This window comes from Leopardus geoffroyi, chromosome C1 (genome assembly GCF_018350155.1).
Source record: "Leopardus geoffroyi isolate Oge1 chromosome C1, O.geoffroyi_Oge1_pat1.0, whole genome shotgun sequence".
In the NCBI taxonomy this organism is placed as follows: domain Eukaryota; kingdom Metazoa; phylum Chordata; class Mammalia; order Carnivora; family Felidae; genus Leopardus; species Leopardus geoffroyi.
In genome coordinates this window covers 202,703,901-202,843,037 of record NC_059328.1, presented here as the reverse complement: position 1 = coordinate 202,843,037, position 139,137 = coordinate 202,703,901, and the positions used below count along the sequence as shown (strand labels likewise).

Sequence of the window (139,137 nt, the reverse complement as noted above, 5' to 3'; positions counted from 1 at the left end):
TGAACCCATGAACCAGGAGATCGTGACCTGAGCCAAAAGACCTTAGTTTAAGACCTGAGCTTAACTGACTGAACCACCCAGGCGCCCCAAGACTTTTCTTATAGGGCTCCATCTATCTGTAGCATGGTCTTAGTTTATCTGCTCCCTATGGCTTCTGGTGGGAGGAAAGAAAACACGGAAACAGGCAGGCATGCAGGCATTTGCTTAACCCACTTCCAGGGTCTTTCAGTTTCCTGGACAGCAGACAGTGTTTTTGTTGGGTTCCCAGAGTCTCATCCTGAACCCCCTGCAGAGGCTCAAACATTCAATGCTCCCTCCCTCTCACCTCCAGGACACTGCCTATCCTCAAACATCCTCCACACCCTTTGCCTGGCAAACAGCCTTTTGTCCTCCAGGACTCAACGCTGGTGTGACCTCTTCCAGGAAGCCTTCTTTGATTTCTCCAGGACCAGGCTGTGTGCTCCCTCAGCACAATGCCTTTCCCATGTACTCAGGCAACTCAGCAGTGAGGCTGCTGTCAGGGATAGTGCGGGAGGGAATGCGCAGCTTCTGGATGCCTGGGAAAGGAGAGAGACAGTGCACGGTTCAAGCCTATTTGGGGAGTTTCTAAAGCAAGAAGGTGCCTCTTCTCTGTTCTGGGATCTGTTTCCAGAGAGCCACATCTGATCTGTTTATCAGAGTGAATTTATACATGGACTCGAGCCAACCCCCTGGGTCCAAATCTTGGCTCTTCCACTGGCCAGCTGCATGGTCTTGGCTTTAAGTTCAGGTACATCAATGTTTGTTTTTTCTTTGTTCAGAGACACATATGTCTTGGTATTATGGAGCAAGAGAAAGGGGTCATAGAAGTTCAGGGGACAGATGATAAGATCTAAAAGCAGACCCATTTTGAAATGGATGTCACAGAGCAGGCAGGGGAGAGGTGGGCTTCTTTGTAAGTTGCCTGATACAAGGGAGCTCAGCAGAGGAAGGATCTCTGTGGGTCAGATGTCGCTGACCCTCCCCTTCCCCTGCTGCCGCAGAGCATCAAGGACCGGAGGGGACTCTGAAGATCTCTGTGGGAATGTTCTGGGTGCACTGAGCGACCTCAGTTTCAGTTCTCCACAGATGAAGTGAACTTGCCAGGGCCTGGGGTGTGGGGGAGCCCTTGTCGACCCAGCCGTGCCTATGTCACCATGACTGAGCACTCTGGAACCCCAGCCTCTCCTGCCTTATTGTGTTCCAGCCGTCCTGGCCTTCTGACTGCAGCATGCTGTGCTCAAAGGCCCTTGCATTTGCTGTTCTGTCTGCCCACGATGCTTTTCCCACAAGTCTTCACAGGTCTGATCCCTTGTCATTCCTTCAGGTGCCAGCTCAAGTGAGACATCAGGAAGGCCCTCCCTGAAGTCTCAGCCCTCATTCCTCCAACCTTGAGTCACTTTCTACCCACGACTTGGCTTTATTATTATTTTTAAAAATATGCTCTTTTTAAAACATTGATTCACTTATTTTGATGGGGCAGGGAGGAGCAGAGAGGGAGAGAGAGAATCCCAAGCAGGCTCTGCACTGTCAGCGTGGAGCTGGACGTGGGGCTCAATCTCACGAACTGTGAGATTATGACCAGAGCAGAAACCAAGAGTTGGACGCTCAACTGACTGAGCGACCCAGGTGCCCCTATTTTTTTTCATAAATGTCCGGAATTGCACATATGAAATTACTTCTTGTGTTTGTTACCTATCTCCCCATGCAACCTGTAAGCATCATGAGGACAGTGACTTTGTCTTGTCGTTGCTGATTTCCCACTGCCCAGAACAATCCTGGCACGTGGAAGGGACCCAATATTTGTTGAGCTTAGTACCTGGTTGAATGAAGAGATCTTACCCTCCAGAGCTGTTGCTGTCCAATATGGTAGCCACGAGCCACATGTGGCTAAATTGAAATTAAAATTAAAGTAGGGGCGCCTGGCCGGCTCAGTCAGTAGAGCATGCAACTCTTAATCTCAGGGGCGTGAGTTCAAGCCCCATGTTGGGTCATGGAGCCTACTTAAAATAAAAAATAATAGTAACAAACTTAAGGTAAAACTCCAGTTCCTCAATCATATTAGTCACATTTCTAGTACTCCATGGCCACATATGCCTAGTGGCTACCACAACGGACATTGCAGATACAGAATATTTCCATCACTGCGGAAAGTTCTGTCACACAATGCTGCTCTAGACCATAAACACGCATTACACTTTTCTACTTTAACTCTTCACTCATGTCTTTTTCTCTGCCTGGAATGCTTTATCTGATCCTTAATAAAAATCCTACACGTGTAGAATTTGGGAATGTTAAAACAAGTAATCAGGGGCGCCTGGGTGGCTTGGTCGGTTAAGCGTCCGACTTCGGGACTTCGGCTCAGGTCATGATCTCACGGTCCGTGAGTTCAAGCCCCGCGTCGGGCTCTGTGCTGACTGCTCAGAGCCTGCAGCTTGTTTCAGATTCTGTGTCTCCTTCTGTCTCTGCCCCTCCCCTGTTCATGCTTTGTCTCTCTCTGTCTCAAAAATAAACATTGAAAAAAAAATTAAAAAAAAAAATAAAACAAATAATCAAACCAACCAACCTTAAGATGAATTGAACAAGCACAGCGCATGTATCCTTCAGGATTGTTGATTCATGCAAAGATTTAACTACAGAGATGTTCACTGCAACAGTGATTGTAGTAGCCCCTCCCAAACCCTGAAAACAAAACTCAAAAGCAGGCTGTGGGGGGCCCGGGGGCAGGGGGAGGTTGGTCAAATTATGGTAGAGGCATCAAAAATAGATGACCATGCTGGGGCACCTGGGTGGCTCAGTCGTTTAAGCGACCGACTTCGGTTCAGGTCATGATCTCAGGGCTCATGAGTTTGAGCCCCGCATCCGGTTCTTTGTGGACAGCTCAGAGCCTGGAACCTGCTTTGGATTCTGTGTCTTCCTCTCTCTCTGCCTTTCCCCCGCTCACACCCTGTCTCTCTCCCCTTCAAAAATTTTAAACATTAAAAAAAATAGATGACTGTGTAATGCCATGGAACTCTTTTCAAAATATAAAGCCACTTATAATGCAGGAAAAAAGTTACAAAACACAAGGAGATTGGGGTCAGAAGTTTCCAGCTTTATCTGTCATGTTTTAAACTTGTAAAAAATATAATTAAGAATGTAATTATCAGTCAATGGGCACTTATTGCTGTATGATTTCATTTTTGTTAAAAAAGAAAAAAAGTCCCATGAAGTTGTAAAGACCAGATCAAACATTCTATATAAGTGCTTGACATGGGGGCTCCTGGCTGGCTCAGTCAGAAGAGCATGAGATTTTGATCTTGGGGTTGTGAGTTCGAGCCCCACGTTGGGTATAGGGATCACTTTAAAAAAAAAAAAGTGCTTGATGTGACGCTAATTAACACTGTATTGCAACTATACTGCAATAATTAAAAAAAAAAAAAAAGATCGTGTTAAATCAGTAACCAAACAAAAAGCTGCTTGTCAGAGTAAATGGTGAACAAATGCTGGCCACTTTTATGCATAGAAAAATGAGTAAAGAGGGTATTTGCCAGAATGTTAAGAATGACTGCCTCTAGGTTGAGAAACTGGGGTGAATTCATTTTCTTCTATTGGTTTGTCATGCTTTTCCCAGTTTTCTCTAGTGAACATGTATTTCTTTTGAAATAAGGGATGGGGGCAATAAAAGATATTTTTAGAAATTCTTCCCAGTGCTTGTTCTCCATGAAGCCTCGCTTCCCTGAGTCCTGGGTCACGGCCATCCTCACCATAGTACAGAGCTTCTCCGGGCTCCCTCGTCTGGAAGAGGCAGGCCCACGAGTGAACAGATGGACAGATGGAGCCTGCACCCCCATTACCAACTGCCCGTGAGAAGCTTGCCTAACATTTGCTAAGGAGCCGCGCCCAGCCCTGGGCAGGAACGAGCCATTGGCCAGACCGACATTGCGCAAGGGGCCTAAAGGAGTCGATGATCGCCGGCCTATCCTTTTTCTCAGAGAGTCGGTAACGGGGGACCCTGCACACAGTTTGGGGGTTCCTGTGTGTCAGCGGAAAAAGAGGCGGAGTGCGAGGGCCGGCGGCCAGTGGGTTTTGGGAGGCTTCAGAGGTGATGAGCGAGGCTAGTGGTGATCCAGGTTAACCGCGCCCCCCCCCCCCCCCCCGGGCTGCAGCCTGCATTTTTCTTGGTTGGGGGGGGGGGAGGAGGGCAGTTTGGTTTATGCTTAGTGACATCCAGAAAGATTCTGAGGGCAGGAAGCCCCGCCCCTTTATCCCCACTAACCCAGTGACTAAGGGTGTGGGTTTTGGCTCCCGACGTCCAGGTTTGAATCCTGCTTCCTAAGTACTAACTCTAGGAGTTACTTAACCTTTCTGCGCCTTTATTTTCTTCTCTGTAAAACAAGGATATTGCTCATAGCCTCTCGGAAAAAGACTGAAATTCGCGCACAAACTGTGAACAGTTCCTGTTTTTAGCCAAAACACAATAGTCTGGCCAGGGAAGGTTCCGGCGCTCACAGCGGAACCGCGGAGGCGCCCCGTTTATTTCCCCCCCAAACCGCAGTCCGAAAGGCGCGCTTCCGGAGTGCGTCCCTCTGGATCCCCTCGGGGGACAGGGATGCCCCGCTCCCTGCGCATCCCCGCACGCGGCGCCGGGCCAGCCCTAGTCGGTGGGGCGCTCCGGGTCCAGCGAGCGGAAGGGGCTGGGCCGGCTGGAGGAGCGCAAGGCGGGGGTCGGCGGGTTGCGCTTCGCGAACGGTCCGAAGTACTCGGCGGCGAAGGTGACCACGTCGGCCGGCCGGCGCAGAAGCAGGAAGAGCAGGAAGTCCGAGATGAGCGCCTGGGCCTCGGGGTGCTGCCGCAGGTAGCTGTTGTGACTGACACGCAGCTCCTCCTGGCGGGGGGCCGAGCGTGAGCGCGACCCGCGGACCCAGCGCCCCAGGAGCGCACCCCTCCCTTCGCTCCCTCGGGGTGTGCGTTTCCAGCCGGCACCGAGGGACATCAGTAATGGTGGGGTTTATGCTGGGTGAGGGGGGAGAGGAACGGGGACCCCAGGCTGACCGCAGCCTCTCTCACCTTCCGGCCCAGGAATCTCGAGTAGAGCTCCATATCCTCCTCCCACACCAGGGGCTTCTTCTCAAACACCGGGGCAGGCTCGATCTCATCTGGGTGGGGAGGGAGGAAGGCTGCACACCCCCAGCCCCGGAACCTTCCCCACATACAGAGGGATGCCCAAGAACACCCAAATGGCAGGCTCGGGGGAAAAGCCCAGGGTTCTGCTCACCTGGCCAGAGTTGCCAGAAGGAGTTCCCTGCAAAATGATCCTCCCCTAATTGTCTTGGGGTCAGGGGCTAGAGGGCAAAACTTCTCCATCTGATTTCAGGTTCTGATCCCACACTCAGTCCAGCCCCTGCACCCTGGAAGGCCCCAGGTGTTCCCACCTCTCCTTCACTCTTTCATCGGCCAGAGGCTTCACTCACCCTTGTCCCTCAAAACAGGCATCTTGGTGATCATGCAGCACCCGGGGGAACCCACCTGGATCCTCTTGGCCAGGTGCCTGGGGTACAACACAGACATGAGTGGGGGGCTTCCCAGACCAGCCCACTCCCTTGAGAGCCGTCCTGGGGGTCTCCCTTCACTGGTCCGCAACACCCTGCTTGAGTTCCAGGGTTGTGTTCATTTCTAGATCCCCAGATGATGGCCCCTGCTTTTCCTGTTCATGCCCTTTTTGCCGCGTGCTGGTGTGCCAGGTCTGGCATGAGACCTTTAGCACTAAAAAATGATGAGCCTCCGGGCTATGTGATGCTCAAAATAAAAACAACACCCTAAGTTATCAAATAAGGAAAGCCAGCAATGTTCTGATTACTTTTTTTCCAGTGTAACAAATGATGATATCAATACCTCTTTGGAAATTTCAAGAAACAAATTCTTTCCCCCCTCCCCACCAATTTTCTTCTGATTGGGTGCCTGGGCCGTGCTGGTGCCAGCTTGGCAGTGAGGGCGCCAGGATGCTTTCCCCAGCACTTTGATTCTATCCTATCGGGTATCAAGTTGTTCAAACCTTGGTGTTCTTCAGTATCACACCCACCACCCGTGGCAGCCGCTTTAGCTACTATGCCTTAGGCCTTGTGGGGTCAGCAGTGACCTCCTCAGCCGCTCAGAGCTCTTTGGTGAGGGTTCGGGAGGCACGGCAGGCATCAGGAGAATGAGTAAATATGTGAAGGGAGAGTGAATGGTGGGGATAAAGCCGGCCCCCAAGATGGAGCACCCATGCTTGTGCTCAACACTGCCCCCTTGGCCCCACTGTCAGTAGCTCACCCATCAGAGAGCAGGTAGAACTGGCAGGAACCAGGGATGCCTTCATCGGAGTGGACAGTCTGCTCCACGATGAACACATCCACCTCCTGGTGGCCCACCTGGATCGTCTGGATGCCCAGGGCTTGCTGGCAGCAGCCAAGATGGAGGGAAGCGAGGTGGATACCCAACAGGGTCTCCCCACATCTCACCCTGGCCCTCTTCACTTTGCCGCTTCATTTCTTGTCAGTGATTAGCAACCCTTGACTGTCCAGACCCTCAGGCACCACAAGATTTGAGACGCACCCCTGAGTTAAGTGGGGACCCCCTCCTAGGGATCCAGTTCCATGCTGCTTGTGCCCCAACCCTACCCGTATCATCTGGATGACCAAGGGCTTCTAGTTGGCCGAGTCAGTTACAGGGATGAGGCTCAACCGATTAGGTGGGAGCATGTGGGGCGGGGAGTGAGGGACGCTGGGCAATTTGAGGGAGGGGCTGGTGATGCTCTGAGGAGGGGGCCAGATTGAGGTCTGTGGCCGCCTTGGGCCCATGCTGCAGGCAGACTGCCCTGTTGTAGCTAAAACTTAAACCCCTGTACTGGCTGCGGCCATGGGGAGAAAGTGCTAGCATAAAACGTGTGTTTCAAAGAAGATGGGGGGACGTGAGGTGTGCCTGTTTGTGCCAGACACATTGCTGTTTGTTGTTTGTGATAGAAAAGACTAGAATGTCCTTTACAAAGCTGGTCAAATCAGCCTCCAAAATGTGTGTTTATGTTTTTATTTTTAAAAACTATTTACTTATTTTGATTGAGAGAGAGAGAAAGAGAGAGAGAGAGAGAGAGAGAATCTCAAGCAGGCTCTGCACTGTCAGGGCAGAGCCCCACTCGGGGCTCCAGCCCACGAACCATGAGATCACGACCTGAGCTGAAATCAAGAGCCGGACACTTAACCGACGGAGTCACCCAGGTGGCCCCCAAAATGTGTGTTGAGAGGCACAGCTTTAAAATCTCCCATTGCAGGAAGTCCTAGGTGTGTTGATTAGTTTTAGCCACAATAAAAGAGAAAAAAACACCCTTCCCGTCTGAGACACAGTAAAAGAGCATTTAAGTGCCGCTGGAAATGGTGTATTTCCTGATATTTAAAAAATGCGTCTCTAAAAGCAGCCCTCCACTATATTTACTTTTCCTGGACTGACCGTGGTGCAAAAAGCATTCCTTCTCTCAACTGCGCACAGCTTCGGTGCCTCTTATCCACTCCACCTGTGTCAAACGTGATCTTCTAACGAAGGCGGTCTTGCTGGGGCTCTGCCCCGGAAGTCCCACCTCCATGGCCCCAGCCCACTCCTTCTTTCACCCCCAAGCTGGCTTTTCTCCCACCTCAGCGATCTCTGTGCCCCTTCTGGTTTCCCCCAGGCCAAGTCCCCCCCCCCCCCCCCCGGCCAGGGAGACCCCTTACATAAGTGGAATAGCAGAGTTTGCCCTCTGTGTCCAAGGCCAGGAAACGGGCGTTGCTGGGCACCAGCTGACGCCAAGCCATCACCCTCAGCAACAGCAGGTTGGCAGCCTCGGAGACGAAGCCCACAGTTGAGCTCCAGGGGAAAAAAGTCACTTCGGTCTTCACTTCCTGTTCAGGAAAAATCCGGGTCAGGGATGTTGATCTGGGAAGGGGTGAGGAGGACGGGAAAGCCAGTTATTGGGCATATGGTCCTTGTTGAGTCCCCATGCCAGGCTTCTGGTCTGACACAATCTGGCCCCTTCTCTCGGCTTCCAAGAGGACGTGGGGTACGGCTCCCACCTGTCTCTCGCCCTTACCTCACCCTCCTTGACACTTCTGGTCATGACCAGCTGGTCATCCTGCCTCACCAGACTCATCTTCCTCTCCATGGGGAGGATGTGCAACTAAGGGCCAGAGCACAGAGAGGGGAATCAGGAGCTCACCCGACTGTACACGAACAGGACCCCCCCAGAAGCCACCTGGCCCGTTCTCCTTTATAAACGACAAAACTGAGGGAAATTTGGATAGAAAATCTTCCATATGTAGTAAAGTTCAAGAGCAGAAGGCAGGGGTCCCTGGGTGGTTCAGTCAGTTAAGCGTCTGACTGGCTCAGATCACGATCTTGTGGTTGGTGAGTCTGAGCCCCGAGTCAGGCTCTGTGCTGACAGCTCAGAGTCTGGAGCCTGCTTCAGATTCTGTGTCTCCCCCTCTCTCTGACCCTCCCCCATTTGTGTTTTCTCTCTCTCAAGTATAAATAAATAAACATTTAAAAAAATTTTAACAAAAAAGAACAGAAGGTGTGTTATGGTGTAATACGAAGTTCAAAAGCGTATGCACTTTAGAATATGGGTTTTAAAAGATGGGAATGGTTTCTGTGGGAAGGTTGTTAGGCATGAGTGGTTTCCAATGTGTAAAATGGTTCATGTTCCAGAAGTCAGCGAGGTGGCCGGGGCAGGGTGTGGGAGGCACAGAGCAGGAGAATTTGGAGGCGAGGTAGTGACAGGCCCTTGGGAAAGGCCAGGCTCTGGGAAAGGCCAGCCCCCGTGGCCCCCTGGAAGATGCTGGGCTTCCAAGGTTTTGTATTAGGAGAAGGTCATGAGAAGCCACCTGCTGCCCCCGATAGATTGGCTTCCAAGTTGTGTGTGTGGTGGGGATTGCAGGGTAACTCGGGGACAGTTGGGGTAACATTCCACTGAGCGCCCCCCCCCCCACTTCTTCCCTCCCTCTCTCCCAGGGTCTCTATTCTGACACCTGGTTTGGAACCAAAGCTGGGGGCCCCAGGAGGTACCTTGATAAACTCCTGGGTATGTTGTTCCATGATATGCAGGTCCCACGAAAGATAGCCTGGGGTAGGAGGAGAACGTCGCCATCACTGGGGACAGGACTGGAGATTGCAGGGAGGCAGGGTGGTGGCCCAGGCTGGAGGACTCAGGTGCAGCGTGACCGTGGGGAAAAACTAGGTGGTGCTCTTGTCTTAAGTCTGTGGCTGTGATGAACCTCGTCACCCCCACCTCCCATACCCCTCTTTGCCTCATTCTGCTCCCAAGGTGAAGTGGAGGGTTGGTCCTGAGCATAGGTCCTAGGCATGGGGGGAGGGGTGGGAGGAAGGATGGAGGTGAAGCCAGTCAGGCAGCAAGAGCTCTACCCAGGAGGGAGATTCCGCAGAGCATTTTGTCCACGAAGCCCTGGCTAAAGGCGTGCACGAGGAGGCAGTGCGACATAACGCCAAATTCGTCTTTGTATTTCCCTCTCTGCACTTCGATGGTCAGCTCTCCCTGAGGCTCCCCTGTGTCTGAGACCATGGCCAGGGTCTCGGAGAACAGCAGCATCTGCAGCTCCTCCTGCTCTGGGGGTGAGGGTCCCATGGGGGCAGATAAAGCCCCAGCCCCTCCCCCCCCAGCCCCGACTCTCTGACCCTCCAGCCACCCTCTCCTCATCTCACGTGTCTCAGGCAGCTCCTGCCTCGTTCCCTTGGCCTCTGTGACAGCCAGCGGATGAAGACCCCTCCCCCCCAAGTCCCCATGTCCTTGGGGTCCTTCCTTGATGGTTATTGAAAAATAGGTCCCCCCCCCCCCGTTGCTTTCTGAGTCTCAGGCCAATCAAGGCTGAGAGATCCGTGGGCCAGGGCTGTGTCTTCTCTCTTCCTGCCGCACCCCCCCCCCCCCCGCCCCCTGCACTGTCCAGGCTCACGGAGGTTGTTGAGGAAGTGGATGGCTTCGGCATTGGCCTCTAGGGGTGGCGAACTCTCGCGGGCTGAGGGCTGGTGGTCCTTGGCTCTGGGGCCTAGGGACAGAGGAAAGGCTGAGATGGCATTCTTGGGGAGAAGGACAGGCATGGGACAGGGGTCCTCAAAGCAGAATCCTCTAAGGCCACCCCAAGGAGGATTGTGAGGGAGAAGATGCCTCTTCAGCTTCTAGTCCTGCCAGCCCTCTTCCCACCTGTGGATTGATGTTTAGAAGACATCCTGCTTTCTGCTACCCGATCTGTGTTCAGCTGTCTCCATGGCAACCGGAAGCCAGCTATCGCTTCTTAAAGGGCCACCAACACACCTCACTAAACCACCAGACCTTGAAAGCAATGGTAGGAACTGTGGTCTGGGGCTCAGGCCATGTCTGAAGTATTGTCCTGCAGAGGGAGCATTTGACACGGCAGGGGGACGACAGGGGTCACTAGAATGACCTTAGGGAGCCCTGGCTGGCTCAGTCAGAAGAGCATGCAAACCTTGATCTCCGGGTCGTGAGTTTGAGCCCCCCCTTTTGATGTGGAGAGTACTAAAAAAAAAAAAAAAAAAAAAGGAATCTAAAAAAGAAAAAAAGAATGACCTTAGAAGTTGTGGCCCTGAGTCAGACATGGTCTCACGTGCATAGAACCCAGTCAGATGCCACGTGAATAGTGCTACATGTAAGAGTGATGGCGATAACAACGACAGTGACCACAAACCCTTAAACCATGCTCACGGCAGGCCAGACACTGTTCTGGAGGCTGCACATACGTGATCTCGTTTAATACTCAGACTAACCCTGTGGGTAGATGCTTTCCCCCCTGCACTGTATGGTTTCTTAATAACATTTTCTCTAGCTTACTTTATTGGAAGAGTACTGTATATAATACATATAACATACAAAATATGTGTTAATCAACCGTTTGCGTTATCTGTAAGGCTTCGGGTCGATAGTAGGCTGTTAATAATTTTACCCGGAATTTCTTTTTTTCTTTAAATTTTTTTTTCAACGTTTATTTATTTTTGGGACAGAGAGAGACAGAGCATGAACGGGGGAGGGGCAGAGAGAGAGGGAGACACAGAATCAGAAACAGGCTCCAGGCTCTGAGCCATCAGCCCAGAGCCCGACGCGGGGCTCGAACTCCCGGACCGCGAGATCGTGACCTGGCTGAAGTCGGACGCTTAACCGACTGCGCCACCCAGGCGCCCCTATTTAAACAAAATGTTAAGGCTTTTTTCCCCCCTTTTAGCTTTATTTGTTTATTTCGAGAGAGTGAGAGAGAGCATGAGTGGGGAGGAGGAGCAGAGAGAGAGGTAGAGAGAGAGACTCCCAAGCAGGCTTCGCATGGTCAGTGCAGAGCCTGACTTGGGGCTCAAACTCATGAAACTGTGAGATCACGACCTAAGCTGGATTCAAGAGTCAGATGTTTACCCGACTGAGTCACCCAGGTGCCCTGAGAGAGAAAGAAATTAAAAAAAAATTTTTTTTAAGTTTATTTATTTATTTTGAGAACGAGGGTACCAGTGGGGGAGGGGCTGGGAGAAGGAGACAGAATCCCAAGCAGGCTCGGCACCCTCAGCACAGAACCCAGTGCGGGGCTCCAACCACGCACTGCGAGATCATTACCTGAACAGAGATCAAGAGTTGGATGCTTAACCGACTGCTCCACCCAGGCGCCCCGAGAGAGAGAGAAAGAGAGAGAGTGAATCTTAAACAGACTCCACACCCAGTGAGGAGCCCAACGTGGGGCTCGATTCCATGCCCCTGGGATCATGACTTGAGCCAAAATCAATAGGTGCTCAACCGACTGATTCACCCAGGTGCCCCTTATGCAATGTTAAATTTTATTTACTTTTTTTAAGTTTATTTATTTATTTATTTTTATCTTAAAAAATTTAATTTTTATTTTTGAGAGAGAGAGAGAGAGACAGAGCATGAGTCGGGGAAGGGTAGAGAGAGAGAGAGAGACATAGAATCTGAAACAGGCTCCAGGCTCTGAGCTGTCAGCACAGAGCCCAACGTGGGGCTCGAACTCCAGAACAGTGAGATCATGACCTAGAGTGACCTAGTCACTCTACTGACTGAGCCACCCAGGCGCCCCCATTTATTTATTTTTAGAGAGAGTGCAAGAGTGGGGGAGAGGGGCAGAGGGAGAGAGGATCTTTTTTTAAAAATCTCTCTCTATTTTTGTTTAAAGTTTTTTTTTATTTTTATTTTAAGAGAGAGAGAGAGAGAGAGAGCACGCGTGTGAGCGGGGGAGAGGCAGAGAGAGGGAGAGAGAATCCCAAGCAAGCTCTGCACTATCAGTGTAGAGCCTGATGTGGGGCTTGAACTCATGAACCGAACTGTGAGATCACAACCTCAGCTGAAGTCAGACCCTTAATCCAACTGAGCCACCCCGGTGCCCTGACAATCTTAAACAGACTCCATGCTCAGTGAGGAGCCTGACGTGGGGCTCGAGCCCATGCCCCTAGGATCATGACCTGAGCCAAAATCAAGAGTCAGGCGCTCAACTGACTGAGCCACCCAGGCGCCCCTTAAGTTTATTTATTTATTTAAGTAGTATCTACACCCAACATGGGGCTTGACCTCATGACCCTGAGATCAAGAGTCACATGCCCCACCAACTGAACCAGCCAGGAGTTACTACTATACCAGACTTTCAACTGTGCAGGAAAAGGGGGAGTGTCAGCCCCTCTAACCCCCACATTGTTCAAGGGTCAACTCTAATTGGAAGAGTCAGGGCTCAACTGGAGGCAGTCTGGCTCCAGGGTTAGAGAGAATTCAAAGAAAACTGAAACTGTAAATAGATGATACACTGAATTCAAATGAGAGGCGCTACAACATGGGTAGTGATTAGTGACAAAGACGGTAATTGAGGTCTGATATGACTCAAACCCCAGCTGTGGGCTATCTGGTCCCGACCTTGGAAGTGTTAGAGTCTGCATCACAGCAGCTGTAGGAGGTTCAGCCCGATAGAGTCACACAAAAAAAGAAAAATCTTGTTGAGAAACTTCAGTCACTTAAGAAGTTGTTCCCCCGACCCCCACCATAGCACTTGAGAAGGTAATCTTCAAATGTCTTCTCATAGATTATCTATTCCATTCCACTTGGGGAGATCTATCATCTCTATGAGAGAGAGAGAGGGCATGTATGAGGCCGTATGAGGCCGGGAGAGGGGCAGAGAAAATCTTTTTTTTTTTTTAATGTTTATTAGAGAGAGAGAGAGACAGAGTGCGAGCAGGGGAGGGGCAGAGAGAGAGAAGGACACAGAACCCAAGGCAGGCTCCAGGCTCTGAACTGTTAGCATGGAGCCCGATGTGGGGCTCAAGCTCACCAATTGTGAGATCATGACCTGAGCCCAAGTCGGACGCTTAACCGACTGAGCCACCCAGGCGCCCCGGGAGAGAGAGAGAGAATCTTAAGCAAGCTCCATGCTCAGTGCAGAGCCTGATGTGGGGCTTGATCTCATGACCCTGGGATCATGACCTAAGCTGAAATCAAGAGTCTGATGCTTGACCAACCGAGTGACCCAGGCACCCCATCTTCAGGAAGATTCAGAATTATGTGTGGAACTGCTTAAGAAAATCGAACTCACAATATTAATTTTTTTGTGTGTTATATTGTGCATCTTTAGTATTTCAAGTTCTTTAAAAGAATTTGGCATGGAAGGGTGCTTAAAAGATGTCTTGAGATGCTGATTTAAATCAGGCAGTTGAATGGCAACTGGCTGGCTTGGTCGGTGGAGTGTGTGACTCTTGATCTTGGGGTTGTAGGTTTGAGTCCCACGTTGGGTGTAGAGATTTCTTAAAAACAAATAAACACAACATCTTAAAATAAATAAATACATTGAGCCATTGAATAGTTGATTTACACTGAACGTTGAAGGTAAATTCTTACTGGGATTGTAAGTACAACCAAAATATTTTTTTAAACACCTTAAAATTTACTATGTTTCTGTCTTTACTTCTAATCAGACTGCAATTAAAGTACTTGGGGGCTCGTTTCTCTTTTTTTAAGAGCATGGAATTCTTTCTATTTTACTTTACCTTTTTCCAGCTTTATGAGATATAATCGACATATATGATCAATTGCTTTTAAAAAAGAAATGGAGGGGCGCCTGGGTGGCGCAGTCGGTTAAGCGTGCGACTTCAGCCAGGTCACGATCTCGCGGTCCGTGAGTTCGAGCCCCGCGTCAGGCTCTGGGCTGATGGCTCAGAGCCTGGAGCCTGTTTCCGATTCTGTGTCTCCCTCTCTCTCTGCCCCTCCCCCGTTCATGCTCTGTCTCTCTCTGTCCCAAAAATAAATAAACGTTGAAAAAAAAAATTTTTTTTAAAAAAAGAAATGGAATATCTGGAATGAATAAGTACAACATAAACTGCTTAAAGCAGTTTTAATTTTGAAAAGAGGACCAATTGTTTTAAAGTTTTTAAAATGCTTTTATTTATTTTTAAGAGAGTGAGAAAGCATGCGTGAGCTGGGGAGGGGCAGAGAGAGAGGGAGACACAGAATCTGAAGCAGGCTCCAGGCTCTGAGCTGTCAGCACAGAGCCCGACATGGGACTCAAACTCATGAACTGCGAGATCATGACCTGAGCCTAAGTTGGATGCCCAACTGATTGAGCCACCCAGGCCTGAAAAGAGGACCAATTATTAATTAAAGCCCCCTTAAAAGTTATTATTAACATTTACTGGATGTATAATTAAAATATGGCTGATAAGTTGAGCTTAAAAGTTTTAAAAATGCTTATGCTTAAAATTTTGCAATTTAAGAAATTGAGTATCTTTTAAAATTGTATTTATTATTATTATTATTTTTTAAGTAAGCTCCATGCCCAATGTGGGGCTTGAACTTACGACCCGGAGATCAAGAGTTGCATGCTTCTGGGTGCCTGGGTGGCTCAGTCAGTTCAGCAGCTCTCATTCTCTCTCTCTCCCTCAACAATAAATAAACTTAAAAAAAAAAAAAAAAAGAGTTGCATGCTCTACCAACTGAACTAGCCAGGTGCCTCTAATTTTATTATTTTTTTAATTTTATTTTGAGTGAATTCTGAATAAGCGTTTCTCTGCACATGGAGACTGCCAGGCATTAAGAGAACGCACAACTACTTTAGGAAGTAGTTTGTTAGTTCCTCAAAAAGTTAAATGTAGAGTTACCGTATGACTTAGCAATTACACTCCTAGGTCTATACCCAAGAGAACTGAAAACATCTGTCTACGCAAAAAAACCTGTACCCCAGATGTTCATAGCATCGTGATTCATAATAGGCAAAAAGTGGAAACGAGTCAACTGTCAACTGACAGGTGGATAAACAAAACATGGTGCATATATACACAATGCGGTATCATTCAGCCATTAAAAGAGTAAAGTCGTGATGCGTGCTGCAACATGAGCCTTGAGGAAATGCCACGTGAGAGGAGCAAGTCACAAGAGACCACAAATTGTCTGATCCTGTTTATGTGAAACGTCCAGAAGAGGCAACTCTGTGGAGACAGAAAGTAGATCGGTGGTTGCCGAGTGTGGGTGCGGGGAGGCACGGAGTGACATCAAACGGGCACACGGTTTCTTTGGGGGACGAATGAAAATGTTCTAAAATTAGATGGTGACGGTCACAAAACAGTGCATATGTTAAAAGCTGCTGAATTGTACTCTTTGAAAGGATGAATTTTGTGGTATGGAAATTCTATCTCAATAAAGTTGTTGGTAAAAAATAGAAGATTTAAATAAAATCCAAAAAAAGGCGAACCCTATTGCTTTCATATGTAAATTACATAAAGTTTGATTATTAGGACAAAGAGAAAAAAAGAAGCAAATTGTGGTCTCGAGGCTCTTGGAGGAGGGGTGCCCAGGCAGGTCCCCTCCTTACTGCACTTTACCTCCCTCAACTCCTGACCGGAGGGGAGATTTCCTCCCAGAGCCCTCTACCCTTTCTGGAGTTTTCCCCCTACCCCCTCGCCTCTCCTTGGTCAGGCCCCTCTAGCTGCCCAGGACTCCCGCCTGCCTGTCCTCAAAGGCTCCCGCTCCTGGGAGCCCAGGTTCTCTCTCACCCACGCCCCCAAATCCCTCCCCACTGGTGCTGGCTGTTTCCTGCCAGCTGCTAGGAGAGAAAGAAATTTGACAAAGTGGTTCATGGAAGGATCAACATCCAGTTTGTTAATCTAATTTTTTGAGAGGGAGAGACAGGGCACAAGTGAGTGAGGGGCAGAGAGAGAGAAGTGGGGCTCCCCCGAAGCAGGACTTGGGTTTACCTGAAGTGGGGCTTGAGCTCACAAACCGTGAGATCATGACCTGGGGTGAAGTCAGATGCTTAACAGCTGAGCCACCCAGGTGCGCTGTTAATCTTATTTTTAAACCTCTGGAAGAGATGTGCTACAGGCCCTTGTTACCATCCCCCCTTAGGGCCGCTAGGCCAGTGGAAGGCCACATGGTTCCAGGTTGACATACCAGCTGTGTAGCCATGTGGGACAGTTGGCCTCTCTGAACCTGTGACAGGGACAGCCTGTGTCCTCCAGCCGCTGGGATCGGCTCTGTTAACAGCTGTTAACAGAGAGAGGGCTCACTCTGTGCTCAGCCCTGCAGGTGTTAACCCGTTTAATCCTCACAATCAGCTTCCAAGCCACATCCTCATTGGACGTATGACAAGCAGAGGCCCAGAAAAGCTAAGTAACTTGCCCAAGGTCACCCAGTTAATAAATCGGCAGCGTGGACCCCTATCCGGATGGGCTGTCTCCAGAGTCTGGGTTCTTAATCAGTTTGTCCTACTGTACCCGATGGACTGGCCCTAAGTTTATTACTAACAGTAAGAGGAGAGAGAGGCTGTTCACTGAACACCATTCATGTCATTTAGTTTTCCAGCCGCTCCAGAATGAGGCTCGGTGACATGAGATGCCTGTGTAGCATCACCCACAGCCAACCAGAGGCAGAACCAATATTCCTGTCCAGACTGGTCCCTCTCCAAATTCTCTCTCTGCCACCCTGTCCCACCTTATCATCTATCTATCATCTATCAATCTATTGATCGATCTATCATCCATCTATCATCATCTACCATCTGTCATCTCATTTTCTATTGGTTCTGCTTTTCTGAAGAACCCTGAAACAGATGGCTTTCTCTGCATCTCTTGTGGGGCTGTACCTATAGTTAGGAACTCAGTAAGTGTGATTGCCAAGGGTTTATTGACCGTTAGGGTTAGTTGCCCACCCACTTTCAAAGGCTTCATTTGTGGCCAGGGCCATGGAGGCCTAAGACCACCCTGAACACACCCAGGTATGCCCAAACTTTTCATGTTCATATCGACAGCTTCCTTGGTCTCCGTTCTTCCCTTGAACCCCTAAGTCTGCCCATTTAGTGTTCCTTCTCTTTTTCCTTTTCTGCCCCTAGAGACAGCCTGTGATTCAGGAAAAAAATGCTATTTTTATTTTTTCAGTATTTTTTATTTTTTAATTTTTTATTTATTAAAAAAAAATTTGGGGGGCGGAGCCTGGGTGATTCAGCCGGTTGAGCGTCCAGCTTCGGCTCAGGTCATGATCTCGTGGTTTGTGAGTTCAAGCCCCACGTCGGGCTCCGTGCTGACAGCTCAGAGCCTGGAGTGTGCTTCAGATTCTGTGTCCCCCTCCCTCTCACCCCACCCTGGCTTGTGTTCTGTCTCTCTATGTCTTTCAAAAATGAATACACGTTAAAAAAAATTTTTTTTAATGTTAATTTATTTTTGACAGAGAGAGACACAACATGAGCGGGGGAGGGGCAGAGAGAGGGAGACACAGAATCCGAAGCAGGCTCCAGGCTCTGCAATGTCAGCACGGAGCCTGATGCGGGGCTCGGACTCACAAACCACGAGATCATGACCTGAGCCGAAGTTGGACGCTCAACCGACTGAGCCACCCAGGCACCCCATATTTTTTTCAGTATTTTTTGAAGTTTATTTATTTTGAGAGAGAGAGCGCAGGGGAGGGACAGAGAAAGAGGAAGAGAGAGAATCCCAAGCAGGCTCTGCATTGTCAGCACAGAGCTTAATGTGGGGCCTGAACCGCTGAACCGTGAGATCATGACCTGAACTGAAACAGAGAGTCAGACACTTATTGAGCCATCCAGGTGCCCTAACTTGCTGGTTATTTTTAAAACTACATATTCAAATACCTTTGTGGCCACCTACCTATGCTCTTCTATACAAGTAATTATCGCACCAGGAATCTGATGTACCATTTTCCAAAGTGACTTCATACACCTTTTCTCATCTGACTCTCCTAATAGCCTCTAGTAAGTGGGATTGTCGGTGAAGATTTATGATTGTGCTGCCTTGCCTCATTTCTGGTACCAGAGTCCCTATTACTTTGGGGGACATTTTCCACACAGGGCACCTTTCAGTTGGGTCTGACACTGCCCTTCCGAGTGTGGTCATGTGACCTAACCTGGCAGTGAGAGGGGCCCTTTCCCCTAACTCCTATGATTGGTTCAGGGTCGGGCACATGACTCAAGCTGAACCAATGAAACTCAGTCTCTGGGATTACTGGAGGTTCTGCTAAGTTTGATGAACTAGTGGCCTGGAAGCCTAGCACTTAGAGATGATCTTTCCACTGCAGGGAGAAAGCCTGGCAGAGAAGGGTACCAATACAGAAGAAAACTGAGCTGAATGATAAAACTGCCCTTTGACTCTGTGGATCCAGCCGTGCCTGAAGTCACCATGACATAACCCCACACTTAATTTCAACAGCTGATAAATTTTCCTCTTAGTTTTAAGCTCCTAAGTGTTGAGTACGTCCCTCGCACCTGAAAGGGTTCTGACTCCTTCAAGGTTGTCATCTCTATGGAAAGTGGAGAAACCGAGGTCATGGAAGGGAAATTTGCCCGAGATCACTTGGATGTTGAATGACAGAACTGGGAATGGAGCCGGAGTCCCTAAGGCTGGTGGCACCTGCTCTCTTGCAAGCAAAGGGCAGGCAGCGTGGTTGTTGCTGGTCAGTTCCAGCACCTTGAAAAGCACGTGCCATCTGTCATTCGGGGTGATGCCCCAGTGGGAGGGTCACCCAAGGCTCTACAGAAATGTTTTGCCAGCCCCAGAGAACTGTCGCCAAGTGCCCCTGAAGCTGGGCTTCCCCAAAGAGACCTGGCCCTGGGGGCTTACCCGTTCAAGACAGGAGTGATCCAGAGACAACCACAGAACACAGAGAACTTCCCTTCTTCAGGAAGGTGAGGACCATGGCCCCTTCCTCCCTGCCCGCCCTAAGCGCAGTCCTGGTCCAGGACAGGGAGGCCAGTGCCAAAGTCCCTAGCTTGGGGTGAGGGGCACGTAAGAGGGGAGGCCGAATTGTGGCCAGGTGTGGGAAAACCATGCCTTGGTCCGGCCCCAAGGAAATGTGGAACTAAGCTGGTACTTCCCAGTCGTCAGGCATGTCAGGGCCACCTTGCAGAGTTCTGCCATGCCCACAATGCCACTTGGACTTTGTTCCTCTTTCGTGAGTTGAAAACTGTGGTCACTTTGTGGAAAAAAAAATAAAAGAAATTAAAAAAAGAAAAGAAAAGAAAACTGCTATCACTTGCCAAAAACATTGACCTCAAAGGTAAATACAATGAAAACACAACCATGGTGTTAACGTTTAACTCAAGATGGTTGACGGACGGTGCTGACCTGGAGTCTGACTCTGCTAGATTGCGTCAAGAGGGGCCGGCACCAAGGCCTTGCCCCTCAGTGCTATTCCTCTCCCTCGCTGCCAGTGGTGCACCTGTGCCTCTCAAGCTCTGGAAAACACTAAGGGAAGCACACTGTAATCCCAAACAAGTGCACACGAGCCACGGGAGCATGTATTTATAGCACTGTTTCCGGCCAAGGCTCTTGGAGAGCAGTAACTCCAAGTTAGCAGACCTGTGACGGAGACGGGAAAGTGGGACCAGCCATAAAGACGATCTCACTGAGTGACCAAGCCCCGGTTAAATTATTCATTCATCCAAGATTTATTGAGCGCCTACTGTGTGCTAGGCACCGTGCTAGGCGCAGAAATACAGAGATGCATTAAGATACAGTCCATGCCCTGAAAGGTTCACAGTCTAGAAGGGGAGACAAACATGTAAACAAGTAAAATACAGTGTCATAACTGCCACGAGAGAAGCATTTACAAAGAGCAGAGGTAGCCTGGAGGGCGAGGGGCATGGGGGATGTCTTCCCGGAGGAGGGGGCCTTTGAGGGGGATTGTGAGAGATGAATGGGTGTTTGCCAGGCAGACAAGGCCGGAGGGGCAGGGGAAAGGCATTCCAGTCTGAAGAAACAGCATGAGCGAAGGCACAGAGGCATGAAACTGCATGTCTTGGGGGACAGGGAACTCTATTCTGGTGGTATTGCTATTGTTGGTACCAGAGGCTGTGGCTGGAGAGGGAGGCAGAGGCGGGACGATGAGGGGAAGCTGAAGGGAGGGGTCTTCTCGGAGTCTCAGCAGAGGTGAGCGGAGCCCGAGGGAAGGCTTGCACACAGGAAGCGAAGGCTCCTGGTTGACCCAAGGTATGCCCGCTCAAGGACCTTATGGTTCCTCTCTTTGGCTCCAGAAGGGCTTGGACTAGAGACCAGAGGAGAGGCTGAGCTGCGGGGAAGGGCCCAGGCCTGGGGTCCTGGAAGCCGCCACTCTGACAGCAGTCTGCTCCCGGACTTCTGACTTCTGCGCTCTGCTGCGCAGACCCCCACCCCCAGCCAGGGTGGGACCAAGGATCAAATGAGAAATGACATGGGGATGTTCTTGGCACACTGCAGAGGGCCAGATGAATAATGTCTTTATAACTAAAAGCAGAGCGGGACTGAGAGGATAAAGAAGGAGTTAGAGCAAGGCAGAAGTTCCTAAGAACAAAGACCGTCAGGAGAAAACTGCCGTGGCCTGGCCGGAAGATGGCTTTCTCTCCCCTGGAAAGGGGAGTCCTTTGGGCCCCAGGCAGGGGCGGAGGCCTGCTGCATGAGAAGCCTGTGGGGCTGCAATCCCAGCTTCCTGTGTCTCCTCAGCCTGAGGTGCAGTTTCCAGTTTCCGTGGCAACCAGGACCCTCCCTTTTCCAGGCTGTAGGGGAGTCACTGAGGCCGAGATTGTCCAGACAGCCAGACTTCCAGCCCTTTCATCTTTCCCAGAAATGGCTGTTTGAAAAATGCTTTTGTTGGGGGGGGGGGGGGGGGAGGAGGGGTGGGGAGGGGAGGCTTGGGGAGGAGGGCCAGTGTCTCAGGACACCAGAGCCCAGCTCCCCCTCTGAGTGACCGCTTTTCCAAGGCACCACACCTCAGGCCACTTTGGGGGACCGTCTTTCCCAACCCTGGATGGGAGAAGGGGGAAGATGACCCCTCACTGCCCGGGCAGGAACAGGGTAGGAGAGGAGGCGCCCTCCCAGCTGGCTCTGGAGATGTCCCAAGGCTCCGCCTTTCCTCTCGCCCTGGATAACTCAGCCTCACCCAGTGGGGTCTCCAAGCCTTCCACCAGCCTCCTCCTCCTCGGTCTCACGTCCTCATCACCTCGACCCTCCTCCCCTGACAGTGCTGGGACTGATGCCCACCGTGGGCGCCGGTGGAGGTGGCGGGTGGTAGCGATGAGAGGGATGGTGTGGTGCGGGCGACGGGTGGCCTCCCCGCCGTGGGGGGCGGGCTGGGATGGGGTGGGGGCTGTCACTTGCTCTTGTGCAGGTCCTTCAGCCGGCGGAGCTTCTCCAGGAGCTCGGCCCGGGAGTAGCTGTCGTCCCCAGTGGGGCCCGGGCCTGGCCCCAGGGCCTCGTGCAGCACCAGGCAGTGGGTCCTCAGGAATGGGTTGTAGGAGCGCTCTTCTCCCAGGGTGGACGGGCACTGTGGGACGAGAGGCGCCAGGTTGAGCGGAGAGAATCTGGAAAATAGACCCAGTCAGGGAAGCCTCCCCACCCCCTACCCTGTCTCAGGGTCCAGGAGGCCTCGCTTGAAGGCCTGTGAACGGAGCCCCCCCTCTCCCCCGTCAGAGCTCTGCGGAGGGGCCTGCAGGCCCCAGCTCAGCAGAGAGGGGCTCCTGCTGGGGAGTGCCCTCGGGCCCCTCCTGGACCCAAGCCCCCACCGTGCTCTTGCGCTCCATCCGCTGCCTCTGCACCCACTGCATCTTCCTCTCCCGGGCCAGGTTCTCGGGCTCGACCACACCCGCAAAGCCCAGGTTCTCCTCCGCGTACTCGTGACCTGAGGACCACCACGGGGGCAGAGAGCAGGACACACAGAGATTGGTGGTGGGGTCAGAGAATGTCCTCCCTACCCACCGGCCTCTGGGTACCTGACAACCAGGGGGAGGCGTGGCCCTTCCAGGAAAGCCCCAGCCACACAGAGCTGCTTCTCTGAATGTGGGCACAGGTCAGCCATGAGTGAAGGGGCAGAAGCAGTTCAGGGGGGAAAACCACCAGACCTGGAGCCGGGGGACCTGCATCCTAGCCCTGACTCTGCCCAGCTGTGCAACCTCAGCCAAATCGTGGCACCTCTCTGAGCCACAATTTTCTCATTTGGCAAGTGGAGAAAACAAACTATAATGCTACTAGAACACAGATGTGTCCCCGGTGCTTAGAACAGAGCCTGGCACATGTTAGGTGTTCAATAAAGCACTTGTCAAATGAATGAATGGATAAATATATGGTTTGAGGATTAATTGACATGTTAGTGATGCGTTTTGGAAACTATGGATATCCGATGTGTGTGTGTGTGTGTGTGTGTGTGTGTGTGTGTGTGTGTAGGGACATGCGGTGTCTGTATGGATGGACAAATGGACATTCAACGTACATGCATGGGGAGGATAGATCTGGATGCGTGCAGAGTAGATTCACTGACTTCTCTGATAAGCAAAGGCTATTTTCTGTTCTAGGCTCTAGCTATAAAATATCAGCCATGTCTCTGAGATGCACCAGGGCCTACAGGGCTCCCAGGAAGCAGAGGGCTGGCTGTCAGGGGCAGTTAGTGTGAGAAGCAGAGGCATTCAGAGCCAGTGCTCCAAAGTGAAGGGCGCTCTGCCCTGACTGCTAGAATTGGTTCCCCGGAGCCATCAGAGGTGGAGTTGCGTCACTTCCGGGCCCGAAGCTGGGTGAGCTGGGACTCTAGGGGAGTGAGGGAGGAGTGGAGGGGCACCTCACCGGGCCACAGCAGAGTGTCATCCCCTAGCCCCAGCACCGTGTCCAGGGAGCTCAGCATGGTCTCTGCAGTGCCCTCAAAGGTCCGTCCTGGTGAGGGTCGGCGGGTATGTTACAAGATACAAGGAGAACACAGCTTGGCGTAAGTAAGAGGGGTGGGGACCAGCTTGCAGAGCTGGGACTGGCCAGCAGCCCTAGCCTTGCCCCTGCCATACCCACTCCCCCAGGCTTCCATGCCGTCCTTCCCACTGGATGCTGAGCCCACATATTCACTCCCCAACCAAACCTGTTTGAAGCCTCTGTTGCATATACTGACATGTGGGTGGGGAGGGGGTACAGAACCTTCAGGCTGAGTTCTAAGGGCCCCAAGCACAGCTGGTGTGAGGTTGCTCTTTTCCACGGAGCACTTTTTTCTTTGCCAGTGCTGCCCTTTGAGACTCCGTGCAGCCTGGGACTGTGGTCCTCCCCCACCCACGGTTTACCCTCTCATTTGGAGGTTTTCCACTTTTTGTAACCCAGTCTCTCCAGTGACTGTAGCAGAGAACTAGGCTCCACGGTGGAAACAAATACCCTGTGAGGTCTGTACTCAGTTACCGGTGTTGTCTCATTCTGTCCATCCCCTGTAGGAAGTTGTGAAGGTATTAAAAAAAAGGGGGGGGGGCGGCTAATACAGATGGGAGTAACTGTCAAGGCAATATCTGTGCTAAAACCAAAGTTTTAATGCACTGCATGGGACTGTGGCTGTCCTTGGGTCCCTGTCCTGACCTCTCCCCCTCCTTTCTGGCCCCTCCTCCTGCTTCCCTTTTGGGGGAACTCACCACAGCCAGAGAGGAAGAGCAGGTCCCCTGAGAAGAGGCAGGAGGGACCCTTGTAGGGCTCCCCATCCAGCAGGTAGACCAGATGGCCTTGTGTGTGTCCAGGGGTGGCCAGGGCCCGGATCTGGAGCCGTCCCACGCTAACTACATCTTGATGACACAGGGGACTGAGAAGCAAGGCAATAGCGGAGAGAAGGTACTAGAGCTTGGGATGTGCTGCTCCTTGTCCCACCCTAAGCCCAAGGAGCTTCCACACCAAAGAGGGAAGGCACCCACCATGCCCAGGGCTTCAGATCCAAACCCTCGCCTCTTCCTCTTTTGGGGACCATGGCTGGATGAGTTGGGGGGTGGGTAGTGCCAGTCTTCAGATGGGCTCTGATCTGTCCTCTAAGGGTCAGGAAGGGCATCAGCAAAGACCCAACTGCTGGCAGTCCTGCAATCCTCGACTGAAGGGTGGGGTGCGGGAAAGGGCCCACGGAAGGACCATCCACCCTGGGGTCAGGGACTTACTGGGTGAGGTAGGGGATGCCGTCCTGAGGGCTCCCATACACCCGACAGTCCTGGTGCCGCCGGCTGAGGTCACGGTTCCCTCCACTGTGGTCCCTGTGGGATGGCAGAGACAGGCAGGGACTCTAAGGGGCAATGGTACTGGGCCTCCTTGCCTTCCTCTTTCCAGATCTCCAGGCCTTTGGGCACTGAGCCCCGGGCTTCTGAAGTGAGCCAAGCTGTCCACACCTCTAGGCCTTTGCTCAAGCTGTTCCCCTGCTCAGAAGGTCATCCCCACGACTTGCCACCCCTCCCTTCTGTCACCCAGCCAATGCCAACCGATCTTTCTGGACTCTCTCAGCTCCAGGGTCATCAGCCTCTAGTCTCTCCAAGTGGACCTGGTCACACTTCACCAAGTGCCCCCCACCTCCTGCACCTTGTGCCAAGTGCCACCTAAATGTTTGTCATCGTTGTACACTGTCATGTGGGGCTGTCTCCCTCACTGGACTATAATCTCCTGGAGGAAAGAACTCACGAGGTTTGCCCACGTCCCAAGCACAGCAGGCATCTACTATATGCCCACGGAATGAGAGATAAATGCCTGCCCTGCCCTCCTCTAGGGCTTTAGGAGTCTGATAAGTGCAGGGTGGGAGACCCGCCCCTTCCCTCCTTCTCTGCTGATGCCCTGGTGGCTTTAGGAAGAAGGTGGGTGCCCGCTCATCCTGACTCCCGGCCCCCCAGCCCAGCCTGTCCTCCCTAGGCCCAGTCCCAACAAGCCCGCTGGGGCCAGGGTTGGCCAGGGAAGGTCATCCGTACCCAGACGCCACCCCAGTCCCTTACCAGTGCTTGTGAGTGCAGAGGATGGCAACCAAATCAACGCCCTCCTTTTCAATGGAAGCCTGGGGGAGAGAGAGGAGGTACTGAGACTGAGGAGTGGTGTGCAGAGAGGGACAGGGGTGCAGGTGCTGGCTGCAGAGGGGGCAGCAGGGAGGATGAGGGACAGGGAGGTGATGGAGCTAGAGGTTGAGAGGATGAGAGGAGCTAGAGGATGAGAGCTAGAGGATGGAGCTGGGGGAAGGAGGGAAGCTGAGACTGAGCAAGGGCAATGGGGGGAGGGTGGGGAGGTGGAGACCCGAGGCGCGTAAACACACAGACATAGCCACATACGGCGAAATCAGAAATGGGAAGGAAAGATGGAGAGATCCAGACACTGACAGACACAGATGAGGAGAGAAGAAAGACGGTCAGAAAGGGGCCACAGAGAGTGAGAGACAGAAGAAACCTCAGACCATGGTCCTGAGTCAGCATCCCTCTCCCTGTGGCTCAGATCCCCCACGGCTGTCCTCCCCCATCCCAGCCATGCCCTGGACACTGGCCCTTAACCCCGCTGTGGTTGTGGGGGTCTATGTGTGAGGGCATGTGCAAGAGAACACATTCCACTGGCAGAGGGATCAGGGTCAGCCCCTCTCTAGTGACACCAGGTACCCCTGCCCCCCCCCCGCCCCTCCCCTCACCTGTACAGCCTGAGGGTCAGAGGGGTCCACAACCACAGCCAGCCGGGCCTGGGTGTCGATGATGAGGTAGCTGTAGTTGTCTGAGAGGACGGGGATGGGAAGCACCTTCACTCCTGGGGGACAGAGATGGGCTGTGGACAGGGTGACGCGTAGGGAGCCCAGCAGCCAGGGGCGTGTGATGGGGCATAGGCAGGGAGGGTGGGTGGGCACAGCCTGGGGCGATGGCGGCCCTGGGGCAGCCAGAGCTCACCGTTGAAGAGACGGGGCTGGGTTCTAGAGTGGCCTTTGGGGTAGCGATTCCGAGCCCTGCGCAGCTGCTGGCGGTAGAAGAGGTACCCGAGCCAGGTGCGGGTGTACAGGCTGTACCTGCGGGGCGGGATGTCTGTGCTCAGCCCCGCCCCTGCACGTGGGCGTGGGGCCCTCGGAGATGCCCAGGTCCCACGTGTCCACTCCATTGGCCACGCCCCCCCCCAAGTCAGCGCACCGCTACCATGATCTCGTGCCTACTGTCTGCCCTGCTCAGTACACTGCCGTGATGGACACACCCCGAGCCCCAGGCCCATCAGGGGCCATGTGAGCTGAGGGATTCACAGAGGGGACTCAGAGGGGACTCAGAGGGGAGGGGGTTATTCCACGAGAAGGGTGGACGCGTTAGGAAGCTGAAATGAGGTGTAAAAAGTGTTTCCGGAGAGCAGTGGTGCATCGCAATCACGCCTGGGAGTTAAAACAGATTCTTTGCCCCATCCCCAGCCTTCGGGACTCAGCAGGTCTGGGGCCAGGGCCTGGGAATTTGCATTTCTAACGAGCTCCAGGTGATGCTTGTTGCTGCTGGTCCAGGGACCAAACTTTGAGAGCCACTGGGGTAGAGGAAACAACAGGCCAGGCCCAGAGGGGGCAGACAGCAGCGCACTCTCCTTTGCGGAACTATAGAAAGTTCTGTCCGGCTGTCTGGTGGAGGAAGCAGGGAGAGGTAGGCTGGACGGTCTGACCACACTCCCTCCCCCCTCCCACCACTATTTCAGGCCATCCCACGCGCTGCACAGAGAAAGGAAAAGGTGACAAGTCAGCACAAATAACAGAGGGGACTTGTGAGTGACAGAGGCCTCCAAACACAGGACACGGGCAGGCAGGGCAAGCTTCATGGGCGTGTGACCTGTGCGGTCATCTAGGGCCCCTGCGCTCGGCTTAGCGCTCCGTGGTCACCATCTTGAAGCTCTTCATGATTTTTTCTTAGAACTTGTGTCCTGCAAGTGAAGCCTGACAAGGGAACAGGCGGTGGGTGGAGGAGATGACAGAGCACGTGTGCGCTCTGTCCCGACTGCCCCGCACCCACACCGCGTGCGTGGTGCCCACAGCCCAGGCTTCTGGTGCATCCGTCATGGTGGGCATTCGGACTCCAAGTGGTTACAAGGTGAGTACACACCTATGACTAAGGGGCACACCGGCTGGCCCGAGAGGCCACACCCTGGCCCAAACCAGAATTGGCTTTAAATGCAGAAGGAAGTTAGTGGCATTCTAAGAAACGCCAATGACCAAGAAGCCCTGTCCATCCTTTCTCACTCGTGTTATTACCCTGTATGATCCGACCACTTACGCTGTAAAAGATGCTACAGAAGGAAAAGGAAAGAGGGTAACCTATCTGTCCCATCTTTTCTGTCCTCCCTCGCTCCTGAGTGAGCTGAAGGCCGACAGAGCTGGCAGAATGCGTGTGTGTCAAAAGGGATAGAAACAGGTAACTTCGTTTTGTGCGGCATTTTCCACTGCTCAGGTAAGGACAAAACACATTATCTGCGTACACGCTAAGAAATGTGAATTATGTAGTTTCAGTGATTTCATATGTGACTTAAATGTCATTTAAGACTAAGGCAAAAGGCAAAATTCATGTTAATGACTCAGATTTTTAATTTTTCTTTACTTAGAATGACATTAAGTAGCAAACTAAAAATATGAGGACAGGTCAAAAGAGAAATTGTAGAAGAAAGGAAAAGCTTATTATATTTTAGTACCTTTCATGGCACCTTTTTCCTGCTCTTTGAACAAAAGGCTCCAAATTCCATTTTACATCAGGCCCTGCAAATAATGTGAGCAGCCCAGCCGGCTCAGATCGAGCCACCTGGAGCTGTCCCACATGCTGGCCTCTCTGAAGGGAAAATGGAAGTAGGCTGGGGTGGTCAGGTGCTGGGAGGGCGGGTGGGGGCTTCCAAAAGCCTCTGTGCCAATGTTTAGGGTTGTACAGCAAGTCAGAAGAGGGGCAGAGATTCTGGCTGATTAAGCCTGGGACAGAGAGGTCGAGGTACAGGGTGGGGGGTCGATAATGCACCCTAAATCTCTACAGAGATTTGCTGTGTTTCTGTTGGGGTGGTGGGGGCAGGGGCAGCCGCTCTTCAGGCCCCCCTTTGGGAAGAGCTGGCTGATTTGCATACACGTGCTTCAAAAACCAAGCAGGTTTCCTCGATTTTGCCAGAGTTTGATCATTGCGATCCCTGCTCTGGGTACCCACACACGTGTGCAGGTTGGGATTTGGATACACCACGGGAGGGTCTGGCCATGCTTTCTGTGTCTGGATGTGCAGTTTTCATAGGCCCCCCTCTGTTGTGCTTTCAAATCAGCTCCAGACGCTTCACACTTTTATGCATTCAACCATGGTTAGTGAGGCATTTGCTCTTAGCCTGCTTTGGGCGCACAGTGAGTAAGGCAGAGTCACTGCCCTCTAGCAGCTTATATTCTGGTGGGACAGACAGGAGAATAAAGACATGTCAAGTCAAAGTGACAAAATAAAACCGGGCAACAGAACAGAGAATGATGACATCAAGGGAAGGCCTCTCTGGAGGGTAACGTTTCCAAGAAGTGAGGGAGCATGCTGTGTCAGAATGTGGGGAAGGCTCACCCAGAACTGGACAGACTGGAAGTGTAAAAGTCCCCAGAGGGAGGAAGGGAGCCAGCTGGCAGGGGCTGCTGATTCTCTGTGCCCAACGAGAGAATTGGTTGGGACAACGTAAATAGAAAAAGAATGTCAGGGGCGCCTGGGTGGCGCAGTCGGTTAAGCGTCCGGCTTCAGCCAGGTCACGATCTCGCAGTCCGTGAGTTCGAGCCCCGCGTCGGGCTCTGGGCTGATGGCTCAGAGCCTGGAGCCTGTTTCCGATTCTGTGTCTCCCTCTCTCTCTGCCCCTCCCCCGTTCATGCTCTGTCTCTCTCTGTCCCAAAAATAAATAAACATTGAAAAAAAAAAATTAAAAAAAAAAAAAGAAAAAGAATGTCAGTGAGACAATTGGGAAGATTTCAGTAAGGTCTGGAGGGTAGTTAAAGAGTTTCTATGGATGTCAATTTCTTGGTTCTGCTAATTGTCTGTGGTTATGGAAGACGTCACATTCAGGGGAGCAGGGTGAGAAGTGTATAGGAATCCCGTGAGCTATTTTTGCAAGTCTGAAATTATTTCAAAGTGAAAACTTACAAAATAATAAATCAGGGAATAAAATCACCCTTTCCTCCGTGCCCCGACACCACCTCGCATCTGTGCTTGGAGTCCTGTTCCTGACTTCATTTCTTCCTACTTAGGCTTATGGAAAGCGTGAGGGCCCTGGGTTCCAGTCATGGCTTGGCTCCCCCAGCCCAGTGTCCTTGGGCAAGTTATTGGTCTCTTAGATTGGGCTCCTCATCTATAAAGTGGTGATACCATGACTTATTTAGTTCCGCGGGGCTGTGTGAAAATTCAGTGCCATGAGACAAGATAACAAATGTTAACAGTTGGTCGAGGGCCTGGTGGGGGGAAGGCTCAGCAACTGTCGCTTCCTTCCCGAATTCAGCCGGGCACCCCTCACAGCTGTTAGAACGTGGTTGTCCACATTTGGGAGGGACCTGATAAATGTTCCCTTGTCTTCCTTATTGGATGCTTATTATATGTGCTTGATTTCCCAGCAAAGGTCAAGATCCACAAAGGGAGGGACTGTGCCCTGAGAGGCTGCCGTGAACAAGGCCGCTTTCTTTCATTTACTCTTTTCAGCAACTATTTCCTGCACGTGCTGGACATGGTGCAGACAGCGGAGAGCAAGGCAGGGCCCTGCCAACATAGAGAGGGGAGTGGCCAACTGACACCAACCCAGGAAACAAATCAATCGCAAGCAGCTGGTGGTGGAAGAGGGCAGCAGAGGGGAGCCCGTCTTACTGGAGACAGGGTGCTCAGGGAAGGCCTGTCTCTTCTCCGAGGGTCACAAATGAGCTGGGAATGGAAATCAGAGAGGGAGTGCGGACTGTCTGGGCGATGCAGCAGCACTAAGGCCCCGAAGCAAGCAGGAGTGGGGCACGTTCTGGGAGTTGCCAGGAGGTCTTGGAGTCTCTAGGCAGGGCCAGAGGGATGGAGAGTGCCAGGGGAGGGGTCAGAGGGGTGGGCAGGGCCAGGCAGTGGAAGGGGGCAGGAAACTGCTGGTGGTTTTTAATTTTTTAAATGTTTATTTATTTATTTTGAGAGATAGTGAGTGGGGAGAGGGGCAGAGAGAGAGGGAGACAGAATCCCAAATGGGGGGGGGGGAGGGCTGGGAGGGGAGGGCTCTGCACCATCAGCAGGGAGGCCGATGCAGAGCTCGAACCCACAAACTGTGAGATCATGACCTGAACTGAAATCAAGAGTTGGACGCTTAACCGATTGAGCCACCCAAGTACTCCGATTGCTGGTGGTTCTTAAAGCGGGGAGGCACACGCTCTGACTTCCCTTTCTGGGAGCTTGCCGGCCTGCAGTGTTGGAGGGAGCCGTTTAAGGGAGCAGGGTGGAGGAGTGGGGAGATGGAGAAAGTTGGGAACGGACGCCAGGCCTGAGATCTGTGCCCTGCTTGGCTGTGGGGGAGAGGGACAAGGTGGCCCTTATGGGCCTGAGTCTAGATCACTGTCCAGAGCAGGGGAAGGACCTGGGGTGGGGGCAAGGACCTAGTGACTGCTGGGATCCTGTCCTCAGGCCTGCTCTTCCCCTGACCGTGACCCCCACGTGACTCTCTCCAATCCCAGAACTGTGGCTTCTTCTTCATCTGCCTCCTGTGCTGGCTGGGTGTCATGATCACCGGGGTCTGAAACCATGCTCGTCAGCCCCTCCTGCTATGTCTTCTCTCTCTGGGAAAGGCCCTGTCATCCTCCCCGTGGCACAGCTTAGGCCACCATTTCACCCTGTCCCTGCCACATGCTACCAAAACAAAACCCTCTCAGTTTTGCTCCCCCCAACCCCAAGACGGGCTGCCCCAGGGAACAGGCCCCAGAAGCTCTTCACGAGGCCCGTACAAAAGCCTCCTTTCCTCAGCTCTCTGCCTCTGAACCAAGCAGTAAACCACTGGAAAAATGTAAGTTCCTAAAACGCCACCTTTGAATGAGTTCTGCTCCTGCTCAAAAGCCTTCGCCGGCTCCCCACTGATGACAGGAGAATGTCACCACACGATCATCCGGAGCACCAGGTCTCACTCAACGTGCACAAAGCTCAAACACACAGCATTAAACTAACAGACATACTGTAGGGAAAACAGACAATCTGACAACAGTTATCAAAAATGCCGAAGCACACCAAACCATTATCTGTACTGTTTGGGGATACAGCTGTATGCAGTCAGAGAATAAAGGCATCTGAGCGTATGGTCAACGTGCAGGTTAGCAGGCTTCCTTCGGAGGCAGGAAGGAAGTAGGCTGCGGGGGTGGCCACAGGGACTTCACAGTGTCAGTAATATTTGGTTCCTTAAGCTGGGCGGTGGGGGCAGAGGTTGTTATATTATCCATCTTCTTTTGAATGCCTGAAATAACTCATTAAATTTTCAAGCTACCATCCTGCCTCAGCTCCTGCAGGTCTCTGGCCTCGAATACCCTCCAGGCCTTCTCCTCTTACTGGAATCCTAAGTATCCTTCAGGACTCTGCTCAAACCCACCCCGATTACCCCAGCAGAAAGCCACTTTCCTCTGCTCCATCTAGAACATTCAGCTTCACCCCCCATCACCCCACCCCCACCCCTGGGGGTGGCAGGAGCTGAGCCCCTCAGTGGCAGGGACCTTATCGACTTCTATCCGGTGTCTAATCAGTGAGTGCCATGCATGGGGGAGGCAGACTTGGCTGGTGACCCAGCCTGCTCCTCGTGGCTCCTCCGGACCCCCCTGGGAGGCCCCCTGCACTAGTAGAGCACAGAACTGGCACTCAGAAAAATTGGTACCCAGGCTTGTGGGGCCCAAGTTTCAACCACCTCTGCCCCTCCCCCGCTCCCCCACCTGCCTCTCAAGTCCCCTCCCCCCCCCCACTGCACCCACACACCTGGCCAAGCAAGGTGCTCTGAGAAGCGGGTCACTGGACCCAAGGACATGGGTGGGCTGTGTCACAGGCACAAAATCCCAGCTGCCCAGACCCTGGCGTCTGGACCCAGGGCCCCTGAATGGAGGAGCTGGAGGAAGCACTGGATGGGGGTCTGCACAGGCAGGTTAACTATTGTCAGATCATCTGTTTTCCCCACAGTGTGTCTGTCAGTTTAACGTTGTGTGTTTGAGCTCTGGAGCTCACTGGTCCATTCTTCCCCAATGTCACCTCAGGGCAGCCCAAGCTGAGCGAGGTGCCTCCCATCAATCGCCTCCAGTCGGCCTCCAAGTGACCTGGAGGCAGCTGCTACCAATTTTCTATTTCACAGACAAAGACACTGAAGACCGGAAAGGTGGGGAGGGGGCCGCCCATGATCACACCAAGGCCAGCGGTGGGGCACAGATTCATCCCCGGCAGCCTGATCCTGGAGTACACACCCTTAACCGCTAGAATCCGCACCCCCCCAAACCCAAATCAGGGGGAAGAATGACATGAGTGGGCCTGAACTATTTTGGGGCAGACCCAATGCCTCTGAGGGCCTCTGCTGACAAAAATGCCACATTAGGGTCACTTTCAGTGACCCAGACACACAACCCAGGATCTGGTCACTGGAGCCTCTTGGATCCCTGGTTTTAGCCTTTTTGAGACTCAGACTTGGGCCGAGCTTATTACATGTGTGGCATTTTACCCATGAATGCAGAGGGTCCGAGACCCCATAGGCCTCAGGGTAAGACACCCTAAACTGGAGAATCCTGAAGGCCCCTTTCAAATCTCGACTGATCCCTAATCCTGGATGTATGACTGGGTTGATGGTTCCATGGGTAGCATCATGCACCAGATGCAGAAGAGTGGGAAGGCAGAACAGACCCTGGCCAGGAAATGTGAAGCAGTTACTGGGAAGAACCAGTCCTATCTCCTAGCCTCCCACCTAGCCGGAAGCCACTGCCCCATATAATGGGCCCCTACAGCTTCCTTTCTTCTGTTGCCAGAGGCAAGAAGCAGGAACTCACTCCCCAAGCCTCAGTTTCCTTCTCAGTGAAACCGGGTGCTCCTCCTCCTTGAAAGAGCAGCTCAGCCCCGAAAGGTCACATGATTTACAAGATGATGTTGACACCCCAGGGCCGATGTGGGATTCAAACTCTCTGCCATGGGGTTCCCAAGCATTGTCAGGAAGCTGGGATGTATGCGTGCCTTGGGCAGCTGCATCAGAGTGATCTGGGGTTGCTGGTTAAACAAGAAGATTCTTACCTTTTCCTCTTCTGCCTGCACCCCCACCCCCACCCAGATTCTCATCCAGCAGTTCTGGGGCCCAGAACTACCCACTGTCACCTCACCAAAAAGAAAAGAAAGTTCCTGGGGCGCCTGGGTGGCTCAGTCGGTTGGGCGTCCGACTTCAGCTCAGGTTACGATCTCACGGGTCCGTGAGTTCGAGCCCCGCGTCGGGCTCTGGGCTGATGGCTCGGAGCCTGGAGCCTGCTTCGGATTCTGTGTCTCCCTCTCTCTCTGCCCCTCCCCCATTCATGCTCTGTCTCTCTCTGTCTCAAAAATAAATAAACGTAAAAAAAAAAAATTAAAAAAAAAGAAAAGAAAGTTCCTTAATTGGTCCTCTGGGACTTAGAAAAACCGCTGTGCGGGGGGAGGGGGAAGGGGGAGAGGGGAGAGGGGGACAGCCTGCAGGGCTGGGACACAGCAACAGCCACCCCAGTGAGGGGTCACTGGCACACCTTTCACTCCCAGCCGCACTGAACAGAGTGTGGCTTCTCTGGCTTCTGAGTCTGCACTTCCAGCCCCTTGGGAGGCCCCATGGGGCCTCAGCTGGGGACTGAGACACAACCCCTCCCCCCCCCCCCCCAGACACCCAGGGAGAGCACACAATGGAACTCTTCTTCCCCTCCTCCCTCGGGCAGTCTCCCTATCCTGGGCGAGAGAGGCCTGAGGGCTCTCGTTAGCTCTCCCATCTAGCCCGGGCCCCAGACTCCACTGGGACCCGATGGGCAAGCCCAGGTGGCTCAGGCCTCTGGTCAAGAGGTCCTTTGGGCATCTGCCCTCTGATCCCCCAGGACCCAGCTTGCCCCAGGCTTTGCGTCTGACCTGACGCTCTTTATGAAACCAAACCCAGAAACGCTGTCTGAGGGCCAAGGGGCCTGGAAGGCCACCAGGACACAGAGCTGTGCTGGAACAGGCCTGCTCCCAGGACCCTTAGGAACAGAAAGAGGCTCAATGTTTTACGCTTTCTCAAAACTGAGGAAACTGAAGTTAATGAGACAGCTAAAATGGCCCCAGAGAGTGAGTTTCCTGAAGCTGCCAGCATGCCTGGTGGGGAGGGGGGGGGTGGAGAGGGGGAGACTTCTCCATGCCCAGGAGAGGGACAGTACCTGCACGTGGTCAAAACAGGCCTGCCCTGGGGCGCCTGGGTGGCTCAGTCAGTTAAGCGTTTGACCGGCTCAGGTTGTGATCTCACAGTTTACGGGTTCGAACCCCGCATCGGGCTCTATGCTGACAGCTCAGAGCCTGGAGCCTGCTTTGGATTCTGTCTCTGTCTCTCTCTCTCTCTGCCTTTCCCCACCTTGTGCACTCTCTCTTTCAATAATAAATACATAAACTTAAAAAAACAAAGAAACACGGGGCGCCTGGGTGGCGCAGTCGGTTAAGCGTCTGACTTCAGCCAGGTCACGATCTCGCGGTCCGTGAGTTCGAGCCCCGCGTCAGGCTCTGGGCTGATGGCTCAGAGCCTGGAGCCTGTTTCCGATTCTGTGTCTCCCTCTCTCTCTGCCCCTCCCCCGTTCATGCTCTGTCTCTCTCTGTCTCAAAAATAAATAAACGTTGAAAAAAAAAATTAAAAAAAAAAAACAAAACAAAACAAAGAAACAAAAAACAAGCCTGCCTGGGAGACCACGGGGCCTATCTCCAGTCTCTATGCCTGTCCCGGGTTGGGCTTCTGCAGCCTTCACAGCCCTCTCAGGACTCCATCCATCCCCCCCCAGAGGGAGGAGAAGTCACTGCTGAGGGCTCTCAGGGAGGACCAGAGGCACAGCTGTTGCTGGAGGCCTCTTGGCCATGTCTCCCTGCCTATAATCCCTGCCAAGAACCCTGGGTTTTGTGTGATTTGGATTCTGGTCTGTTTCAGCTTTCCCCTGCTCTCCCTCATCCCAATGATCCCAATCATCCCTCTTGATTCAGTCCTGCTCCCTGGGCTTGGAGTCCAGTGGGGGAATCAGATCTGGGAACACCTAATGCAAGAACAAGCAAGAGTGTGTAATGAAAGCTCTAAGGGGGATGCCAGTGCCAAGGGTCACGACAGGGGCAGAGATGAATTTTGACTGGGGAGCAAGGGCAGGCTTCATGGAAAAGATGGTACTGGGGCCAAGCTTTTCATTCATTCCAAAAACTTGTAACAGGGGCCACCTCTGGGCCAGGCACTGTTCTGGGAGCTGAGATACAGGAGTGAAAGGAGATTCTTCCCTTGTGTGGCTCATATTCTGGTTGGGGGAGAAAACCAATAAACAAATAGACATGTCAATATATAGGATGTCATATGGTGATACGTACTACGGAGAACAATAAAGCAGGGCAGAGGGGATAGAGTACAGGGGAGTGAGTGTTGCTATTTTTACAGGGGATGGTCAGGGCAGGACTCCCCAGTAAGGTGAAGTTTGGGCAGAGAGCTGAAGGGAGTGGGGCAGCAAACCATGTGGCCATCGGGGGAAGAAGGTTCTAGTGAGAGAGGACAGCAGTGGCAGGGCGCAGAGGTAACCCTGTCTCGGAGTGTTCCGGGAAGAGTGAAGTGGCCGACTGGGCAGAATGAGCAAGGTGAACAGCATACCAGGTGAGGTGGGGGATGGGCTGCTCTCAGAGGGCCTTTAAGCCATTGTGGAGGGATCTGAGCAGAGAAGCGGCACCTTTCTAACGTAAATCTTAACGGTTTTGTTCCAACTGCTGTGCTGAGAATACTTTGGGGGTACAGAGGCCAAAGGAAGGAGTCAATTGAGGAGGCCTGGGAAGAGACTGTGGGTTGGCCCAGGGTGGTAACAGTGGAAGTGGGGATAAGTGTTTTCAGAGTTTGGATATATTTTTTTTTTTTTTTTTTTAAGCTAAACTCTACACTCAACATGGGGCTTCAACTCAAGACCCCAAGATCAAGAGTCATATGCTCTACTGACTGAGCCAGCCAGGCACCCCTGGGTACATTTCGAAGGTGAGCTTTGAGGATGCAACAAAATTCGACAGGTAGAGATGTAGGGAGGAAGGAAGGTCTGATAGGCCCAGACAGAAGTATAGAAAGAGCTCAGGGCTTGGGGAAGAGGGCACTGGGCCAGGTGTGGAGGGGGTATATCAGGGTCCCAAAGGCCTGGGTGAGGGGTGTGGACTCCATTCTGGAGGCATTGTGCCTTGGGGAAGGAAACACTCACTCAGGGCCATGCTTTGGAAACTACCCTGCAGCAAAGAGGCCACTGTGGATGCTGGAGCAGTAGCTCCCCAGGGTCCCAGAGGCCTGCAGAAAGGAAAAGGACCCTCTGCTCCCCTCATGCAGGGGCTGGCCCAGCCCACTGCCTCTACCCCAGCCTTCATTCAGGTCACAAGCAGGCGGGTCATTTACTCAAGAATCATCAGCCCAGGATTCTTGCCACTCCTTGAAATCAAGTCAGTGGACCTTACTGGCCCCAGAGGAGGGCGTTCCTCTTGCAGAAGTGGAGCAAGCAAGGTTTGTCCCAGGGCCAGTTGGTCTTACTTAGGTTGGGAGAGTCAAGAAAGGCCCTCTATGCCTAGGAATGAAGAGGGGGTTTGGTCAGGGAGGGTAGAAGGGCTCTGCCACCTAGGACTGTCTATCCCCAAAGGCTGGCTACCATCTACTTTCTCAGTTCTGTGAGACATTCCCAGCCCTGGATGAGCCCAGCCTTGCTCCCCATTCACCCCTGCCCCCTGAGGCTCTGCTCAGGGCCCCATTCTGCAACACCCCCTCAACTACCACTGAGAAGGCAAAGGGGCCAAAGGGAAACTGAGGCACGAAGTAGGTGGCACACATGGGAGAGTCCCACACCCTTGACCCCAGCCTCTGTAGGCATACCCTGCCACTCCCTGGGGAACTTGTCATGCCCTGTCTCCTGCCCCAGATTGGGTCCCTTTCACATGTTCCTTTGCCCTATTCCTGGAAAGCAGCAACCAGACTCTGTTCATATCTGTGATCCCACAATCCCAACCCAGAAGAGTTAGGATTTCAGTGAATGAATAAAGGGATGTGGGATTTCCTGAGGGGTGGGTGGACAGGATAGGCTTGGAAAACAGGAGAAGTAAGGAAGAAAGCTCCAGAAAGATCCTAGCTGGTGCCACCTTCGCATCCATTCTCCATGCTACAGAATGAGCGATTGCTAACATTTCCCAAGCACTTACTATGAGCCAGACCTTTTGCACTTAATATGCACAGTTTCATTTGATCCTCAAAGGATCCCCACGAGGTAGGTACTATCACCAGGCGCATTTTACAGACGCCAACAACTGAGGCATAGAGAGGCTGAGTTATCTGTCCAGGGCCCCATGGTTACTAAGCAACAAACCTAGGATTCAAAAGCAGATTTGTTGAACCCGCCTGCCATGTGCTTCACTGTCTCCCATGCCCTGCAGAGTCTCCAATGTGTGTGTCTATCTCAGGTTAGCCTGGATCTACCCTCCGCGGTACCCAGTCATCCCCATCCCAAGGCAGCTGTGGTTATGTTTGAGGAAACCCCTTTATAAAATTGTCAAACACCAGTGATTACTGTTATTAATGATAATAATTACTCTTCTCTTAGTATTTCCATCACCTGCTTTCCAGCCCCCAATGGAACCTTCTATTTGTGTTCCTCTCAGCCACACATTTAGGGTGGAGTGTGCCCGTGAACTCTGCCCCTTCCCATCGCGGCCTGTCCCGTCACCCCCCCTCCATCCTTCCTGGAGGCAACCCCACAGCAGCAACACCTGCCCATTTCCCCCAGACCATTTCCTGCTAACACCCCCTGTCCCTCCCAGCAGCAAGCGGCCTCTCCCCCAAGGGACTGGACTAATTGTTTCCCAGACCATGGAGGGGCAGGATCTGGAATTCTGATTCCAGGCACGCCCTTCTGCTCTGCAAATTTTGGGAGGTGATTCCAAGGCAATGGTGAAATCCAGACACAGGAAAGCCCAACAGGAATACTGAATTCCAAAGAAGTTCTCTGAGAATTCCAAGTTTTGGGATTTGGAAACTCCCAGGTCCTAAGTTCTACGAATATCCAAGACCTCAGGATTCTGGGACAGCAATCTTGGGAATTCTTATTTCAGGACTTCTGATTCCAGTTCTTTGTGGAAACATCTATTTTCCACTTCCTCAGGCTGTTTGTATGACTTCAGCATTACTGATTTTGAAAGCCAGAAGTAAATTTTAAAAATCCTTCCCCAAATAGAGCTGTACAATTCCTAGAAATTTTGTGGGTCCCAGATATGAAATTATTTAAATGCTTGTAAAACTCATTATTTTAACACTATTTGCAGAGCAATGGTGACTTGGTGGGAGCATGATCAAGAATGTGACCAATGTTGGGTGCCTGGCTGGCTCAGTGTTAGAGCATGTGACTCTTGATCTTGGGGCTGTGAGTTTGAGCCCCGAGCTCCATGTTGGGTTTAGAGATTACTCAAAAATAAATAAATAAATAAATAAATAAATAAATAAATAAATAGCTTTAAAAAGAAAAAAAAAAAAAAAAAAGAATATGACCAATGTTTGGGCCATTAGAGATGTGAATGCCCCAAAGGCACCCATGATTCTCTCTCCCCCCCATGTTTTTCTGGTTTCCCCCCCACCAGGCCTTTAGATCTCTACTCCTTAGACTGAGTTTGAGTAGAATCCTAGGGCTGAAGCTTTTTGGAAGACCTGGGGTGGTCTGGGGAGGAGGGATAATCATACAATGTCCTCTCTGAAGCTCAGGAAATTCCCGGGCTTGGGCCCTCCCCCAAACCTGGCCAGTGGCCAGGGCTCCCACAGTTCCTGTCCCCATCAGAGCTGCCCTCAAGCTTGAGGTCCTGCCCCCTTGCCCTGCTGGCTGTGGGTACGGATTAGGGGCCCTAAGAAGCCTTCTTGGGGCCCTAGGAAGGCTTCTTGTGGTTTTTTCCCAGGCTCTTAGTGTCTCCATGGCAGATCAGAGCTGGTTACCGCCCTGGTCTGGCCCAGGAAAGGGTAAAAGTAGGGGGAAGGAAAGAGTGAGGACTCAGGAAAGGGGGTCTGACAGGAAAAAGTCATTGGAGGTCAGTGAACCTCGACAGATCTGAGTGAGTAGAGTCGGGTTTCACAGCCTGGGGCTTTGGACACGGGCCAGGGTCCGGGAATAGAAAGAAAGAGACAGCGTCCCTACACAGCTGGGACTCTAGCTTGAGACAGAAGCGCTTACACTGTGTGGTGGGGAGCTGGGTGATGGGGAGAAGGACAGGGACACATGGAAGGAGCCCGCCGTTCCCAGTGACACTCTGACGGTCTGAGGCATTCCTTCTGTTCTGCACCTGCCCTCTTTTTCCAGTTCCCTTGTCACCAGCCCCTCATCTGGCTCTTTTCTTCAGCTGTCCTCTCATGCCTCCTTTCCCTGGCCATCCTAGTCTGCCGCTCCAATCCTTCCCCAACGCATCCCATTTTTCCAGCCCCCCTCAACTCCTTCTCTTCCTCAGTCCCCCTAAATCAGTGGTTTCTTTCTCTAGCCCGCCTCTTCGATCGCCCTTCTCTGGCTCTGGATCCCCCAGCCCCCTCCCCACCCGAACCCTCAAGTCCTTCCCCCGGCCCCCGCCTCTCAGTCCCCTTTCCCCCCGCGCCCTCCTTCCCGAGCCCCGCATCCCCCCGGAGCCCGACACTAACCCGATTCGGAAGAGCAGCCGCTTGCTGCGCGCCATGAGCAGGCCGCGGAGGGTCCGCCGCGCTCGGCAGCTGCGGGGGCTCGCGAGCAGGACCAAGACGAGAAGCAGCAGCCCGCAGCCGGCGACCCACAGCCACGGCGCGGACCAGCCTGGCCAGGCCATGCTGGGGGCAGGCGCCCGCGGCGGATCGGGGGCGGGCGGGGCGGGGCGTTGCTAGGCAACGGCTCTGCCCTGGCCCCTTGGCAGGGAACCCGTCGGGGATGGGGCCCCGCCCCCTGCACTGCCGGGCTGGGGGCCGTGGGGGTCATTCTGGCCCCGCCCCGCCCGGCGACTCGCGTTCGAACCCGCCCCCTCGCCACCGTCGGCCGGGCGCGCGCCCCGAATGCCACCCGGCTGGAGGCGGCCTGGCCCCGCCCCCTCTGGCCGACCGGGAGGCGGGGCCGGTGTGGGCTTCGGACCTGCGCTAATCCGGGTCCAAGATCTCCAGTGGCCTAGGAGGGGACCGAAGCTCGAAGGTCTCCCCGCCCCCCACCCCCGCCCGGCTTTCCTCCCACCTTCCCCCAACAGGGGACTCTGGGAGAGTCCCTGGAATGGTCCTCTTGGCGGGAAACCTTAGACAAACTTTTTCAGCTGGAAGGAACCTGGAAGATCACTTGGGCCAACTGCCATGCATTCATTTATTCATTCATTAAATTAGCATTCTCTGGCCTCCTATGTGCCAAGCACTATGCTGGACTCTGAGAGTGCAAGGGTCAAAGACACACAGCCTCTACGTTCCCGGAGCCTACAACCTAGAATCTGCTGGCAAGGAAACAAACCAAATAAGCAAATAAATATAATTGCACATGCATTTATTTATGTTTATATACACACACATACACACATACATACATACATACATACATACTTGTGTGTGATTACAAAGTGTGCTGTTAGAAAGGGAGTGAGCATAAGGGGCAACGATATGAAGGACAGAGAGGACCAATTTAGATGGCAGAGGGCCTCCCTAAGCAGGTGACATGTAAACCATGCCCTGAAGGATAAAAGGTCACAGAGGCTCAGAGGGTGTGACTCAACCAGGATTATGCAACAATAAGTGGCAGAGACAGGACTAGGACCCTGGTATCCTGCCCCCCAAGCCCAGTGGGATTTCCACATCATTCCCCCCACCCCCTGCCTCTCACTCCCTGCATTGCTGCCTTCCTGATGGGTTCCAGAAGTTGTTGAGGTCGGTGGGAGGGAAGTAGAGGGCAGGCGTGGTGACACCTACAAATTTGGGCAAACCTTCTGGCTCCAGCCCTGGCTCTGGCCCAGAACAAGGGAAGGAAATGCTGTCAACAGTCCAGTAAGCTCTCTGTCCTGCTGGGAGATGGTTGGGGAGGGTAGCAGGGGAGGCAGTGCTCCTGTTTTCTTCCCTGCTGCCTGTGCTCTGGCCTGAGAGGCTGGATAAACTGACCCATGTACTCTCCTTCTCATGGACTCTGATTAGACAGCTGGATCTAAAGGCTGGGGCCCCAGTGTGGAGAGCATGGAAGTGTAGGATCAATACGGACAATGAGTTGGAAGCCTCATCCCCACCCTTCAAAAAAGCCAAGAGATGGGTTGATTTATCCCCAGACTGGAGTGTAATCCCAACGCCTAATCCTGGTTTCATTCAGAAACCCCAGACATGGACTTTCTCTTATGTGGATGCATCTTGAGGAACAGAGCCTATGGCCTGCTCCCTCCCTGTCCCCTTGCCCAGCAATTCAGCTCCTTCTCCATGCCTGGCACACCAAGGGCTGTCAGGAAAAAAAAAAAAAAAAGTGTATAGATATAGATATAGATATCAGATAGAATGGAATTAAGCCCCTGCCGTTAGCTTCCCACCTATGAGTGCCATGCTGGAGGCGGAGGGGAGAGAAGACTGACAGGCTACTTTGCAGAAAGCCCTTCTAGGCCAAGAGACTTTGTGTGTCTCTAAATCTGTGTCTCTACATGTAAAGGGAAGAACTATGAAACCTCATCAAAAGCCATCATGAACACACCTTTCTGCTGGTAAGGCTGTGCCAGGCATTACATTGAGAAATCAAAACACAGTCTCTGTCATCTGAAACAGGAAATGCAGGCTCAGGCATGAATGATTGAGTCCCAAATCTTCAGCCACACACACATTGACAAGATGACAGATAATCATCCAAGATACATTTTATGAAATACATGAAGCCAGGACGGGTAGGGATAAGGAGTGAGAGTGGGTGTTTTAGGGGACTCACGTAGGCTCAGGAAGCCCTCTTCTCCTTCCCTAGACTGCTCTGGAAGACTTCCAACATCTGCTCCAAGTCTGCTTTAAAGATTTTATTTTTTAAGTAATCTCTGCACACAACGTGGAGCTCGAATGTATAACCCCAAGATCAAGCGTCTCATGTTCCACTGACTGAGCCAGCCAGGTACCCCAGAATCTGTTTTAGTTTCATCTCCTCTCCCATGAGAATCTTCTGTCCCAGCCAGACTGATGCCTCATTATTTACCCCCTCCTGCACTTTATACCTTATGATACCCAACTGCTTGTGTGTCCCTGAACCCATCACATTGCTTCACACCCTTGTGACTTTGTACATGCTGTGCCTTCTGCCTGGAGTGTCATTCATCCTTCGTTCCCCAAAGACTCAGATCAGATGTGCTCTCTTCAAGAAAGCTTTTCTCAGGGCACCTGGGGGGTAGCTGGGTTGGTTGAGCGTCTGACTCTTGATTTCGACGCGGGTCATGATCTCACGGTTTGTGTGTTCGAGTCCTGAGTCGGGCTCTGTACTGACAGCAAGGAGCCTGCTTGGGATTCTTTGTCTCCCTCTCTCTCTCTCTGCCCCTCCCCTGCTTGCACACGTGCTGGCTCTTTCTCAAAATAAATAAGTATACATTAAAAAAAAAGAAAAGAAAAAGAAAGCTCTTCTCGAACACTCCCATTCCAGAATGGGCTTATGCATGTCCCCCCTTGTGCCACTAGGTCTTGTACATAATTCTATCTTTCAATGCAATACCTCATGCTGTATATTTTTTTGTACGTGTCTATCTCAGACTCTAGAGTCTTGAAGACTTTACTGTCTTCCTGAAGAGTAGGGACTAAGGTTTAATTTATTCATCTTTGATGTGAATCTCCAGTGTCTGGGGTGGCACCAGACACATACCAAATACTCACAAATGTTCTTTTGGAGACAGAAAGAGAGAGACAGAGAGAGAGACCACGAGCAAGTGGGGGAGGGGCAGAGAGCTCCACTCCCAGAATGGAGGGCTCAATCCCACAACCGTGGGATCATGACCTGAGTCAAAATAAGAGTTGGATGCTTAACAGACTGAGCCACCCAGGTGCCTCACACAAATGTTCTTTGAAATGGCCAACTTCATTGCTTCTCGGCCTTTTGGCTAAGGTCAAATGAAATGGCCAACTCCAAGGCTCCCGCTTGATGGGACCAAGCCTGTCTCTTCCACCTTCTCAGATGCCATGCTTACCCTTGTTTCTACAGACCAGGCACACTGTTCCTCAAATGTGCAAGGTCATCCTCACCGCAGGGCCTTTGCTCATGCTCTCTCTTGGAACACTCTTCCCTCAGTTCTTTGAATAGGTAGCAGCTTCTCATCCATTGGGTCGCAGCTCAAATGCCAACCCCTCTGGGATGGAAATAGCCTGTATCTTGAGCTGACTGGTGACTGCATGGCTTATATCAGGAGCTCCCCATAGGGGTGAAATTGCCTCCCGGAAGACATTTAGCAAAGTCTGGAGACATTTCTGATTGTCACAAAAGGGAGAGGGAGGCGTGCTACCGCCATCTGGTAAGTAGGGGCCAGAGATACTGCTAAAACATCCTGTGATGAACAGGACGGCTCCCACAACAAAGATTTATCCAGCCCCAAATGTCAATAGTACAGACATTGAGAAATCCTTGCATATGCAAACGTGAAAATTCACCAGACCGTGCCCTAAAAATGCGTGCATTTACCATATTTAGGTTATATGTCAAATTAAAGAAAAAATGTTACCCTCTGAGAGGCCTTCATTGCCCACCCCATCACTCTCCATTATACTGCTCTGCTCACTTCCTTTGTCACACTTTGCACAACATGACATGATTTTGTGATTCTTGTCTGCCACCCTGCTACATTCCATTCCTGCTACATGGAATGTAAGGCCCATGAAGTCAGGGAAGGATCTGTCTGTCTTTGCACCACTGTATTCCCGGCGGTGTGCACAATGCCTGGCTCAGAGCAGGTGTCCAGTTCAGTGTCTGTTGAACGAATGAGCAAATGATAGAAACAAAGAATGAATGAATGATAATTTGGTTATTGCCACTGAGTGCCGTGACTGTTGCAGGACTGGAGTTCTGAGCATAGGTTCCGTCCGTGCAGGACGGCTGTGCAGAAGCCATGCCCTACGCAGGAGGACAGCTGGTGAACAGGGAGTCAGACCCAGCCTGGTGACTGTCCATGTTTCATACCATTAGGGCAGGCTGCAGAAGAGCCAAGTCTGAGGAACTCCTCTTTTCCCATGACCTCCTCCCTTGAGCAGCCTGGGGTGTGCTGGCAAGGCTAAGGTTTGCTTCTGTGACTCTCCTAGGAGAGACTCGCTTAGTGACCTGAGTCAGGTGGCCGGAAGCCATGCCATTCTGGCCTGTGATGTGATGGTTTTAGAGCTCAACTCCCAAAGAGTAAGCCTCCTTCCAGGTTCCTGGGGTGGGCCAGGCGTTCTGGAATCTGCCCCTTATCCACTTGCCATCTCAGGTCGTCTGTCCAGGGTGTCTGAATCCTGTCTTCCCAACTGGCCTGGGAACCTTCCATTAGGATCGAGAGCCTGCCTTCATCTCGTATCATGGCTCAGGCTTAATGCCGGGTGCTTGGCTGGCATTCAGGAGATCATGGTATTGATGGTGATGATGATGATGATGATGGCAATGCCAGTGACAATGAGCGATCATGAAGGAGCTGATATGGAAAAACTGTTTGAATATTAGAGAAAAGAGACATCTTGTTGGACCAGGGTGGAACAGTGAGTTCAGTGTAGAAAAATTAGCCAGATGCAGCAGTGGTGGCTAGCATAATCTGGCCCCCATGCAGCCCAGCCCCATTCACATCAGTCTGTACCCTCATCTGCTGCCCCCATGCCGAGCTCACCTTCCCATTGTGGACCTCCCTCCAAGGCGTGTGCCATACACCCTGCAACCCTGGTTTGCATAGCAACAATGCCTCTGACATCTTCTGCCTCCTCACAGCCTGCCCTGTCCTGACGGACCATGACCCCTCTCTTCTATTCCCTTCCTCCCTCCTGCTGCCCTGCCTTCTGGAGGAGAAACCTTCAGCCTCCCACATTTGTCATGTGCCGTTCCAGGTCAAGATCATTGCTCCTCCTGCCTCATTTGAAAGCTTCTCTCCACTCTTCCTCATCAGTCCGACCACTGACCCAGCTCAGACTCTGAGGAGTTAGACACCTGTTTTGGTCTTCCTGTCTACTTCCTGCCATCGGGGAATTGCAACAATCATGGCTCATTGAAACTTGCAGCTCAGCAGTTCTCAAACTTTAGGGAATCTAAGAACTACTTGGGGAGCCCCACGTCGTCAGCCCCATGACCTGTACTCCTTTATCTCTAACCCCTAAAACCATGTGCTTTCTCCCAGCCCCTCAGCCCCTCCTGCCCACATTTCTTCCCTCCCAGTGAGAACTTGGATTCAGTCCCTTGAACCACTCACCACCTGTCAGCTTCCTCACCCACCTTGTCCCTCCATCGTTAGCCTACCAATCTCCAGAGACTTACCTGTACCAACCTGACAGTCACTCACCTTTTCAAACCTCATGGACAAAGCTGGAGAAGATGGCCATCCAATGTGAATTAGAGCCTCTACAATTCAGGGACCCCCGACACCCCTCTGGGACCCCTAACACCTATACCTGACAGTGCTTTGACTTTGCCGAGATGCCCTCTCATTACCTCCAGTTGCTATTGGAGATCTCAGGCACACCTCCACTTCCTTTACTTTCAGCCAATATCCTTAGAGGAGATAAGGTCTGTGCCCACCCACCATCTACAAATTTTGCTTCTTCCATATGAATTTTTAGAGGAAATGCTATTAGCCTTGTTCATATCTTCAACTGGTGTTCCTCCTGGCCGCTGCTTTTCCTCACCCTACGAGCAAAGTTGAGTATCTCACTGCCTTACAAACGTCCCTTGACTGTGGGTCCCTTTCTAGATTCTATTCTGCCTTTATCTCAACTTTCCTGAAAGTTAGTCTCCATGGGTTTGGTAGATTGTATTTCAGTTCTCAATTCTTTCTTTCTTTTTTTTTGTTTTCCTTCGGTTCTGAAATTCTTCATCTCTCCCTGTAAACACATCCTTTGTTATGTGACTATGCACATTTCCATAAAGGCAAAATAGACTCCCCCATGCCATTGGTGTTGGGCTTGGTTTTGTGATTTGTTTTGGTCAGTGGAATGTTAGCAGACATGATCTAAGCAGAGGTCTTAAACATGCAATTGTGGTTGAACCCGGTCTCTGTATATGGATATATATACATGCCTTTTGCTGTAAGAACATCCCTCGGGTCTTTGCTGGTCTAAGGAGAATGAAAAACATGAAGCCAACTTGACCCCACTCCAGCTTAGAAGCCAGCTCAGCCCTGCAGAGTTCAGCCTAGATCAGCTGAAACTCAGCCTGCCCACAGATGCCTGAGAGAATAATGCTTATTGTTGTATACATCTCAGTTTCAGATTTGCTTGTTATGCAGCATTATTGCAACAATCACTGATGGAGACGGGGGAAGCAAAAATGTTTAGCTATTAATGGTGCTGGAAACGATGCTTGGACAACTGATTAGCTATTCGGAAAAGAGCACTTTAGGCCTGTGCCTGGCAGAGTATACCGAAATAAATTCCAAGTGAATTAAAGTGTTAAGGACATAAAATTAAACCATACAAAATTAGGGGTGCCTGGGTGGTCCAGTCAGTTAAGCGGCCACCTTTGGCTCAAGTCATAATTTCATGGTCCATGAGTTCAAGCCCACATTGGGCTCTCTGCCATCAGCACAGAGCCTGCTTCAGATCTTCTGTCTCCTTCTCTCTCTGTCCCTCTCCCACTAGCGCTCTCGTGCTCTCTCTCTCAAAAATAAATACACGTTAAAATAAAACATACAAAATTAGAAGAAAATTAAATGCATGTTCAACCTCTGGATAGTGGAAGACTTTCTAGGGCTTAAAAGCAATAGAAGCATTTTTCTAATTTTTTAATAGGCATATATTACCATTAAACTCAGAGAAAAAGCAACTAGAGACCTAACAAGGGAAACAATTACCCTTTCAGCTACTTAAAAAATGTTAAACCTTTTGTATAGTAAAAGAAAACAGGCACATACACACAAACAAGAGAAAAAGCCAAAACCAAAAAACGTAGAAAATATTTGCCCCAAATTTGTCAGAGTTAATCTACTTAGTAAATAAATAAAGACCTTTTTAAAAAAATATTTTGGGGGGGGGGCGCCTGGGTGGCTCAGTCGGTTAAGCTTCTGACTTCGGCTCAGGTCATGATCTTGTGGTCCGTGAGTTCGAGCCCCATGTCGGGCTCTGTGCCGACAGCTCAGAGCCTGGAGCCTGTTTCAGATTCTGTGTCTCCCTCTCTCTCTGACCCTCCCCCATTCATGCTCTCTCTCTCTCTCTCTGTCTCAAAAATAAATAAATGTTAAGAAAAAAAATTTTTTTAAATATTTTTTTGAAAGTTTATTTATTTATTTTTGAGAGAGAGGACATGAGCAAGAGAGGGGCAGAGAGAGAGAGAGAGAGAGAGAGAGAGAGAGAGAGAGAGAATCCCAAGCAGGCTCCACAGTGTCAGCAGGGAGCTCGACACAGGGCTTGATCCCATGAACCCTGAGATCATGACCAGAGCCAAAGCCAAAAGTCAGAGGCTTAACTGAGACACCCAGGTGCCCAAATAAGGATGTTTCAAATATAAGGACTCTAATAAATGAGAAAACCCGAAGAGCCCAATTAACAAAGGGATAAATGGCTAATATACATGAAAAAATTTTAAACTCTTAACATCTATAGTGAAATTAAATTTCTTAAATTAAAAAAATCCAGAAAATGTCAGCTAAATAATGAGATATGGTTTTCATCTATCAAAATGGAAAAGAATAAGACTGATAAAATAAAGACTAAGGTTTTACAGACTACGGGAAGATGGGTATTCATATGCTGCTTGTGATGATTATTAATTGGTACAATTTTCTAGAAAGCAATTCCCATTCATATGTGTGTTGTTTTTTTTTTTATCAATACACGTGTGGCAGATCCTGCTGGTTGATTAATACCCATTCTCCATCCCCCACCCCATTTCCCTCGGTAACCCCTATTTTGCTAGCTCTCTTATGAACTGCCATAGCCTCCAAGTGAGCCCCTTCCCAGCCCCGGTGGGAGGATCTTGATTGGTCCAAGCCACTTGGTGCACTCACTGCCCTGCCATGTAATTGGTCAGACCCAGGAATGTGATGCAATTCTTGCCATTAGATAATAATAGCAAATATTTATATAGCACAAATCACATGCCAGGCACTGTTCTAAGTGCCTTTATGCAGAAAACTCTCAGCTCCCACGACAGCCCTATAAGTCAAATGGCTATAATTCCCATTGCACAGATAAGAACATCGAGGCACCGAGAGATCAAGTCAATTGCTCCACGTTGCACAGCTGTGAGGTGGGGCAGGAAATAGGCTGCAGGCCTTCTAGGGAAGGTTTTCCTTGTGATCGAAAAGGGATACAATAGGACTGTGCGCTTCTTTGGCTCCAGGATGCTGTCATCTGCCTGTGATGCCTGGAACGGCAGCTGCCAATTTTAGGACTTTGAGGAAGGAGCCTAAGAGGGTATTGCAATACACTGGAGATTGCAGAGCACAAGTGAGGATGGAACCAGTGTCCTTGAAGACATAACCAAGTCCCTGTATTAACCAGTCTGGATTACCTTGCCCTTGGACTTCTCATTATGTGAAAGAAAAATTGTCCTCATTGTTTAAGCCACTTTTAGCCGTTGTTTTTGTTTCTATTTTTTGATACTTGCAGCCCCAAACACTCAAATACTGTGGGTAGAATTTCCATTTCAATATAAAGGGGGGAAACATGATGCCAAAGTGTATATATTTTATATAATTGATATGATTTCTGTAAACAAAAATGCATAGAAAAACCTCTAAGATGCTACCAGTGATGACTGTTGACTGATGAACTTATGGGGGTACCCCTTGTTTTCTTTTTTTATATTTTAAAAATATTTTCTGCCCTTCTAGAATGAGATTGTATTATTATTTTAACCAAAAAGATTATTTTAGGGGTGACTGGCTGGCTCAGTCAGTAGAGCATGTGACTCCCGATCTCAGGGTCATGAGTTCAAGCTGCATGATGGGGAGAGGGTTTACTTAAAAAAAAATTTTATATTGTTTTATTAAAATAAATAAAGTACTCCTCCCTCCTGCCTTTCTTTCTCACTCCCCACTTATTCTCAGGCCACTCAGCTGAGCTTCTGCCCCCACCGGTCCATCCTGATTTGGCTCTTGACTCCTACAACGTCAACCCCCTTTGTCACTGTTCAGTCCTGGTCACCTAACCTCTGGGCAGAGCCTTCTTTTTGCTTTGCCTTCCTGTCATGGTCTCTTTCGACTGTTCTCCCATACACATCCCGTTCTGCTGCTGCCACTCATGTGTCCAGTTCCCCAGAGTTCATGGCGTAGCCCTTAAATTTCCGGAGCCATGTTCACTGCTTTCTTTCCCTGCCTCAGTCTGACGTGGAACGCATCACTCCCAAAGAGGAAAGTACACCTTGGCTTCCCTCTCGAGTTCCAAATCGAAATGCCCATCCTCTTTCCGGTCATCTCCAGGTGTGGCAGAGCAGGTGTAGAGGGGCCTCAGTCTATTTCGTGGCAAAAGGGACTGAGGATCCATACAGAGCTATTCTGATGATTAACTGTGATTACCCAGGGAACGTACATGGTGCCTGGCTCATCGGAGGTGTTCTTTCAATGATGTTATTGAATCTTGTATCATTCTTGCAACATCAACGTCTGGTCCTCATATGTGCTCAAATACACATTTTATGAATGGATGCAAACAAAGGATGTGATCCTTCCCCCTCCATTCCCCACTGCCATCACCCAAATTTGGGCCCTGGGGTCCTAACACCCAGTCCACCGCAGACACCTGTAGCCCCCGCCTGGCTTACATGGACTATCAGACAAAGCCTTTGGAAGCCCAGCTCTCAATCAGGTCTGACTCCCTGCTCAAAGCCATTGTCTACACCATTAAATTCACATTGCTTCACTTAGCAATATGGCCTCAACCCAGTTTTCCAGCATTTTATGCTCCCACTGCTCCCTTCACGTGCCCCCCACCCCTCCTGTCGACCTGCCCTGGTCACTGTCCTGGGGTTTTTGCTCCCTACATCTGCCCCACCACACCTGGAGAAATCCTCTGAGGCACACTTCTGCCTCCACACAGCCTAGGCGATCTAATACACTCCCAGAAATAGCTGTAATTAATTAAGGCCGATTCTCAGTTCAGGGAGTTCTGCAGGCTCTCCCACAGGGAGGAAGGGAGGAGTGTGAGGGCAGTCCCCAGGGAGACTGATATGTCTTCTCTGGGAGTACAGCTATTTTATTTTATTTTATTTTATTTTATTTATTTTATTTTTGAGAGAGAGACAGAGAGACAGAGAGACAGAGCTCAAGCGGGGGGGGGGGGGGGGGGCAGAGAGAGGGAGACACAGAATCGGAAGCAGGCTTCTGGCCCTGGGCTGTCAGCACTGAGCCCGATGCGGGGCTTGAACTCACGAACTACGAGATCATGACCTGAGCTGAAGTCTGACCCTTAACTGACTGAGTCACCCAGGTGCCCCGTATACAGCTCCTTTAAAACTGAAAGTAAATGCAACCTCCTTTCCGAAGCCCCTTCTGATCACAACTGGTCACTACTCTATCTCCAGACTCTAGTAAAATGCATGCCACATAGATGTCAAAAGGAAATGAAATGAATAGTTTGAAACGTAACCCTCAATATTTCTGACCTTGAACTGTCGGGGGGGGGGGTCCACTGGGGGAGCCACTGTATGTGGTTTCCAGGACCATGGCCTCCCCTGTCTCCTCCCTCATCCCAGCGCCTAGCACGGTGCTGGAGTCAGTGCAGAGTGATACGTGCGTGCTCGGGTGCGGGGAAAGGAAGACCAGAACTAGGGTGAGCAATGCTCTAGTCTGCACTAGGCATGGGCCGTGCCTTGTGTGTATTTCATCGTCCTAACAATTGTGTAAGGCAGACGATGACGTCCTCACGTTAGAGATGGACAAACTGAGGCTCTGGTAGGCTAAGTGACACACCCCATCCCAGAGCTAGTAAGTGACAGAGCCAGAATTCAGTCCTAGTTTTGTGTGACCCCAAATCCCAGGCTCATCCCCCTGACACTGTGTTGCCGGCCGGGGTAGAAGATGGTTCGGTCAGAGTCTTCCAGGAAACACGCCAACTAACGACTCGAGGAGAGCTTTGTGAACGGTTTACAAGGCAAAGCGCGCGGTGTAGGAAACACAAGGGATAGTGCAACTCCCCAGGGCTAGTGACAGTGAGGCCCTGGCACCACCTCTAGGCCCGACAGGCAAGGGGATGGAGCAGGTATGGAACCTGGAGGGACAGAGATGTGTGGACAGGGGCACCTGACCTTGGGTTGAGGGATACTGGGAACTTTGGTTGAGGACTGAGCCAGTCTGTGGTGACCCTTCGGGAGGGGAAGGAGAACAAATACCCTGACTTTGCTTGCTCCTTGCCTCCCCTCTCTCCATTGGCCAAACCCAACTGAAGCTGGAGAACTGGAGTCCAACCGACGTGTCCGCACAGGCCAGCTCTGCGCACAGCGGAGCAGGGTAGAGATGACTGTGGAGGCACGTGGGAGACGGCTGGCCAAATGAGGCCCAAGAAGATATGTGGGTTTGGGGGGGTCTGTGACGGAAGTGCACTGATTCTTCAGAGGTGGAGGCCCACCACCGCCTTGGACCTGTGCGGAGAACCGCTCCTAACTAGCCTCCCTGCTCTCACGCTCCGCCCCCCCCCCCACCCCCCCGCCCATTCTCCGCTCGGAGCCAGGGCATGGTCTTAAAATACGAACAAAATCATGCCTCTCCCCAGCTCGGAACCATTCAGTGACTTCTCTTTGAAGTAAAATTCAAAATCTTTAAGGAGGACCAAGAAGTCCTGTAGATCTGGGCCCCGCCCACTTCCCAGTCTCCTCTTAGGCCACGCCCCAGCGCTCACCCTCACCTCACAGTTCCCCGAGGACCCCCCCCCCCCCAACTCCCCCGCACTATCGGCTTCTGGGTGGCCTCCACCGCCTCCTCACAGCTTGTTCCTTCGGTGGAGAATGACCACAGCATGCCTGCCACCGCCCCACACACGTGCGCACACACATATCCACACACCCCACACACATCGCATAGCATATACATACACACAGATACACATACCACACACCGTACGCCACGCGCGCGCGCGCGCACACACACACACACACACACACACGGCCCATCTGACTCAGGCTACTCTTCAATTCTTCAAAGCCACCCTGTCGGGCAGCTGCCTTGGCCTCTCCAGTTGCCACGAGGTCCCATGTACTGCTCTCTTAGGGCACCACGCCCATTTCTCTTTGGCGTAGGTGTTACTGTTTGTCGTGATATATTCACCAGTGAGAGAGCTTGCTCCTGTCTGTCTTCCCCACTGGAGGTTCCAAGAGGGCGGGAGCTGTATTTACGGTTTCCCTCCGGTCTAGCCGCCCCGTAGTGCAGGGCTGAGGGCACGGTTCACCCCTCAGCCCCCCAGCAGCACTTGCCGAGTTAGTACAACAGGACCGGGCGTCAGGCCTGACTCCGCAGCTCCTCGCCACCGCCACCGGGAGCCCGCGTGTGCGTTCTACTGCTCTGAGCTCAGTTCCTTTTCAAATTGACTTCTTATTATGGAGAATTTAGAGCCACTAAACGAAAGAGAAAATACTAGAAGGCGCTCTCCTATCCCCGTTTTCTAACTTCAACACTGGTCAACTTGTGGGTTTGGTTTCTTTATCCATAGGTAAGAAAGATTAGGGTGATCTTCAACCTTTTTTGACCATGACTCACAATAAGGACAGTTTTCACGAAGACTCATACACACTAGACGAGTCAACAAAACTAAAGCAAAGTAGTGCTTGTATCCTCATTGTTTTCTGGTCTATTTTTTCACTGTCGGTATGACCCACTTAATTGAATTCACTAACGGGTCATGATCAGCAATAAAAGGACACTGCACTGGATGATCTTCCACCTATCTAGAAAAATTCTTGCCAAACAATGATAGTCAGATCCTGCCCCCTAGTGGTCATGTTTGGAACTGAGCTTGTCTTCCCAGAGGTCAATTTTTTCAGTAAATAAATTCATTTCAGTAAAAAGTGCCGAGTTCAGGACCTATGCAAGGCATCTGGGGAGAAGCCGGGGGGGGGGGGGTGTCTGCGATGAATTACAGCATAGACCTTGACCCCGAGTCTTCCTCCAGTTGATGACCAGCATAACCGCTATAGATCTGTGCTGGCCAATATGGTAGCCACCAGCCCCATGTGGCTATTGAATACTTGAGCTATGTCTAGTGCAACTTAGAAATTGAATTTTAATTTTGTCTTATTTCAATTCATTTAAACTTCAATATAAAAATCAACACTTATTTCAGTTACTCAAATATGTATGGAACAATACTTTTTCAACTGTACGTTTTTTATAACATCTAGATAAAGAGTCAATATTTCTGATGAAAATTTAACGTCCAAATTGAGATGTGCTATAAATGTAAATGAGATTTCAAAGTCCTAGCATGAAAAAAATCCTGCCAATTTAATTTTTTATACTTGGTTAAATGTTGGAATAGTGTTTTTGGATATGTTGGGTTAAATAAATAATTAATTAAAATTCATTTCACGTGTTTACTTTTACTGTTTACTTTATTTTTAAATTTTATTTATTCATTTTGAGAGAGAGAGTGAACAGGGGAGAGGCAGAGACGGAGGAAAGAGACAGAATCCTAAGCAGGCTCCATACCGCCAGTGCAGAGCCTGATGTGGGGCTTGAACTTACAATCACGACCTGAGCTGAAACCAAGAGTCAGATGCCCAACTGACTGAGTCACCCAGGCGCCCCTATTTTTACTTTTTAAATGGGCCTAATGGAAAATTTTTAACTACTTATGTTGCTTAAATTATATTTCTAACGAATAACACTCTCAAGGCTGGAGTTCTTCTGACATCTCTCCTTCCAGCCCCTCCTGTGTATCTTGCATCCTTGATGGAGGTGAAGGAAGATGCTAGAATCCTCAATCAGACTGGGTAGGGATGGGGACAGGGATTAGGAATTAAGTGTTGGCCAGGGGCACCTGGCTGGCTCAGTCGGGTAAGTGTCCAACTTTTGCTTGGGTCATGATCTTGTGGTTCATGAGTTTGAGCCCCAAATAGGGCTCCACGTTGGCAGTGCAGAGCCTGCTTGGGATTCTCTCTCTCTCTCTCTCTCTCTCTCTCTTTCTGCCCCTTTTCCACCTGTGCTCTCTCTCTCTCTCTCTCAAAATTAATTAATTAATTTTTAAAAAGGAGTTAAACATTGGCCAAATTAAGGTTGGGATGCCTATGGCCTCCTCTGGAAGAGTGCGGTCCATCAGGCAGCAGTGACTTGCCTGGAGCTCCTTAGCAATGCAGATTCTCAGGTCCCACTCTGAGAAGCAGAATCTGCATTTAGACAAGATCCCCACATCACTTGTTTGTACATCAAAGTTTGGGAGAGCCAAGTGGAGATACAGGGGGGCAGTTCTCTGCATTTCTTTCCTCAGGGACATAGGAAGCAAGGCCAAGGCTGAGAGTGAGGCTTTGGAGAAGGTGTTGGAGCGCTGAAGAGATTGAGGGAAGTGTGGAGGAATCATCTAGGGTGGGGATGTCAAGATGAATGACGAGAAAAAAAACCCAAGTCTTCATGAACTCTGTGAGATCAGCCAGCACCTTCCTTCTCCCCTTCAGCCGTGTGCGTGCAGGGCAGTATCTGCCCGCTGAGTTCCCCCAGGCAGAGAGGGGCAGAGCAGTGCGGTGATTCTCAGGAGGGATCAGGGATGGAAGCTGGTTAAGGAGGGGAGAGAAGCGGGGAGGGACAGGAGGAGGATGGGAGACGCATGAGTTGTCAGTCCTGGTGTGGTCACAATTGCAGTTGGGGTTGTTGAGCTGGAGAGACAGATGATGGTCAGGGCGTGGGCACTTGAAATTGAGATGACAGAGGGGGTGCAGTTACGGGTAGTGAGAGGTTCCAGGGCAGCTATTATCTTGGGCTGGGAATAAGAGAAGAGGAAATGGCTGTTGGCTTTTTGGAGCGCGCAGTTGTTTAGGCAAATGCAGGTAAAATATGAGGAAGGCCTTTCTGCCCACGAGAGACCTGCAGAAGCTGAGAATCCCCCAACGGGTCAGGGTGACGGAGGAGATCAAGGTCCGCAGCCGTGGAGGGCAGGGTGTCAGGGCAGGATTGAGCTACACAAAGGCGAATTCACCTATCACGTCGTGTTAAGTCTTCCCGAATGCAATCACGCCATCATGCTGCTGGCCGACTGAGTCACTGGGCTTCTCTCTCAACCGACCACAGCAATTCACAGAGTTTGCTAGGCTCCAAGTATTTGAAAACTGCCATTTTTAATCTTTATACCCTATTGTTACCTCCCTTAAAAAATTTTTTTTAATGTTTATTTATATTTGAGAGAGAGAGAGACAGAGACAGAGCATGAGTGGGGGAGGGGCAGAGAGAGAGGGAGACACAGAATTCAAAGCAGGCGCCAGGCTCCAAGCTGTCAGCATAGAGCCCGACACAGGGTTCAAACTCATGAACCCTGAGATCATGACCTGAGCCGAAGTTGGACGCTTAACCGACTGAGCTGCCCAGGCACCCCTAATCTCCCTTTTTTAGAGATAAGGATATCAAGGCTCAGAGAAGTTAAGTAATACGCCCAATGTCACACAGCCACTAAAGTGATCTGAACAGAGCCCAGGTCTGTCTAGCACCAAAGCTGGCTGATATTCGGATTCACCAGGGGGCCTTCGTTTCAGCCTCCGCTAAGATGCTGATTCACATTTCTGAGTCTAGAAAGAGGTATCCCCAAGGGAACTGACCTATTTTCACAAGCCCCTTAGGTGATTCTGATAGTCAGGGAAGATTGGAAAGCATTGCCCGGTGCCCTGGCCGCAGCACAGTGGATGCCAGGCGGGTTCTGTGGCCCAGCCTTTGTCACAAGGTGACGCATCCAGGGAAGGAGCTCTTACCCAACCTGTCTCCAGTTCTATTGAGCTGCTAAGATCGCTAGCAACAGTACCACGTGCGTGCCATTTTCAATGCTTTTCACGTAGATGATTTCATCCGAGGCCTCAAAAGTGCAGGAGGTAGGAAAAAACAATATGATTAGACTCATTCATAAGTAAAGAGATGGGCCCCAGGCCTGACAGCCATTCAGGGGCAAAGCTAGGACAAACCTCTTGTTTCTGGGACATCCACATCCACCCTTCTTTCTACTCCCAATTTCTTTATGAGAGTGCTGACTAGGGGCACCTGAGTGGCTCAATCAGCTCAGGTCATGATCTCACCGGTTTGTGGATTCAAGCCCTGCATGGGGCTCTATCCTGATGGTGCAGAGCCTGCTTGGGATTCTGTGCCTTCCTGTCTCTGCCCCTCCCCCACTCGTGAACACTCTCTCAATCTCTCTCTCAAAATATATAAATAAACTTAAAAAAAAGAAGAAGAAGAAAGTGCTGACTAATGTTTATGGATAATAAGACTAATTTTTAGGGGAAAGAGTTCTAATTTTTTAATGTTAGAATCCCTTTAATTCAACAGATGATGGGGCAGGGCTGTCTGAAGCTAGGGATGAATGAGACTTTGTCCTAGCCCTCCAGTGGGGAGAAAGAGGCATATTTACCCCAGGCTGGGTTAAATGCCTTGAGTCAGTAAACACAGAGTCCTCTGGAAAAAAAAAGGGGGGGGCCAGCAGCTTTTTGGAGAAAGTGATAAATGAAAAGACCTTTCTTGGGTGGAGTAATGCATAAACTCTAAGTAATCAGGCACACTGCGGGAGGAATTTGTAGGACCGTTGATTGGAGCCCTGGGGCTAGGTGCAAAGCTGAACTTTCCCTGCCCACTCCCTTCTGGTTCCACCTGGGCTCCTGGGACACCACCCAGGGGCCCACTCCTCCCGGACCTCCCTTTGCCTCTCCTCTCATCAATCACTAAGCTTTGGCTACCCCGTCCCTAAAACAAACAGCAGCCTGATTCCTTTCATTCCCTCTACGCTGCCTCCAGCTGCCTCTGACTTGACTGAACTTGACTTGACTTTCCTCCCAGGGCAGGATTGACAGAAAGATACAAGACGCCAGTTAAATTTGAACTTCAGATAAGCAAGGAATAGTTTTTAGTGTATTTCCAAATATTATATGGGGCAATGACACATACTTAGGGAAAAAATTATTTGTTGTATGTCTGAAGTTCAAATAAAACTGGTCATCCTGCATCTTTATTTGCTGAAGCCAGCGACTTCACTCTAGGGGCGCCAGGGGGCCTCCCGCGACCTTCCCAACCTCCTTCTAGGTGGCTGCTGATAGTCACATGCCTCCCATTGCCCTGGAGGTAAAATTTCAATTCTGACTCCCTGTCTCCGAGCTCAGCCCAACTTCTTGCCACTCCTACCCCACTCTATCCGCCCAATCCTAGATTGCTGGGACAAGGGGGCCCTAAACCCCTTGCTTAAGATAAGATGCTGTTCCCAAGTAAGCATTTCTTCATCCCAGCACTTGCCAAACTGTCAAAATTATAATTAGGTGGTCTTTAACCATCTCCCCTAGACTGTGAGTTTCTTGAGGACAGGGGCTACGTCCTTCAGTTTTGTCACCTCTAGAACCAGAAATTGCTGTCTGCTTGACAGACAATAGGGGCTTAATTAATGATCTGCTAAGAGTCTTATGAATAACACGTTTATCCCTTTTATCCAGGGATAAAAAGGGGTCAAGAGAAGGGTACTGAATGCCTCTGGTGTGCCCTGGGCTAGATGCTTCGTTTCAGATTCTTTTAGGATTATAATCTTGATTCCATGATCAGCAAATAGGCCCAGGAAAAAGCAAGCAGCAAGGCTTGCATGGGGCTTGGTGGTGTGTGTCCCCATATTCCACTTGCCCATGGGGCAGATGTGACTGCTGGCTGGGAAACAAATCTCCTTGGAGACTGTTCTAGCAGTTCCCAGGAAGTAGAGAGGTACTTTCTGGGGAACGGGCCCAAGGGTAGAGAACATGAAGGGGTGTCTGGAGATCTTTCCAGATTCTGCAAGGCTTTGCATCTCACCTACGGCTCTATTCTGATATCAGGGGACTTGCTCCGGTGAGCTCACGCTTTGGGAGGGGACTTCTTAAAATGATGTCTGTGGCCCCCTAAGAACTGAATTTACATTGGGAGTTGGGGTGGCTGGGGGAGTTAGCCTGCCATAATGTCCACCCGTCCCCCTAAGTAACTCCTTTTTAAATGGTATCTATACGAATATACATAGTATGTGTGTGTGGGCGGGGGGGGGGTGTAATTTTAAAAACATCTGTATTTTAATTGGTTTGAAACATATAATCTATGTGGCAATTTTGCTTACTATGCTTACTAGTAAGCACACTGTTTTCACTTATGTTTGGTATACATATAAGCTTCCAGATAAGTCCATGGACCCCTCCTTCCTAAGTCTGCTCTATGACAGAGCTGGACTGACCACCAGAGATAATCATGTGAAGAAAACTGCTTAGTGATGCGTGTGGAATCAGGAGGGCTTCAGGTGGTCTTGGTGGTCTACCTGCATTCATTTCTAGCTGTGTTTTGTCAAGTTTACCTGCCTCACCCTGCCATTCAGAAAGTTAGTGCCCATGGGCTGTGAAAGACATTCAGCAGTATGTTGATCTGTAGTTTATTAGCACTAGATAAGCACCTGAAATAAAGCTGTTCCTCTACCAGCAGCTTTGGCGTAATGGAAAAAACATGGACTTTGCAACAATACAAACCCGGGCAATGTTTCAAAACTTGCCAGAACTCACTTCCTGGTTTGTGAAATGGTACGAGGAGGGCATCCTTGCATTAGTGACCGGGAGGGTTGACACGACAGGCACACTAATACTAGTAACCTACATCCCAAGTCAGGCCTTCTGACTCTCAAACACCTGCTTTCCTGGTTGAAGTAACTTCAATCGGGGAATGTCTCAGTTCCCAGGGTCAGAGATTCCCAGTTCCCTCTACATTTGGACGTTTGAAGTTTTAAACTTGCAAAGGGCGTTCGGCTTAAAAGAAGAGAATTGTCAAGGGTGTTCAGGGATTTATGTCTAATAATGAAAAATGGGAAACAGTTTAAATGTCCTCAAGCAGGAAACTGATTTAATAAATCAGCACAGCTATGTGATAGAATACTTTGCGGCATTAAAATTACGCTTTTGAAGAATTATCTAGTGTCAAGAAAAAATGTTCTTGATGAAATGTTAAGTAAAATAAAAGCAATATTTAAAACATCATATAATATGACCCCACTCCAGAAAGGCAAGTGAAACACATGGACGTATAAGGCAAAGAAGCACAAACGCAAGCGCTTTCCGCAGGGAGTCGGGAGGCGTGGAAAGACGTGATTTTCCTCCTCTATTTTTGTGTTTTGTCAGTTTCCATCAGTGATCACGTATTGCCTTTAAATGTGAGAACACTAGAATCACGTCGGGGCCTCGGCAGCCGCGCGCGCGCGCACGCGCGCGCAGCTGGCGGACGCGGACGAGACCCCGGGCGGACCCCAGCGCCCCCTGGCGGCGCCCCGAGGCCCCGCCCCACGGGATTGGGACGACGGGGCGGGGCGCAGAGCCCCAGCCCAGCCCAGGCCTGGTCAGCGCGCTCGGTGCCGGACTCGCCGCGCCGGGAGGGAGGCCGGGAGCGCACCGTCGGAGCGGTCAGGCAAGCCAGGGAGCCGGGGCCGGCGGGAGTTGGGGACCCCGTGTCGGCGGGGACGGAGCCAGAGCTGGGACGACGCCCCAAACTTTTTCCGAGTGCTCGGCCCGGGGAGGCGGTGCCGGAATGGGAATCTGTTGCCTTCACCCTTGGAGTTTCGCTTTCCCGCTGCTCCCCGGGAGGCCGGGTGGCGCCTGTTTGGCGTTGGGAGCCGAGCAGTGGGTGGTGGGCACCGGCGAGCGGGCCAGGGTCTGTGGGTGTCGCGTCCCCCTCTTTCTGGCGCGTGCGTCACAGGGCGTGTCCCCCGTACGAGCCCCCAGAGTGGCCAGTTGCGCGTGGGATGAGGCTGTCAGGTCCCTCGGCTGATGGGAGGGGGAGGGGAGCGGCCGGGGAGCCTGGTGCCAGCCTTGGTGTAGACAGGTGAATGAGTCTGTGAGTGAGTGGGGGGAGGGGTCAGCAGCCCTCTATGCTTGGCGTGGGGAAGTGCCACCCCTGTCACCGTGACTTCGCCTCAGCCTGCCTGCCTCCAGCCACTGTGCCCAGGCTGGATTCAGAAAGCTACAAGGAAGTACTGTCCTCCTCGTGGCCTCTTTGGGTCAGCATAAAAACCCAACGGGAACATGGGAAAGGGGAAAACAAGTGGAGCTGGGGAAGGAGCCAGGAGCCAGTGGGAGTGCCAGCAGGAGAAGGCTGCTGGGAGGCTTGGCCCTGATCTGTGGGTCCTGCATCAGCTTGTCCTCCAGGGTGTCCATCCCCTCTCACCCCACTGTGGCCTGGGTGTGGTATCCAGGGGGTGGCATTCTACCTGAGGAACCTGGACATGGGATTAAGTGGGGGTCAGGGAACCAGGGTCAGGGCCAGATGTCATGGCAGGTCCTTCAGGTGTCCAGTTCTCTGGGGCTCTGAAATATTCATCTCACCAGTGAGCTTTGGTTTCAAAGCTGGCGCCTTTGGCCTGGCCAGTGGTGGCAGGGGGAGCCAGGTGCTGCCTTGGGGCTGCTTTGTCGGGGGCCGAGGGGCAGCCTTACTTTCTCCTCACCTGCCTGCTGTCCCTGCCTCTCTAGCCATGGGACCCAAACAGAGGACCCAGTTTGTAACTTAGAAAGAAGTGGTGGGACCACACAAATGTCAAGGGCATTGACTTCTTCTGTCTTCTGGTGCCATGACCTCAGGGCCTCGCTTGTAAAAATGGGCACGTCAGAGACGTAATGATGGGTTATACCATAAGTGTGGGGAGAGCTTCATGTCATGAGCTGGGGTAATAGCCACCTCAGCTCAGACTCCTCCCATGGGAACAGGGGCCTCAGCTGGAAGCTGTCTACCTCAGAGCACTTCCATCCACCCCCCAAACTTCTCACCCAGGGTCCTTCAGAAAGCGCAGAGGCCCCAGAGAAGGGACATACACTTGTGTCTTCGGAGGGCTGCCGGGGCAGGGTCAGAGAGGGGAAGCCGAGACAGCTCTGGGAAGAAGGTCTCCCCTAACAACACGGTTAATGCTGATGTGGGCTTTCTTGAGCATTCTGTTGGGACTGCTGTACAGGGGAGGGCCTTGACCTCCAACCCTAAGAGTTGAGATTCTGGGCCAAAACTTGGGTCTTGTTTTGAAGTAGAGATGATATTCAGAAGTCTACAGGCCACAGTGCCGGTACTGAGGGTACTCTATACACCGGTCAGGGAGGAAGATAAGAATGAGTCCTTCTTCTTGTGTTTAATGATTTGTATTTTTTCCCATGACAGCAAGGGGATGGTAGGTGATGCCAGTCTCCTGGTTCTATGCTAGTTGAAGATGTCCCCCCAGCCCTTGGCAGTAGATCAGTAAACTCCACCATGGAGAATATAATAGCAGCTGTCTGGGAGGTGGGGGGTAGAGAGGAGAAGGACCCTTGCCGTGGACGCTGGCTGGCAGTGTGAACTGACTCAGAGTGAGGGGGCATGCCTGTACTTCATGTGACTGCTCTGAGGGCTGGGTAGAAGGACAGGGGTTTTAAGATAGGAGGAGTTGGGACATGAATCATTCTCAGGGTTGGGTCTATCTGTAAAACAAAGGTGGCCTGGTCAGGATCCCACAGGATATTAATTAGGTGTGCTCTGATAAAAATGTTTCAGGCTTGAGCAAGTTTGGAGGAAAACTGGGTGAAACAAAGTTGAACAGCTTTTGCTCAAGGCAGGGCTTCTCAGAGGCTAAAAATGCCCTTGTGCCTTGGGAATTTCCAAAAGGGGTATGGATTGTTTTTCAGACTTATCTGTTTCAGAGCTCATTTGTTAACATCTCCCGGGGTAGTGTTCTTTAGAGCAGTCTGGGAAATGCCTGGCTGGATGAATTTGGCTTTCAATGCCATGGTTCTGGGTAACGAGTCCCTCCCCTTTGCCCCCATGGGGGCTGATTTGGGGGAAAAGGAAGCCGAGGGAGGGCATTTGCCTGGTGGCAGGGTTAGAACTTTTGAGCCCCGGTCTCTTGCCTTCCTGCCTAGTAATCTTTCTTGTCTACGGTGTCACGTTCTTTCTTTGCAGACTCTGGGGTAAGTGAGCACCCAGGAAATGCTGGCTGCAGGGTCCAGAGGGCAGTATGGGGCAGTTTGGGAGGAGAGGGCATTAGGGCCAGTCCCAAACCCGGAATGTGTCAGGTGCCTCTGCTTCTGCGGACATTTTACATCAGTAGTGACCCCAGCGTAGATTCTTTAGGAAATGTGTCACTCTGCCCTGAAACCCATAGGTCATTCTGCCCTGAAACCCGCTGCTCATTCAGAAGCAGAGGCTCTTGGAGTCGGAATGGACTTGATCTTTTGGTTCCATGTACTTGTTTTATGGAGGAGAAAAGTGAGTCCAGAGATGTGGAGTGGCCCACCCTGACTCACAGTGGGGTTAAGACCAGGACGGGAACTCTGTTCCCTGCCTTCTAACCCAGGACTCTGGCGTTGGACTGACTTTGTGCAAGGGAAAAGGTCTTTGCTACCTCAGCCCGCCCCAGGTGCTGGCCTGGGCACACAGGTGGCTGGTGGGGGTGCCTCAGGGGCTTCTGTGCCAAGCAGGTGTCAAAGCAAAGGGCATGGACTGTAAAATCAGACCTCAAATCTGGGTTCAAACACATCTCTGCTGTTTGCCTGCTGTGGGACCCTAGATCTGTTTTTGTCTGAATTTCAGTTTTATCTATAGAGTGGGGGTAAGAACATGCACCCCAGAGGGCCATTGTGAATCTCAGACCTGCCTGAGTAGCCAATGACAGGTACGTTACTTACTGCTGTGAGCGGTTCTCTTCCTTCCCTGCCTATCACAGGGAAGGGTTCGTTCCTTTCTGCACGGTGGGTTGTTAATTCTGCCTGCCTCTGCTCCCTCCTAGTCTTGAAGTCCAACTGAGAGGCAGAGAGGAAACCAAAGGAGGAGGTGGATAGGGGCTGTGTCTCTGAATTCTCCTCCCTCATCTGCATGGCCCGGCCTTTGGGACCATAGATGTGGCTGGGGTCGCTGAGCTCACCCACACTGCCGGCACAATTCTGTCACCCACTGACGGGGGCTGAAGCTGTGGGGCCTGGGTTACTTCTGCTCTCCAGGGCATCTTCCTCACCTCTCTTAGCCTCAGATCTGAGAGAGGCCACCCTGGCTCAGGGCTGGGGCTGGGACGGAAGTCATGGGTTGGCAGTCTTATCTACTTCTGAGCAGGAAGGCATGATGGGGGCGGGGGGGCGAAGATAGGGGGGAAAGGGTATCTTGTTCTGGCCCCGCCTCACTGGGCAGGGCTGGGGATGGAAGTTCCAAACCCATGACCAAGAGGCCCTTTTGTGGGCTGGGACAGGAACTTTCTTGGCATTGGGGTTTCCTTGTCTGTTAGATAACCGGATGATTTCTAAAGGCCACTCCGTCTCTTACGTCAGGTTTTAGATCCCCTCAGAGTCATCCTGTTATTCCCAGAAGCCAGGCAGACTGAAGGATAAGTTGATTCTGGGCCTCTTGGTCCGTGTGCAGCAGGCCTGGTGACGGCCCAGACACTCCTGGGTGTATCTTTTTTAGTCCTCTGCCGTGGTGGCTCTGTGCTGGGGGTGGGGGTGGGGGTGTGGTTCTTGGGGGTTGGGGAGAGCTGGAGGAGTTGGGGTAGGTAGAGGAAAAGGGAGGGAAGGAGACCGTCCTACGAGGCCAGGGGCTGTGTTCCTGTGCCTCCTGGGTGGGGTTTCCTGAGATGCACACTCTGAGCTATTCTTTCCATTCTGACTCTGGGCATCGGTTCCTGGCAGCGAGGAGGGCAGGCTGCCTGGACCAGTCAGCTGCTCCTTTCCACCCCTCCCTCCAACACACACCCGCTTGCTTGCTTGCTTGCTTGCTTGCTTGCTGTGACTCTGGTAGCTCAGGCCTCCTCTCTGCAGATTCCAGAGCCTTAACCCTTCAGGGGTGCCCAGGGGAGCCTGAGCCTGGGCCTCAGCTGGCCAGAGCTGTGGTGGCCACACCAAAGTGGCTCTGGGGGAAGGGGCTGTTTCCCCAAGGCTGTACCTGAAAACCTTGACAGCCAGCAAGTCCTGTGTTTGAGCCCGCCCACTGCTGCTGCTGGGACGGCTGGGTCTGGAGGAGAAAGGAGAGCTTCTGGCTCCTTCTGGTGGGGGATTGGGGTCTTGACGATGGGGGAGCAGACTTAGATCTGTAACATGGCAAGGATGGGGCAGTTAGAACGTCTTGATAACAGGCATGGTGAGGAAGAATGTTCTAATGATTCAGGCTGCCTGCAAGTGGCACAGCCTTGCTCCCTGTTGTTGGAGTGTGTTCAGGAGAAACTGAATGCCTACTGTGTTTTAGGAAAATTCATGCTTCCAGTGGGGACCCTTCAAGGTCCCTTTTAGCCTATGGAGACTGTGAGCTCCTCTACTAGCTACTGGCAGAACCCAGATGACCTGACTCCTGGTTTCTAGTCTTTGGGCATCAGTCATCCTCCCCATCTCTGGATCGTCTCCCTCCTCTTTCCCCTCCTTCTCTTTCAACTCCACATTCCCCAGTGCCTACCATTACTCACAGCTCTGAAAGTAAACACTGACCACTTCCCCCTTTCCCTACTGCCTAGGCAGAGGCGGGCCCCAAACCTCATCCTTCTCCGAGGTCTCCATGACACAGAGTGACCAGGGCCCTCATGTAGGCTGGGCAGCCATCAGGGGGCAGGCCCGGCCGTGGGCCAAGGCTCCTGCCCGCCTGGCACTGCTCAGAGGTGGGTGTGGCTGTGTTCTGCCACTCCTCTGACTCGCCTGAATGCTCTCCCCTTCTCCTGTGCCCAGGACTGCACATCAGAGAGCGGGGATGTAGGCCCCGCCTCAGGTCCGGCAACATGACCATGACCATGGAGAGGTCACTCGACTTCCCCGTCTGGCTGGTAAAGCGAGTGGGCTGGCTCACCTTAGATGAGAGAGTTTGCTTTTAGCTCTGTCATTTAAGAATCTCTAGCTCTGAATACCCTCTTAACCTCCTGGCGGTGTTTGGGAACCGGGAGATGGGGAATTACAGAGGGGCCTGAGTGGTTCCGTGTCCTTTGCTATGTGAGCCTTCTGTTGTCATTAGAGGGTCTTAGACGGGTAGCCGTGAGTGGTGACGAGAGGCTTAGATAGACGGGGCATCAAAATGAGAGACGAGAGCATGGGGCTCTGCAGTCCATCTTGGCACTCAGGTGTTGACTTCATCACACCCTAGCTAAGTAACTTTGGGCAAGTGACTTAATTCTTCTAAGCCTCTATTTCTTCATTTGTAAATAGGGATAACATTATCCACCCTGTTGGACTACTGTAAGGACTAATAAAATAATAACTATAAAGAGCCAGCATTTACTGTTTTTATCAGGGGTCAGGTACCCTTCTAAGTGCTTTATGCATATTTTTACAACTCTGAGAAGGGTATTGTTAAGAGTGTTAAACCCATTCTCCAGGTGGAGACAGTGAGTCATAGTGAGGTGACATGGTCAATGCCAGTCTCTGGTGAGCATGGGCTGGTGGCTGAGCCCTTGGAGAACTGGACTGTGAGCTGCTGTGTCTCCAGCAGGCGGGTCTACTGGTGAATTCCTCAGAAGAGTCAAAGGGAGGGGTGAGAGCGTGCAGAGGGAGTCCTCGTGAGTCAGCGGCCTCCTGAGCTGGACCAGGCCCCTGGAGACCTGGTGGCCAATCCGAGGCTGACCTTCCTCTCCATGATTTACCCTGGGGCCGCAGCCCCTGTGGTCTGGAAAGGAGCCTGTTTGCCCAGCTTGGCTTAGAGGGAGGAGGGAGGGGCCACTGCTGGCCAGGCAAAGGGCAAGCCCCATGTCGCTGGGTGCCTCAGATAGTTCACAATCTGTTAGAGCAGGAAATGAGCTCACAGATCATCTGACCCATAACACCTCATTTTATAGAGGAGCACCCCCAGCAGGAGACAGGGCCAGGTCATGGTGTCATCACCTGTGGTGGCCCAGCTGGGGCTTCAAACCACAGGGCCCTTCCTGCCAGTGCCTCTTGGGCCATGCTCAGCCTATTCATCTGTGTGCCATCACCCAGATGGGTGGGCATCACAGGAACCTCGGGCTGAGATGGCTGTAATAATAACACATAGCCCTACTCCATAGTAAGTTTTTTTTTTTTTTTTAATATTTTGTTTTTTTTTTTATGTAATCCCTACACCCAACATGGGGCTTGAACTTACAACCCTGAGATCAAGAGTTGTATGCTCCACTGACTGAGCCCACCAGGCACCCCTTTCTTTTTTTTAATAAGTTTTAGATGTAGCCCTACTCCAAAGTGACCTGTTTGCACCTCTTCCTATAGACAGGATGCCATTCTCTTGGTGGAGTTAAAAGGGGATTCTCGGAGAGGGACGGGCAGAGGGGTGTAGGGAGAAGGAGCCTTTTGCCTCAGGGGAGGAGAGCCAGTTTGTGTTTCTTCCTTTTTCAAAATCTATTAAGATTCACATATTTATACTTATTACCCTATCCTTACGGAAGACCGGGACATTTCCAAAGCAGTTAATATCTGTTTCTTATGCTCACAACACTCCGTGTTTGGTCTTCTCTCGTTCTCTTTCACTCCTTATTTCCTCAGGTCGCCCTACTCCATTGTGCAGGACCTTCACCATGACCCTGCTTTTGAAGCCTTGGTTTGCTGTCACACCCTCACTGTCAGAAAGGTCTTTCTTATTTCTGACCTGACACATTCTTGTTGTGCTGGCCCATCTACTCTGGGAAGATGGAGAACAGCTTTCCTCAAAGTAACCCATTTAGAGCCCTGGCCTGATATCCGATCCCTCCTCCCTGCCCCTCCCCACCACCTTCCTCTCTGAATTATCCCAGTTCTCCTAAGAGAGAAGAGATAAGACAATTCTTTATCTGATCCCTGGACTGTGCGGGGTGCCCTAAAAAGAGAAGCCGGTTCTCTCTTCCTTCCAGCAGAGGTTCTGAGCACGTCTGCTTGCCTGGATCTGGGGGTGCTTCCTCCCTGGGGGGTCCTAAAGGTCTGCCCCTTGGGAGATGCTGTGGGAGGAGGTCATGGCCCTGTCAAGGCTTTTCAGGGACCCCCTTCTTAGCTTCTCCCAAGCCCCCATCTTTGCCACCTCAGAGGGGAACACCAGGCCTGGAGGACATTTATTTGGCCTAAGAGGCAGAAAGAACACAGCCTAATATAGAGGATGCAGACCCAGGACCCTGAAGGCCTCAGTTCCGGTTGTACCATTAACCTGCTCGTTCTGTGGCCCTGGAGAGTCAAGAGTCGCTTCACTGTTCTGCGCCTTGTTCCTCTTCTCTAAATTGAGCATTTGGGCCATAAGACCTGGAGGTCCCTCTCAGCTGTGTTTTTGGGGTTCCCTCCTCGTTCCTCAGCCCTCCCTGGCCGTGGGACTCCTCCTGCCACAGAGAAGACACCTGCTGGGTCTTGAGGCATGACTCATCAGTGCGTTCTCCTCCCCACTTAGCCACAGCTCCTGCTGGGGAACAGGCAGGAATCACGGGGATACCAGAGGCTCCAGAGCCCAAAACATGGGTCTCTCCCTCCCAGGGGGTTTCGGGGCCCTGTACGCACTATCTACTACCTGGCAAGGCTGTGAAGAGAACAGTAGCAGCCATATGCTGCGACACCCATCAGATGCACCTTAGCTGTTATTTGAAGGAACCAGAAAGTCCTGTCTCTGGCCTCACCTTTTTTGTGCAGCTCCCCAGCCCTGAGTGGCCAGCCCCAGGCAGCTACTCGCCCAGGCCTCTCAGGCGTCGCCTGACTCAGCCACTGGCCACGGAGCCACTGGCCACGGGCCCACTGCCCTCCCGCTTGGGCCTGGTGGCTCGGCCCTGGGGCTAGCTTGTCCTCCCCCTCCACTTAGAGCCCTGGCTCCTCCCCGGCTCTGCCTTTCAGGCCTGAGGCTCCTGCCAGCTGCTGTGGGGGCTGGGCTGACCCCTTCAATGGGTCCCGGCTGGCCGCGTGACTCACCCCCAAGCTTGGCTGGGGCCATCAAGCTTCTTCTGTGGTCACTGGAAACTTTTCTTAAATGAGTACAGGGGAGTTCCCGGGCTTCCGTCCCTCGTCTCTCACACCACTGATGCCCAGTGACTGCTCTGGGCTCCTGCACAAATCCCCCCTTCTGCTTTCCTGGGGGCACGAAGCGGCACAGGAGGGAGGGCTGTAGACAGAAGGCTGGCATGAAGGCAGAGGGACAGGGGCTGAGCTGGTGGGGATGGGGAGGATGGCCTGTGGGCAGAGGATGACACTGTGATCACGATCAAGAGAGAAAATGTGAGGGTCCCCTCTCCACAGAGGCAGCCTGGACTGGGGCCCCGTGAGCTGGGTCCGGGCACTCCTGACTGATTTTCTCATCTCCATTTCAGGTGCCCTCAGCCCTTGAGCGGCCATGTCCAGCCCCAGTGCCCCCCCTCCGTATGAGGACCGCAACCCTCTGTACCCTGGCCCTCCGCCCCAGGGGGGCTACGGGCAGCCGTCTGTCCTGCCTGGTGGCTACCCGGCCTACCCGGCCTACCCACAGCCTGGCTACGGTCACCCTGCTGGCTATCCACAGCCTATGCCCCCCATCCACCCGATGCCCATGAACTACGGTGAGTCCCCGAGGGGCAGCTGGGGGGCGGGGACGAGGCAGCACTTGTACCACATGAGGCCACCTCTTTTCCTTCCATCTCAGCTTCCTGTCCCATCCCTTTTTTCATCTTCTCCTTAGATCTCTCCTGTTTCACCATCTTTGTTACCTGCCCCCACCCCCCCCCATCCCCTTAGCACCTGGCCCTGAGCCACCTACTAGCCCCTTTATTCAGCAAGGAGACTGAGTCCATAGACACACACCAGAACTTCCATATCAGATGAGAAAGTGGCGGGGTAAGGCAGCTGGTTCCTGGAGGCCATTTCCGTGTCCTAGCTAGACAGTTGCCACCCCCTGGACTGCTCTCTTCTAGTAACTGCCTTTGGTACCTGAGGCACTTTTTTTTTTTTTTTTCCTTAAATATTCTCGATGCTGACAAGTCCTCATCCTTTAAGGTAACATCTGAGTCTTACAGACATCCAGAAGTCATTTGGATGTCTGATAAATGTCACGGCAGGTAAATGCTCTGTTTGGTCAGAAATGAGAGATTAGAATGCAGGGATTTTTCCTGAATGGCTCACATGCGGATTTTGAAAGCAGTGTCCAAGGAAGCACTGAAGGAATGTTTTGAGTCCTGTAGCCTCTGGAATTCTGGGGCACGGCCAGCTCTCAGCTGGCCATCTGTGTTCTGTTGGGAATACTAGCACATCAGTCACGGTCACAGTCATGCTTTGTCCTGTGCACGCAGGCCGCTGGCATCCCCGAGTGCTGATGTTTGCCGGATGCAGATTATGCTCCTCACTCTGTTCTCCACCCTCCACACATATGCTGTGTTTCTATCTTCCTCTTCCTCCTCCCATCCGTGACGCCCCTGCTCCGGCCCTGCCAGCTCCTCTGGCTGATGCCCCAAGCCCTGCCCCTGCCTGGCTTCCTCACTAGATCGTGACCCCTAGTTGAAGATCATGAGTGTTCATCCCCCAGAGCACCCAGGTGTGGGCCGGGCACCCCCATACGGGAGCCATCAGTGAATGTGCACTGATGGAATGGCTTACACCAAAGTCCCCTTGTGACAGGGACGCTCGGCTCTGCATGGTGCCCAGGCCATCCCTGGGTTACTCTGAGGGCATCCAGAGGACCCGATTTGGGTGAGGAGTTCCTGAGTTATACCCTTGTCTTTCGGCTGGAGATCCCTGAGACTCTGAGATAATGTCATGCAGGCTTTGGGATTGAGGCCACATGTCCCAGGTCCCCAGTTGGTCATATTTGATCTGTTCCCAGGCCCAGGCCAGGGCTATGATGCGGAGGAGAGAGCAGTGAGTGAAAGCTTCGGGCCTGGAGAATGGGATGACAGGAAAGTCCGACACACCTTCATCCGAAAGGTGAGATATGGGCGGGGAGGCCACTGTACGTAGGCTGTGGGAATGGGGTGGGGCCGGGGGTGGAGATGGCCAGGCATTATTAGTTCCGGGGCACTCATTCCCATGCAGATATGCTGTTGCCTTCCAAATTCTCTTTAGTCCTGCCCTGCCCTCAGAGGGGCCCCCAGCTCCGCTGACCCACGTTCCCCGCCTTTCACTCTTCTCTTCCTTGACCTTGTGGTGGGGGACAGATTCAATCTGGGAAAATCTAGGCGGGCTTCGCCAAAGTGTTCTGTCCTCCCCAAACATCTTTCTCCTGTTAGACTGTGAGCAACTTGAAGTCAGAATGATCAAACTTTTTTATACTCCATCCCTCCCCCATCTCACATCTGCACGGTGCCCTGCTCCGAGTAGGTGGATACCCGAGGAGGTAGATACCTGACAGACGTCACACTGAACTCCCAGAAGTGTGGAGGCCACACCCGGTAGTGCAGCGAGGCAGGGGGAGTAAGTGGGGAACTGAGGCTAGGTGTTGGACAGGGGGTGGGGGAAATGTCAGGGAGCAGCTGGAGGTGGGGGTCAGCTCTGAGGGTGCGTCTAGTATCTGAGCCAGACTCCTCAAGGGTGGGGGGCCTTCAGGCCAGGCTGCAGCCGAGGAGGGCCCTAGTGGAAATGAAGTAAGAAGGAGATCCTTCACCATTAAGAAGGGGCCCCCTCGCCCCCCGTAAAAGACGTGGGCAGGGTAGTAGGGTCTTTGGGGCTCTTGCGGGGGACTGGCTGCTTCCCGGGGGGACACGGGGGATGGTGACACATGTGCCCCCACCCTGGCCTGTGTTCCAGGTTTACAGCATCATCTCCATCCAGCTGCTCATCACGGTGGCCATCATCGCTATCTTCACCTTTGTGTGAGTCTGAGGACTCGGGGGCCCTGCGGGTGGGGCTGGGCCCTGTGCTCAGATGGACTGGAAGGGGAGTTTGCATGCAGTGGCCAGGGCGGGCGGCGGGAACGCAGGCTGCTGGGAGGGCCTGGGCAGGGAGGCAGCCGGGCTGAGGTGTGACGGAGTGTGAGGTGTGTGACTCCCCTCCCTTGTCCTCCCCTGCTCCACAGGAAACCAGTTGGCGATTTCGTGAGGAGAAACCTGTTTGTCTACTATGTGTCCTAGTGAGTCTCTGCGCCTGTCTGCTGTGTGTGTGTGTGTGTGTGTGTGTGTGTTGGGGGTGGGGCAGCGAGATGAGCGGGAGACAACTGACCAGCTTTTCTCAGGGCAGCGATCAAAATGCTTTTTGAGGGGCCCTCCAGGCTGCCGGCTGTGCTGGCAAGGGTGGGTGAGACTCTTGGTGTGTGAGCTACCAAGTGAGGAGTAACAGCACCTCAGAGCTCCTGGGAGCAGGGGGTGGGGGGCTGGTGGCTGCATGCACACTGCCAAATGGTCCCCGGATTCTCCTAGTCTGTCTGCCACGTCTCCTTCAGCCTCCTTCCTGGCCAAGCCCCCTGTCTCAGAGGTTCTTGGTGTCCTTGGCGGGGGTACTTGTCCTGGGCGGCTTCCCCTCAGACTTCCCAACGGCCCCCAGCCTGCCGGCCTGGTGAGTGCCACCAGGCGGGGCCCAGATGGGGCTGAGGGGCAGGCTGGGCCTGTCGTCCATTTCCTCATCTCTCTCTCCCCAGTGCTGTCTTCCTGGGCACCTATCTGACCCTCGCCTGCTGCCAGGGACCCAGGTGAGTCCTGGAAGACGATGAGAAGGGATGGTGGGGGGCACGAGGCGGGGGCAAGTGTTTGGGGAAGCAAGGGGATCCCTAGAGCAGCTGCGTGGTCATGGGCGCGGTTGAAGTTGAGGTGCGTACAAAGTCCCCTGGGTGGGTGGGATCTATTCAGCCACGTGGCTGTAATTTTTACAGTACGTCTGCAAGGTATGTAACGTTTTAACCATTTAACACATATGGAAAACCCAAGGCTCAGAGGTTGAGTAACTTTCTCACGGTCACGCAGTCATTGTAAGAACTGCAACTGGACCCAGGTGTTTGTGGCTCCATTGCCCAGGTCTGTCCCACTGCCCCATGTTGTCCCTGCATAGAACCCCCGAGCAGGTACTAAAGGCCATGCCCGCCTCCCCACCCCCAAGTCAAGGCCTAATTCTCTACGCACCTGAGCCAAGAACTTCCTTCTGCTAAAGGAGCCTCTGATACTGGGCTAGACCCAACTCGTTTAATCACACATGGTCTCTTTCCCTTCAGACGCCGTTTCCCATGGAATATCATCCTGCTGACCCTCTTTGTAAGTCTAGAAGGGTTGAGGGAGGGTGTGGAGATGGTGTGAGAGAGAGAGAGTTGGTCCCAGGGAAGGGGCTGGGGACACCACTGTGGAAGATGTCCCTGGCTCTCTCCCCGACCCTAACCTGACCCATGACATTGGTCTCATCACTGCCTCTTTCCTACTCAGTCACATTTGCCCCCCACCAGCTCTGGCAATCTACTGTGGCCATGCCTCCATGCCACCTTTCTCATGTGTTTCACTCTTGTCTCTGTCCTTCCCTCAGACTCTTGCCATGGGCTTCATGACGGGCACCATTTCCAGGTATATTCCAGGACAAACCACCGCACTCTTGTGAAGTGTCTGTTATGTGGGAGTGGGGCATCCCTGGGCTGGCAGTCATCTGCATGGGTGGATGCTGGGCAAGATCCTTCTAGAAGGGATGGTTCTGAAGTCATTCATACATGACTTATCTATCCCTTTGGCCTCTCTGAACTCCTTCTCCTCAGTGTGTATGAAACCAAAGCCGTCATCATTGCAATGATCATCACTGCCGTGGTGTCCATTTCGGTCACCATCTTCTGCTTCCAGACCAAGGTGAGGGTATGGAGGGCCCTTCCCTGGCCACCCCACCTCCTTTCTTCTATAAACCTGGCCCTCCAGGCTTGGCAGTTGAGCAGGCCTGTGAGGGCCCAGACTCCTCTACACCAGGGATTTCCCTTGGAGAGTCTAGTCCCCTTCCCCTCCTGTCTGCAGCTATAAAACTGCTTCTTGTGTCTGTCCTTAGAACGTCATGGTTACGCCCAGGCCTTCCAAGAAGCAGCACTGGGACTCCCTGGAGGGGGAGGCAGGGCAGTCTAGCTGGGCTGCTAGTTGTGACACTTGTCTGACAGGTGCTTCCTCCTCCCTTCCCGGCAGGTGGACTTCACCTCGTGCACAGGCCTCTTCTGTGTCCTGGGAATTGTGATGATGGTGACTGGGATTGTCACCGCCATTGTGCTGTCCTTCAAATATGTGAGTGTCCTGGGAGAGCTTCGGTCCGCAAACCTAACATTCATAGGAGACTTTCGGTGTGAAGTGTTGCAGCACGCCCACGCCCCAGGCATCCGGGCAGGCTCTGACTTCTGGAAGCTCTCAGCTGGCTAGAAAAGGCACCAATGCTGGAGCACCATCCTTTGGTTAGGGTCGTCTCTGTTAGGAGATGGAAGGCCCTGGGCACCGTAGAACCTGAAGCCCTGGATGACATTACAGAATTCCTTTGGGAAACAGTGGGTGAGATGTGTCTGGCAGCTGAAGTCAGGTTCAAGGAGGGAGATGGCAGATGGGCTTCGATGGAGGGGACCCCCGAAGAGGGGAGTGTGGTGCTGGGAAGGGAGGCGTACAATCAGGAGGGCCACCTGCCTACTTGACCATGGCTGGCCCTACCCTTCTGTGGACAGGCACCTGGAGGGCTGTTGAGCAGGCTGCCCTGGGGGTCCATGATTCTGACAGTCGTCAGGGTGGTAGTGGGGCTTCCCTCCCACACCAGGCTGCAGGAACCACTCTACTGAATGCTGACTATGTCTAGGGCTCTTCAAGGTGTACCTGCCTGGCTCCTGCCCCTCCCAGAGCTATAGCTCAACCACCTGCTTTTTTTCCAGAAGTACAGTGGACACTTCTGTAACCTAACTAACTTTGGAGATTGGTTTTATATGACCCCTGGAGGATGGCCTCTGTTTTCTCTGCCAAATGTTACTGTTCTTTTTTTTAAGTAATCTCTATACCCAACGTGGGGCTCGAACTCACAACCCTGAAGTCAACACTCACATGCTGTACCAGATGAGCCAGCCAGGCACCCCAAATATGTTACTATTCCTAATTTCTTTCAGGATGTGGAAGGTAGAAGTAGTCCTTTCACATAGCTACCTTCCTGGGTCTCCCCACTCAGATGCCAGAATTCTGGGGGAAATGGCCCTGAGGGACTGCCTGGGTCTGTGCTTTACTAAGATCTCTAACACTGTCCTTGTCCCCTCTCCTCAGATTTACTGGCTCCACATGGTCTATGCTGCTCTGGGGGCCATTTGCTTCACCTTGGTGAGTAAGGCCCTGCTGTCTCTAGGAAGGGGAGTGGGGGCTGGAGAAGAGGAACTATACAGGTGGAGCAGGAGTTAGGCTGCTTGGGAGCCAGGGAGTGGGGCCACAGCTGCCCTTTCCTCTTTCCACGGTCAAGAGGTGACCGATTTCCTGGGCATTCCTGCCATCGCTCGTTCATTCGCCTGCTGTGAATACCCAGCAGGCTGTATTATAGATGATGGCGTGTCTTTCTGCCTTCCTAGACTGAACCATTTGAGGGGAGAGACCATGGGTTGTTCTGGTCATTAAAGAGTCCCTAAGTACACTGCATGGCACGGAGGCTCCTAGGACAGATGTGCTTATGAAACGAGAACCAGACAGGAGCTCTGGCCCCTGAGCCCCTGGGCCCTCACTCGAGCCTTCCCTGTTCCTGCAGTTCCTGGCTTATGACACGCAGCTGGTCCTGGGAAACCGAAAGCACACCATCAGCCCGGAGGACTACATCACTGGCGCCCTGCAGATCTACACTGACATCATCTACATTTTCACCTTTGTGCTGCAGCTGATGGGGGACCGCAATTAAGGAGCACCTTCCACCCCACTGTGCGCCCACTGTGGGCTCTCCCTTCCCTAGAGGGCTGGGCCCTGTGACTGGAGTCCGGACCTCAGACCCCCTTCCTTCCCCTCCAGTAATATGCCCAGTTTCCTTTCTGTCCTGGGATGGGTGGCGTCTGTGGCGGTGGATGTGCAGAGACCTGGTGGGGCTGGAGGAACCGGGGACTAACTCTTGCCTCTGGTAGACTCGGCAGGGACCAGGCAGAAGACGTGCCTTCTCCCTCCACCCACTCCGTGGCACCAAATTCTTCTCGACTGCTGGGGTTGCAGGAAGGGCAGAAAAAGCCTATTCTACAGCCAAAAGGGAATATGAGAAGTAGAAGTAACTTCGGGGTGATGAGGTGTCCCCTCCCACCTCTGCCATAGGCTTCTGGGCTTGGTAGCTGAAGCTGTTTCCTCCCTCAACCCCCAACAAAGCCAGAGAGCTTTGTCCCCAGCCTCCTGGACTCACTGGCCATTATCCTGTACTCCTCTGACAACCCTTGGTGCCTTCCGGCTCACAAAGGTAGAAGAGATCTGTGCCCATGGGTCTCCCCTGCTTCAGTCCCTCTTTCGATGGCATGTACATACTGTTGATTTGGAATAGGGGAGGACGAGGAGAGTAAGCAAAGCCAAGGACGGGCCAAGACAGAACAGCATCTACCCTGGGCTTCCTCATGGCTTGTGGTGGTGAAGAGGGCAGGCCTGTCCACAGCCATCTGGTCCCCATTCTCCAAAGCTCCCTGGGGCCTCCTTGGGGGCTTCTGAGATCTCTGGTCAGAGAGACCTCCTGCTTCCTGTGCTCAAGCTGCTCAGAGAAGAAAGTGAGGAGCAAAGCTCAGGAGATGGGGTGGTTTGTAGGATTATAAGTGGGGCCAGGAAGTACCAGGGTGAAGAAAGGCCAGGGTCGGGGCAGGAAAATGCTCTGGGGTCCTCTCCCTGATCTGAGGGGTATGAAAGCCTACTGTGGTGTCCATGGAAATTTCTGTTCTTTCCTTGTGCTAACCTGGGAAGGATCCTGAGCAAAAGGAGACTTCCCCTCTCAGTTTGTTCTTAACTTGTGCTGGGGGATTTTAGACTTGAGCCTCATCTCTCCAGCCAGCTGCCACTTTCTTCGTGACACCAAGTGCCTCAAGCTGGAATGGGGAAGGAGGACAAGAGTCCTTCTGTCAGTGGGGGTAGAAACCAAATCAGCCCAAGGGTATACTTAGGACTTCTCTTAAGTACTTGGTCCTAAATATATCACACAAAAGGACATAAGTAGAAACGTAATAAAGTTTTGTGTTTCGAAGTTAAAACCCTACTTGGCTCTGGTTTCTCTAAGGTGTCCAGTCTGGGAGGGCTGGTCTGGCTCTGCCCAAACCGTCCACTTCCTACCTCTGCATTTTGGCTTGGTTTCCTCTACCTTGCCTAAGATCACAAAACATATTTTGCCCCAGTGCTTCCTGGTGATGGACGCAGTAGATCGGTAAAGGTTCAACCTTAGCAATACTGGGTCTGGCGTGGACGAATGGTCTCTCTCTGAATGAGAGTGGTAACGTGACCTTTTCTGCATCATGGACCCTTCACAAAAGCACACGAGAGCTAGGAACTCTTACTCACAAAGCTGTATGTGTACACGTGATTTTCACACTGACGGGGGGAGATGGACCAGAGGTTCAAGTTTAGAACTCATGTCTTAGAAACCACTAGTCCAAACCCTCTCACAAACAAGGAAACTGAGGCCCAGAGAGGCTGAGTCACTTGGACTAGACCAAGAGGAGTCGTGTTTTTTCCCCCACACCCTGAATGCCCTTTTTGATTCTCTTTATTTTTTGTTAGAGGCTCAGTAGGACTCCACCCTCCGGGCCAACAGCTCTGAGGGCCTGGTCCCCAGGGCCTGAGCCTAGGCTTGTTGTACTTAAGTCTCTGTGGTTTCCCCAACCAGCCAGCCGGGAACACTGAGTGCTTCTGTGAGAGGGAGCGTATGTGAGGAACCAAGCCCTCCCTCTGCCCCTCCCATCCCAAGGGAATCACAAGCCCAGTCCTGGTTCCTTTCGGCTCAAAACACTTAATAACTTTATTTGCCTTTGGCTGGCTTCTCCAGAGGGGTGGGGTAGGGGCTGGCAGCAGCCTGGGCATCAGGCGCCCTCTGGTGGACCTCACAGGCAAGGACCAGAATCACGGCCAAACCCAAAGGACTTTGCGCTCTGGAGGCCACAGTCAATTCGGTCTAGGGGAGGGTTGCAGTGTTCCTCAGGCTTGCACCCCCGACCCGGCTTCAGGAGACGGGGCATGGTGGGAGGAGGCCCTGAACCTCTGGCTCTCATACTCGCCCGTGTTGGATGCCCGCATGTTCTGCCGAGCCTTCATCTGCTTCAAACGGTCCTTGTCCACTTCCCGCTTGGTGAGGATGAAGAGGAGGACACCACAGGGGAAGCCGATGGCCCTAGGGGTGGGGAGATGTGCATGGGGTTTGGGGAGGGGCCAGGCCTGAGCCAGTGGAGCTGGGGGAATCTCATTCCAGCTTCATCGATGACACGCACACTGCAATACCTCTTGTGTCTATGCAGCCTCTGCACTGGCTGCTGGAGGGTCCCAAGCAAATCAGAGCCTGCTGCTGCACTGCTTAAGACTCTGTAACAGCGCTCCGTCACTTTCTGGCCAAATCCAAACTCCCAGGCACAGCACCAAAAGCCCAGTGTGGTGGGTCTCTGTCCACCTTTCCATTCCTCTCCCCTATAGCTTGACACTCCTCAACACGAGTCCCGCAATCCTGCCATACTGACTCTGCAAGGGTCTCCACACAGCCCATCCTCTTTCCTTCTCCAAGTGTTGGCAAAGTTTCCCTCTACCTTAACTGCCCCACATCCCCTCCCAGGCTCCCCCTCTTAATCTCAGTAACCGCTACTTGGGAGACACTTTGGTGTGGGGGAAAGGGCATGGAGTCACAAGACCTGGTGAGAATCCCACCTCTGAGCCTCAGTTCCCTCCTGTGAAACAAGACGTAATTTTTGTAATGCTTTTTGTTTTTTGTATTTAGGGGATGTACTATTTATCTCAGAAAAGCTAAAACGTTACACTGTAAAGTACCGGCACACCTGAGGTGTGGAAAAATATGTTAATGTCCCTCTCCTTTCTTTTTAATATTGACCAACCACACATATTAAGGCCAGAGTCAGATCCAAATAATGATGTATTGAACACCTTGTAGATGCTACTTATACACCTAATGTAATCTCACACGATCTCAATGAAAGGTCTCAACTGGGTTTCACCCCAAGCTCCCAAAAGAGAGAATGAGGCCAGGGGCCCAAATTCACATCAGATTAGCTCAGCATACTACACAGAAAGCCCACTGTCTCTCCAATTCCACATACTTTCCCAACTCCCCTGCCCCATTCCTCTGAGATTCCAGTCCTCACACCAAGCAATTCTGTCCCCACAACCTTGGATTCAACTCACCACCTGAAACTTAAGAGAAGTTTCTGGGTCCCACCTCCCCTGTGCCACTCCCCATTGGTGGGCAAAGAGTTAACTGAAACTCACCAGGCTAGTCCCACAGCTTTCATGGGGTTCTTGCCCCTCTTTCTGGGAATGTATTCCAGCTCAGGGGATAGGGGCTCAGGCTCCTCCTTGCACTCTGGGGAGCTGTGGCTTTGCAGCGCCCGGGTCCTGTTCTGGGAGGCCTTGTTAGCTGTGGCTCCTGAGAGGATCCCTGTGGATGGAAGGAAGAAAGGTCAGTAAGAGAGGATGAGAAGAAAGCCCGCGGGAGGAAGGGGAGTGACTGCAGTTTGGAGTAACAAGTGCCAGGGAGAATCCAAAGGGAAATGGGAAAATTGCCATCGAGGTGGCACCTTTGGAAGCCACTTCCACGTCACTGCGGGCTCATCACCCTGGTGCCAGGAGAACGAGCTTCGTTGTTCTTCATCTGCTCAGACGACAGGATGTGAAGGACTGCAGTGGGACTCACATAAGACGTATGAAGGAAATCCGAGAAAAAGGTTTTCAAACTGCAGAATGTTAGCACTGGGAGCTTAAAGGTAGTCTACTCCATCCCCTCATTTTATAGAAGAGGAAACCGAAGCCCCGAAAGATGAACTGCTTCGCCCAAGGTCAAACTGCTAATTATCCGGGGCTAGAACCCAAGCCTCCTGAATTCCAGGGCTCTTTCCTCTGCACTGCGGTGAGTGTGAAACACCTGGAGCGCGGGAGTCTAAAAGGCTTCCTCGGAGCTCCCTCTCGCAGCATGACCCTAGAGGTGTCGTGTAACTTGAAGGCAGGGGGATGGACTGGGTGACCTCTAGAGAGCATCTTTTAGCCCCCAGACTCTTTATGATCCTGCAGAGGGGTGCGGGCAGGAACCGACAGCCATGACCTCCTGCTATCGTTGGTCGGGATGTATAAAAAGGGGGACCCCCTGCAGTCCTGCCCTCCCCGGGGTCCCTCTCCTTACCCCGGAGGACGCGGGCATTTCTCGCCCCCCGGCCCTTCAGCGCCGTAGCAGCTACCACCGCCGCCATGTTCAGATCCCACCCCCCTTCACCGCGCTCCCCGCCGGGAATTGTAGTTTGCGTAAGGGGCCTCCCCCGCTCCTTCCGTCCTGCCTACAGACCAGAAACTACAACTCCCAGAAGCCCACGAGGGTACCCAGGAGAACTACTCTTCCCAGGAGACCCCGGAGGCGCGCACGCTCGCTTGTTTCCCTCCTGTTGGAGGCGGAGCCAGGCCGGGCGGAGTTTGGATTCTCTCTGCCACGCCCCGTCCCCTTCTCCCAACTCTGCCCTGTGATTGGTGAGTCAGCCAGTCAGCCCCCTTCGCTATTGGCCTAACGGCCGCCGCTCTTCCTGCCGGAGAGTCGCTTACGCCTACTTCCTCCCGGGAGGAGGGGCTCGAGTTCCGCGTCGTCGCGCAGAGCTGACTCTGGGAGGCGTTTGGGCCCAAAGAAGTGGATCGGCCGCTTGCGCCGCATGGAGTCCGAATCCGAGAGCGGGGCCGCTGCTGACACCCCTCCACTGGAGACCCTAAGCTTCCATGGTGATGAGGAGATTATCGAGGTGGTAGAACTGGATCCTGGTCCGCCGGACCCAGGTGAGAACTGCCGCTCCTCAGGCCGTGGGACAGGAGGCTCTCACCCCTGGCCTCTGACCCCTGCTTCCCCCCTCTCCCTTCCCCTCCCCACCGGTCATTCCTACCGACCTCCTTCGCCCTTCCCCCCTGCCCTACCCCCACACTTAGTTCTCAGGCCTGGCAGGGGTGGGGGTTCCCCTGACGCCTCCTCTGGCCCTTCCCCTCACACACCCCCTTCCCATCATCCCCTCGGTCCTCCCTTCTTACACTGTCTCTGGCCAACCCCAGGTCCTCAGACCTCTCCTGTCTTCCGTCCCAGATGCCCCCTCCTCCCTGCGGCTTCTCGCCCCCGCTTCACCCTGGCTGCCTGACCTCAGCCGACCCTCTTGCTGCACGCCAGCGTCAGGCCTCCCCACACCTCTCCCCTGCCCTCTTTCTTATTGCCTGCCGAGCCCCATCTTTTAACCCTCTCCCCGAAGCAGATGATCTGGCCCAAGAGATGGAAGATGTGGACTTTGAAGAAGAGGAAGAAGAGGAAGAGGGCAACGAGGAGGGCTGGGTTCTGGAACCCCAGGAAGGGGTGGTCGGCAGCATGGAGGGCCCAGATGATAGCGAAGTCACCTTTGCATTGCACTCAGGTAGGTCTCTGAGGAGATCCGTCAGAAACTCAGTGCAGGTGGGCATTTGAACATCAGACACCTGCTCTGTACGGAGCATTAGAAGGGACGTGGAGGTGGGGAAACAGACGGGCCTGGAGCTCACACTGTGATGGAATGGGAGAGAGCGTGGCTCCTGAGCCAGCCGAGACACCTGGGTTCCCATCCTCCTGTGGCTGCTTACTGACTTACGATTTTTATTAATCTCTCTGGGTCTTAGTTTCTTTTCAGAAAATTACCCTGTTGTAAATTAGGGATGATAGTACCTTTTTGAGCGCATTTTATATAATCTTTTCCAATATTAGCTCTTAATAAGGTAAGTCACACGGTGCTGTCCCACTCTGTGCTCAGCCTGGTGGCAGCCCGTGCGGAGAATTGGAAGCCTTGCACATGTACACTCCTCTTGTCTATGCACGAGTCTGGGGTAGTGAAGGGGTCAGCCCTGGGGAGGGACTTGGGGCTTGGCAAGCTTTTGGAGGGATTTCTTCAACAACCTGATGTTTGAAACTTCGAAGCACTTGGATGCGCCCTTCATTTCCAGGAGGATATACATGCTGCTTTGGGTGGAACGGGGTGGGCTTCCTGAAGGTTCTAAAGGACAGAACCTTAGCGGGGAGCCCTGTTCATTTATGGAATATCTCTTGGGACAGCATCCGTGTTTTGCGTGAGCCTGGACCCTAAGACCAACACCTTGGCGGTGACAGGGGGTGAAGACGACAAAGCTTTCGTGTGGAGGCTCAGTGATGGGGAGCTTCTCTTTGAGTGTGCAGGTGAGGGGCGCGGGTGAGGTCGTGTTCCTGTAGCGGTCTTAGGGGGCTAGCCTGCAGTGGTTGTGCACCCAGTAGCCATTTAGTGGGCCCCACTTTGTGCCAGCTCTGTGCTGGGCCTGAGGCTCTCAAAGCAGAGTAACTTTGTCTGTCTTGGGCACTGCGGAGGGAGCCACTGTTGGCCAGAGGAGGGTGGGAAAGGTCTGGGAGGAGGTAGCACTGGTGTGGGAATATTTATTTCTTTATCTGTTTGATTTAAGAACTTTTTTAAAGTTTATTTATTTATTTTGAGAGAGAGACGGAGACAGCGTGCACAGCGGAGGGACAGAGAGAGAGGGAGAGAGAGAGAATCCTGAGCAGGCTCTGTGCTGCCTGCGCAGAGTCAGACGCGGGGCTCGAACCCACGAAACTGTGAGATCATGACCTGAGCTGAAACCAAGAATCAGACGCTCAACCGACTGAGCCACCCAGGCGCCCTGGTGTGAGAATAGTTAGGCAGAGAGGAGGAGTGGGTATTTTGGGCAGAGGTGTGGAGTGGACAGTGTGGGCAGGACATAGGCCGGGCTAGGCATGGTTGAGTGGGAAGCCAGCGTTCGCCCCTGAGGAGATCTGGGGGTATCGACTCCTGGAGTGGCAGTGAGTTTGATCACCTGTTATGGTGGGGTGGTGAGACTCACTCTTCTTTTCTACCAAGCTGGTCCTTTCTGGGGGCGAGACACCTGGGAACCCTGATGTTTTCCTCTCTTTCTGCCTACTTTCCCTTGCAGGCCATAAAGACTCGGTTACTTGTGCTGGTTTCAGCCACGACTCTACCCTAGTGGCCACAGGGGACATGAGTGGCCTCTTGAAAGTGTGGCAGGTGGACACCAAGGAGGAGGTCTGGTCCTTTGAAGCAGGAGATCTGGAGGTGAGATCATCAGAGTGGTGTTCAGCTACGTGGGGCCTCGGGTAGAGAGTGAGAACTTGGGGGTCCGGTCTGGCCTTTACCAGACCAAGCCAGCTATAAGCCAGTGCGCTCCCAGGGTGCCTTGAGCAAGGGCGTCTGTGTCTGTTCCCTGTGCCGTCCGTGCTGACCTTGGAAGCAGGGGCAGCTTGGGTGGAGCTTATAGGACAGGCTCCTGGGTGGAATGGGGCGACAGGGTGATTTCCTCTCTGTCCAGTGGATGGAATGGCACCCTCGGGCACCTGTCCTACTGGCGGGCACGGCTGATGGCAACGCCTGGATGTGGAAGGTCCCAAACGGTGACTGCAAGACCTTCCAAGGTCCCAACTGCCCAGCTACCTGTGGCCGAGTCCTCCCTGATGGTAAGTCTTGGGTGCGGAGAGGTGGGATCCAGGTTTACTCACCTTCCTGGGCTCCTTCCCAAGCCGTGGCCTGCAGACTCCACGGCCTGCTGTCTGGAGCAGGGACCCAGACCCCAGAGCAGGACCGCTTCCCTTTTCCTACCCCGAACTCGGTTTTCTCCACTAGTCCCTGGGGCAGCATCTGTTCCCTTACTTTCTCATCTCCCTGCCCCCCCTTGCTGGGTGTGCCTGGGGGTGCTTTCTCTCTCCGTCTGTGCCTGTGGCCCTCCAGGCAAGAGAGCTGTGGTCGGCTATGAAGATGGCACCATCAGGATCTGGGACCTGAAGCAGGGAAGCCCAATCCATGTATTAAAAGGTATCCAAGGGGCACCTGGGTGGCTCAGTCGGTTAAGCGTCCGGCTTTGTGTCAGGTCATGATCTCATGGTCTGTGAGTTCGAGCCGCACGTCGGGGTCTGTGCAGACAGCTCAGAGCCTGGAGCCTGCTTCAGATTCTGTGTCTCCCTCTCTCTCTGCCCCTCCTTCCACTTGCGCTGTCTCTGTCGCTCTCAAAAATGAATAAATATTAAAATAAATAAGTAAATAAAAGCATCCAAGGCAGGGGAAGGGTTAACTGGGCCTCTGTGGAGAAGACCTGGGGCAGGACTCAGGGGCTGGGAGAAAGCCTGACTTAGCCATCTGCTCCATCCTAGGGACTGAGGGTCACCAGGGCCCTCTGACCTGTGTCGCCACCAACCAGGACGGCAGCCTGATCCTAACTGGCTCTGTGGACTGCCAGGCCAAGCTGGTCAGTGCCACCACCGGCAAGGTGAGTGCGACCTGGAGCCTGGCTGTTAGGCTCTGCTTTCTGTGTCTTCCTCTTCCTCTCTGATTATTCTCTCGGCCCCTTTCCCGTTGCCTTTCCGCCTTCCAGTCAGCCTTCCTCCGATCCTCTGATTCTCTCCCGTGACTTACAGGTAGTGGGTGTTTTCAGACCTGAAACCGTGGCCTCCCAGCCCAGCGTGGGAGAAGGGGAGGAGAGCGAGTCCAATTCTGTGGAGTCCTTGGGCTTCTGCAGCGTGTGAGTGAGAGAAAGGCCTCGGCCTGGAGCCAAAGGCAGCTGGGGAGAAGGGGGCTTGGTGAGAGGTGCCTGGGCTGGGGAACCGGGGAGGAGTGAAGAGTGCGCGAGTCCAGGTCCCTCTGCGAGCCTTCGTGGTTCTCTTCTCTGCCCAGGATGCCTCTTGCAGCTGTTGGCTACCTGGACGGGACCTTGGCCATCTATGACTTGTCTACACAGACTCTTAGGCACCAGTGTCAGCACCAGGTACAGGCCGCCCGCAGCTATGGCTGTGGCTCTCTCCTCCCCTCCTCCCTCCATGAGGCGGGTGGGGGCACACGCCTGTCAGCTTTCCCGCCCCTGACTTCCGCTGTGTCTCTGTCGTACCCTGGCATAGTCGGGCATCGTGCAACTGCTGTGGGAGGCAGGCACCGCCGTGGTTTACACTTGCAGCCTGGACGGCATCGTGCGCCTCTGGGACGCTCGGACCGGCCGCTTGCTTACTGACTACCGGGGCCACACGGCCGAGATCCTGGACTTTGCCCTCAGCAAGTAAGTGAATTGGGCAAGGGCTAGAGTCTCCTTGTGTACTCGGAAGGTGGGAATAGCACATGGGGGGCCATAGGGTCCTTGGGGTGCGGGAGGGGATTCCTGAGGGAAGCTGGGAGCCAAGGCCTGGTGGTGGCTTGTGAGGCAGAAGTGCTGGGCAGCCTGAGGGAGTTGTCACTTCGGGTTGACAGTGACGTACCTGGGGCCTCACGTCTCGGTTCCGGGGCTAAGGGGCGGGGATCGTCTCCCTCGCTGCTGCGGCTCTTTTCTGATCCCCTGACGGATGGCTGATCCAGATGTGTTCAGTCGATGTGGGCCCAGCAGCCCGGCGCCAGGCACTACTGATCTAGAATTGAGGATGCACTGGAGGAGACCAGCCGAGGGCCTCTGGGTAGCAGGCTTGGGGCCGGGCCCAGGTCATTCCGTCCCATCGACCTGTGTTTTCTGTCCACAGAGATGCCTCCCTGGTGGTGACTACGTCAGGAGACCACAAAGCAAAAGTATTTTGTGTCCAGAGACCTGACCGCTAATGGCTGCAGCCTCTGCTCTGTGTCTGGTGTTGAGGGGTGAAGGGAGAACCCCACCAGCAGAGGTGGTAGGGTACGAGGGAAGAGGAGGGGGGGCCTCGGACTACTTTCCAACCCCTTCAAACTGACTTGCCCCCCTGTCCCCTCTCTTAAGAGACCCACCCCTTGGCCCCCCTACCCTCGCCCAGACCTGCGGACCCTTCAGAGGGGGGTCAGGCCTCTTTCTCTTTCACTTTCATTTGCTGGTGTGAGCCACGGGGGTGTGTGTTTGGACGTGGGGAGTAGGTCTCTGAGGTCCCCGTTCTTTCCCTTCCCAAGTCTCGGGGGGTGGAAAGGAGGAAGAGATATTAGTTACAGATTTTAAAAATGTAAATAAAATATACTTCCCAGAGATGGCGTGTGTGTGTGGATTTTGTGGCGCCTGGAAATGAGGAACCAGTCAGGGGCCTGTCAGGGTTGAGATTCGCTGCACAATCTGCTAGATTTCGAGGTATCTCAGCCCAGCCTCTCAGGCGGTGGCACGTGCTCCCCTCCGGGTGACTCGGTTGCAGTCTCCCTCGATGCACGTATGGCTTCAGTTTTTCTGCTGCTGTCCCACCTGCCTCCTTTTCTGAGATGTGGAATGAGATAACCATAAACCGGGTGGAAGGAGCTTTATTCCATCAGGGTGGGGTCAGATCAGGGCAGGTGTCTGATCCAGAGGCGTGGGGACAGAGAGGAGATGAGAAGAGATAGGTGCGGTGGCCGAGATGGACGGGCTGCTTTTCGTAGGAGCGAGCGGAGGCCCTTCCCCTAGTTCAAGTCGAGGTCCACGCTGCTTTGGCTGCTGGTGTGGTAGGCAGTGCCAGGGCCGGGGCCGCTCTGGGAGGCTCTTCCCCGCAGCACCTGAAGCCACCTCTGGGCGGCCGCCCTCCAGGGGGCCGTGTAGCGCTGGTCACCCAGCCCCATGGCCACGGGCACGGCTGCCGCACTGGCGCTGCCCAGCGAGATGAGGGACAACAGAGTTCCGGGCCCCAGCGGCGGGCGCTGCTCGTAGGCCAGGACCGAGAGGAGCAGGGTGGCCACGTAGGGCCCCCAGCACAGCCCGAAGAGCAGCGTGGCCCCGGCCTGCGCCCTCGCCTGCCTCCAGGTAAGGGCCCGGGCCAGGGCTGAGGGCGCGCCGCGGCACACTGCCCGCTCCAGGCGGCGGATGTCCTGCAGCTGGCGGTGGGCGGTGGCCAACACGCGGGCGCAGAGAAGGGCGGCAGCCCCCACGGCAGGCAGCAGGAGCCCGTAGACTTCGAGGTAGAGGTAGGGGGCTGGGAAGACAGCCTGGGAGCTGCAGTTGGCGCCGGGGGCCCAGTGGTTCCAGCCCAGAGCAGGCAGGCTGGCAAAGAGCAGGGGGCCAGCCCAGGTGAGGAGCAGGGCCAGCCGCGTGCTCCCGCGGGGCCGCAGGGGCCGCAGCACCGCCATGTAGCGTTCGCCGTGCACCAGCAGGAGGTTGGCGAGCAGGGAGAGGAAGGAGAAGTTGGGCGCCAAGTAGAGGAAGAGGCACGACCAGTAGCCCCGGCGGCTCTGGCTCCAGAGGCCGGGCAGCGCGGGCAGCGCCAGCCCGGTGAGCAGCCCGGCCAGCAGCAGGCTCAGGAAGAAGCAGCCAGAGGGTGGGCTGCGCAGGTGCCGGTCCCTGGCGATGCCCAAGGCCAGGAGCAGGTTAGCAGCGACGATGAGGCTTGCCAGGGCCAGGGAGAGCCCCAAGGCCCCCACGGGGATGGGGCTGGGCACCTCCCTGGTGCCGTTGGGTGTCATCTTGGGCCTGGGGACGGGGGAGGCCTGGAGCAGCCGCCAGCATGCCTGGATGGAAAACGGCAGCCAAAATTAGGGGGTGCTGCACATGCAACCAGAGGTTGCACACCCACAGACTGCGGGCCTTATCTTGTTTGTTGATACGCATTTTTTTTTTTTTTTCCATCAGTGGCTGATTAAAAAGTTACATAAAAATTCTTACTTCTGGCTTCTCTTCAAAAGTCCTGTCCAGCAACAAGTATGTCCTGCAGGGTAGCACCAGCTAGAGCTGACCAGTTCCCCATCCTGCCGTGTTGGCCATGGCTACTTTCCGTCTGACCCCCCCTCAGGGCAGCTGTGTCTATGCCTCCGGTTAGACTGAAAAGCCAACCCACCCAGCCCCAGAGCCCCGAAGCATCTCTGGATCCACAAGGCAAGACCTCTAAATCAGCCAACAGGGAGGTCTGGCTGGCGTGTAGTGGTCTTCTGGCCGGCCAACAGTTGAGAGCCCCTTTCAGGCTGGGCTGGGGCCAGTGCCAGGAGAGGGGTCCCTGTCCCTAGATGCTCACAGCCTGGTTGGCACCAGAGTATTAGGAGAGGGTGGGTTGCTGAGGGTTGCAGGGCGGGGGCAGGAGTGAGGCAGAGGCGGAGGCAAAGGCAGGGCCTGCTGAACGCTGGAGTTAGTGACAGGCCAGGGCCACGGGTGGCAGCAGCAAGCGGGGTACTCTGTCCCTTGCATCCCCTGCCCTGCCCCTCGGCCATCTTTGTAGCTGGTTACAGCTCAATGAGCAGCCTCCGGGTAGGACTTCCAGCCCATAAACTTGACTCATCCTCACCACACTAGCAACAGGGCCCTTCCTGGAACTGGAGGAGGAGAGGAGGGAGAGTGAAGATGCCAGCAGCAAGGAGGACACCCCGCCACGCCTCAGGGAGCTGAAGCTGAGCCCAGAGGAGGGGCAGGGGGAGCCGCGGGGCAGCCGGGGCAGGGCCTGGCCGTTCTGTGACTTTGATCTGTCCTTCTCCTTCCCTTTCTTGGCTCTGTGTTCTCGGCCCCCCTCCGACACCCCGGCTGCTGAGGCCACATCATGGGGAGGAAGAAGGGTCCTGGCCCCGGGGGAGCTCCTGCTGCTGTCAACCGGGGAGCAGCTGCTGTTGCTAGGATTAAGTCAACACGGAAAGGATTCCCAGCTGCCCCCACCCCCAGGTCATAGGAACCGAGGGCACCACCACCACCCTGAGCTCAGGAGATGCTGCCTTACTCCTCTTCCCAGTCCCCCTAGGCCCGCCAAGCCCCACCAGGCTGCTGCCCCTTTCCCCTCCCCTCAGCCTGTTTCCTCTTCCTCAACCTCCCCCACCCCTACCCCTTTTCTCTACCCAGGACATCCTTCCCTCTCTAGCAGGCCCTTTGGTTTCTGTTCCCTTTGTCCCCGCGCCACCAACTCTATGAAACTCCACGAGACCTCAGGGTCCGGTCCTTCCAACCTGGACTCTGGAGCTCCAGCTCCCAAGGACTCCCCTGGCGTGAGTCCCCACCCCTCCTCCACCAGTGCAGCGAGAAAGGCAGGGACAGCCCCAGGGCCACCTTCCCAGCAGAGTGCTGGCCCCATGACCTGCACCCCCTGGAGGCTCTGGTGGCTTTGGCCAAGGCAATGGCCTCTGAGGATCGGGGTCTGAGGTGTCCAGAAGAGGTTGGGTGCTGGGTGGGGGCAGGGGAGCAGCTACTCACATGGCTGTTGGGGACAGGTGTTGCTGGCCCGGTCTAGGCTTTCCTCAAGAGTGTCAGGGAGCTGCTGCAGGCAGGCCCGCAGGGCTTCTGGTGCTGTCTGGTGTCCCGGCCGGTGAGGGCATGGTGCCTCCACAACCCGGGGACAGCAGGGCCCCGGGCTCTCTGCTGCCCAGGCTCTGCCCCTGCCTGGGTTCTGGAGGGATGGAGCCGGGGCTGGTGGGGCTCAGCCCGGCCCCGCCCCTGGGGGTGGGACCCGGCACACCCAGAGCTGCTGACTGCGAGGCCTTCCCCTCTGAGTCCAGTGCCCTCTCCCTGTCCTGTGCCAGCGTGCCCCCTCTCCAGCCGCCAGCCATCTTCTACCTCAGGTCACCCAACTTGGAGCCATCATCCGCTAGCCTAGCTAATCTGAGAAATGCATCCCAGTTAATGAATAAAAATGGCTTTGTCCATCCCCCACTTCCTGTCCCAGCTAATACATTTACATTTTTATTGTATTTTTTAAACGTTTATTTATTTTTGAGAAAGAGCGTGAGTGGGGAGGGGCAGAGAGGGAGGGAGACACAGAATCCGAAGCAGGCTCCAGGCTCTGAGCTGTCAGCACAGAACCCAACGCGGGGTTCGAACTCACGAACTGTGAGATCATGACCTGAACTGGAGCTGGACACTTAACCGACCGAGCCACCGAGGAGCCCCAATACATTTACATTTTTAACCCCCTGGAGTGGCCATCCGGCTGACAGCACTTCCAGCTCCATGTCTGATGGTGGCAGTGGCAGGGGTGTTTGGAACTTTGCTCTCATCTGATCCCTTTCAGCTTATAAAAGCCAGCCTTGCCTTCTAGAACCTGGGGTCAGTCCACACTTTTCTTAACTACTTTGAGTCAAGTTCTGGGCTATGAGGTAAAAATGGCTCTGGGGGTGTGACACTGGGCAAGCTACCCCGGGGCCTCAATTTTCCCATCTGTAAAATGGGAACAAAGTGAAACCACCTCTCTGGGCTGCTGTGAGGAATATCACAGAGCAACATGTGTGGCTGCATATATTACAGTGCCTGACACTTAATGTGGGGTGGGGGTCTCAACAAATGATTCATTTCCTTCCGCTTCCACGATGATTAAGAGGCATGAGCTAGTGTTGGCATCAGAAAGCCTGGGTTTGAATCCCAGAATCCTGGCTGGGATCCTTTTTTTTTTTTTTTTTTCTTAATTTATGTGAACTTGGGCAAAGTACTAAAGCTCTTTTGTCTTAGTTTCCTCATCTGTAGAAAATATTGTGCTCACCTATTGTGAGACTAAGCGAGATAATGTGTGATGAGGATGAAGCGCTAGGCACACCAGCACGCAATGAAAAGCAGCTGCTATTAACATCTTAGGATTTCTGCCCTTCTCTGCATGTCCCTTCCTCCAGCCACCTGTATCCTCTAAGAAAGAACTCTGTAGAGAAAGGCAGAAAGACAGCTCGCGAAAAGCAAGAGGGGAAGGGTGCTTTTGCTCCAGAGAGACACTGGGGAAACCAGGTACAGGAGAGGAAGGGCAAGTTCAAGGCTAGGAAGACAAGAGGCATGATGCTCCAATTTTCACTTGTATCAGGTGAGGTCTTGGGGTGCTGGAGAGAAGCCAGTTACACCCCCTTGAGGCCTGAAGTGGGAGGGAGCAGGATGAAACTGTGAGAAAGCTGGAGATGAGCCATGAGGACAAAGACTTCCCTGCTCAAGAGCACAGGTAGACGGAGCCAGGGGACTTCTGTGCCCTCGGCGGGGGTGGTGGTGGGGTAGACCTGGGCTGAAGGTTGGGGGCCGAGGGGTCTAGCTCTGCCAATCCTGTACAGTGGTTGGGGGGACCTGGGGAGCAGAACTTCTGTTGGGACAAAAAGTGGGAGGAGGAAAGCATCCAGCCTCAAACCCATCCTCAAGGGAGCTGGCTGCCGGAGACTGGCTTACAGCAGCTGGCCCTCAGACCCACGCTATCTGGTCGAGCAGAAGTCAGAGGCTCTGGGAGAGTTCAGCCTGGGGCCTGGGCAGAAGTGGGTGTGGGGCCCCTCAAATACTGGATTGCCAGGAATAAACAGACGTCTTTCTGTTCCCAGCCATGGCCTCCTCCCTACGAGATCCAGGATGTCTGTGTTTCTTCTCTGCTGCTTTGTCTAAACATTGTGTGTGGGATGACGTACGAAGGGGACATCTTAGGCCATGGGAGCTGGGAAGCCTGGGTTCTGTCCCCACTCAGCCCTCTCTCTTCCTTACTGGACCATCCAGTCCTTCTCTGCTTCCCCATCAGTCTCTGGCCAGGACTCATCCCCAGCCTCCCCTAGGCCCACAGGAGGGCTCTGGTACAGGTGGTTTCCAGATGCTTCATTCCAGCTGCAGGCTGGAGAGCCCTCTTCGTGGTCCTCATTCTTTTCCTCAGGTAGAGCCTAGGTCAAGGGGCCAAATCCCACCAGGGAATCCTCCTGGGCCTCCTCCATTCACTCTATCCCTTGGGATATTTGAAGCTCTTTGCTGACCCTCGGTGCCTGGGACTGGGTGGATGCGGTATGCGAGGGCTGGGGGTACTCACCAACTGGATGAATGGAAGTGACAGGGCACTGGGGTTTCCTGGACCCTGGCTGGCCTCCAGAAGCCACTGTCAAAACTTCACTCCCTGTAGACAAGAGCAGACGAGCCCTTGGGAGCCACCGGGCATAATCCTGGCCAGGATCTTGGCCTCAGAAAACCCTAAGTCAGGTCTACGGGCAGAAGAAACCCTGGTCCTTCCTGTTAGGGTTAAACCAGATTCTCCACGGCTCCCTAAAAGCCACAGACACTGGTGATTTTAGGTGATCTCCAGAAGGGGGTAGCATTGCTTGAACTCAAAACAGCCCCCAGAGCAGACCCAGGCTTGGGTCTTTAGCCTCACTGTTGAGACGGTCTTAACTTCCAATGAGACCAAAGGGAACTGAAATGGCAACTAAGTGCCAGTTCCCCGTAAGAGGGCTGCTGCTGCAGTCAATAGGTGTTCCGCCCACCAGAAACAGGTGACAAGGGCCCAGTCCCACCAGGGCCAGCATTCCGCAGGGCCCACATTTGTTGGGATGGGCACTTAGCTACGTCCTGAGCTAAGAGTCCTGATTCAGTGAAGTCCAGATGACTGAATGACACGTAGCTTTCAGATTTCTTGACTGTGACCACAGTTAAGAGGACGTTTTTCGTGTATACAACTAAAACACAACCCAAAGTCAGTACTTACCCTTAAGAAATGTCGTGCACTCCGATCCATGCCATCCCATTAAAAACGCTGGTGATGAAGTTACACACATGAGAGGCACACACAGAAACACACAAGGCACACATATACACACGTGTGCACGTGCATGAGAATGGCCAGGACTGTGTCTACGACCTCGTCCTGGTGGTGACACCGTGCTACAGTCCTACGAGATGTTGCCACTAGGGGGAGCTGGGTGAAGTGTATACAGGATTTCTGTATTGCTTCTTGTAACTGCATATGAGCCTACAATGATCTCAAACCCGTCTAGGAAATAAAAAAGTCAGGAGTTCACAATTCATTAATGGGTCTCAAACCAGTTTGAAACGTACCGCACTAGGTGGAGACAAGTTAGAAGGGAAAGCAAAAAGCTAGAAACAATTTGGCTGGCCCTCAGATCATTTCAGGTACTCAGAAAATTCTCCTGATGATTCTTTACCACGCTAGCTTTCAGTTGAACTGATTTGATTTTGGGGATCAGCATACTTTGCTAGGCTCTCTACTGAGCATCTCCCAAAGTGAATTTTGTGGAGGGCCCGTCTTTTGGGTTGTTGTGTGAGAAGAGAAACAGTGGCCAGTTGGTCTGCATTAGGTCCACACCTTGATACCCATCAATGTCCTGCAGAAGAACACAGGCCATGGAACACATTCTGGGAATGCTGTGCATTACTCATGATAAGAGTAAGCCAGAAACACTTTAATATAACTGTCCCAGGCCCAGTAGCTTCTTGGCCACAGCCAGACAGACTTAGTAACAAAGCTATACAGGAAACAGGTTCAAGTTTATTCAGAAACGCCAACCAAGAGCTCACTAGCCAGCCATTCTCTCTCTCCTCTAAGGCGGGCCGAGGCACTCCTGAAAGTAAGGTTTTCCAGATTGGGTTTGTAGGCTCAAGGGTAGTGCCACGTGTACCCTCCTCTCTCTTTTGGACTCAGTCTAGAAACCCAGCAAATTCTCACGTAAGATAGAAAGATTTTCTTTATTAATGACCCCAACCGTATTTCTTTAGATACAGGAGTTTTGAACTCAAATACTTAGGAGAAAACAAGTTAAGATTGCATTATCCTGCAACTCATTACCAGTAACATATTGCAAAGCGAAACAGCTTGGAAAACAGGGGGGAAGGCAAGGAGAGTGAGGGAGGGAAGATAAAGAAAAGGAATTAAGTTGATCAAGTGGAATTCTTTTTTTTTTTCTTTTTTTAATTCTTGAGAACTATGAAGTCCTTGCAAGCACAGCTCGTTTCTGCAGATTATTTTCCAAACGTGTACAAAATGGAACCAAAACGGAGAATCCCTTAAGAACCTGAAGAGGTGCAACGGTAAAAGCTACGATTATCCAGTAGCAAGTGTTCCAGCCTTCAGTTGCCAGCCGCCTCCTCTTCCCGTTCCCAAGAGTTAGCGGGATGAAAACGTCTTCCCCCTTCAAAAGCAGAGAGAAGTGTGAGGGTCTCTGGGTCCCCTTTCCTGCCACCCCACACTCCTGGACTAGGGATGACATCCGAGAGAGAGGACGTCTAGGCCCGGAACAAGACCCAGCTCGGAGAGTTTCGTCAGCTCCTCGTGCTGAATACTCTGGGGTCCCGGGTAGCATCTGTGCCAAGCCCACAAGGGCATTAAATGTACCAAGTGAGATGGGAGGATCCCTTGCCCACAATTTCTGGATGGCCTAGACCAACCTGAATCTCAGACTGGGCTCAACCCTCTTCTTGGTCGAGAGCTCAGGCTCCTCCTGCACAGCTTGTACCTTTTCGGGCTCGTGGACAGCAGTCCCTTACATTTTTCACCATGGGAGCAAGATGCTCAAACTTTCCAAGTACAGGCACTTTGTGTTGCCATGTGGGGCCATATCCCAGGGTTACAGAACACTCGCCTGACGTTAGGCTCCTGAGTCCTGGTGCTCTGTTCTGTCCCACCTAGTATTTCTCCGAAGGGCCAGCTTTGGGAACAGGCTGCTTCCCAAAGACAGAAGTTATTTGGTAAAGCAGCCTGGAAGCTGGGGTTGAGAAAGATGGAAAACTGGGGCAAAGATATGGGGGCTAAAATTTCCTGCCTTGAACATCTTACCCCAAAACGAAACCATACTTTATCAGCCCCCGTCTCCCCGCGCTGTGCAAAGCTCACGAGTGTTCGATTCTGGCAGAGAGCACTGTGGGGCAAGGACACGTACAGTTGGCTTCTGAGCCAGGCCTGCCATCCTGTTCCATGCAAACCCTCCTTCTCTGCTGTGTGTGAGGGTCCTGGCTTCTTCTACTCATCCTTACTAACACGACCTGGTTTTCAGCCTGGATGCGGTTGTTAGCCTCCCCCTCCCCTTTCTGAGGCCCATCTCTGCTAGAGAGAGATCACAGGACAGAAAAAGGCAAAGCTGCTCTTCGTGTGTCCCAGGAAGGAGACTCACAGATAACTTGGAGCTGCTCCTGCCCCAGCCCAAGACAGGTGCACTTGCTCTGTGGCAACCGCAAGGCCACCTGCCAGTGGGGCCAGAGGGGAGGGGAGGGGAGAAGCCCTGTGGGGAGACACTGGGCGGTGGCTGCTTTGGTGGGCTCTTCTGACCAGACAAGAGGTTACTGGGCTGAAGATGGCGCAGGCAGCCCCATGACTGACTAGTTACAGAGCCCAGCCTCCCCTCCGCTGTGCCTAGCTGCTGGTTTAGTCTCTCCACTGGCCCTGAAAACGGCACAGAATCAGCTGCCTCACACTTGAGGTCACCAAAGTGGTGCCTGGTGAGAAGAGTAGTCCCATGGAAAGCGGGGGGGGGGGGGGGGGGGGGGGGAGCGGGCAGGGGAACTTGTAAACCCCAGGAGGGAGGCAGGGTTCTGGAGGGGCAGCAAGAGTATGTGTGTTCCAGGACACATACCCTCCCCACTGGATTTGTTTTGCCCATTTTAGGCCCTGCTGTGAAGCTGCAGGGTAGAAGGCATAATGCTGCCATTTTGTAACCAGAGCATCTGGACGCCTCTCTGGAAGCAGAGGATCCAGCTATAGGTTGAACACCCCTCCTTAGGCTCTGGGCAGGAGGTGCAGAGCTACTACAGAAGAGAGGCCTTTGGTACCAATTTCATGAGATGGGCAGCCCCTAAGCCTTTGCCTAAAGAAGTCAGGAGTGACTTCAACTACCTATATTGGAGACTGGAAATCCTCTGCTCAGGCACCTCTCTCATCCTGTCAAGTGGAAGCAGAAACTAGTCTGGCAGGAGAGGCCTCACATGTCAGGGGAGGGGACCTGGGGTCCTATGCACACCACACCTGCCAAAGATCACCCCCAAGAGAACCAGGTGTCGGCAAATGCACTGGCTGCGAGGGGTACGCGGAAGCTTCGTTCGCCTCCAGACTTGCGTTGAACGGGCACAAAGGTTGGCAGATGAGCACCTGTTACCTTATCTTGAGAACAGGATCACCTAAGCTTCAGCAGAAGGGGAACTAAGACCTGACATTTTGCCCAAAGACCTCAATCTCTAGCTAGGCTCTAGGGCACACTGACTCTCCTGCATGCAGGGCCAACACTGGAGCGCCAGTCCACATTTCCATCTCAGAGACAACTTCGTCTTCATGCAAAATTCCTGCTGAGAAGCAGACCAGGGGATCAAAACACTGAGTGGGCGGCTCCAGACCTATTCACTCAACTCAACGTCCTTAAGCAAATCTCTCCATTTCTCCAGGCAGACCTTGACAGGACAAGACTGCCCAAGGAGAACACAGCTATCTCAGTAAAAAGGTCCCTCTGTGCGTCCCCTAGCTGCCATTCTCCTAGCTCACAAAGATGTGGAAACAAGAGAATGCAGCCCAGCCCCGTCAGAAGTGAAAACCTGTCCACTGCATCTTTAGTCAGTCAGGTGGCTACAGGCCCCCATCCTGCCTGCTTCACATGTAGCTGCTGCCCAGACACCTGGAGCACCAGGTCTCCAACACCATTTCCCTCTCGGTGAGATTAGGAGAGGATGGCGGTCCTGCTGGGAGGCTGCCCTACTCACGTGATTGTTTTCATTTCTTTTTTCTCGGCATCTGGGCGTGCACGGTTCAGCACCTTGAGGAAGTCAGATGTTTTTGCCCGCATACGTGTGTGAATATAGGCCTGGAAACAAACACAACGGATACTGAAGCAGTCGTGTTCTAGAAAGACAGCTTTGCTTTCAGCAGAAGTTATCAGGAAGGTTTGGGAACATATGCCTTACGAGCGACATAAGGTCATGCAGGGAAGCAGGAGGGCAACTCTTCCTGGAGACAGAGATTCATCTCTTTACTATGGGGAAGAGATGGAAGAAAGGCCATGATATCTTAAAGTCTCTAGGACCATCAGGGTTCATAGCAACAGGCTGGACTCCAGGAATGACTTTTTTTTTTTTTTTTTTTTTTAAGTAAACTCTACACCCAGCATGGTGCTCGAACTCACGACCTCAAGATCAAGAGTCACGTGTTCTGCTGACTGAGCCAGCCAGGTGTGCCCCACACAGAAATGATTTTTTATGTTATTAACCCTGGTGGAGAGAACGACCCGGTGCATAGGAGCCAAGGTGCCGTGGTCCCTTCTCACCTTAGAGCACTTGATGTGGTAGTGCAGATAGTCCCGGAACGTGTGGATCAGGTTGATGGTGTTGTCTCGAGCGTTGGCATTGGTGTGGCGAGGGAACAGCACTGTGGGTGGGGGCACAAACAAGGCGTCGGGTGTAACAGCAAGGCCAAAGAGATAGAAGGTCAGAGCCTACAGATGGCTCCAGCCTCTCCCTGCCTAGTGCAATGCACTTGTATCCTCCTCCTTCAGACGAGGAAAGGATAAATACCACAACCAGGACAGGTACCAGTGAGTGCAAATGCCGGAAGTCAAGAAAAATGGAGGAGGTCAATGGTAGAAAACCAGGGGTCCCCAGAAAAGGGCTTGGTCCCGGGCATCACTCCAGGTTTGGATCCCATCCTGTGGCTGTGCATTCTGGAATCTGTCCCCACCTGTCCCACCTGCTGGCTCCTGCCTCTGCAGCACGGCAGCCTCTTTAGGTGATACTACAGGCAATCTGGGGGGTACTTTAGAGAAAACACTTCACCTTAAGTGATCATGATTAGCAAAGCCTGCCTGTCCTACATCCCCGGATGCTGCGGCACAGTGAGCCCAAAGGAACTCGTTTCCAGAGAAGATTCTGTGGTCCTGTGGTGAAAACTAGACACGAAGCCCTAAGGGCCTCAACCCTCTCGATGGGCACGGCAGTAGAAGTTGTTTCGGCTAGGAGATGAGGAAAGCCCCTCCCTCGGCACTATAAGCTGAAGCCTCGCCCTCTGCACCCCTCCCTTTGGCTTCCCAGAATCCTCTCCATCTCTTCCACCTACTCTACTCCGTGATCTTGGGAGCAATAAAATCCTCCAAGTATGAGGTTTTGGTAGAATGCAAAGGAATGCCTCATAAGAAAGGGTAGGCCCTCTGTGTCAATTTACCTTGAAAAGAAACAAATAGCAAAACAAGAGGTAGTAACACTACAGGGCACAGAATCTAAGATGCCAACAATTTTAAGTCTACCCTCAGTTTATACACCATAAAGAGAAAGGCTGCCAACTAAACTGTGTGGCATGCACGAACTCCAAGCTGCATCCCAACCTCAAAGACAGTAACATGAAAAAAAGCGGAGCTCAGTTTTAATGAAATATGGTACATGAGTGGGCTCATCACCAATGAACGGGTACACCTTCAGTATGGAGGGGACTTAAACTTCATAAAAGGCAACATTTTAGTGGTATCAGGTGCAGTGAATGAGCTGTTATTCCGCACTATCAGCTACAATAATGAGCCGGCTCACTGGTCTAGAGCGACTGTAAGAAGGGAAGGCTTAAATTTCTTCAGTGCAGTAAGTGAACTCCAGCCAGGCTGGAGTTCTGGCTTAGAAATGCCAAACGACTGAGAACTCCCAGTCGGCTACTCAGCAATGCTTGTGTGGTTCCAACTCACAACACTTGACACCAACAGGAAGAAAAGAAAATGATTACGGTACACCTTCCTGCAGCCACAGCAATGGCCAAGAACAACGTGGTACGCCTGCTTTCGCCCCTTTTCCATTTTAACAAAGGTCTGTCTGGGTTTTGGCATCCTGCAGTGTGAATGCATCAAAGGCTCCCAACCTCAGCATCCCACCCTGCTTACCGAAGGTAATATAGCCAATGTTGTCACCCACGGCAGCGTCGGTATCTTTCAGCTCCAGAGGTGGTTCCCTGTGGCTAAAGAGGACTTGTGGGGCTGTGTGGCTGGCTCTGCGTCCTTCTTTGAACTCCTGCCGGGAAGAAGCACAAAGCAACCAGAAGAGAATCTGATGTAAGATGAGTGGCAACTCATGCGATGAGGTTGGCCCCGTGGGGTGTGACTGGCAGATAGCTAAAAATAAACACCTAATATGAAATATTACAAGTGCTGGCTGCTATCAATGCGATTTGGACTCAAAAAGGAGAGATCACAGAGTATTTAACAGGTCGGATCTTCAAAATGTGATGAGAGCATTCTTAATCCCTTTTCCTTCCTCTTGTTTTGGAACCACATATGCAATAAAAGTGTATCTGAGACTAAACAGACAACGAACTGCAAAGCATGAGAGAACCATATTACATTTTAGGATTAAGGACTAATGCATATTAGTTTCTTTAGATTTAATGTGAAGAGCTTATATTTTTCAGGAAATCTTTAAAATTTCAGGGTGCATGGAACCTAGGCTCTAGCTTGGTTAAGACCCAAGATGAAATCTGAACTCCTTTCATCTCTGTGTGAAAGCCTCTTATGAGCTGACCCATTTCTCACCCCTCCTTACCCCATCTCCACTTCTTCCAGTTTCATGACTATCATGCTTTCTCAGGGCTCTGGGCCTTTGCACAAGTCCTATTTCATGGAGGCATCTTAGACTGTTACTATTTAGAATCCAGAAATCAGCACTTCAGATTAAATGTAAGCCCTTCTTGGGGGCAGAAGACAATGGAGTTAAAGAAGCTGAGTTGTTTTAGGGTATACTGACAGGAGGAGGCTGTGCGACATGAGAAATGAAAGCCTGATTGTTAATTCTGGTCTTGAATGGCTACGGACTCGCCCACCACCACTGTGCATAAGGACTTATTCCCCTTAACAAAATGTACCCATCCTCATCAAACGACAGGAAAATGACTGAGGATGTAAAAACCAGGGCATTCCCCCTATGTTCTAATCTCCATAATCTCCAAACCTCAAGCTTCTCTGACACACACATTCCCGTGTACACAGGAAAATGACACAAGGCATTCCTGTCTCAACCCAGATGTGCAAGAACAGAACCAGATTTTCCAGCCATGCCAGTAAAACAGGGTGATCCAAATCCAGAGTGATAACAGAAGAATGGAACCAAGGGCTATGTAAATCCACAGTTCTAGGAGTACTGAAAGCATGTTTATACAGCTGTTTGGTCTGCAACACTCTCCGACTGCTGCTCAGATATGGTCTCTTCTAACACGCCATCTCTAACACACGTGGGGAGCTGGCTGCTATCTTGTTGGGAGGTCCCATGTCTTCTCTCTAAGCCTTGACTCTGACACTTTACTAGTCACTAATGCGTCTGGCTTCCCTAAGGGGCTGTAAGCTCCACAAGCCAGGGATCTTTATTACTCTGTATCCATTCCTCTTCCTTCAAAGAGGCTGGACAGCACAAGGCTTGCTGAGTGAAAAAGCAAGCACTTCTACTCTAGCTGACTTAGTGCTGTCACACTGGAAAGGAAGAGATGGGGACTAATACAGCAAGCCCGCAGCAAATTAATGGCAAAAGAAGGGTAACACCTGAGGAGTTTTAATGCCCAGTCTGGGATCTCACCTGTTCCACTACCCTGCCTCCTGAGGTGGCACTGCTTGGCTTCTAAAGGTTGGCGGAAAATAAACTAACATAGCTAGATTAGGTTACTCTCTTGTAAATTTTGTTCCTCAAAGGAAAAATATTTGGAGAGGTAGGGAAGGAGTCAAGATCATTCAAATGGTAATTCCTAAAGCAAAGCCTCTGAGGTTACCCTTCTCTAGAAAACACTTTTCATTCTGCAAAGGGTTTGGGAGGTTTTCTAACTTCTACTATTTTCACTCTTTAGCTCCAGGGGAAAAAATAGAACAGGTAATAACTGCTGGCAATTTCTTGTGTTCAGTAAGCTTCTTGAAGGCTCCAATTCACTGGTACCTGTGGCATTCATAACCCGATGGGGCGTGTGTAAACCTGCGGTGACTTATTAGCATTTCATCAGTTCTGTATAGGTAAAGCAATACATTCAAAATTTGGGTGAGGATACTCCCATGTGGGGAACTACCCTTTGACCAACTTTGTGTCTTTGTTGCTCCTCTGTGCTCTCTCTTAAATAATACCTAAGAAACAATCAACCGACCCACCCAGTTCTCCTTTTTCTTTTCTAAATGCTTATTTATTTTGAGAGAGAGAGAAAGAGAGAGACAGAGAGGGAAGGAGAAAATTCCAAGCAGGCTCCAGGCTGTCAGTGCAGAGCCTGACCACCATGAGATCATGACCTGAGCCGCAATCAAGAGTCAGATGCTTAACTGACTGAATCACTTTCCTTTTTCATTAGGGTCTTTGTTAAGTGCACGTCAGCAATGATGCCTCTTTTTTTCCCCCTCCAACTAGGATGTCTTTTGAATATCACAGTATCATTTCTCTCTTCCATCAAAGCATGATTTATCATAGCAAGTTCAGAGTAAACCCAAATATATACAGAAATTGAGTCCTGTAAATGATAAAAAGCAGCATCTTAAATCGGTAGTATAAACATGGGCCTTTAAACAACTGCTGAGACCAGTGGGTGGCCATTTAGAAAAAAAAGATGGACCCATCTTTCATACCATATGCCAGGAGAAACTCCAAACAGATAATCAAAAGATCATGTGTAAAATATGAAACTGTAAAAATACTAGGAAAATAATACAGGTAAACTTTACAATCTTAGAGTAGGAAAAGTGTTTCCAACAAGGACTCAAAATCTAAAAGCCACAGAAGAGATTTAACTCTGTGAAAATAAACTTCTGTGTGAGGGAAGAAAAACCCATACACTCTAATGACAAAACTGGAAAAAATATTTGTAACTCTTACCATAGATAAAAAGGCTAATCTCTCTAGTATATAAAGAAATGGGGATTAGTAACCCAATAGAAAAATGGGTAAGGGATAGAGACACCTCAAAGGAAAAGAAAAACAGACTTCAACAGAAGAAAAGATATTGGACCTCGTTCACAAGAGAATATAGATACCATTTTTAAACCGATCAGATTGGCAGAAATCTGGAAGTCTGACAACATACTCTGGGAAAATATGCATCGTAGGTGGGAGGGAAAAGGGTACAACCTCCGTGGAGGTTGGCAATATCTACCAAAATTACTGACTTTGACTCAGTGCTCCCAGTACAGGAAAATATCCTACAGCTATCACCACACAGGTATCCAGGTAGAAAGGGTCCTCAACATAGTATCTTCACTACTGCTTAAGAGGCAGATTGCTTGTATCTTGTCCCTGAACATAGAGAAACCAGTGGTTTCCACTTAACTTTTCTCAGTTACTGGGCTGACGTTAAGATCTAGAAATATGAAAGATATTCTAGTTCACCATACTCTTATCTCCAAAATCCTGTATCGTTCTTAATGCTTTCCATGGAATAAGCAGTGAAATGATATCAGACTTTAGTGCTCAGCTTGCACGTCTACAGAGATAATGCACAAAGGCAAATACTAGAATATCCATGTGAGTATGCAATGGAAATTCTGTCTTTTTCCCAAGGGCATTAAGCATCCCTCAGAGTCTGCTGAATGACAAAAGCAGGAAACGTGTTCTGCCCAGGCTGGAGGTCCACTCCAGGATCCGGAAACCCACAAAGATACGCAGCAAGCAGGTCAGTGACCAGGGGGAACTTTTAATAGTGTCCCTGGGTCACAGCATTCTGTGCTAGGCAGCTGCTATTCTCCATTCTCCTAGAAATTTAAAATAACCAGGCCCAGGAAAATTCTCAGATGATTTACTCGGGGTAAAATCCAGCAAAATAAGCCAAGGATTCTAAAGGTCAATTCAAATAAATTGCCCAGCCTTTGACTTTGGAGAGGGAGGCAAAGCAGATGGCTTCCCGAGCACAGCCTTTTCACATTCTTGGACACCAGATGGGTCTGCATGGTGCCAGTCCAGTCACTAACTGGAGATACTGTCAGTGTAAAAATGCAGACTTTCTTTTCCCTTTTAGACCAGTGCCCCTACCACATGTAGTTTGAGGGAGGAGTTTAAATTCATGTGCAAAAAATACACAAAATTTTCCTAAGGAACAAATCTCCTGTAAGCTCTCCAAGATAAGATCTGTTTAAAGCATAAAAATAAGATGTTGCCAGGAATAAAATGGAACAAGACTGGTAAAAAACCAGCTAAATCTAAATATATACTTCATAGCTTTTAAAATTAGTATGTCAGTCTGGATTCGGCCCAATTTCTAAGCTACTGCATTTAATTCCCCTGTCAATTCTGCGTAAAAACACATGAAATGCCTGTCTGGAAGCTTACGTTTAGGACCCACGATATAGGTCTATATAGCTGTGCGCGCGCGCGTGCACACACGCACACACACACACAACACTTGTTTTCTCTCTCTCTCTCATAAAGTTTAGTACTCTCAAATGCTCAAAGTGTCAATATTCCAATTTTTCTGCCTAGGGACTCTAAAATCAGCATTTCTGATTAATTAGACTAAACACAAAAAGTCACTAAAGATGGATCAAGTTCGGGCTATCACTTTTGAGTATTTCCCTAGTCACTTTAGAGAGGCTACAAGTAAAATATCCTCACTATATGAAGCACAACTATCTTTCAACTCTTATGTAGCAAAAAAGGTTTGCTGTCCAGAGTCCTTAAATCTCCTCACCCTGCCCAGGGACAGGACGAATGCACAAAAGGTGCTTGAAAACGTAAGCACTGAGCTAGATTTTGAATGCTGAGCCACCTCAGAAGAAATCAGCCTAGATACCAGTTCACCAACGAGCTCCCCTGTCCTAGAGTCAGCAATTGGTTAGCAGACAGCATGACAAAGCCACAATGCGGTACTGTACCAGACCAGAGTCCAATTGTACCAGAAATCCAATTACACAATGTCCCGCTGAGCCCCATTACTCTCTTCTTGGTAGGCGAGCTGCTTCTGAGGAAAGAGCTCTACAGTGACCTCAGGCAAACTCGGGTCAATTTGCTTCACGGTCCACTCAAGGACTCTAGCCTATTAATGTACTATCTACTACTTAGGAATTTTCTAGGGATTCTGTTCTGAAAAGACTTTAGGACTAAACCAAGCCAAGAGCAGACCTTGCCAGAAACCTCAGGAAACTTGACAAGAGGGTAGGAAACCTGACCAAGCTTTAAATCAAAGACTCAGTGGCAGCAAGGGTGCTTAATATTCAGTCGTAGCATTAGTATGTTTGGTACTCCATTCACTCTTTCAGTCTAGTCCTGCAGAGGCTAAAACCACTAAGGAACAACTACATGCAGTGGGTTGGGTGGGAGCTGTTTAATTACACCTTCAACAAGTTCTGGCATTGGCAGAGCCGCCAGCTCTCCTCTTCTATGCTTATGGTGTGCTCTGGTGCCACGGTATAAACTGCCACGCTGCGGCATCCCTCCCCCAAAACACGTCCACTCCATACCTGCATGAACACTTTTCCAATGACCACATCGTCGTCATCCTTAAACACTGTGCTGAAGACTACTGTGACTCTGTCCTTTTTAGACTCAACATACCTGAGGGGAACACAACCCATGAAGTATAGTAAGTACAGAATCAGAATGGGGTTTTGTCAAGAACTTGATCTCGAAGCAGAATAGGCGGGTAAAGTCATAAATCTTTCAATTCATAAAACAAGGCATGCCAAAGGAGACTAAGTATGTATGACCAGCAAAGTCTATATAATGCACGCATGCCCTGAGAGGGGCAGGAGATGAAGATCACCCAAAGTAGATGGTACTAATCTGTCTACATGGTAAGATGTGGAATCTACTAGTGTTAGTGATTCTCAGAACTTCACTCTTTTTTTTTTTTTTAATTTTTTTTTTTTCAACGTTTATTTATTTTTGGGACAGAGAGAGACAGAGCATGAATGGGGGAGGGGCAGAGAGAGAGGGAGACACAGAATCGGAAACAGGCTCCACGGGGGCACAGGGCTCGAACTCATGGACCGCGAGATCGTGACCTGGCTGAAGTCGGATGCTTAACCGACTGCGCCACCCAGGCGCCCCAGAACTTCACTCCTAAACATGTTTTTTTCAATTTTTTTTACATTTATTTACTTCTGAGACATAGAGAGAGGCAGAGCATGAGCAGGGGAGGGGCAGAGAGGGAGACACAGAATCTGAAGCAGGCGCCAGCTCTGATCTGTCAGCAGAGCCCGATGCAGGGCTCGAACCCACGAGAACCGTGAGATCACGACCTGAGCTGAAGTCGGATGCTTAACCGACTGAGCCACCCAGGCGCCCCTTTTATTTCTTTATATACTATGAGATTCCTAGTATGTAGATGATTCAAGAGTTGCAAAAACACAGACTCCATGGTCACCCTCTACCTCTTCATTACCCAGGCTATATTACTGAAGGAAACCTTCAACAGCGGTGTCTTAAAGGAAAGCAGTGGATTCACTTTTCTTCTTTAGCCAACTTTTGATATCTGGAGACTAGCAGAAGTGGCCCCCCCCGCCCCCCATCATCTATACCTTGGCTTTAAGAATTTTATGAGAAAGACATGTTAGGGATATTCACCCAATAGAGTTTAAGGTCTGATCTAACCATGTGTCTTTCAGTAAGGGCATATAACAGCCACACCCAGGCTTTAGGGCCAAGTCCTATACTCACATGGTCTCATCATCCCTATAATGGATAACTGCCCTGTTCTCTCCTTCCTTGCCCTCTTCTTGGAATTGGAAGTATTTCTCAAAGACAGAGGCAAAACAATTTCGTTTCAACATGCCAGCCTGATGCACGATAGAATCCTTGGATGCAGGCAGATTTTCAAGGTCATATAGCAAGGAGACATTGTATCCTGGAAGGGGGGGAAAAACCCAGAGGTTATATTAAAAAAAAAACAACACATAAAAACCAAAAACTTTGCAGGTTCTAATGACATTTTATTTTGTTTCAATGCCTTTTAAGCCAGGTAGATTGTTGTGCATTCCCATACGCCTCATACGGCAAATGAGGTAAGGCAAATAAAACCCCAATTCTTGTAAAATCACTGTAAATATACACAGCTAATTAACAAATTCTCTGCAAAAATTTGAATCAATATCAAAGATGACAGATTACAAATAAGGAACAGGAAGAACCCATAATCCAGGAACTCTGATTAGAAATTTAGTGTTCTAGACACTGTTGGGAAGGGGGCTTGCATTATAGCTATCAAGCTATAATGAGTTACATATTTTTCTTCGATGGTTTAATCTGCCAAGTGCTAACACAGTCAACAGCTGGGGAGCTTTCTGATAAACACACAATACAACTTCTTGCATGCCATCACAAACCCTTTGTGGAAGGAGGGAAGGTATGGAAAAACCTTAAGAGTGTGTATGTCTATATATATAATGTGTGTGTGTGGGTGTGTATACCTCTCCAATAGCTTTCCCTTGTATACACTAAAAATTTCAAAGTGTTTTAAAATATCTTACTTCATTTAATTTCTGTAAAAATTCTTTGAAGTAAGCAGGCCAGATACGGTTATTCTCATCTTAGAGGGAAAAGGAAGTTCAAAGGAGCAAAGTGCCATGCTAAATGCAGCAGGATATAGAAGTGTCAGCAACTCTATTTTGAGTTGAATAGAATGGGATCCAAATTCTGGCCTTGCCACTTTGTGATCCTGGACAAACTACATAACCTCTATAATTCTGGCATCTGTTTAAAAAGGGTGGTAAGATGGGAGAGGCACCTGGGAAAATTAAAATAGCATTTTAAAGCGGCTGGAACACAGCAGGTCATCAATAAATGGGCCCCAAAGCTAAGTCTGCGACCACCACACACTATTTTGCCTCTTTACAGCATATCGGGTACGAGTCCCAGCAAACAAGGCGGGGACAACTGATTATCTGATCAAATGATGAATACACCCCAAAAAGTATACAGACAGTTTTGTAAGAGTATCTGTACATCACTGAGTATCACTTCACATGCTAGGTAAGTGCTGGAAATAATTTTACCAGAACTGTAAGGACTTTCTTAAACATTTATACTTTGTTACTATTTTTTTCCAAGAGCATTCCTCAGGTCTGTGTTTTTTGCTGGATCTATCCTCACTGAGAACATGAGCTATCTAAATCTCTGTTCTAGATTGTACTTAGCACATTTTTGATACTCCAATATTAAATAATATCAACCACCATTCCATTTTGGGTACCAGAAAACAAACCAGATAAGCAAACAGACTGTAAGATTAGACAGAAAAATAAAATATTTAAAGTGGAGGTTTGTTAGTTTCAAGAAGCCAAATAAAACAAATTAAGTAAATTACAGCTGAAGTCAGACTTTAAGAAGGCTTTGATATGATGAAGAGAACATCCTGAGAATAGATTACAAGTAAAGACCTAGTACGGCCTGGTGAGTTCCCCAAACTTGCCTAGATAAACTCACAGAGAAACAGGAGACACACTACTTCCACAAGTTTTTATATTTTGCACTTGTATGAACACAAGGTCTGCAGTCTGGCATTGCCTGTGCTTTAGCGGGAAGTGTAAGAAAAGGCTCAGGGAAAGAAACCTAACCTCTGTGTTACACCCCAGTGGTTCTGACACACTGCTTGATCTGAGCTGTGACAAGCATGCCCAAGAGTTCCTATATGATTTTTTTCTCTTCTAGTTCTGCTTCTTCCCTTCTCCTCCCTCCCTTTCCTCACTCTCTTTCTGAAATTCCTTGATTCCTCTTAAAGCCTATAATGTTATTTATTTTTTGGTTTTTATTTCTGCGATACACTTTTACACCAATTTGGGGATGAACACATTTTAGTATTCTTTCTGGACTGCAGTCAATGCTCCCACGCACAAGTACTCCTAGTAACAAGTTATATCCCAAAGGCATCTTTCTGTATTTGCTATTTTTGTTTCCAGAGTAGCATACAGAAGACAGGAGAAGGTATTCTACTGGGAGTGGTGAAGCATGTCATATTATAAACATGAAAACAAAGAAAAATGCCACGAAGGCTGGGGAAGGAAATATGCCAGCAAAAGTAATAACTGCTGTTAAAAGACACAGACACACCTTCCTTCTTATAACAATTTGCAAAGCACCACAGGTAAAATTTGCAAAGTACCACAGGAACAACATTTGAGTAATACTATGTTACTTGGTCCTCATCGGGGGGTCCAGCTAAACGCCTCAGAATTTGAGACTACCACCTATTCACAAGGAGGAAAAAATTGTTCAGTTTTTTTGCTTTGTCTCTCCTATAAAGCAGTATAACATAGCTCTTGCAATTAAGGAAGACCATGGTGCTTTTCAATTCCCGCGGCTGCAAAGAGGCGATTTATTCTTTATTAGAAGAACAGATTAAAAGAAGGGGTTGAAATTTTTGTTACTTGAATATGTGAGAACAGTTGTGTTTCCTTCTCCACATGTGCAGAGCACAGAAAATGGTGTTAATAGGGGGCTGGGGTGAAAACCAATGTTTGCTTGATCTCAAAAGACATTTTCATCACCATGAGCAAGCAAAGAAAAATGGACCGCTGGTTGAAAGATTAAGGAAGAGTCATTTGGCCCCAGCAAGTAAATGTTAAAAATGACAACATATAGCAGTTCTGTACACCACACTGTGAACCATTGCTGGACAGTGCAAAGCCCCTTAGCTTTTAGAAACAGCTTTATTTTTGTGGAGAGGGCTGAAGTGGGAACTGGGCTCAGGCAGAAATATTTGTAAAATGAAAAATACTTAGATGAAATGCTTTGTTAAAAAAAAAAAAAGCAGAGTACAAACAGGACAGGTCTCTTTCCAGGTTACTCCACAGTTGCTTACGGGACTACATACCTGATTCGGGATTTACCAAGAAGCTCCCATACACCCTCTTTAGTAACTAGAAAATACAAAAACAAATGTTAATCCAAAGGTCATGATAATGTCATTTTTTTTTTTTTTTTTTTTTTAAAAGCACTGAATTTCCCAAGCTTCTTCTAAGCCAGATTTCTTAACTTTCATTTGGTGGATGGGACACTGGATACACAAGGAGAAGCACATGTATCTGAGTTACCAAGCAAATCACTCACGGAACTGACACTGAATACAAAAGGTTAATTAATCTAGGATCTGTTTTTCAGTCAAGGCTCATCTTTTACTCTTTCAGGATTTAGTCACATCCTTTATATGTTCTCTGTTCTCCTCCAGACCATATACTGCACACCATCATGTTTTTAAGAATGCAGAAGAATGCCAAACCTGAGTGACAGATTACGTCAGTTATCAACTAAGTACAGGCCAAACCAGTAACCGAGGTGAGTGAAGAGAGAAAAACCAGAATTGCTGGGATCGGATTCCAGTTACCCTGCTTATCTTGTAAGCTTTCAAATTATTTAGTTCATCACCAGTTTTATGCAAAAGACAACAGATAATTGCACCTTAGCCAGTTGTTTATACTGGAGGGCCCACAGAAGGCTGTACTCTCTAAATGTTTTTTTTCCAAAACCAATACTTACTGCTGGCTACTCTCCAGCTTTGGGGAGTAAATGATAAGAGCCCTTTTTACACCTTCCTATTTCTTCTCTGTCAGTACGACTGTTTCACCTGGTGGTAATTTCTCCTAGGCTGACAGTTTAAGAAACAAACCTTTTATTCTGGAAGGCCTAGTTCAGACTTAAATGTTATATAGAATACAATAAGCAGTAGAAAGGCAGCTATCTGAAGACAGAAAAAAGTAAATATTAGAATCGTCAGAACTTAGTAACCTTTTTGGTATTTAGTAGTCTTTATATGAGTAACAGACTAAACACAGACATGACTTATTCTTAACCCTCATTAAAAACATACTTAGGGAGGGAAAGTGTCACCACTATTTCACAAGAAGGGAAAACTGAGGCCAGTATACTTAACAGTGTATGTGACAGTAATATAAAAGGCTGCATGGTTTTGTCTCTTGACATTCAGTCAATTTCTTAACACTATCTCACCACAAACACATTAATGATGCTCTGAAACTTTCTGGGATGCCAAAAAAAAAAAAAAAAGGATACTTAATCCTTGACAAGTTACCAATTAAAAGTAAACAAAAGCCATTAACTTTCAATTGTAGGAGTTATACATGCATCTTAAACAGAATTCCATCAGCTAAGAAAAGGACTGCAGACACAGGAGCACTAGAGGGGAGCTCTGTGCAAGCAAGCACTCAGCCCTGCTCACTGCTGTGGTCTCTGCATCCACACGCGCCCACATATGGGGACTTTCAATAAACAGAGCTGAGTGAATACTGTTGTTTTCTTTGACTCTTTCCCTCAATGTACACTTCAGAGATTAAAAAAAAATCAGCAGCAAACCATATATTTAAGTCATATTTGAAAAATTTTTCACATGGTGAAGTTCTTTCCTTCTGTTCTTAAATATTCTTTAAGATTCCACATATTTATGTAACCATTTTTATACAGCTGGAAGAAATTCTCTATCTGTAAATGTGGATAATGGAATGGACCTCAAAGCATGGATCAGCGATCACATTTGTTTGTACAAAGGCAAAAGACAAGTAATGTCACATGCAGTTGTGATCTGGTGACCATATAGCCACTGTGAGGTTATCTTTTTTACATAAGAGGAACTGAAGGGAGAAGTTCAAGGTCACAGAGTTTTTTGGTGGCACAGGGAGACCTGATCTTCAGGTGTCCTATATACCACTTCTCCTAAAGAGTCCTGGAGATGGGGTGAAGGGGTGGGGGTAGGGAAGTAACAGGCACATCCCTTAAGAATTTTCACTGGCATCCCACCTCTGAGCTACAATTCTGTACTGTGAGCACTATGGGTACCAGGAGAAAGGGAAAGTTAGATGTGGGAGAAAAAAAACCATAGCTCCTAATTCTTAGTTTAATTCCAAGCAAAGTTAATATTCTGAGATCTGAGAGGTTCTTACAGCCAAATTTCAGCCACGTTCAACTCCTCTGCTCCCTCCCCCTTGGTGAAACCAACGGATGCTTCCCTGTTTATTTCACTTGCACTTTTAACCCTGTATGATTCCCTTTTTCAATGAGCACCATCTTCCAACCTCACACCAGGAGATGGGTGGAGGCAACCCACTGATGCTCACCATCAGACCTTCCCACCCTAGCAGCAGAGGCTTTCAAAGTAACAAGCTGCCTCTGGTTATCACAGGCTGGTCACTGTTTAACCAACTCAGGGAGCCATTTACTGTGCACTCTGCTCCTGAACTGTGAATGTTACTTGCTCCACCCACTTGAGCGGGTGGAGCTGGCTCTTTGGCCCTGTGGGAGCTACAAGAATAGTGCTGTTATGGAGCTCCAGTGCATGGAGAGCAGTCTGGAAAGGAGATTTAAGAAATCTAGCTGTTACACTTTCTTCCCCTCCCAAGGATTATTGTTATCACCACACCTGCATCTTTACACAGAGAGGACTGTCTAGGGAAAACGATTACACAATTTTGAGCTGTCTGTTCAAAGGTTTAACAATTCTTTACAGCTAGTTATTTTATGGTTAATCAAAAGCAGGGCCACCTTAACAGCCACTTGTTTCTTCTTGCTCTGAATGTGGTAAAGAGAAGAGTTGGCCACTAGCTTTTATAGAATGATCCTTCTTATGCTTTATAAGGCTAGGTCTTCTTGCTGAAGATTTTGTTTCATGTAAAACAACCCTGAACACAATTTCTGTAAACGTTTCTTCTACCGTTGAACTTATGAGGCAAATCAGAAAAGGTTTTGGCTCTTTCCTTAAAATGCCGGGACAGATCAATTGCATATGAATATCTAAGTGACTGCCTATGGCTCTTGGTATTCTATTTGGTTAACATTAATTTTAGTTTTTATACCAAAATATTATTGAGATTTTGATCTTTTTTTTTTTTTTTTTTTTTGCCAACAGCCTTTCCACTGCATAAATTTTAAATAACTAAAAAACTACTATCCTTAATCACAAAGAAAACAGAAATGGCCATATCTTCATTCACCAGATTAAGGAGAACCTAGCTTGTTAAAACTAAAAGATATTTGAAAACTGATTCAGGAACTGAGTCATACTTCCTGCTTTGAGACCCAACCACAACGTGTGCACACTGGTGTAACAGCATTTTCTTTCTTCCATAAATGGCTCTCCCCAGAGCAAATACAGTTCAACAGGAACCAAACCTGCTACTTTAGCTATAGAAAGAAGCCAGTGAATGAGGCATGGCCATCAAGAATTTCATAATGCATAGACATCTTTTTATTTCCCGTACAGTAGTCAAAAAAGAAGAGATACTTAAAGAGGCCAGCTCTAAAGAAGTTTAAACCAAAAAACTAAAAGGGTAGATTTGTGCCTAAATTTCTACAGTATGAAATTAAGATCATAAACCTTTAAGGCCAGAGTTACATACATGCTTCACAATATCATAGAAACAGAATGGAACCTATCTCAGTCTTGCAGTAGCTATTTTTATGTTGGTCAAAGAAATATTCTTCAGTGCATTTTCTGGAGAACAAAAGTTTTCATTTCATTAGTTAGGGACCATCTTTATTTCCCCCAAGTAATAAACAGCCAAAGCCTTTTCTAAAAAACACCCTTTCTATCATTATGGACAATGGAGTCAAGAGCCCCTGGTTAGGTGGGCAAGCTGTCCAAAGTGGCCAGTGCCGGTAGGGGTGGTCAGTGCCATGGACCTTCTATGAGTGGCAAGCTGCCTTAAAGGTGACAAGGAAATAAGAGTCCTGAGGAAAATGATGTGGAACATACCTCATCAGCACCATGTGCCTGAAGTTCCTTGTAGAATTTCAAAGAAATACTGACCATCACTTTTGTTTTGTCTCCATTAGGATTTGAAATATGATAGAGGACTCCATCGAAATCTGTGAAGAAAGCAAATAAAACTGCTTAACTTGGGAATGGGGAATAAGACTTTAAGGCACCTGGCTACCTTGTTACAGGCCACAAGGAGGTCTCCCTTGTAAGTAGGCATATAAGCAAAATATGTGCAGATAAGCAAAAGTTTAAATCCATGCAGAAAGTATAAACACTGAGATAGAACTGTCAAGTACTTATCTCTGTCCCCCTTTTAAAAAAAATATTTAAAAAATTAAAAAAAAATGTTTATTTTTGAGACAAGTGCAGAAAAGCGGCAGAGAGGAGACAGAATCTAAAGCAGCCTCAGCACTGTCCGTGCAGAGCCTGACGTGGGGCTCGAACCCACAAACCGTGAGATCATGACTTAAGCTGAAACTGAGAGTCAGACATTTTAACCAACTGAGCCACCCAGATGCCCCACTTTGCTCTTTTTAAGGGGGGAAAAAAATTATTTATTTATTTCTGGAGAGAGACAGAAGGGGCAGGGGAGTGGCAGGGACAGAGGGAAAGAGAGAGAGAATCCTAAGCAAGCTCCTCCCTGTCAGTGCAGAGCCCGAGACAGGGCTCACGAGGGCTCAAGCTTACGAACTGTGAGATCATGACGTGAGCCAAAATGAAGTTTCAGATGCTTAACTGACTGGGCCACCGAGGTGCCCCTCTTTGCTCGTTACTAAAATTACAAAGCTATTCTTACCTTCATCACAGCTTGGTGCTGAAAGTTATTTCTTAAAAAGCTTTTGTTGTGATGTATGTTAAATATGCATACGAGATAATGTATAATGAACTCCTAGTTCCCACCATGTGGCTTCACCAATGATCAACATGGCCCAATCTTATTGGGATACACCCCTCGCAATGATTTATTCTGAAGCAAATCTGAGACTTCACATCATTTCATTCATAATTATCTCAGAATGTACCTCTAAATGATAAAGAAGAAATTTCAGAAAACACAGCCACAATACTGTTGCCATGCCTATATTTTTATTTTTTTATTATTTATTTATTTATTTATTTATTTTTTAACATTTATTTATTTTTGAGACAGGGAGAGACAGAGCATGAACTGGGGAGGGTCAGAGAGAGGGAGACACAGAATCCGAAGCAGGCTCCAGGCTCGGAGCTGTCAGCACAGAGCCCGACGCGGGGCTAGAACTCACGGACCGCGAGATCATGACCTGAGCCAAAGTCGGCCGTTCAACCGACTGAGCCACCCAGGTGCCCCATCATGCCTATATTTTTAAAAACAACTACTTAATATCAAATATCCAGTCAAGTCTTCAAATATTTGGTCTCAAAAAAACCCCCAAAAACAAAAAAACAGTTTTAAAATACCGTTGTCTTATTTGAATTAGGATCTACACTGCATTTGGTTATCTCTTAAGTTTCTTCTAATCTCTATATAGGTCTCCCCTCTCTTTGGCTATTTTCCTGCAGTACAAAGAGAACTCACCCTGTGTAGTTCCTGAAACCAGGGGCTGAGTGCCACCACTTTAGGGAGATCTGGCATTGCCAGTTAGTAGGAGGGGACGGGGATGGTACCCGGACTCCTGTCATAGCACTAGAGCTACAAGAAGTGTTCCAAGACCATCTAGTCAAGTACCCTCATTTTATGGAGGGTGACTGTTTAACTCCTTGAAGTTCACACAGCAAGTGAGTAGTATCAATATCTAATTCTTTACAGGAAATAGAAAGCAATAACCTCTGACTTGCTGAACAGGTCTCTAGCATTTTCCATGTTTCCCCACTACTCTAGTGCTAGGCAAACTGAGATGAAGGCTACTTGAAGATAATTTGGTATTTCCAAATTAAACAAACTTTGGTTCGTACCACAAAATTAAACACAACCTTCTAAAAATTTTTTTTTTTTTCAACGTTTATTTATTTTTGGGACAGAAAGAGACAGAGCATGAACGGGGGAGGGGCAGAGAGAGAGGGAGACACAGAATCGGAAACAGGCTCCAGGCTCTGAGCCATCAGCCCAGAGCCTGAAGCGGGGCTCGAACTCACGGACCGCGAGATCGTGACCTGGCTGAAGTCGGGCGCTTAACCGATTGCGCCACCCAGGCGCCCCAAACACAACCTTCTAAGGTACCAGCAGGTTAACTTTACGCAGTCCAATAAATCCATAAAATAGTCATCTGAAACAATGACCTCAAAAAAGCCTTCACGATCAAGGGATTGTACCCCAAATGTCAAAATTTATTTTAGAAGCTATTTTGTTTTTCTATTTTTATATTAGCTTTACAAGGTTGAAGTAAGGACACTTACCTGCAAATGTTACTTCTACTGCTTCTGGTTTGTTACTGCAAAACAAAAGAAGAGTCCCTTAGTTAAGACAGTTGTTTTGCAGCTTGCCTTCCAGGGGCCTTGCAAAGGCTCCTGAGCTTTACTTCAGATCACAGCATTCAGTACCAATTTTATGCTGACTGCTGATCTGAGTACACAATTCATTTTCTCACGTACCTGAACCTTTGGGCTCACTTAAGGTGGAGGATACAAAAAGGAAGCAGGACACGTACTGCTTTTGTTTTCCAGCTGCTGTCGAATCACTGCCGTGGTTGGCGCTTAACTTCAATTTAGAATTCCTTAACACTATGATATACACCTTTGCGTATGTGAACTACAAAATGCTATCTTTTGATCAGTGTCTCCCTCCACAGGACTGTAGTGATGGAGACAGAGGTAGTACATTCAGCAGGAAAACTGCTAAACAGAATGTAGAATGGTTTTTAATATACTTAAGATGAAAGGATGATCTCAGGCCATAAAACAAAACAGAAAGTCTGTATCAGTTCGAAGACAACTTGTAAGTCTTCCTACACATCTTTTCCTCTCCCTTTATGTCACCAAAGTACTCACCACTCTCCTCCATGAAGTCCTCTCTGACTAGTTCTATCCTAGTTTTGTTTTGTTTTGTTTTGAAATTACAGTGTGACATTTCCACAGAAAGCGCAGCACAAAGTAACACTGTGAAATCACTGGGAACAGTCAGGACTCCGATTTTTCAACTTTAGCTTTTCATCAAGACCATGTTTTTCAGACAAGTTAACATCCACACACCTTTATTTTCTCACCTATTCACCTATAAAATGGGAGAACACAATGACCCTACTGACCTCATGGAACTGCTAAAGATAAAGCAAGAGAACGGACACGAAACAACTTATCCTGGAAGGTAATGATGACAGCCTGATACTTTCTGTGCAGCTGCCAGCTCAGCCTGGTATGTAAACTTCTATTTGATAAATGTTGCTGAGTTCTTACCTAGAAAGCATGACATACATCCTAGCTATAAACAATAATGGCCAATTAACCTCCTGTGAAAAGCTACCTTACGTGATAGCCCCGCTTCTCCAAGCCCAATGGTAGGAAACAAAGGAAGACGCCACAGTTTTATCACTAGCTACCTATGACTCAAATGACTCTACTTTGTTTTATGGACCAGCAGACAAGACATACACATTTTCACATTTATCCTTGCCTAATTTGCTCAAGACCTCACAATCAAGAACATATCTTTTATACTATCTCTGCTCCCTCACCTGTAAAGGGAACCAAGACTGAGTTGCCCTCCAGGGTTGCTGGGAAATAATGGAATATAGAGTGTGGTTTATGACTGTTAAAAAGCTGCTACAGATGCTAAACAATACCTTTCCAGGAAACTGGCTTCTATTAAACATATGCTAGTCCCGTTGAAAAATCAACCTATACAGGTCACATATGAAGTTCCACCCTACTCCTTCAAAGCCATCCATATGTGACTTAGGAAAAACACTTCGGGAGTCTCTAAGAATGGAAGCATCAGGTGTGTTTATGGGGAAGCAGTGAGTTCAGAATATGATGGAAAAAAAAAAAGAAATGAAAATTTAAGTTGCTTCTGATCTTTCATTTGAAACTGCACCCCAGGAGACAAAGGCAATGAATGGCCAACCACCATTCCTCATCGCTAAAAAACAAGGACAAAGGAAGAAGAAGCACAAACATTAATCTATGGCTCATTTAGACGAAATATTAAGAAGCTGCGCAATGGGAGGAAGCACCAAAGTGTATTTTCCTGGGGAAGGGTGGCTGTGCCAAAAAGTCAGGGTGGAGGCTTGTAAAAGTCCATATTGGATCACTTAGTAGGTGGTTGGGTCTTTTTTTTTTTTTAATCTTTAGGCTTTAACTCAGCCAACGGAGGACTGAACTCCCCCCCCCCCCTCATCAAGAGACCAAGAAAAATTAGGTATAAATAAAAAACATTAAGGTTCTAAGCGATAAACATTTTAATGCTGAAACTCTGAATTTCTCTAGACTGTGAAGTTCCCTAACCACAGGGAGAAGTTGCTTACCAAGAGCTATCCTAAGTGGTGTGCTGCCTGACTTGGGAATATCTGTCAAATAACCACCATTAATATTTTAGTTTACTATTTATGGCTGCACAAAAGGTTGTAGAGGAGACAGGCTGTAGAGGAGAACACTGGGCCAAAGGAGTCTTCCTGAGAAGTTATATGGGAGTTACAACTCTGTGCCCCAACAAGGAGACCACACCAAGCGTGACACAGACCAAACAGGATGGTGTCAATTCCAAGACCAGGTGTTTGTTATTTACTTTTGTGGCTTAAAATCAAGGAGCTAGAGGGGAGTAAGATATGTTTTATCTAACCGGGGGAAAGCATACCATTTAATAGACCAAAAGACAAATGGGTAAGTTGTTTTTTGTTTTACCATCTGCCAAAGTTTCAGATGCTGAGGGTGAGTTTAATCGCAATAAAAGCAAATCCTTCCGAGTTGACTGTTCAACACAAGTCCTGTCACTTACTGGCTATGTAACCACATTCGATGTTACTCAATGTTGCTGAGCTTCAGGATCCTTTTCTAGAAAATGGAGATTAAAAGGTTGTTGTGAAGACTAATTGAGATGACATGTGTGCAAGTTTCCCAACCAGTGTCTTGGGACTAAGTTACAGACCTGCTGAGATAATAATGATCCTTGCAGCCCTTAGGGCAGTCCAGTGGAAGGATCTCTAGGCTAGGCCATTTACCCAACGTGCCTTATGAATATCATGTTCTGTTTGTGACATATCATAAACAAGGTCAGAAGTCACCAGTGAAAGGTGGCTGCACAGTGCTTAATACCTATGTCTACTCCCTCCACAATTCCCATCAGCCCTAGTTTTCTCAACTGTAAATGGGAACTGCTGTCACACAGGCCCATTTTGAAATCAAATGAAATTATGTTAAAGCTTATAGCAAAGTGTCTAATTCATAGATGATAATCAATGAATTAGTGTTTCTTCTAGGTGGAGTCAGAAGAGACCACACTTTGAAGCCATGGTTGGGAGAAGTTGTGGGATTGTGCTAAATCCCAGAATCAGAAATTGGTCAGCAGTACCAGGAGAAACGGAACCCTATTAGTATCAGAGTGCTTAATGTCCAGAATCCTGGAACAAATCAGCTAGATAAGCCCTCAGGGTTACTGACTAGATAGCACAAGATACTAAAACATATTCAATTCATTAAGATGGGTTTCAAACACTATTCTTAAAACCCTTAGAAAAAAATTGCTATCCTTTTCCATTAAAAAAAAAACAAACTCATTTATTTTTGACAGAGAGAAAGAGACAGAATATGAGCGGGGGGTGGGGAGACAGACAGACTCTGAAGCAGGCTCCAGGTTCTGAGTTGTCAGCACAGAGCCCAATGTGGGGCTCGAACTCACAACTGTGAGATCATGACTTGAGGTGAAATTGGACACTTAACCGACTGAGCCACCCAGGCACTCCTACTCTTATCCTTCTTCTAAGGAAGTTCCTAGAATGTTACTAATTCATCAATTAAGAACTCCTGACAACTTCACTTTCCAATCCTCTTTTCTCATTAAGGATTTTGGAGCCTTTACTCCTGAATGCATCCAATTCCCCATTTGGGCATTTATGTCCCTCTTCTACTTATCCCTTCACTGAGCTGAATGAGACGAATTACTGAATTCTGCTATCTCACTATAAGGTTTCTGATCTCTCTTCTGTAATTCTCCTAGAAGGCTCCCATCATCCCATTTGAGCAAAGACTAGAGAAATGCGGTCCTTACTCTCTGCTAAGCTGTATCTCAAGATATGGAGAACAAAGATGATCTAAAGGTCGATTCACACAATGTCAGAAAAGTGATAAAATCAGCGCCTAAAGAAACTAAGATCCATTCTATCTGGGCTCATCCCTTCCTTCAAGAAAATATTTACTGAGCTAACTCTATATACAGTGAGGATGCTGGGAAAGAATGATGACCAGGGACAGGCTCTGCCCTTAAGGAGTCATCAGTTCGGGGGAGTGTAGCTCTGGGGCTTCGCGCCCAAAGCACCGCTGCAGAGGTCGGAAGTCAGGCAGCAGTGTGCAACTGTAACGACCTGTTAACAGACCCATCAGACCATTCCATTTCTTCTGAATGCTTAACCAATGTCCTAATTCCCAATCACTTCAAACCAGTCTGTCTCTCTGAGGACAGATGCAGCACATTTAGGAACGAGAACAGGGTATCAGCAAGATTTAATTTATTCCTTTCTCAAATTTCTCCTCCCACAGTCCTTGCCCACCCCAACTGGCACTGCTTGCTCCCCGAGCGACACTCCCCCTCACAGAACCACACAGCCCCGCAACATGCACAGCTGTGGCAAGGAGCCAGCATGCACTTAAAATCAACAGCAATTCGCATCTGACAGCATTTCCTCAATTCTGGCCTCCAGACTCTAGCTAAGTTGGTAGGCCTAGCTTCTGAGGCTGAAAAGGTTCTTGGTTGTATATACAGCAACAAAAAAATTAAATTAATCTGCCAGATTACTTCTGCTTTAATTGGGCATCTGGGTAAGAATTCCTAAATGAAAAGGCAACGCTGTTGACAAGACCTGTGTATGAGGTTACCTGCAGTGTTGAGCATGGCTCTTTAATCAGCATGTTCTCTTAGTCTGTAGGCTGTCAGGGAGACAATTTACCAATAATTATCATTTTGTGAGGACATATGAATCATTCCAAGAAGCCATTTTCACAGGAGTGTGGTAGGAAAAAAATAAAAAGCAATTTGTTGGAATGAATCTTAGGCTTTGTCAGTACTGCCTCCAAATAAATTAAAAGGTGATTACGACCCAATGTTAAACAGTTCAGATAAAAGAACTGCTTTACCCAAAGGAAGTTGAGACGCTTAGTAGGATGTCACATGCAAGAAGATCTAGCAGGATGATCTAAGGCATGATTTAAAGAAAAAAGAAAAAAAAATCAACCTGAAGAGGAAAATCGCCGAACTGTATTCTGCAGCATGCACCACAGAACAATTTTAAGACTACCTCATGCTTGCATTTTCAGCAGCTGCAACAGTGCTAGTGCTGTCCAATAGAACTTTCTGCAATAATGGAAATGTTCTGCATCTGTGCTGTCCAAATAAGGCCGCTACTAGCCACATGTGGCAACTGAGCACTACAACTGTGGCTGGAGCGAGGAACTTAATTTTAGTTCTATTTCACTCTAATTCTTATTTAAGCTTAACTAGCCACATGTAGCTTCTGGCTATTGTACTGGGCATCACAGAACTGTGAGATTCGTTCTGGAAAAGGCTGTCAGAAGTATAATTTCCCCAACTGGTTTGAGAAGTGTACTCTCTGCTCTCTGTGTACTCTGAGAAGCATAAAGTAGGGTGAAGCTGACCTCTCCCAGCAAGTTCTCACGCTGGTAAAACCTCTCAAATTTCCAGGGTTTCTCCTCCCAGCTACTCCCCTTCTTTAATGCCTTTCTCCCATCTCCATCCTAACACATCTCACCCTTTGGCTCCTCTGTAACTTTTGCCAATAGGTTTTCTCAGAAAGGCGTCCTTCCTCTGTTCCCGCTTGGGGCACTGGAAGAATCCCATAAATGTTTATGATGATCACACTACTCATTTTTTGCTAGAAGTTCTGGAGTAGTAGCCATGTGCCTTGATAAATACGTTAACTACTTCAATGCTGCCTCACCCGTGTATGCCTGGAAACTCACAATGGGCTTAGATGCCAGCTTCTGCTGGGTGTTACATCTACAATCCCAGGAAAGCCCCACTTCCTAGGCCTGACAGCAGGGTCTCTTTTCAAAGATTTTCAAAGTGCTTTTCAACAGAATATGTTTTGGGCCCACCTATTTAAAGTCACTTATCAAAGGGAAGACAGGCCATAGTAAAGCCTAAACTTGCTGCCCTGCCCTAATATCCAACACTGCTGGAACATATGCTTTGTTAAGAAATGTCCTAGAAATTCCAACTTATGCTTCCAGACTTGAGTGCCTATTTTAATTCCTCTGAAAGAGCATTTGTAAGAGTTAATTTTCTAAAAGGAAAAGAGCTGACGTTCTGGATAATGGGCTTCAATTTGGAATCACAAATACACAAACAGATATGAATGTACTTCTACACTACAAGGCATGCTTCTACTTGAAAATGAACAGGCATTTATCTTGTCAATCGGCTTATAACTACCCAGATCTCATTCTTTGCTAGTCTGAACTCGAAAACGCATTTAACAGGTTCAGCTGTGAAAATGCAGAAGTTAATTCAACTTCCTCCTCTGTGCTACACTGCTCAAAAAAGTACACAGCAATCACCCAAAATAAGACTCTGATCTGATTGACTTGAACCCTTAAAATGCAAAGAATCTGGCCTAAAATATAAGCAACTAAGCCCGTGGCAGGAAACAGTAGCTACAGCTTACTGTATGCGTTACTTCATGGAAAGCCATGCTTTATTTTACAGATAAAATCTGTAACCTTACTAAAAGGGACAGGAGACACAGTATGTTCCATTTAAGCAGTGAGTTAGAAGTCTTTTTTTTAATGCCAAGCCACAAGTTCATTATGACTACTTAGAATTTCCCCTCTACCAATCCTCTCCCGTCTGCAGATCTCCAGGCACTCACTTTCCCATCACTAGTTCCCAGTTCACCAGAAAGTTTGCACTTATTTCCTCAACTGTGCAACCAAGATGTGAAGCCCCATCCTCACAATGGAGAAGTGAGGCAAAGGGACTGACTATGTACAGGCCACCAAAAATTCAAAGCTAAAACCAAATCTTCGGCTCACGTTTTAAACATTACAGAGCAAAGCAGCTTTGGGGGAGGAGGTTGTTTTCTACAGATTCCCGTGTTTCACAGAGAAGACTGCCTTGGAAACATGTGCTAAGCCTACCTTTAAAAAGGCCAGTGGTAAAAAAGGTGATCTAAGAATCACCTTTATATATAGACTTTGGATTCTTGTTAAGTGTGTACCTGGGCCAGGATTACCACGGAAGAAATCACAGACCAGGGATCTTGTATAAGAGTTTAAAAGATAAATGGGTGGGGAAAGTTGAATTAGAACCTCAGAAGAGAGATAAGGAAGGGGTGTGGATTGGGAGACTATAAGCTTTGCTTGAGAAAGATGTAACAAAATGGCCAAAGTGTCTTACAGCACTGTTCCGAACAAGGGAAACCAGAGAAGTCGCATTTGTCGGGCTGCAAGACTGAATCTGCTTTCAGTCTTGCCTCCTGCTCCTTTAGACGAAGAGGTGGGGGGGTGGGGAGCGAGAAGGCTGGTGATGATCTGGGCCTGAATCTTCTTCCCTCCTCCAGTCCTGGGAATTCCTGGAAACTCCTTTCAATCCAATCCCAAAGGAGCTTTCTTCGGGTTCAGAACAATGACGGGGACTACAGAAGGAAGGGGTCCCCCCTGCTCGCTCCAGAAGGCAATGGGATACCCCGGCCAGAGTTCCGGGCCCGGCAGTCCTCACGTCCTACAGGTCTCCTGCCCTTTGGCACTCACACTCCTGTCCACTCGCCGCTTCCGCATCCCTCCACGGAGCCTCTCCCCACGCATCTCTGCCCCTCACCCCACCGCGCCCAGTCGCCTCCCACGTCTACCCCGCCGGGGCCGTCCCCACACCCGGCCAGGTCTCCCACCTCGTGCCTCCAAGACTGGGGGACTGAGCGATACTAGGGACTAACGTGGGTCAACTCTGCCTCCCCCGCCACCCCCCGGCCCCGGGCGCGCGCTCACCCGGCGGCCGCGTTCTCGAACTTGAGCGCGAGCGTCTCCTCGATGATGCGGTTGTTCACCTCCAGCAGGATCATGGCGGCGGCTGCCCCGGGCAGGGGAAGGAGAAACAAGGGACGGTGAGGGTGGGTAAGGGAGAAAAGGACGGAGGGAGCGGCCCTGCTGCCCCCTGAGGAGGGGGGTTGGGTGGGGTAGGAGGTTAGGGGAAAAGGGGAGAGGGACCAGGGTGGGGGGAAGGGGAAGACGCGAGCGCTCGCCCGCGCACGCACTGGCTGTGGAGACACCCACCCACCCGACCGACCTGGCCCCCGAAGCCTGAACCCGCCTGCCGAGCCGCCGCCGCCGCCGCTGCCGCCTCACCGACAAGCCCGGTCCCCGCCCAGCCCCCGGCTCTAGCCGGCCACTTCCGCTCTCACACCCACTTCCGCTCGCTGCCCGGACGCGCGGCCCCGCGGCGCCATTTCCGCTTCGACCCCTCGTGCACGCGCACGCAGGGTCGCCGCGGAGGCTGGGGTTGCGTGGCGCATGCGCGACCCTCACCCCCTCCCCCGGTCGCCTCTGCCTTCCCACAGTTCCCCCTCGCTTACAGCCTTTGCGAGTTTGTTTCCAAGCGGGCTGTCATTCCCCAAAGCCTGCTTCACTGTCCAGCGCCTCCCAACCGTTCGTCCCAGAGGTCCAGCTCCACCCTTCCGGTCTTGTCGTTTCAAAGACCCCGGCGTCTTCTCCCAGGCGGTTCCTTTGCTCTCAGTTGTGTGTCCCTTACTCATGCCGCACTAATGGCTGTCCAGCGGCACTACCACGAATTCACGAATTCATTTCTCCAACAAATATTTAGTGGGCTTGTGCTCTGTGCTGGGGGCGCAGTGGTGAACCGTACGACGTCCTGCCCTCGTGGAGCTTATAGTTTGGTAAAGGAAGCATAACAAATTCTCAATTATAGAACTACAAATTGTTAAATGTGTAATGGCGGAAAGGAATGAGAAGTCACCTTGGTGAATATGTATCCCCGGGTCTTGTCATGTCTCCGTTTATGTGCCTGGGGAGCTGCCCCTGGGTGCCAAGAACATGATTTCTGTCTTTGAGACCCTTAACCTAACTACCTCTTCCAGAGACCTACCTACCTTCATACTCATCTGTATCCAGAATCTGCACCTTCTGTCTGTCTGTGTGTCTTGTTCTGTATTTTCCATCCTCTGGGGGAATCTAACAAACTTAGTTAAATCTCTTCTACTTGCACTGACTTATTTTCTGCTATGTACTCTTGGGGTAAGAGTGGGAAAATCCAAAAAATGAACAAAAACTAGTCCTTGTCATCAAGGCCCACACAGCTCTTTAAAACATTTCTTATAGGCTAACATTTTAGCATTAATGTTTATTCAATTAAAATACTACATATCCATAGTGTAAAAATACATACATAAACTAAAAGTCTTGTAATGAAAAAAGCAGTTCCCTGGCCTACTTTTTAAAAGCAATATCTTTAACTCTTACATATTCATCCTGATTCCATCCATATATCGAAACAAATGCTTTTACTATTCTTGATTTGTTAATTTTAAGCATTATCTGTTGACTTCCTGCTATGATAGATAAGAACATGACCTTTCACTTCTGCCCCTGCCCCCCACAAAGTTATGTAACAATTTTGGGTGAAACCAATAATCAGCATTTAAATTATTATGTATGCAAATATTATTTACCAATGAGCTCCAAAGTAGATTACAACCATGCCTTCTAGCTTATACAGGCCTTCATTTTTCTTAGAGTTAACTATTGCCTTTTTTCTCTCTTGTCAATTTCCCATATTATCTACAGTTGCCTGCCCATCCCCTCTGTAAGTACTCTAAGACTTTGTCAAAGTCTAGCAATATTTTCCATGTACTCAAATACATAAGTTCCACTTTTTCTCTGGAGTCTTTGTCCCAGAGCCCTCCTGTCTCTTATTTCAATCTGGATTGACTGCTCTCCAGACTTGCTGTACAGTTGTCATTCTGGGATTTTCCTTCACTGCTGTTCTGGGCTGTTTTGCCCATTTCCTGGATCCCATGTCTTCCTCTTTCTTGGTTTACTTCCTTGTTTTGCTAAAGTACCTTCTTTAGTAACTTCCTAAGGAAGGGACTTAATTAAGGGCTATGTTGTTGGAATCTTTGCATATTTGAAAATAGCTTTTTTTTTTTTTTTTTTTTTAAGTGATCTCTAAGCCTAAAGTACAGCGCTAACTCAGGACTCCAAGATCAAGAGTCACATGCTCTACCAACTAGCCAACCAGGTGCCCCCATATTTGAAAATATCTTTGTTCTAACACTTGAATTGTAGTTTGACTGTGTTAAAAAGAAACCCCAAAATGGGACACCTGGGTGGCTCAGTGGGATAAGCGTCCAACTTTGGCTCAGGTCATGATCTCGCGGTTCACAAGTTTGAGCCCCGCGTAGGGCCCTTGCTGACAGCTCAGAACCTGGAGCCTGCTTCAGATTCTGTGTCTCCCTCTTGCTCTGTCCCTCCCCCACTCACGCTCTGCCTCTCTCTCTCTCATGAAAGTAAATGAACATTAAAAAAAAAAAAACTTAAAAAAAAAAAAAAGAAAAAAGAAACCCAAACTCGTGTTACTTAGGCCAACTCACCAAAGAAGGGCTTAATACCTAACCAAATTACACTTTCAACCTCCCTCAGAAGTTTAGTCTTTAGTCAGGAATTTTCTGATCAGCACCAATCAGGTTATCAGTGTCATGGACCTTCTTGATCCCCTAAAGGAAGATGAGGTAATGCACCTACTAAGACCCTTTTGTTCCCAAGTGAAGGTGAGACTTCACCTGAAATAATCCTCTTTTCTCTTCAGGGCTTCCTTGTCCTGCCTTTTGAAACCTGTCCTTTTCTATAGCCCCTCAGAGCTCCCCTCTACTTGCTGGGTGGGATGTTGCCTGATTCATGAATTGTTTAATAAAGCCAATTAAATCTTCAAATTTACTCGGTTAAATTTTGTTTTCTTAACAGCTGGTTATTGATTTCAAATTTGAAAATAATTTTTCCTCATAATTTTGAGTATTATTTCATGTTATTCGGCCTTTCAGGGCTGCTATATAAAAAGTCTGATTCCTGGGGCTCCTAGCTCAGTCAGTTAAGTGTCTGACTTCGGCTCAGGTCATGATCTTGCAGTCTGTGGGTTCTGTGGGTTCAAGTCCTGCATCGGGCTCTGTATTGACAGCTCAGAGCCTGGAGCCTGCTTCAGATTCTGTGTCTCCATCTCTCTCTGCCCCTCCCCTGCTGTGCTCTCTCTCTCTCTCTCTCTCAAAAAAAAAAATAAATGTAAAAAAATTTTTTTAAAAAAGTCTGATTCCCACTCGTATTCCTGATCCTTTGTATCTTCCCCATCTCTAGAAGCATTCAAATTTTCTCTTTAAGCTATTGTTTGGAAATTGTATAATGATGTATTTTGCTATGACTCTTAATGTTTCTGTGCTGAGCACTCATTCAAAAGGGAAACTCAGGGGTGCCTGGGTGGCTCAGTCAGTTGAGCGACTGATTCGGCTCAGGTCATGATCTCAGGGTTTGGGAGTTTGAGCCCCGCATCGGGCTCTGTGCTGCCAGCTCAGAGCCTGGAGCCTGCTCCTGATTCTGTGTCTCCTTCTCTCTCTGACCCTCCCCCACTCATGCTCTGTCTCTCTCTGCCTCAGAAATAAATAAACATTAAAAACATTTTTTTTTTTAAACAAAAGGGAAACTCATGTACTTCAGTTTAGGAGGAAACTTTCTTCAATTATTTCCTTGATCATTTCTTCTCTATTTTCTTTGTTCTCTTTCTGGAATTCCTGTTACTTAGAAATTTGATTTCTGGACCAATCCTTTAATTTTCTTTTCTATTTCCTATTTCTTTGGGTTTTGTTTGTTTGATTGACTTTTATTTTTAATAGTAGTAAAATATACATAACATGAAATTTGACATCTTAGCCATTAAAAATTTTTCTTTAATCTTTATTTTTGAGAGAGAGAGAGAGCAGGGGAGGGGCAGAGATAGAGGGAGACACAGAATCTGAAGCAGGCTCCAGGCTCTGAGCTGTCAACACAGAGCCCTATGCAGTACTCGAACCCACAGAACCCACAGACTGCGAGATCATGACCTGAGCTGAAATTGGACACTTAACCAACAGAGCTACCCAGGTGCCCCAACATCTTAGCCATTTTTAAGTGTAAAGTTCAGTAGCATTAAAAATGTTCACATTGTTGTACAATTACTTGTTTTGTCTTGCAAAACTGAAAACTCTCTACCCGTTGTTTGTTTGTTTTTGTTGTCCTACTTTTCTGGGATATTTCCTAGTCATTACCTTCAACCATTTTAAGTTTCAGTTTTCCTATCTTTATTTCCCAAGACCTTTTTTTTAAAAAAAAAATTTTTTTTTTCAACGTTTATTTTTGGGACAGAGAGAGACAGAGCATGAACGGGGGAGGGGCAGAGAGAGAGGGAGACACAGAATCCGAAACAGGCTCCAGGCTCTGAGCCATCAGCCCAGAGCCTGACGCGGGGCTCGAACTCACGGACCGCGAGATCGTGACCTGGCTGAAGTCGGACGCTCAACCGACTGCGCCACCCAGGCGCCCCTCCCAAGACCTTTTTAATGAATGACCTCACCCCATATTATTCTCTCTTTGTTTTATGGACAGGAATACAGGAATATCTTCTATCTCTCTGGATGCTACAGCGTGTTTGTTTTTATTTTTTCTTCTGCTCTCTGCTATGATCTGTTTCTTTGGGTCCTTTTTAATGCTAATTTATTTAGGTGTTTTCTTTTATGTTAATGGCCATCCTCTAAAGTCTGGCCACTTTAGCAGTCTGTCTGTATTTAAGAATGAGACTAAAAAAACTGAGTGGAGACTTGAGTATATGGGCAGGATGAGTTCCTTAATGCCTTGCTACTCAAGAGGGACTAGCGGCATTGGCTTCATCTGAGAACTTTTTGGACATGCACAATTTCAGTCTCCATTAGAAACTACAGATTTAGAATATGCATTTTAACAAAATTACCAGGGGATTTAAATGTACATTATGTTGTGAGAAGCACTGGATTAATGGGCTTCACCATAAGGTGCAACAATGATGTGCTAGATTTCATTGGGGGCCCATAAATGTCAATATTGGGAGGTCTTTTCTCTGGAGAAGAATCTTCAAGTTGTGTTGGGAGCTTATAAATTTGGCATTCCCAGACTATATGGGGGGTAGGGAAGAATGCTTTGAATCCCAGCTGACTTCCGCTTAATCCCATTATTAGCCCTGTGTCTCCCCACTGCCTTCCACTGGGCTAGAGTCTATAGAAAATAAATCTTTAGTGGTGGAGGGGGTGGAAGGAGGGTGGGTGGGGTGGGAAAGGGTATAATCCCTTGACTACTAGTGGACTTAGAATTCCAAAACTTTTGATACAGATTTTCTTCCCATTTTCTTTATCTTGCTTTTGGTTTATTTAAATTTATGACTAATAGAAGCTGTATCTTTGTACTACCACCCACTTTTCTTGAATCTTAACATATTATAATTAAACTTACTGCAGAGCTTCATGAAAAGAAATACAGTTGAAACTTCCTGAGAATCCCACCCAATTCCATTCCTTTCGCTCCTTCCTCCTCCACTCCATAAAGGCACACCCTGCATGTGGTGTTTATCCTTCTCATGCATGTTTTTACACTTCCACTGCATAAATATGTATCCATAAACAATGTATAGCATTTTTGCATATTTTAAGCTTTTAATAGTTTTATACTGTACATCTCCTTTGAAACTTGTTTCTTTTAGTCAACAATATATTTTTGAGATTTACCTATGTTGTTACATGTAGGTGTTTTAACTGTGATATAGCTTTCCAATGTACAATTATACATTATGATATTAAAGGTATTCATCCATTATCCTATTGAAGGACACTAACGTTTTTTCCAGTATTTCTGCTATTACAAGCAATGCTGCTTTGAACATTTTTGTACCTATTTCCTACGTACAGATGTGACGATTTCTTTAGAGTATGTTCCTTGGAATGTAACTGCTAATATGTAGGCTACAGATATCTTAAACTTTGCCAGATGTTGCCAAATTGCTACTAAGTAGTTGTACTGATTTGTACTTCTACTGGCAATGTATGAGGGTTCTCATTGCTCCCTGTCCTCACTAGCACTTGGTATTGTCAGCCTTTGAAGTGGATGGATATGAAAAAGCATCTGATTGTTTTAAAAATAAGAATTAGTTAGGCAGAAAGAGAGGGATGTATGAAGGCCTAAAAGCAAGAGAATGTGATATCTTGCAGAAAGTGAAAATAGACCAATAATTGTGGGGTCTGGAGGGGGCATGTGCCAAGTAATTAACAGCTGGAGGCACAATAATAGCTAACATATATTGCAGTTGAGGATTTATTCTGTGGTAGGCTGTTTGAAGAGCTTTACATGTATTATCTCATTAAGGCCCTGGGACAACTCTAAGAAGTAGGTACTCCTATTACCTCATTTTTTAGATAAGGAAACCGGTGCTGAGAGGCTGAAGAATGGTATCCAAAGTCATATATGTGGCTGGTCACTGTGCTGAGATATAGACCCCAAATGTCATGCTCTTGACCACTATGTAATATTGGTATCCATTGCTGAACTGGATAGTTCTGTATCTTAGTTCAAGTGTGATAAAATCAAAGTATAAAAAAACTAGACCTAACACTCCATTAAAAATGATGATAACAGATTCTTGACTGAACCTTCATCCTGCTGAACACTGATGGCCAAAGTAGGGAAATTGACTGTTCTAAAATAGCCAGAAATATGTTGCTTTTAGTCTTAAAGTTAGAGACTGGAGCTCATCCTGGGATTGGGGACCTGTCTGGCTATCTTGGGATCTACTCTTCAACCTTCTTTACTCTCACATCAGCTAGACCCCCTTGCACTCAGACTTTGGTGGCTAATAAGGAAGCCCAGAAGGAGGAGAAAGGAGAGAGGGAGAGAAAGAGACAGAGGTGGAGGGGGGAGAGACAGAGGGAGAGAGAGAAATCAGGGTATTTAATCCTCTGCTTTCTCCTCCTTGTGAGGTTTCCTCAGGCTGGCTGTGTCCTTCAACCAAATGTCATTCCTCCTCTCAAGGTGACCACCTTAGCACAACTCTTCCCTTCCTTCAGTGCCTGGTAACCACCTCTTTTCCTCAACCCTTAGGGCCTAGAGGTGGTACCAGCTTGGTTGCTGTTAGTCCTTGGTTACTGCACTCTCTCTTGTGGTTCCCATATATCCACACTTTGTAAATAGTCCTTTGTTAATACACCCTCTTTGAGTTATCCTGTCTTAAGTCTCCCATCTGTTTCCTGTGGGATCAAGACTAATATGGGGTGGAGAGTGATACTTCCATGATATCACTGTGAAGTGAAGTTATCCAGTGAAGTTAGGAAGCTCCAGGAATTGGTCCCTTTACTGAAACAACTACTGAGCTGGCAAGAGCTCTCAGAATCAATTATTTGGAACTTTGGAGCCTAGTTGAACACTTGCAGTATCTAAGGGAGTGATCGATGAAGGAAGATGCTTTTGTTGAGTATGCTCACCACCCCCCACACCCACAGCAGGTAGTCAGATGGATCATTCCACATTCATGGTGTGGCTACTTGATTCAAGTGTGGGCAACAGCGACTTGTCCTGCAAAAAAAATCAGAGTTCTGTGTTTTGATCCGCTTGGCAGTTTGCTAATAGGTATGCACTGAGGCTGCTCATCATTTCAACTCCCATAGGCCTTGCAGAAGTGTCTTCCCCAGTTGTGTCAATTGAGAAGTTTTAAAGAAACAGGACACCCCTTTCCTTTATTTTCCTTTCCATTCCTTTCCTTTCTGGATCCAGGCATTTGAGAAAATCTCTGTCAGGTCACTGGCTGACTACAGAGATAAAAAATGAGGCTTCAATGACTACACAAAATAAATATTATAATTTTTATAAAAATAGTTTGGGAAAGGCACTAAATAAACAGATGACTGCAACCTTCCTGAAGCAATAACAACAATTCCTGTGTAGGGGAGGATCTGATTTCCATAGTTACCACTTTAACATTCAAAATTCCCAATTCTCATATAAAATTACAAAGTATACAAAGAAACCAGAAAGTATGGCCTATTCATAGTAAAGAAGAGGAGAAATTGATAGAAACCATCCCTGAGGAAACTTAGACATTAGACTTCCTAGAAAAATACTTAAACTGTCTTAAATATACTCAAAGAGCTGAAGGAAACCATGCACAAATAACTAAATGAAATCAGGAGAATGATGTATGAATAAGAATATAATATCAATAAAGAGATAAACAATTATAAACAGGAACCAAATAGAAATTCTGGACCTGAAAAGCATAAGAGTAGTTTATCAGAAGACCTGAGTAGGTTGAAGAAAGAATCAGTAAACTTGAAGATAGGGCACATTAAAATTACCTACTATGAGGAACAGAAAGCAAAGAGAATGAAGAATAATGAACAGGGACTAAGGGAGATATAGGACACCATCAAGAATTTCAGCATATACATTATGGGAATCCCAGAAGGAAAAGAGATAAAGGGGGAAAATATTTGAAGAAATAATGGTGACAAACATTATAAATTTGTTGGAAGTCATGAATATACACCATCCAGTAAGCTCTGAGAACTCAAAGCAGGATAAACTCAGAGATCCATACTGAAATACATTATAAACAAATGGTTGAAAGCTAAAAACAGAGAAAATACTGAAAGGAGCAAGAGAGAAGTGGCTTGTCATTTACAAGAGATTGTCAATTAGACTTAATGCTGTTTTCTCATCTGAAAACATAGAGGTCAGAAGGCAGTGGAACGATGTCTTTAAAGTGTTGAAAGAAAAAAACTACCAATCAAGAATTCCATATCCAGCAAAACTATCCTTAAAAAAAAGTGAAGGGGGAATTAAGACAATCCCAGATAAACAAAAACAAATGGAATTCATTATTTGTAGACCTGCACACGGGGAATGCTAACAAGAGTCTTTTCAGGCTGAAACAAAAATATCCTAGATAAGATTATTGGTAAAGGTAACAGCATAGATAAACATAAAAGCTACTGTTACTGTATTTTTTAATGTAACTTTTTATTTTTATTTAATATTTTTATTTAATGTAACTTTTTAAATTTCCTATATGATGCATAAAATAATTATACATCTATGTTAACAGGCACACAATAAAGATGTCACCTGTGACAATGACAAAATAAAGAGGGGATAGAGCTGGACAGAAGTAGAGTAAATGTATGCTACTGAAGTAAGTTGATATTAACTTAAACTAGATTTTTAAAATTTAGGGTGTCATTTGTAATCTCCATGGTAACCACCAAGATAATAACTGAAAAAATGTATGGGAAAGGAAATGAAGAAGGAATCAAAATTGTACACTAGAAAAATCAGTCAAACATAAAATTAGGCAGTATTGGAGGAAATAAAGACCAAAAAAGATATAAGACATAGAGAAAACAAACAGCACATAGTAGAAGTAAGTCCTTCATTATCAGCAATCATTAACATTTTTTTATTTTTAAAGTTTATTTATTTATATATTAAAATTTTTTAAATCTTTGTTTATTTTTGAGAGAGAGAGAAAGACAGAGACAGACAGAGAGACAGAGCATGAGCAGGGGAGGGGCTGAGAGAGAGGGAGACACAGAATCTGAAGCAGGCTCCAGGCTCTGAGCTGTCAGCACAGAACCCCGTGTGGGGCTTGAACCCACCAGCTGTGAGACCATGACCTGAGCTGAAGTTGGACGCTTAACTGACAAAGCCACCCAGGTGCCCCTAAAGTTTATTTATTTATATTGAGAGAGAGAGCATGCATGAGGTAGGGGCAGAGAGAGAGGGAGAGAGAATCCCAAGCAGGATCTGCGCTGACACAGCATGGAGCCCGATGTGAGGCTCAAACCCATGAACCGTAAGATCGTGACCTGAGCCAAAATCAAGAGTCAGGCACTTAACTGACTGAGCCAGCCAGGCGCACCCCCCACCCCAACTTCCTGCAGTAATCATTTTTAAAAAATGCTTATTTCTGAGAGACAGAGAGACAGAGAGGGCGGGGAGGGGCAGAAAGAGAGGGAGAGAGAGGATCCAAAGTGGGCTCTGTGCTATAGCAGAGAGCCTCATGTGGAGCTCGAACTCCCAAAGGCCGGATCATGACCTGAGCTGAAGTCAGATGCTTAACTGACTGAGCCACCCAGGTGCCCTTCAGTAATCATTTTAAATGTAAATTGGATAAACTCACTTATTTTTTTTAATTTTTATTTATTTTTATTCCAAAAGACTCATTTTAGATACAAAGACAAAGAAGCTAAGAGTGAAGGGATGGAAAAAGATATTCCATGTGAATACTAACCAAAAGAGAGCTGGGTGGTTATACTACGATCAGAAAAGTAGATTTTGTCAGGGGGGAAGAAAAGTAGATTTTAAGTTAAAAGTTGTTACAAGACAAAAAGAAGGACATTATATGTAGATAGAAGGGTCAATTCATAAAGAAGATGTAACAATTATAAACATAAACACTAAACAACAGACCCCCCCCCCAAATATCTGAAACAAATATTGACAGAATTGAAGAGAGAAATAGTTCTACAATAACAGATAGAGTTGGATTTTAGTATACCACTTTCAATAATGGGTTAAACATCTGGACAGAAGATCAATAGGGAAATAGAGGACTTGAAGAACACTATAAACCAACTAAATTTGACAAATATATACAGAACGCTCCACTCTACAACAGCAAATATACATTCTTCTCAACTGTACATGGCACATTCTCCAGGATAGACCATGTGTCAGGTCATAAAAACATCTTAATAAATTAAAAAAGATCGATATCATACAAAAGATTTTCTCCAGCCACTAGAGAATGGATCTAGAAATCGGTAGCCGATGGAAAACTGGAAAAATCACAAATGCACAGAAATTAAACAACACACTCTTTAATAACCAACACATCAAAGAAGAAATCACTGGAGAAATTAGAAAATACTTTGAGATGCATAAAAACAAAAGCACAGTATAGCAAAATGGATAGGATGTGGTAAAGGCAGTGCTCAGCAGGAAATTTATAATTGCAAATGTCTACATTAAGAAGGAAGATCTCAAAACAACACCTTAACTTTACACCGTAAGGGACTGGAACAAGAAGAGCACACTGAATATGAAACTGGCAAAAGGAAGGAAATGATAAAGGTTAGAGCATAGATAAATAGAGAATAGAAAGACAATAAGGAAAAACAATGGCACCAAAAGAAAAGTTTTCTTTGAAGAGATAATAAAATGGACAAACATTTTAGCTTAACTAAGAAAAAAAAGAGACAAGATGCAAATTACTAAAGCTAGATATGAAAATGGGGACCTTACAGAAATTATAAATATTTTTAAAAAACTTTTTTAAACATTTATTTTTGAGAGACAGAGACAGAGCATGAGCACAGGAGGAACAGAGAGAGAGGAAGACAGAATCCAAAGCAGGCCCCAGGCTCTGAGCTGTCAGCACAGAGCCGGATGCGGGGTTCGAACTCATGAACTGCGAGATCATGACCTGAGCTGAAATAGAGTTGGACGCTTAACTGACTGAGCCACCCAGGCGCCCCAGAAATTAAAAGTATTTTTAGGATTATTATGGATAATTGTATGCCAACAAGTTAGACAATGCAGATGAAATGAACAAATTCTTAGAGACACACAAGTTACCCAAGAACCAGTAGAAAATATTGATAGACCTATAACAAGATGTTGAAGTAGTAATAAAAAAACCTCACCAGAAAGAAAAGTCATTAATTAATTAAGGTGTAATTAACAAACAGTATTATTACTAATTTCAAGAGTACTATATAATGATTCAACAATCACTCAGTGCTCACCCCAGTAAGTGTAATCACCATCTGTCATCAAACAATGTTATTACCATCTTAGTGACTATTTTCCCTATGCCATATGTTTCAACTCTCTCACTTATTTATTTTGTAACTGGAAGTTTGTACTTCTTAATGTCCTTTATCTATTTCAGCCACCCCAGCCCAGCTCCCCTCTGAAAGACAAGAAAAATTTGCTAATTTTTTAAATGTTTATTTATTTATTTTTGAGGGAGAGAGAGAGAGAGAGAGAGAGTGCAAGAGGGAGCACATATGCACATGCAAGCAGGGGGAGGGGCAGAGAGAGAGAGGGAGACTGAATCTGAAGCAGGCTTTGCACTGTCGATGCAGAGCCCAACGTGGGGTTCGAACTCACAAACTGAACTGTGAGAGCCTGAGCCGAAGTCGGATGTTTAGCCAACTGAGCCCCCCAGGCACCCCTAACAGAAAAAATTTAAAGAAGAATTGATACCAATTCTACTCGAACTCTTCCAAGAAACAGAAGAGGAAGGAAAACTTCGTAGCAGATTCTATGAAGCCAGCATTACCCTGACAGAGATACCACAAGAAAAGCAAACTACAGAGTGATATCTTTTATGAATATAGATACGATGATCCTCAATAAAATACTAGCAAACCAAATCCTACAGCACACTGAAAAGGTTATATACCATGACCAAGTGACATTTATCCCAGAAACATGACAATGGTTCATCATAGGAAGATCAATCAATGTAATAACCACATTAACAGAGTGAAGAAAAAGAAAAAAGAACATCTCGTAGATGCAGAAAAGGCATTTGACAAAATTCAGCACCCTTTCATGATAACAATACTCAGAATACTAGGAATAGAAGGGACTTCTAGCATGATAATGGACATTTATGAAAAAACCCACAACCACTAATATCCTTGATGGTGAAAGACTGAAAGCTGTCTTTTTCAGATTGGGAACAAGACAAAGACATCTCTTTCATTATTGCTATTTAACATTGTCTGGAAGCCATGGCCATGCAATTAGGCAATAGAAATAAATAAGAGACATCGAAATTGGAAATCAAGAATTAGACTATTTCTATATGCAGAACACGAGTCCATGTAATGAAAATTGCATACAATCCACACAAAAAAATGTAGGGCTAATAAATGAATTCAGCAAAGTTTTAGGGTATAACATCAATTCACAAAAATCGGTTGTGTTCCTATACACCAGCAATGAACAATCCAAAAAGGAAATGAAGAGGGGCACCTGTCTGGTTCAGTTGGTGGAACGTGCGACTCTTGATCTTGGCATTGTGAGTTCAAGCCCCACGTTGGGTGTGGGGATTACTTAAAAAAAAAAAAAAAACTTTCAAAACAACTACCCCTCCCCGTGCCAAAAACAGACAAAAAACCCAAAAAGGAAATGAAGAAAACAATTCCATTTACAGTAGCCTCTAAAATAATGAATTACGGAGGTGCCTAGGTGGCTTCGTCTGTTAAGTGTCTGACTTTGGCTCGGGTCATGATCTTGAGGTTTGTGAGTTCAAGCCTCACATTGGGCTCTCTAAGAGCCCGCTTTGGAGCCTCTTTCCCCTCACTCTCTGCCCCTCCCCCCGCCCCACACACTCTCTCTCAAAATAAATAAACATTAAAAAAGTAAAATAATAAATCACCTAGGAATAAGTATAACCAAGGAGATAGAAGACTTGTACTCTAAAAACTACAGAACATAGTTAAAAGAAATTGAAGACTTAAATCAGTGGAAAGATTCCATGGTTACGAATTGGAAGACTGAATATTGTTTTGTTTTGTTTTGTTTTTTGACTGAATATTGTTAAGATAGTAGTATTCCCACCCTGCCCCCCCCCCCCCCCGAAGTAACCTACAGCTTCAGTGCACTCCCTATTACAATTCCAGTGGGCTTTTTTTTTTTTTTTTTTTTGCATAAATGGAAAAGCCAGTCTTCAAGTTTATAGGGAAACGCAAGGGGCCCCAGATAGCCAAAATAACTTTTAAAGAAAGAAAAACAAAATCGGAGGATTCACACTTCCTGATTTCCAAACTTACTACAAAACTTCAGCAATAAAACTAGTGTGGTACTAGCATAAAGACAGACATATGGAGACCAATGGAATAGAATTGAGAGTCCAAGCAATAAACCCAGCATTTATGGCCAGTTGATTGTTTTTAGTGTATTTTTAATTTATTTTCGAGAGAGAGAGAGAGACAGAGTGTGAGTGGGCAAGGGGCAGAGAGAGAGGGAGACACAGAATCCGAAGCAGTTTCCAGGCTCTGAGCTGCCAGCACAGAGCCCAATGCAGGGCTCAAACACATGAACTGTGAGATCATGACCTGAGCCGAAATCAAGAGTCAGACACTCAACTGACTGAGCCACCCAGGCACCCCAGAAGAGTGTCTTTTAAACAAATTGTGCTGGAACAATTCATTAACCGCATGGAAAAGAATGAAGTTATACCCTTACCTCATTCCAGATACAAAAATTAATTCAATATGGATCAACAACCCAAATATAAATGCTTAAACTGTAAACGTATTAGAAGAAAAAAACCTAGGGGCAAAATCTTCATTACCTCAGATTTGAAAATGGATTCTTGGACCTGCCACTAAAAGCATAAGTAACAAAAGGAAAAACTGGTAAACTGTTCCTCAAAATTAAAAACTTGTAGGGGGCACCTGGGTGGCTCAGTTGGTTAAGCATCTGGCTTCGGCCCAGGTCATGATCTCACGGCTCATGAGTTCAAACCCCACATCAGGCTCTCTGCTGTCAGCACAGAACCCACTTCAGATCCTCTCTCCCTCTCTCTCCCTCTCCCTCTCCATTTCTCTCTCTCTCCCCCTTCCCTGTTCATGTGTTTTGTCTCTCTCAAAAATAATAAATAAAAACAATTTTAAAAAATTAAAAACTTGTGGTAGATGCATACAAACGGAACCTCCAAACCTCACATGAGTCAGCCAAGAACTGTCATTAAGTATAATCAGTTGGAAGTTTGAATATGAATAATGCAATGGGTTGTGCTATTTACAGGAAATTAGTGATTTATCTTATTCAAATTTTATGTGGTTTAATGTTCCTCCTGAAGAGTTAATCTGCTTTGGAAAATCACATGTATCGAATGTCCCATTTTGGCATAAGAAGAGAGGCATACCACTTTTATTAATAGACAATTTCTCCTCGTATCTGCTGAATAAACGCTGAGCTGAAGGAATGCCAAATTATTTGCTTGCCGAGGATGTTCTCATGCCTTGGCCCAGTGCGGAGATGAGGGGGGCAGAAGTGACAGGGGAGATCAGGAGGCTTTTCTATTTGTCTGCATAGGAGCTGGTGACAGTTTGCTCTGGGTGGAGTAGTAGAGACGGAAAGAATTGAATGTTTTCGAGAATTATTTCAGTGAAGAAATCAAAAAGTTCTGGTGGATTGGAGAGACGCTCAATATTTTTCTATATTGAGCAACAAATTACCACAAACTCAGCAACCTAAACAACACTCACTTATGATCTTGTGGTTTCCATGGGTCAGGAGTCCACACTCAGCTTGGCTGGGTCTTCTGCTCAGGCCCTTATCAGGCTTCAGTCAGGTGCTGACTGGGGCTGTGTTCTCACCAGAGGATCAACTGGGAAAAGATTCACCTCCAAACTCCCTCAGGTGGTTGGCAGAATTCATCTCCTTGCAGTCGTAGCACTGAGATCTCTGTTTTCGCTCTGGCTGTCAGGGGATCCCCCCTAGTTCCTTGACAAGCATGACATCTTTCTTCTTTAAAGCTATCGACGGAGTCTCTCTCGCTTCAGCCTGCAAGATGGAGTCTTATGTAACATAATCATGGGCGTGACATCCTGTCATCCTTGCAATAGAACACAACCTAAACAAGGGGCTGACATCCATCACCTTGGCCGTATTCTACCGATTAGAAGCAAGTCACAGGTTCTGCCTCAAGGGGAAGGAATTATATAAAAGCATGACTCATTGGAGGTGGTGGGGGGGATCCCCTTAGAGTGTGTCTCTCACAGGTAGGATAAAGGAAAGCAAAGTGCCTGCTATAAAGTTAAGATTTCTGGCTTGAGCAGGTGGGTGGAGATGTTGCCGTTTACAGAGGTAGAGAACATGGGGGGAGCACGTTGGTTGAGGGGAGATCTTGAGTTCAGTTGTGGATGTGTCAGGTCAAACTGCTCAAGGGCATGAGCCATGACCCTTTTTTTCTTCCCTCTTTATCTGGTACCTAGGGTAGTTCCTGACACAGAGTAGGTGCTTGATAGAATGAGTGAGTGAATGAATGAATGAATGAAATCTGTGAGGCACCCTAGTGGAGACAGGGATGAGGCCAATGTCTCCTGGAGGTCACTGGTGTTTGTACAGTGATTAACACACTGCCTTGGATGGAATCGCCTAGGAAGGAGGACAGAGGGAGAGCAAGGATCTCAAGACTGAGTGCCAGAGGCCCCAAAACTGAAGAGTCAGGCTGGAGAGGAAACCCTGGCAAAGGCTACCAAGACAAGATAGACATGAGAGTGTCGGACTGAACGCTGCTGAGAAGTTGAGACAGGGCTGAGATGTCCTTGGGGAGAACTGGTTTTGGTGGAGTGATGGGGCTCAGCAGCCAACTCCATGGGCTGAGGAATGTTCAGGAGGTGAGGAAAGGGAGGGCAAGCAGACAGTTCTTTCTAGAAGTCTGGCTGTAGGGGAGGAGAGATCGAATAACTGGAAGGAGATGAATCATCCACTGTTGGGACCATCCATGTTCTAACATCAAGAGAGGGACCCTCAAGGCAGGGGCTAGGGCATGCAGGTGGGTGGTGCTCTTGGTCAAAGCACCTTTTTGGCCTGTCTCACGGTCTTGCTTTTATACTGCTTTCTCTATCATGTTTCTATTATGGTCAGGTCACCATCGTTCTTTGAGATTGGAAAATATGCTCAAAGAGACTCTTTTCTCTCCCCTTGTCTCCTCCTGTTTCCTTCCTTCTTCCTCATCCCAAATACTTCTGTCCAGAATTTTTCCCCCTTCCTTCCTTCCCTCCTTCCTTCCCCTCTTCCTCCCTCATGCTTTCTTTTCTTCCTTTCATTAGTATGGAAGAGACTTGAGCAGTTCTCACTGTTGCCAAGTAGGCTGCAAGAAAGGAGGAGCGATTGAAGATAAAGAGAGCAAAACAGATAATTAATGGTGGGAGGCTTCTGAGAAAGTGGCTGGGAGATGAGTTCCAGGGCACAAGATTGGCTTTGGGGTGATCACATAGCGACTCCGCCATGGCAGGAGTAAAGGAGGAAGGTGAGGCGTGGGCCCAGAGATGTATTGATCTGGTGTTAGAAAGTAGGGGGTGGTTCCCAGAACTCAG

General features: G+C 49.4%; 6 protein-coding genes and 1 long non-coding RNA gene across 18 annotated transcripts; 3 read left to right on the top strand and 4 right to left on the bottom strand.

Annotated features, from left to right (window-relative positions):
- Positions 1 to 4,356: 4,356 nt before the first annotated feature.
- LOC123599463 (ciliogenesis associated TTC17 interacting protein) lies at positions 4,357 to 10,273 on the bottom strand. Of its 5 annotated transcripts, XM_045481227.1 has the most exons (10): positions 10,217 to 10,273; positions 9,969 to 10,061; positions 9,424 to 9,624; positions 9,067 to 9,122; positions 8,096 to 8,182; positions 7,740 to 7,907; positions 6,310 to 6,434; positions 5,472 to 5,548; positions 5,068 to 5,156; positions 4,357 to 4,885 (listed from the first exon to the last, which is right to left on the bottom strand). In XM_045481227.1, the coding sequence occupies exons 1-10, from the start codon at positions 10,239 to 10,241 to the stop codon at positions 4,655 to 4,657; spliced, it is 1,152 nt and encodes a 383-aa protein (XP_045337183.1). In that variant the 5' UTR covers positions 10,242 to 10,273; the 3' UTR covers positions 4,357 to 4,654. The 5 variants fall into 5 exon arrangements, with proteins under 5 accessions (XP_045337183.1, XP_045337186.1, XP_045337182.1 ...); XM_045481230.1 differs by lacking the exon at positions 9,424 to 9,624; XM_045481226.1 differs by lacking the exon at positions 10,217 to 10,273 and having other exon boundaries at positions 9,969 to 10,210.
- Positions 10,274 to 20,997: 10,724 nt separating this feature from the next.
- Positions 20,998 to 79,862, bottom strand: PNKD (PNKD metallo-beta-lactamase domain containing). 7 transcript variants are annotated; one of them, XM_045481220.1, is made up of 11 exons: positions 79,763 to 79,862; positions 79,164 to 79,319; positions 78,856 to 79,024; positions 26,151 to 26,266; positions 25,901 to 26,031; positions 25,227 to 25,285; positions 24,411 to 24,503; positions 23,904 to 24,067; positions 23,089 to 23,175; positions 22,038 to 22,153; positions 20,998 to 21,799 (listed from the first exon to the last, which is right to left on the bottom strand). In XM_045481220.1, exons 3-11 carry the CDS (start codon positions 78,876 to 78,878, stop codon positions 21,626 to 21,628), a joined length of 963 nt encoding a protein of 320 aa, XP_045337176.1. In that variant the 5' UTR covers positions 78,879 to 79,024; positions 79,164 to 79,319; positions 79,763 to 79,862; the 3' UTR covers positions 20,998 to 21,625. The 7 variants fall into 7 exon arrangements, with proteins under 7 accessions (XP_045337176.1, XP_045337170.1, XP_045337172.1 ...); XM_045481214.1 differs by lacking the exon at positions 79,164 to 79,319 and having other exon boundaries at positions 79,763 to 79,860; XM_045481216.1 differs by lacking the exon at positions 79,164 to 79,319 and having other exon boundaries at positions 25,901 to 26,013; positions 79,763 to 79,860.
- Positions 59,972 to 76,630, top strand: TMBIM1 (transmembrane BAX inhibitor motif containing 1). Its single transcript, XM_045481223.1, has 12 exons — positions 59,972 to 60,080; positions 68,872 to 69,096; positions 70,353 to 70,453; positions 71,273 to 71,337; positions 71,541 to 71,594; positions 72,099 to 72,149; positions 72,666 to 72,705; positions 72,968 to 73,005; positions 73,191 to 73,278; positions 73,600 to 73,695; positions 74,701 to 74,754; positions 75,170 to 76,630. The coding sequence occupies exons 2-12, from the start codon at positions 68,895 to 68,897 to the stop codon at positions 75,314 to 75,316; spliced, it is 936 nt and encodes a 311-aa protein (XP_045337179.1). The 5' UTR covers positions 59,972 to 60,080; positions 68,872 to 68,894; the 3' UTR covers positions 75,317 to 76,630.
- Positions 79,863 to 80,164: 302 nt separating the features above from the next.
- LOC123599457 (angio associated migratory cell protein) lies at positions 80,165 to 85,605 on the top strand. Of its 2 annotated transcripts, none has more exons than XM_045481213.1 (11): positions 80,165 to 80,397; positions 80,859 to 81,014; positions 81,683 to 81,802; positions 82,567 to 82,706; positions 82,960 to 83,104; positions 83,376 to 83,459; positions 83,795 to 83,910; positions 84,059 to 84,162; positions 84,315 to 84,405; positions 84,536 to 84,690; positions 85,142 to 85,605. In XM_045481213.1, exons 1-11 carry the CDS (start codon positions 80,277 to 80,279, stop codon positions 85,215 to 85,217), a joined length of 1,308 nt encoding a protein of 435 aa, XP_045337169.1. In that variant the 5' UTR covers positions 80,165 to 80,276; the 3' UTR covers positions 85,218 to 85,605. The 2 variants fall into 2 exon arrangements, with proteins under 2 accessions (XP_045337169.1, XP_045337168.1); XM_045481212.1 differs by having other exon boundaries at positions 80,191 to 80,397; positions 80,856 to 81,014.
- A 247-nt stretch (positions 85,606 to 85,852) lies between these two features.
- On the bottom strand, positions 85,853 to 89,158 carry GPBAR1 (G protein-coupled bile acid receptor 1). Its single transcript, XM_045481222.1, has 2 exons — positions 88,702 to 89,158; positions 85,853 to 87,044 (listed from the first exon to the last, which is right to left on the bottom strand). The coding sequence occupies exon 2, from the start codon at positions 86,997 to 86,999 to the stop codon at positions 86,007 to 86,009; it is 993 nt and encodes a 330-aa protein (XP_045337178.1). The 5' UTR covers positions 87,000 to 87,044; positions 88,702 to 89,158; the 3' UTR covers positions 85,853 to 86,006.
- Positions 89,159 to 92,903: 3,745 nt separating this feature from the next.
- ARPC2 (actin related protein 2/3 complex subunit 2) lies at positions 92,904 to 122,396 on the bottom strand. Its single transcript, XM_045481224.1, has 11 exons — positions 122,250 to 122,396; positions 121,952 to 122,033; positions 114,203 to 114,237; positions 111,824 to 111,936; positions 107,936 to 107,981; positions 104,785 to 104,971; positions 103,587 to 103,680; positions 98,067 to 98,193; positions 96,477 to 96,577; positions 95,917 to 96,017; positions 92,904 to 93,365 (listed from the first exon to the last, which is right to left on the bottom strand). The coding sequence occupies exons 2-11, from the start codon at positions 122,023 to 122,025 to the stop codon at positions 93,341 to 93,343; spliced, it is 903 nt and encodes a 300-aa protein (XP_045337180.1). The 5' UTR covers positions 122,026 to 122,033; positions 122,250 to 122,396; the 3' UTR covers positions 92,904 to 93,340.
- On the top strand, positions 107,990 to 116,124 carry LOC123599462. Its single transcript, XR_006713159.1, has 3 exons — positions 107,990 to 110,164; positions 114,438 to 114,449; positions 116,114 to 116,124. It is a non-coding gene; the product is annotated as an uncharacterized LOC123599462 (long non-coding RNA).
- Positions 122,397 to 139,137: the final 16,741 nt, after the last annotated feature.

Excerpts from the sequence above, each read along its gene's own strand:
- LOC123599463 (XM_045481226.1), bottom strand. The coding sequence starts at position 10,113 with ATGCCTGTCCTTCTCCCCAAGAATGCCATCTCAGCCTTTCCTCTGTCC. Across the intron at positions 8,183-9,066 it reads ATACCCAGGAGTTTATCAAG|TTGCACATCCTCCCCATGGA; the intron begins GTACCTCCTGGG and ends TCTGGCCCTTAG. Across the intron at positions 5,157-5,471 it reads GCCTGTTTTGAGGGACAAGG|ATGAGATCGAGCCTGCCCCG; the intron begins GTGAGTGAAGCC and ends CTCCCCACCCAG.
- TMBIM1 (XM_045481223.1), top strand. The coding sequence starts at position 68,895 with ATGTCCAGCCCCAGTGCCCCCCCTCCGTATGAGGACCGCAACCCTCTG. Across the intron at positions 71,595-72,098 it reads TTTGTCTACTATGTGTCCTA|TGCTGTCTTCCTGGGCACCT; the intron begins GTGAGTCTCTGC and ends CTCTCTCCCCAG. Across the intron at positions 73,279-73,599 it reads TCTTCTGCTTCCAGACCAAG|GTGGACTTCACCTCGTGCAC; the intron begins GTGAGGGTATGG and ends CCTTCCCGGCAG.
- PNKD (XM_045481214.1), bottom strand. The coding sequence starts at position 79,829 with ATGGCGGCGGTGGTAGCTGCTACGGCGCTGAAGGGCCGGGGGGCGAGA. Across the intron at positions 24,068-24,410 it reads GGCATCCCCTACCTCACCCA|TCCCCTGTGTCATCAAGATG; the intron begins GTAAGTCCCTGA and ends CTTGCTTCTCAG. Across the intron at positions 23,176-23,903 it reads GCTCTTCCTCTCTGGCTGTG|GACGGACCTTTGAGGGCACT; the intron begins GTGAGTTCCCCC and ends GACCCTCACCAG.
- LOC123599457 (XM_045481212.1), top strand. The coding sequence starts at position 80,277 with ATGGAGTCCGAATCCGAGAGCGGGGCCGCTGCTGACACCCCTCCACTG. Across the intron at positions 81,015-81,682 it reads CACCTTTGCATTGCACTCAG|CATCCGTGTTTTGCGTGAGC; the intron begins GTAGGTCTCTGA and ends CTCTTGGGACAG. Across the intron at positions 84,163-84,314 it reads TCCTTGGGCTTCTGCAGCGT|GATGCCTCTTGCAGCTGTTG; the intron begins GTGAGTGAGAGA and ends TTCTCTGCCCAG.
- GPBAR1 (XM_045481222.1), bottom strand. The coding sequence starts at position 86,999 with ATGACACCCAACGGCACCAGGGAGGTGCCCAGCCCCATCCCCGTGGGG.
- ARPC2 (XM_045481224.1), bottom strand. The coding sequence starts at position 122,025 with ATGATCCTGCTGGAGGTGAACAACCGCATCATCGAGGAGACGCTCGCG. Across the intron at positions 114,238-121,951 it reads TTCGAGAACGCGGCCGCCGG|TAACAAACCAGAAGCAGTAG; the intron begins GTGAGCGCGCGC and ends TTTGTTTTGCAG. Across the intron at positions 98,194-103,586 it reads TTGGAAAAGTGTTCATGCAG|GAGTTCAAAGAAGGACGCAG; the intron begins GTATGGAGTGGA and ends TCTTCCCGGCAG.